The 143659-nt window shown below is 47.5% G+C and overlaps 4 protein-coding genes and 1 pseudogene across 6 annotated transcripts; 2 read left to right on the forward strand and 3 right to left on the reverse strand.

The window, feature by feature from the left end:
- Positions 1–10898: 10898 nt before the first annotated feature.
- B3GALT5 (beta-1,3-galactosyltransferase 5) lies at positions 10899–74694 on the reverse strand. The gene is made up of 3 exons (XM_070407178.1): positions 74637–74694; positions 12960–13116; positions 10899–11888 (listed from the first exon to the last, which is right to left on the reverse strand). Exon 3 carries the CDS (start codon positions 11886–11888, stop codon positions 10953–10955), a length of 936 nt encoding a protein of 311 aa, XP_070263279.1. The 5' UTR covers positions 12960–13116; positions 74637–74694; the 3' UTR covers positions 10899–10952.
- On the forward strand, positions 37353–38392 carry LOC139002717 (tropomodulin-2 pseudogene; annotated as a pseudogene).
- Positions 74695–75088: 394 nt separating the features above from the next.
- On the reverse strand, positions 75089–100334 carry SH3BGR (SH3 domain binding glutamate rich protein). 2 transcript variants are annotated; one of them, XM_070407179.1, is made up of 8 exons: positions 98872–99118; positions 98313–98388; positions 92759–92944; positions 86304–86384; positions 80500–80574; positions 79469–79561; positions 78190–78357; positions 75089–75538 (listed from the first exon to the last, which is right to left on the reverse strand). In XM_070407179.1, exons 2-7 carry the CDS (start codon positions 98334–98336, stop codon positions 78223–78225), a joined length of 594 nt encoding a protein of 197 aa, XP_070263280.1. In that variant the 5' UTR covers positions 98337–98388; positions 98872–99118; the 3' UTR covers positions 75089–75538; positions 78190–78222. The 2 variants fall into 2 exon arrangements, with proteins under 2 accessions (XP_070263280.1, XP_070263281.1); XM_070407180.1 differs by lacking the exons at positions 98313–98388; positions 98872–99118 and adding an exon at positions 100146–100334.
- Positions 100335–103864: 3530 nt separating this feature from the next.
- LOC139002718 (uncharacterized) lies at positions 103865–109887 on the reverse strand. The gene is made up of 5 exons (XM_070403792.1): positions 109718–109887; positions 107714–109004; positions 107519–107581; positions 107143–107227; positions 103865–104447 (listed from the first exon to the last, which is right to left on the reverse strand). Exons 1-2 carry the CDS (start codon positions 109885–109887, stop codon positions 107834–107836), a joined length of 1341 nt encoding a protein of 446 aa, XP_070259893.1. The 3' UTR covers positions 103865–104447; positions 107143–107227; positions 107519–107581; positions 107714–107833.
- A 13622-nt stretch (positions 109888–123509) lies between these two features.
- Positions 123510–141207, forward strand: LCA5L (lebercilin LCA5 like). 2 transcript variants are annotated; one of them, XM_070407177.1, is made up of 8 exons: positions 123510–123828; positions 124296–124442; positions 130433–130947; positions 133961–134098; positions 136058–136142; positions 137376–137482; positions 137783–137900; positions 140489–141207. In XM_070407177.1, exons 1-8 carry the CDS (start codon positions 123510–123512, stop codon positions 141205–141207), a joined length of 2148 nt encoding a protein of 715 aa, XP_070263278.1. The 2 variants fall into 2 exon arrangements, with proteins under 2 accessions (XP_070263278.1, XP_070263277.1); XM_070407176.1 differs by lacking the exon at positions 124296–124442.
- The last annotated feature ends 2452 nt before the right edge of the window (positions 141208–143659 follow it).

Here is a 143659-nt window from a genome sequence, read left to right on the forward strand (position 1 = left end):
CAGTAGTACTTCCGTGGCTCACTGGGACCTCGGCCACTTCCAAACTGGAGGGGCACCATTTCAAAAGGGTCCCCAAAACACACTACCAACCTCAATTGGATGAGGTTCCAATTGAGATTTTTCTAGTAAGTTATTTGCCACCTGGATTCCTTGGCCTATGACTTTTCTCTGCCCTCCAGCACCCCGTCGTCCCTGCTGTGCTGCCCCTTTCAACATGTTTGCTGCTTTCTGGCATAGCAGGATGAGTCTCATTTTGCTCATTTTCTGCTTCAGACCATAAATCAGTCCTTCTTTTCGAGGAACTCTGATACCTTTTGTGGGGAAACTGTAGGAGAAGCCACAATCTGGGTGTCATTGCTTCTTAGCCTTTGTGATGGACAGAGCTCAGAAATATTTTTAAAGATAAAAACACCATAAGACTATTCTGATATTTCCCATTCAAATTTAATGTTATAGGGTTTTTATTTAACTTATTTGATTTTATGTGTGTATCTGTTTTATACTGGAAATCTTGCTTTCTAATACAGTATAATAATTGTGTATTTGCTTTGCATTAATAAGCATATAATAGTCCCATAATAACAATATGAATATCACCAACAACAGTAAAAGTACCAAGTGGAGTTATTTGCTCTTACTTTGATTCTTAGAACATCTTTTCCAAGGGATGTAGAGTCAAAATATTGAGTTTTAAAGTCACCAAGGAAAATTTTTTTCTGTGTGGTTCTGCTACAACTTGATAGGAGTAGAGTCCATTGCTTTCCATTTTTAGGATTTGCTTTTTAATCTTACTTTGATTAAATTTGTTAAACTATGTAAGACATTTGCATGGTTCAAAAATAAATATATTTGTGGAAACCTCTCCACCCCTTTCCCTTTGGATAACATTACTATTACATTTGTATGTCCTTTTAGTCTTTTTGAAAATACAAGCAAATCGATATATTTACACTAGAAGTAGCAAACATGGGTTTGTACCCTGTGTTTTCCCCCTAACAATATATCCTGGACATCAACCCATATCAATAGAGAGAAACCTTCTCTGTCCTTTTTCACTTCTCCAGAGTGGTCCGTTGTGGGGATGGACCATTTTGTTCAAGGGAGCCAAGATCTTGATGGGCATCTGGATTGCTTCCAGTCTTCTGTCATTCACCAGTGATTCTTGTCAGATCCAGGACAAATAAACGTGAATGTCTCTCTCCACCCACCTCCCAGCACCTAGAGTGAGATTGAATGTCAGCACCCTCAACCTTCACCGAGATCCCTTGTCTCTCATTCATAACCAGTCGATCATTGACATCCTCCGCACACACACTTTTACCCAAACTGGATAACAGAAAAGAAATGGCACTGGCTCCCCTTCCTTGCCTTCGGTGCATGCCATTACTCACTTCCTTCAGGATTCCTCTCCCTTTGCTGCCGAAAGGGCTCTTGCCAAGTGCCTCGTGACACCCCTGGGGTTGAGCAGCCTCGGGTCCTCTTTTCCATGAACGTCAGACACGTTTACTCTGCTGGCCACCTCCTCCCTCTTTTTGCTCTCTCTCCGTGGCCTCCGTGACACAGGACTCTGGTCTCCTCCTGTCCCTCTGGGTGCTGGTGGGAAGGCTGTCTTTTGGGAAGTTTTAGTATTAAGTGGAAAAAGAAGAGGACGGTACTGGCAAAGGAGGAACGTCTAGAAAGTTGTCTCTGACTGGAAGGTGAGAGTATGCTGGTGTGCTGTGAGAATGCTCTAGAATGTTCTAGACTAGAGCTGCAGATGGGATGGAGGAAGAGAGTGGTGGGAGGGGAGTCTGAGAGGGGAAGTGGAAAGGACAGGTGGGGCAGGATGGACCTCTGAGGGGACAAGGCCTGGCTGCAGGGTAGGGAGGAGCAGGTCACTCGTCCTGAGAAGACGTTCCCTTCTCTATTCACCTCCAGGCATCCCATGCCCCTCCCCCCCCACACACACACACAGCCCTGCATCCCCTCCCAGCCCCCCAACTTTTGTTTTGTTTGAGACAGTCTGGGGATGCAACCTGCAGGGAGTGTGGGTGAACGGTGATTTCCAGGTTCACAGCATCACAAGCATTGTGGCAAATACAAGCTGAAGTCAAAGAAAACACACCTGTGTCAATCATTTTATTTTCATTTACATGACACTTTGAAAGATCAGGGATCCAATCTATGCCTCAGAGATAAGTCAGCATGAAGATTCTAAAGGTACAATCATATCTGTCCACAAGGCTTGATTCCTTAAACTGAAATAATAGTTTCTCAAAAATATAAATATACCTGAGAGAATGAAAACGCCAAAGGATGCCAGCAGCATAATGCCCTGGGTGTATGATTCCCGCAGGAAATTGTGCCTCTCCCCTCCCACTACCCACTCCTGGCCCTGACCCTTAAAGACCCTCCAAGAGTTGGACTTTACTTTGGAAGTCCAAGTGAAACAAGAAATTTCTGTCTCTTACAAAGGAAGTATGTCAAGGTTGCTCAACATATTTTCCTAAACATATCAAAGTCGAATGTTAAAAATATTTTCCCAATCACACAATAAGTATAGAAAACATCATTTAGGAGAACCAAAAAGGCGGCAAAGGTAAACACCAGTACTGGCCACCTCCCACAACCACATCAAAATCACAACTAAAATACAGAACAACCACCATTCAGAACCACCTGAAACCTGGCTGACTGGAAGTCCTACAACTAGAGAAGTAAAGAAGAAAGTGCATTGAGACTGGTAGGAGGGGTAGAGGCACAAAACGGGCTGATCCAACATGCACATGTGGCGTATCTTGAATTGGGAGGGATATCTCTAAGACCTCCCATGACAAGCAGTGATCCCAGGCCCACACCAGACCCCAAGTCCAGGGTTCCAAAGCTGGGAAGAGAAGTCCCCATAACTTCAGGCTGTAAAAACCAGTGGGGATTATGGCTGAGTGACATGGAAGCTGCTGGAGTCCCAGGTGTTCCTCTTAAAGGGCCAGCACAAGAACTTACACAGTTCAGCTTCCTCTGAGCTCCAGCACCGGGCAATGGTTTTGGGGACATACAGGGAGGAACTGGGCTGTCTGGCATTGGGGCAGAAACTCAGAGTGGCTTTCTCCCAGACAGGGGTGCTTTCAGAGATCATTGTTTCTGTGCTGGGACCTCCCCTGTAGCAGAGCTGACTGGCAGCCATATCTGAGTTTCCACCAGTGTTTTCCACACTGTTTGCTCTACCCTTGTGATTCCCTGAGACCCCATCCCATCCAATTTTCAGCCCCACCCAACCTGTTTGCAGCTGCTTTTCCATACAAATGGCCTGTCCTGGCTAAGGCTTCAGAATTTGCTAAAATCTCTTAAACAAGCAGCAGCTGGAGTCAGGGTGCCCCAAACCTATCAATAAAAGGCCCAACACTCTCAGCACTACACCAGCCTGCCTTGCCTCACAGCTGGACCTCACTTTGGCACTTCTTAACCCAATATAAATAACAGTCATCTCTCTGTATCTTCTGTTGGGTGGCTCCAGGCAGTGGCTGAATTTGCACCTCCTGGAAGGTCCCAGAGCCAGTCACCTGGTGGACAGCTTCAGACCATAGCATATTACAACTCTACACATCCACAAGGGACGCACTCAAGGGGCTGACTCAGTGAGCACCAAAGCTCCACTGAAGCAAGTCCTGCTCCATAGGGGTGTCTCCTGCACAGAAGCTCTTCCATTGTAGATGCAGCTGGTTCTTACAGCCAATTGGCCTGGAGTCCAATTCCTCCCAGTGATGCCATTCAAGGCTCAACTACAACAAGACTGTGCACCCAGCCCACACAGGGTCACACCTAGAGTGTCCAGCTCAGGTGACTGGGGAGGCTGAGCCACTGGGCCCTACAGTGCTCCTATCATACAAGGCCACTCTATAGATTCCAGGAGACATACCAGCTCTATCTAATACATAGAAACAAACACAGGGAAGCAGCCAAAATGTGGAGACAAAGAAACATGTTACAAATGAAAGAAATGGAAGCAAGCAAGCTATTGGACACAAAGTTCAAAACAATGGTGATAAGATTACTCAAGGATCTTAATGAGAGCTTCAAAGGACAATGAGAACTTCATGGGACTTACTGAGACTTTCAAGGATCTTAGTGAGAATGTCAAAGACATAAAAAAGACCAGTCAGAAATTAAGCACACACTAACTGAAATAAAGAATAATTTACAGGGATTCAACAGTAGAGTAGAGAATTCTGAGAATCAAATCAAGGATTTGGAATATGAGGAAGCAAAAATCACCCAATCAGAAGAGCAAAAAGAAAAAAGAATTCAAAAATATGAAGACAGTGTAAGGAGCCTCTGGGACAACTTCAAATGTACCAACATTCACATTATGGGAGTGCCAGAAGGAGAAGAGAGAGAGAGCAAGATATTGAAAACCTATTTGAAGAAATAATGACAGAAAACTTCCCTTATCTGGGAAGTTTTAAAGAAATAGACTTACAAGTCCAGGAAGCACAGAAGTCCCAAATAAGAGGAACCCAAAGAGGCCCACACCAAGATACATAATAATTAAAATGCCAATGGTTAAAGACAAAGAGAGAATCTTAAAAGAAGCAGCAAGAGAAAAGCAGTTAGTTACCTACAAGGAAGTGCCCATATGACTGTCAGCTGATATCTCAACAAAAACTTTGTAGGTCAGAAGGGAGTGGCAAGAAATATCCAAAGTGACTTACAACCATGATTACTCTACCTAGCAAAGCTATCATTTAGAATTGAAGGTCAGCTAAAGAGCTTCACAGACAAGAAAAAGCTAAAGGAGTTCATCACCACCAAACCAGTATTACATGAAATTTGAAGGGTATTCTTGGAGAAGGAGGAGGAGGAGGAGGAGGAGGAGGAGATAAAAAATATGAACAATAAAATGACAATAAATACATATCTATCAACAATTGAATCTAACAATCAAAATAAATGAACAAGAAATCTAATGAACAAGATAAACTGATAAATAATACAGAATCAGAGACATGGAAACATTGAACAGACTGACGAATCTCAGAGGGGAGGGGGTGGCGGAAAGATTAACCAAAGACCTTATATGCACACATGCATTACCTATGGACACAAACAATAGGGTGATGAAGGCCTGGGGTAGGGCAGGAACTAGGTGGAAGGGGGCAATGGGAGGGAAAAAGAAGGATATCTGTAATTCTTTCAACAATAAAGATTTTTTAAAAATAAATAAAAAAGAAAACATCATGTAAAAAATAATAATATTGTCCAGTTTAGTCCATTCATTGCCAAATTTTCAGGAAGAGTGCAAGTTTATCACGTCTAGCTATAACTTAAAACTAACCAATGTAAGAGCATTATGCTGTTTTAGTAATTTAATGTTTATTAAATATGTGTACCATTATTAATAAATCATAAATACTTATGCCTACTCCCAAAATATGACATAAGAGTTTAGTAGATCCTTCTGAAATACAGGGAAACAATATTTTCAAGTATTATTCAATAACATAAAAATTTACTTTTATTTACTGTCTCTTAGGAAATACAAAATCTGACCACAACATCCCCTTGGCTGACATTAAGTGATTTCTAATCATGCTGGATTGTCCTTGCTTTCTTATTTGACCAGGTATAAACTAAGCCAATTCTCCCCAATCTGGTATTTTCCAAAGTACAACTTAACTAAGGGTCTCATCACCTCTTTGGTTTCTCTCTCTGCGTGGGGACTGAAGGACGGGACCCTTGAGACCCTGGCCTTGCACTGACTTCCCCAGAGCATGTGCGTGGCAGGGTCTCTGGGCCGGGCTGTGTAAATGCCACACTGGCCGTCTACACTCTGCACACATCGGGCACTAACTCCTTAACCCAGAAGAAGGAGGTGGTAGAACAAACCGATAATACAAAACAGTGTGACACCAGATACACTTGGCCCCGGAATTGATTTTTCCATTCAGATTTAAGGTTGATTGTGTCTGACAACCTGTCACCTGTGCCCGTAAGTCCTTGAGCAGATGGTCACACACACTGACTCAGGCAGGATCCCATGTGCATGAGTGTCTGACAGAGCATCTGACAGAGCGTCTGACAGAAATGACCCACCCTGATGGCTCGTAGGTAGAAATATTAGAGCTTGATGCCTAGCCAGGTCTGCAGGGGAACTCAAAGCCAGAGACCAGGAAAGACTGGTCTGCGGCCACCGGGCACATCAGTGGCAGAGGCAAGACTGGGACCCGCTGTGATTCTCGGGCACCCCCACTTCTGATAAGCGGTAGGCACAGTGCCTCCGGAATCTTCTTAGAGGCAAACATCTCCATGGAGCAGCCAGGAAGAACCAGCATCAGCCATTCTAGGGCCAGTTCATCTCTGAGCCACTTAACCAGCCCAGGCCACACGCCAGTGTCTGTCTGGGGAGAGAAGACCAGGGACTCTGCATCCAATTAAAAGCCACAGGAGTGTGTGAGGAAGATAGAAATTCTCCCTGGAAGCCAGCCAGGGCACCCCCGTGCTAAGGATCATAACAACACCCATAACGGTGGGGAGAAAAAAGCTCTTCCAAGGCCTCAGGGACCTGGCAAGGTCATAGGAAGAGAAGGGAAACCAAGATGGAAACACGGGCCTTTGCAAAGCTCCTGCCGACAAGCCAATGGCCCGGCTCCTTCCTAGAGAGACATGGCCTCGTGGACAGCCACCGGGGTGTCTGGCCAGCCCTGCACACTTGGCACGTATGACAAGCTCACGGTGATGGTTCACGCTGAAGGTCAGCGAGGCGAGGCTGTGGGACCCAGGTGTTGGGCCCACACCAGCCTGCATGTTGCTGTGAAGGTATTTTAAACATGCGGTAAACAGAAAATCGGCAGCCTTCAGTAAAGAGTGACATTTAAGCGAGTGGACGTTGAGTCGAGCAGATTACCCTTTATAACATGGATGGGCCTCATCTAACCCGCTGAAGGCTTCAGAGCACAGAGTTTTCCCGAAGACGGAATTGTTCTCAGAACGACAACATAGAAACTCAGCCTGAAGTTCCTGCCTTCAGACTCAAGAACGCAACATCAGCCCGGCTGGCTTGGCTCAGTGGTTGAGCATCGACCTATGTGAACCAGGAGGTCACGGTTCAATTCCCAGTCAGGGCACAAGCCTGGGTTGTGGGCTTGATCCCCAGAAGGGGGTGTACAGGAGGCAGCCGATCAATGATTCTCTCTCATCATTGATGTTTCTATCTCTCCCTCTCCCTTCCTCTCTCTGAAGTCAATAAAAAGTATATATTTTTTAAAAGAATGCAACATCAGCCCTTGTTGGAGACAATTCCTTAAAATCAATGGCGCTCGTCTCCACTTCCTATTGGTTCTATCTCTCCGCAGGTCTCTGACTCACTCTCTGCATCTCGTCTCCGCTTCTCTTCTGCCGCAGGAACCCCAACCTCATGTCCAGCCAGGTCAGAGCTCTCAGAGCCGACCTTAAGTCCGCTCTCTTCTTCCTCCCTCCACCATGGTCAGCCGGCCAGCAAGCCTGAGTGTTTTCTCACTGTTGTACTTACTCCAGGAAAAATTTAAATTTTTACCATTCCTTCCAAAAAAAAGAAAAAAGAAAAGAAAACCAACCACCATGTGATACCAAAAAAATTTGGTTGTGAATTCATTTTTCCACTTATATTTAAGGTTGATTAGGTCTGGTAAGTAAAATCATTTCTAAAATTAATTTAAAACTAATTTTTTGTTTGTCCGTATTCAGACTGGCGTGTGCCCAGCAGCCCTTTGTGGCTCTGGGCCCCACACTGGGGGATGGGAGGGTGAGCGGCTCTGCGGTTTCAGGGCCATTCGGAGAGCAGCGGTCCTTTCCTGGTGTCACCCCTGAAAAGCAGGAAAACGGAGAGGAACTCGAGCATCTAAGTTCCCACAGCCACAGATCCTTCCATTTATTGTCACACGGAGGGTGTAAGCAGCGTTCTCTCCCAGGGACAGAACTGAGAGTTTGCTTCAAAAACACCTCAGTCCATGAAAAAGTTTCCTAATGTTCACATACGGACCTGTGGATCGTGTGCAACCAAAAAAGAAATAAAAATAAGCGGCAATGACAATCTCTAAGAGGCTCGGGAGCTGGTGTCTGAGGGGGTTACAGTTCACTTAATCCTCGTCTCCAGCCCAGCCTTCCGCGAACACCCCTTAGTGAGATCACCTTTAACCCAATGGATCCGTTTCTCCTATCTCCTCCCTCCAGGCCCCACACCAGGACCTGGACAGAGAGAGGAGGCCTGACTGATCGTTACCACCTCCAGGAAAAGAGCTAAAATGCCAGCGCTGATGGGGCAAACGCTGAAAATAAATTCTTTAAAAAAATCATGAGAAAACAAGAACTGCCAAGTGGGAGGGAGCTGTGGAGAAAAGGCAGATACCTTCTCATTGTTCCCAAGAGGCACGGCAGCCACGAAAGGAAACCACACGTGTGAAGCGCTCAGTCCATCACAGAGCCGCCGGGTGCTGGCTCAGGAGCCCGCGGGCACCACCTGGCCTCCCCCTCGCGGCCTGCAGACCCACGCAAAGGGGTGCCGATGACTGAGCGGTGCTCGCCCAGCTCTCGCGTGGAAGGGGCACACCCACATTCGAGATGCTGTTGATCTCTTTCACCTTTTCTCACTCTCTCTGGATTTCCTGCCTGGAAGTTGGCGGTCAGGTGAGTCTCTAAATCACGAGACTGACCGCAGACCATTCCCGCAGCCCGTGTTTCCACCACACCCCACGTAGCACGTGGCGCACGCGTGTTGTGTAATACGTGTGCAGCTGATTGTGCAAAGGTGAGAACAAGTGAGCGCTCGAGCTCCACGCTGCCGCCCCAGCGGCTGAGAACGCTGGGGGCATCTGCAGAAGCAACATCGCCTTGCTCTTCTGACTGCCCCACGACACGGAGCGATCTACACACACTGCCTCAACTGCGACAATAGCCCTGTGAGGTGGGAACCACTACTGTCCCGTTATTCAGATGAGAAAACAGATAAAAAGAAGATAAGTAACACCTGACCATCCGCGTGCAGAGGCAGCTGGCCGGACTGGCCTCAGCCACGCTCACCACACCGAGCCCCATGGCCACACGGACACACACACCAGACGAGGTAGGCATCTAAGCACAGATCCAGCCCTACGGCCCAACCCTTTCCGCTCAGACGCCACCATTGCCTTGGGGGTCAGGGGCAGCCCAGCCTGCTGGACGGCGGCGCGTGGCCCTGGCAACAGCTGGGCTTCGGGAAACGTGCTCAATCCCTGGATTCCCAGCTGAGAAGGAGGCTTTTCCGAACATGACCCCGCACGTCAGAGCAGCCGGGATAAGAGAACACGCCTGCAAGAAGCGGCCGGTCCCCACACACAAATGCTGTGCAAAATAGGATGCAGACCTCGCTTTGCAATTTAACACGGCCGTGACCGTCTTGCAGCAAACACCTGCTCTGAGTTCGGGCCAGAGCTGCATCCAACGTGTCTGTTACACAGCCACGTGAATGGCCCTCCTCTAAACAGGGCCAGGTCATGCATGCTGAAGTACAAGCAGAGGGCGCCCAGCACCACCAGCGCCAGGTACAGCCACCTCAGCTTCGCCGAGGCCATCTGAAAGGCACAAAGTCAAACGGTCAGGCTCAGCCGGCGTAGATCAGTGGTAGAGCATCAACCTATGAACCTGGCAAAGTCAAGTCCAAAAAGTCAACAGGAGGAACCATTCATCCTGCGACCAGCAGCAAGACGGCCTTGCACGTCACGTGACGGTGGCTGAATGGGCAGAGACCGCTGCAGAGAAGTGCCTCGCTTTCACGCCACCCTGAAGAGCAGGCCGCACAGTCCTCCGGGGAGAAGGACGCTGCAGGTTGAACTCCACACCACAAAACAGCTGCTTCTTGGCCACACGAGAAATTCGAAGAAGATGAGCTTGGGTCAGGATTGGGGAACAGACACGGGGAGACCGGCCCTCTGGACCAGGGCTCATCCAGCGACCAGTGTCCCGGGGGGGTCCTTGAAAGCAACTTAACCCAAATGCACCTGGATTCCCAGAAAAGCTCCAGAACCCTTCCCTGGCCGAGCCTCGCGCCCACTGGCCTCCCGTTTGAACCTAGAGACCTAACGTGCAGATGGAGTGCGTCTGGAGCAGACAGAACGCCACCGGTGGCTCAGGACACGTGCCATGCTCCTGGGGAGGTCAGCTGTGTGGCCAGGTCTGCACACGGGCCAGGCCCTGCGGTGGTGTCTGAGTAAAACGTGTGCACACTGATGTGTCCGGAGCGGCCATTTCTCAGGGCCTGAGCTGCAGCCACTGCAGGCCAGCGTCTGGGATGAGCTGGGTGCCAGACTGCTAACAGGGACTCACCCAGAAGACAGCTGGGGGGCAGGGGGGTGTTCACCCCAGCGTTAGCACTACAGAGCACAAGGGTCAGGAGTTGAGGAGGAGATACTCCGACATGGACAGAGGGTGCCATCAGCGAGACTGCACTCCGAGCCTCCTCACCACGTCCTCTCCCAAGGGAGGGCTGGGTCGCACAGGAGGGGGGCAGGAGGGACTGGATTCTGATGGCCTTCGAGTTTCCTCCCTGCTCCGGAGTGTGTTGGCCGTGAGCCCGAGGGCAAGTTCCCGGACCTCCCTAAGCCACCGTTTCCTCCTGTGTCAATGGGAATGGCAGCAGCCCCACCTCACCTGGATGCTGGCCCCCAACCTGAGAAGACACAGGTGCGCATGGAACACCTGGTGCAAGGGTGTATGGACGCAGGAGGTAGAATCTGCTATGGCTCGGACACTAACTCCAAATGAATCGGCGGTTTCATTCGAGCTTGCATTCTAGTTCAAATTTGGAAAACTGGTATTACGGTTCCCCTCCCTCCTCCCCTCCCCTCTCCTTCCTCGCCCTCCATGCCTCGCCCCCTCCCGAGCCCCTGACCGTCCTCAGCGAGGCTGTCCAGAGATGGTTCACAAACATCCCCGCGGGTTGTCTGCTGCGGGTCCAGATGCGCCGCTCACTCGGCTGGACACGCCTCTCCCTCGGAGTCCTCCAGGGCCTTCCAGTAGATCAGCATCTTCTGGGGCTGCACGTGGTGGCAGGCCACGATCCTCCGGAAGCGGCAGATGGAGAAGCTCAGGCCGCCCGGGAAGAAGGTCTGCTCGGAGTGCAGCTCCTCCAGGCCGATGCGCAGCTTGGCCAGGCAGAGCCCCACGAACACGTCCTCCAGCTTGAGGAAGGGGATGCTCTCCGAGACGTTGTACACCTGGCTGGCCACGTCGCCCGAGAACACGTAGGCAGTGCCCGAGCAGAAGGGCGGGTACTTGTCCCACGGGTACTCGTACCTGCTGACGAACCACTTGCTGCGCTTCTCGCGGATGGGGAGATCGTGCATCTTCAGGAAGCCGGTGACGAACCGGGTCGTGCGGTTCTTCCGCACCAGCAGCTCCACCAGGTAGGAGACATTCACGAACATGTCGGAGTCCGTCTTCATCACGAAGGCCGCCTGCGGGCAGAAGTGGTGGACCCACTCGATGCCCATCATGGTCTTCAGGGTCAAGTTCAGGTACACGTCCAGGAAGTCCTTCTGGATGATGTCGCGGTGCCGCCGGCCCTCCTGGGCCACCGCACGGGCCGCGGCCTCGCTGGGGGTGGTGCCCAGGAGGAAGACCATCTCAGTCCGTTTCCCATGCACGACCCTCTCCCTGCCCCACGTCTTCCGGATGGCCGTGCGCGCAGACAGCTGCTCGTGGGAGGACGTCACCAGCAGGACCAGGAAGGGGGGGTCCCGCCGGCAGTCCACGGCGGGGAGCTGGAGGAACCTCCCGCTGTCCTTCTTGAAAATGAATGGGCCTCCTCTAAACAGGGCCAGGTCGTGCATGCTGAAGTACAAGCAGAGGGCGCCCAGCACCACCAGCGCCAGGTACAGCCACCTCAGCTTCACCGAGGCCATCTGAAAGGCACAAAGTCAAACGGTCAGGCCCGGCCAGCGTGGCTCAGTGGTAGAGCATCGACCTATGAACCTGGAGGTCACCTTTCGATTCCCGGTCAAGGGCACATGCCCGGGTTGTGGGCTCGATCTCCAGTAGGGGGCTTGCAGGAGGCAGCCAGACGATGATTCTCCCTCATCATTGATGTTTCTATCTCTCTCTCCCTCTCCCCTCCTCTCTAAAATCAATCAAAAAAAATTTTTTTAATTAAATGGTCAGACCTCGGGAGCAGGAGGGCACGTTCACTTTACCCAGGAGTCTGGGACGGGGGACAGGTTGGTGTTTTAGAAGCTCCGGAATCTCGCCGTACACAGGACGGAAGCCGGGGCTCAATAGCGACACAGACGGCTGCGGGGTCATTCGCTCCACAGTAAGTGATGAGGACCAGGGAGTGGACACTGGTCCCCAGGCCGGCCAGCCCTTCACGCGGGAGGCTCAGGGTTCTTAACTAGAAGGATATGTGGCCACATCGCTCACCAGCTCCCTCCAGCTCTGCCCTTCTCTGAGCCACGGGAAGTCCAGCTGCAGAGCCTGTAAGGATGGAGACCACGTGCTCCCAATCTAAATGCCAGGAACACCCTTCTTCTCTGCTGGACTTAGCACCATGTTATCCTCCCAGAAATAAAAAGACCGGTTTTCTGATTTGCACAACTTCCTTGAAACGCCACACCCTACCAGAGGAGGTGGTTATTTTATTGTTCCAGGTTACTTTTTTTAAAATGTATTTTTATTGATTTCAGAGAGGAAAGAAAAGGGAGATAGAAACATCAATGGGGAGAGAGAATCACTGATCGGCTGCGACCTGCACGCCCCCCACTGGGGGTTGAGCCTGCAACCCGGGCATGTACTCTGACTGGGGATCGAACTGTGACCTCCTGGTTCCTAGGTCGATGTTCAAGGGGCTGTTCTAGGGGCTGTACTTTATAAAGGCACCTGTCTGATTCTGTCATCTTTTATCCATCCATCTCTGTGTGTTCTCAACAAATCCAGGATGATCTATGCTAATGTCAACATTAAGAAAGCAAATAACTCACGTTTTCCTGGATAAGATGAACCTGTGGTTTGAAAGCTAAGCCACAGGGTAGATTCCAAGAGGAAATTTGTTACAAACTGTGGTCAGCATAGGCTGTTCTCCACTCTTGGGCTCTGGCTTGTTTCTTTACCCAAAATGGTCCCCTTTCCCAGGAATCACTATAAGGAAAAAAAAAACAAAACAGCGTCATTCAAATCACACGTGCCTCATGGGCAGCTCTTCACCAGCTGCTGTGCTCAGGGTTTGCTCTAGTGTCACCCTACCACCTGCCTCTGTAACCTTGGCAGAATGTTAGAGCCAAGGCTCACTTTTCTCATCTGTAAAATGGGTCCAATGGAGACAAATTCCACCACACGGTTCCCCTGTCAACAACAATAACATCATGCAAGTACCCGCGCATCCTTTAGGACAACACCCGGAGCTCTGTAAGGAGACCTAAGTCAGTTACAGTCCAACTTCTCATGTTCATATCGAACTGCTCTACAGAGTGTGGCTGATGCTTAACACACTTCACAGGGGGAAGAAATCCATCAATTCTCCACTCAGGGTCCGTGTCTTCAAAACGTCCTCCCAGGTGAGAGGGGCCGGGAAGAAAAGAAAATGGCCGAGTGAAATGAAGAAAGGGTTGGTTGTGCTGATAGCAAATGAGGACCTCAAACTTTTATTCAGTTAAAGTTTTGTTCCAAATATATCCAAGTATGTTCGGAAAAGAAGTGGAACCATGAGGGAGCTTTCCAGAAGCAGCTAACTCTCAGGAGGCCGATGTGGTCCAGTTCCTGTCCTTCTCACCTCCCCCCGCCCCCCAGGACTCCCCTCCAGCCAGAGCCCCCACGCTGTCAGAGGAATCGCTGCCCAAGAGGAGGAGGAGTCTGAGCTGGCCTTCGCAGGATGCTGACAATTCTATTCTCTCTTTCTTCCTTTGTGAGCTTATCTATTTGCAGGCCTAGGATGTGTTTTAGAGAGAAACATAAAAACCCAATGCAGCCGAGCTGGCCTGGCTCAGTGGTTGAGCATCATCCTATGAACCAGGTCATGGTTCAATTCTCGGTCAGGGCACATGCCCAGTTTGAGGGCTCTATCCCCAGTGGGTGTGTGTGTGTGTGTGTGTGTGTGTGGCGGGGGTGGGGGGGGGTAGGAGGCAGCCAATCAATGATTCTCTCTCATCATTGATGTCTCTATCTCTCTCTCTCTCCCTTCCTTTCTGAAATCAAATATTTTTAAATGCAAGAGAAAGGTGATATTCCTCTATTCTGCTTCCTGTCTCAGACACATTGCCGTCCAGGGGGCTACTTCAGTAGTAAACCTAAGTTCTTGTGCCCCAGTGCACCCTTTCTCAGGGCCCTTCACCAGGGCCTCAGTTCCCCGGGGTAGATGTGCAGCTCACTGCTGCACTGGTCTCTCGCTGGACACCAAATGGCACCCAGGAGGCAGAGCCGGTGGCAGGGCCCCAATGGGCCAAAGCTCCCTGCGTTGCTGTTTTTTATGTGAATTGGAACCTTCTTCCTACTGACAGTGCAGTGGCTGAGAAACCACTCTGCAGACATCACAGCTCACAAACCATTTGCAAAGCATCAGCATCTTTGAATGAGTCTATGTCGTGGGCCATGAGGATCTGATCCCACCTTCCAGTGGAGGTCGATTCAGGAGCTCTCCCAGAACCAAAGGGGGCATGTAGGGAGCGGCTATAGGATTAAGCCTTGGACTGACCTGTGGCAGGGCCACAAACAAGTCCCAGCCTGGAGGGCAGAGCTCTCCTAGCATTAATGAAGCCTGACCCTGTAGCCTCCCTACCTCCTTCCTAAGTAGCTCATGGGCTGTGGGAGGTGCAGCAAGTGTTGCCAAAACAAGAACCTGTATACATGTTAATCCACCCTTGTTTTCATCAGACTGTATAAAATAAACGCCCTGTATCGGCTCTGGGTCCCTGTCTCTCCATCAGAGGACAGCTGTCCCCGGCCCCAGCTTTTTCCTTCTGTCTCTGTCTATTTCTTCCTTTCATTCCTCAATCCCCAGCAGCCCTTACTCAGGAACTGGACTGTGCTCTAGCAGCGCTGGACACGGAAAAGAGAGAAATATTTATATTTGGCTCCCGGATCCAGGGACCTGAGTACAGGGGGACTCTCAAAAGTCAGAGGAGGGGTCACTCTGAGAAGTGGGCTGCGCAACAAATGAAAGAAGTAAGGTAAGGAGCTGATTGGTGCGTTAGCTGGGCGTAAAACATGGATAATTCAGGGCTTCAGGAAAGAGGTTTCTAAGTTAAATTTCAAGACTTTAACTGAGACATAGCTTTGGGACATTTCAAGGGCCCTGGAATGATTCAAGGATTTATTTTCTCCTCTTAAAAGAAATATTTTTAAACTAAATTAGGCCGATCTAATATACCCAAAATCACGTGGGAAGCTTTATTAAATAAAAATTAATAACTGTGTTCTGTTTAAATACTTATAAGCAATTGGTTCTAACAAAGTCCACAGTAAAATTTGCAAAAAGAATACTGGTTAAAAGTAAATTAAAAAAGGAGAAATTTTAAAATCTCTTCCACTACTATTTACAAAGTAAACCAAACGTTATTCTTTGGGCATTAAATCTCACCATTAATGAGACACCATAAGGAAAAAGAAAGTTACTTTTACTTGAGATGTATGCATTGCAGTATTGGCCAGCATGTTTCTCTCCTACTAGTTTTTCTGAAAAGCAACCAAGTTGATTGTTCTGTTTAAAAGGAAGTAAAAGTTTTTCAAAGAAACTCCCAAAATGTGGCTTAGAGATTTGCTCTAGGAAAAAAATACAGTGGGAAATGCCCTTCAGATACCTAGGAACTGGACTTAAAAACAATGTATTAGGCCTCAGAAGGTATAACTACGAAAGGATTGCCTCAAGACCTTCAGTGACTTGTAAAGGTTGTTAGAGGACATTAATTAGTTAAGACCTTATCTAAAACTCTCTGCAGGAGAAATGACAAATTTATTCGATACTTAAAATCCTAGGGAAGTTTTTATTAAGTGTATGCAAAGACCAAGAGAGTCAATTTTCTAATTTCGTGACTTGCATGTAACAGCAGTTTGCAACCACCTAAAAAATATAAATGCCAAGTGGTTTGGGGCCATCTAGAAAAGCCTGTCTCCCCTAAACCAAGGACACTTAAAAGGAAATAACTCGAATTTTGCCTCCCTAACCAAAGCTTATGTCTATATACTCAAAAAGACTGATAGCAGAAATCCAATTAGTATCATTTACTGTCCACACCCTAGGACAAATAAAGTTAGAAAATAAACCTTATCTCAGACTGATTTAAATTGACAAATTGAAATAGGTGTATGTGGCAGGGGAACTAAGACAGGCAGTGGAAGGTTACCAGAGGTTTAATATTGTCGAAGAGGCTAGTCTCTCACCTGGAGATTACTTATTATGGAAGCATTTTATCTGTGTCTGTGCTGATACTGGACCAGCCTGCATTCAGGGAAAGGTCCAAGAAGCAGGAGAGGAAAGCATTGGGTAAATGAATGCCACTGATGATGATAATTTAATGCCCCCTAGGCAGGGAAACTTCAAGCAGAGCCAGCCCTGGCCCCACCAAACAGTAGGGGTCTTATCCTTAACCCCACTGCAGCCTTTCCAGCTGGCTCAATCCCAAACCAACTTTGGAAACCTTTTACCGTGCCACCCCAGGAAGTGCAGGATCAGACCTCAGTCCCACCTCCCGGTATGTACTAACCCCAGAGATGGGGCCTCTGGCCATTGCTACAGGAGGGTATGGTCCCCTTCCCGGTCATGATGGGATTAATTTTAGGGAGGAGCAATTTGACATTGAAAGGATTTCAAGTCCTCCCTGGGGTGATAGATCAGGACTATACTGGAGAAATTAAAGTAAGGGCACAAACAATACTAACCATTATCCTGCAAATAAAGTCTTACAATTTCTCTCAGTTACTTCCTTTACCTTCAGGCATTAACCATTTTTACAGCCGGATCCAGTTCTGGAAAGACTGGATACTACTGCAGCAGGGGAGGAAAGGTCCTTCAAACCCCTTCTATTTTAGCACAACGGGTAGAAATACAAACTCTTATTTATGCCAGATTTTGCTACGGAGCCCATCAACCTATATAGCGGCGGTTCTCAACCTGTGGGTCACAACCCCTTTGGCAGTCAAACGACCCTTTCACAGGGGTCGCCTAAGACCATCCTGCATATCAGATATTTACATTACGATTCATAACAGTAGCAACATTACAGTTATGAAGTAGCAACGAAAATAATTTTATAGTTGGGTCACAACATGAGGAACTGTATTTAAAGGGCCAGAAGGTTGAGAACCACTGCCATATAGTGATCGTGCTTATGTGTAAGTATGGCCACAATTATTGAAACAGCTACTATAGGACACACTGATTCGGAGGAACTTTCAGCCTTCGAAAGGTCATTAGAGAACGACAATTTCCCTGCTTTATTGGTCATATCCGATCTCATTCAGGTCTCCCTGGTAAATGAAGCTATTGACCACCTCCTTGCTATAATGCAAAAGGCTACCCCATTTTCTCTTGCCCAGTCCTCCCATGCTTTGCATCATCAAAATGCTGCTGCCTTGCGCAAACAGTTCCGTATTTCTCGGGAGCAAGCTCGTCCAATTGTTAAGCAGTGCCCTCAGTGTGTAATCCATTGCCCTGTACAATCGTTGGGGGTTAATCCTAGGGGTCTTAGACCTAATCAAATCTGGCAAATGGATGTCACCCACATCCTGGAGTTTGGTAAGCACAGATGGGTACATGTTAATGCAGATACCTGCTCCCGCTTTATTGTTACGACTCCCCAAACAGGGAAAAGTGCCAAGCACATAATTAATCATTGCTTAGCCGCCTTTACAATACTAGGACCTCCCTTAGAGCTAAAAAACAGACAATGGACCCGCTTATGCTAGTTCTTCTTTTCAGCACTTTTGTCAGCAATATCAAATTTGTCATAAAACTGGTATCTGAAAGGGCGAGGACTACGCCCTCCATCTTACCCCAGGGTAAGGGCTACGCCCTCCATCTTACCTTGGCCATGTGCTTGGCAAGGCTTCTTCCCGGAAGCCCAAGCCTCTGCTAGCCACACCCAGGACTTCTTTAAACTAACCAATGACAATCAAGGGAAGTCGCCATAGATATGACCACATCCTGTGTAACAAGACACCGACTTGCGCCTGGCCAATCGGCAGGGCCCACAGTCCTTTCTCCTCCCCTTACTCCAACCCCCCTATAAAACCTCTCTCCACACAGAGTTCTCTCTCTGCTTCCTGCCGCTGCGTCGGTGAGGTGGGGGAGCCGAGCTAGCTCGAAAAAAGACTCTTATGCTTTTGCATCGGACCTGGCTGGCTCCCTGGTGTGGTTTCTTGGGGATCCTGAAATCTGGGCATAACAGTATCCCTTATAACCCTCAAGGTCAAGCAACAGTAAAAAGAGCCAATTGTACTCTTAAAATGCAATTGCTAAAACAAAAAGGGGGAGACGGATGTTATGTGTCACCTCAAAACAAACTCAGCCATGCTCTTTATACTTTATATTTTTTGAATTGTGATGCAGAGGGTCTTACAGCAGCCGAAAGGCATCGGGCCTCCTGTACAACAGCCGCCGCCGGGTTAGCCCGGTGGAAGGATGCACAAACCAGACAAGAGTTTTACCAGATTCAGTAATGATGTGGGGAAGAGGTTGTGTTTGTGTCTTTCCAGAAGGAGCAACACAGCCAATTTGGGTGCCAGAGTGTTACGTGCGTCACCACAAAGGGCCCAGAGAAGCTCCTTGTCCCTTCGTTCAAAAACCTGAGAGTTGCCCCGATGACAGCGATGCAGAAGAAGAAAATGAATGCTATGCAAGGGACCGAGGTGCCAACATGGGGTGAGCTGAAGAAGTTAACAACTGAAGCCCAGCAGATGATAGAAAACCAAGAAGTGGAAACCACTCCCTCAACCATGTTTCTGGCTATGCTAGCGTTGATCAGCTGCCAGTCTTCTGTAAAGTCTTGCACAGCGAAATCTGAGGACTCAGAAAATATACACCAGCAGCAAAAGAAACTTTCATTTAGTAGCTAAAAATGTTAACATATCTGTAGCTTGATTTCTCTCTTATTGCTGTGTTGCATTGGCATTGTTTTGTTATTATTTTAATAGCTAGAGTTTTGCTCTTGATGTCCAAGTTTTAAAATGTTAACATGTCTGTAGTTTGGTTTTTGCATTGGCATTGTTTTGCTATTGTTTTAATAGTCAGAGCTTTGTTCTTGATGTTTAAGTTTTATTATAGTAGCTTAAAAACAAAAGAAGGGGGAGATGTAGGGAAGCGGCTATAGCAGCGGTTCTCAACCTGTGGGTCACGACCCCTTTGGCGGTCAAACGACCCTTTCACAGGGGTCACCTAAGACCACCCTGCATATCAGATATTTACATGACAATTCATAACAGTAGCAACATGACAGTTATGAAGTAGCAACAAAAGTAATTTTATGGTTGGGTCACAACATGAGGAACTGTATTTAAAGGGCCAGAAGGTTGAGAACCACTGGGCTATAGGATTAAGCCTTGGACTGACCTGTGGCAGGACCACAAACAAGTCCCAGCCTGGAGGGCAGAGCTCTCCTAGCATAATTAAACCTGCCCTTGTAGCCCTCCCTACCTCCTTCCTAAGTAGCTAATGGGTTGTGAGAGGTGCAGCAAGTGTTGCCAAAACAAGAACCTTTGTATACATGTTAATCCACCCTTGTTTTCATCAGACTGTATAAAATAAACGCCCTGTATCGGCTCTGGGTCACTGTCTCTCCATCAGAGGACAGCTGTCCCACCCGGCCCCAGCTTTTTCCTTCTATTTCTGTCTGTCTCTTTCATTTCCTCAATCCCCAGCCACCCCTACTCACGAACCGGAGTGCTCTCTAGCCATGGTGGACACAGAAAAGAGAGAAATATTTATAGGGGCAGAGCCACCAGTGGACAGAGCCACCAGGGGACAGAGCCCTCAGGGGACAGACCCACCAGGGGACAGAGCCTGAGCAGAATGTTTCTAGGGAGATAAGTGTGTATCCCTGGGTTCTGGCCCCCACAGGCCCACTGAAGGCAGGAGCCCTTAGCATAAAGCAGCTCTGCCTTCCCAGGGGCGGAGCCATGAACAGGTACTGTCTCTGCTATGGAAGCCCCATCTTCCAAGCACACCTGGACCTGGCTGTGAGGCCCAGGTTGTGTGGCCCAAGTTGTGTGGCCCAGCCGGCCGGGCAGTAAGGAGCAGCAGTTTACTGAGCAAACGCTGCATGCCAGGCTTTGCTCTTCTAACCTGTGAGCATTACAGACACAGGCACAGCGCCTCCGAACTGGAGTAGATACCCACTGCTCATGAATTATAGATGATGGCAAGTCAGAAGGTGGCAGGTGCTTCCTCCCTTCTCCTCCACTTCCCACCCTCCGTGAGCTCCTCTGCAGGCATCACAGCTGCGGCTTCGGCTCCAGGCTGGGTTCACTGGGCCCTTCTGGGCTGGAGTGCCCCAGGGCCATGGGTGTGCCCCTCCTGGTGCCCCAGAGGCTGTGCACTGGTTAGACATGAGGCACGTCTGAATTGCAGTGAAACAAATAATTGCACAAAGTAAGGGCCCTCACAGTGTTGGAGTTAGAGGAGGCAGGTGAAAGATACGTGCTGGGAGAGGCTGGGAGAGGCAGCTGGGCTTGGAGGAAATAACTGTGGGACATGACGAACTACAAGTAAACAAGGGAGGAGGCAGGCCCTTATGTGAGCTGGAAGGTTCAGGGTCCTCCAGGGTTTGGTCTAGATCCGTGGTCAGCAAACTGCGGCTCGTGAGCCACATGCGGCTCTTTGGCCCCTTGAGTGTGGCTCTTCCTAAGCCTTAGGAGTACCCTTATTAAGGTAATAACAATGTACCTACCTATATAGTTTAAGTTTAAAAATTTGGCTCTCAAAAGAAATTTCAATCGTTGTACTGTTGATATTTGGCTCTGTTGACTAATGAGTTTGCCGACCACTGGTCTAGATGGTGGCCTTGCATCTAGATGAAGGAGCCCTGGAGCCTAAAGATACATTTTTTTGAGACATGAGGGAGGGGTGACTAGCTCCTTGCTGGGGGTCCTTCCCACCTAGGGGTATAAATCCTCTAAACTCCCAAATATCGGGGTACTCAGTTCAGTCTCAGCCAGCTGAGCTGCCCGCTCAGGGCCTCTCTGAGTGCATTGCTTTCCTACAAGCAAATCCTCGCCTGCTTTTGCTGTTACTTGTTGTCTCTTGTTTGAATTCATTCCTAAAGCAAGGTGAGAACTGGGGCGCAGAGCGCTGTCTCTGGCCAGAGATAACCTGGGCTACCGCCGACCAAAGGAACCTAAAGTCAGTGTCCCAACCTCCTCCCGGTCACGTGGAGGGTCCCTCGCCAGGCCCGATGGGTGGGACCTCTGACCTAAGGTTAAAGGCCCTGGAGCGCAGGAAAGGGTTCAGAGCCCACCTGCCCAAGGGCTAAAAAGCCAAAGACGTGGCCAGCACACCACTCCTGGGCACAAACCCAACAGAAGAGATCACTTACATCCACCAAGGCTCACGGCCGAGAATGCTCAGAGCACATTGCTCATAATAATGAAAACCTATGGTATCAGCTTTGGTCCAACTAAGAGAGAGAGAAACCACAGTCATTTGAATAGGGAACGTTTAATATAAAGAATCATTCACTTTAATAAGAGATTCGAGGGACAAGAGATTAGCAGTCAGAAGTAAAGAGAACCCAAAATACAGGAATGGCGGATCTGAGGGGAAGCCACGGCCCCTCGCACTGAGGGTGAATACTCAAGCCCCAGAGAAAGCACCCTTGCCAGGGCCGAGGTCCAGACCTCCTTGTCAAGGGCACAGCATGGCCCACCGACAGAAGAGAAGTCCCTATGGGCCTAGAGCCATTTTCACGGAGTAGTCAAAAAGTGAATTCAGAGCTAAAAGGCAATCGATTGAGAAACTGCACAAATATAAACAAGAAATTTCCATCGACAGCAGAATGGACCAATGAAATGTTCCACAGCCATAAAAACAACAAAACAAAAACTGTTGACCTACCACCACATATCCCTCTGACAGACATGTGTTGAGTGAAGAGAGCCAGATGCGAAAGAGTCCATACTGAACCATTTAAGTGACGTTGAAAACCAGGCAAAGAGTTTCAATGATGACGGGAGTCAGAAGAGCCGGGACCTTTGGTGGGGGATTAACCAGGAAAGAGCGCAAGGACCCTTGTGGAGAGCTGGATATATTCTATTCTTGAGCTGGGTGGTGGTCACATGTTACATGTGGGTGTAGACACATGTTAGCATTTATTGAGCCATATAGCTAAGATCTGTACATTCTGCTGTAAGTTATACCACACTAATATTTTTTAAAAATATTTTAATTAAAAATAAACCTCTAAAAAAGTGATATTTCTGTAGAATTGCCCCAACTTAGGTGAGCACACATTTGATGATTTTTTCCCACAATGCATTTCATGAGCCCATGTATCACAGCACAGACCAGACCTGTTCTGTGCCCAGGTCTTACTTTATAAAGGGACTGAGTGAAAGACACATGCAGCTCAGTGGCAATAGTGGTGCGATTTGGCACCAGGTACACAAACGCTCTGGACCTGTGTCCTCATCTCCTACTGGGTATTCACACCTCCCTCACAGGGGGGCTGGAAGGCATCAGATGCTGGGCAGTAACTACTCGGTCTAGCCCTAGCCGGTTTGGCTCTGTGAATAGAGCATCGACCCACGCACTGAAGGTTCCCAGGTTCAATTGCGGTCAAGGACCTTGGTTGCAGGTTCCCCAGCCCTGGTCGGAGTGTGTGCAGGAGGCAACCAATCAATGTGTCTCTCTCACGTCAATATTTCTCTCTGCCTCTCCCTCTCCCTTCAAATCTCTCTAAAAATCCAGGGGAAAGTATCCTCGGGTGAGGATTAACAACAACAAAATTACTGTCTGACTTCTTACGAGACTGTGCCCTTTTAGTAGGATGGGTGGCACTCAGTGATGTCAACCCGGTTCTCCCCTTCAAGTCCCACCTTGCTAGAGCATTCTGCCCACACGGTCCCAGTCACAGACAAGCAGGGTGCACTGTCCACAGGGTGACCCGAGCCCCAAGGAGAGCAGGAAGCGTGGTCTGCAAGTTGCCCCAAGAGCCTCATCCTGGCTGGTGGCTACACCCAGGCCACACCTGCAGAGAGCCCGAGGGCACCTGGAGAGGGAACACAGCCCAGGGCCACCAGAGAAGAACAGCACGTAACCTCTTGGAGAGGCAGCGAGAGGAACAGAATGGATCCTCCTACAGTTTGCTGGGGAAGTGACTTCTCCCCAAAGGCAGTTAAGGAGCCACCAGCCCTACACAGACATTTTTATATCATGGATCTTATTTTTAAATATATTTTTATTGATTTCAAGGAGGAAGGAAGAGAGAGCAAGAGATAGGAACATCAATGATGAGAGAGAATCAGCTGCTTCCCACACCCACCCTACTGGAGATCAAGCCTGTAACCCGGGCATGTGCCCTGACCAGGAATCGAACTGTGACCTCCTGGAACATGGGTCAATGCTCAACCACTGAGCCATGCTGGCTGGGCTATATCATGGATCTTTTAACACAGTTCATAAAATAAAACACATTGGATTACAAAGAAAATCAACTATGTTGAAATAAAGCTATCAAGTTGTTTTCAAAGTCCGCCAGGGGAATGTTCTGTGATGGAGGGCACTTCTGCACTCACATATCCAACCATGACCTCCAGCTCCACGTCTAGTCTCTACCGCGTTTTGAAGGCAGAAGAGCTGTGTCCGCATTTAGAAACGCCCCCAACTATTGTGATGTGAAATGCTGGTGACTTCTTCCACTACTGTGTGGGCCCGTGCCTGTTATGGGCTGACTGTGTCCCCCGTGAATTCATATGTTGGAGCCCTGAACCCAGGACCTCCGCATGAGACCTTTATATGGAGATCAGAAATTGACCAAGTCACATGGCGGTCAGGAGAGTGGCCCTAATCCAGGTAAGACTGGTGTTGTAATTAAAAAGGGACATTTGGACACGGATGGGGAGAGTGTCATGTGACAATGAAGGCTGAGATAGGGGCGATGCTCCCACAAGCCGAGGAACCCCAAGATGGCCAGCAACCACCGGAAGCTGGGGGAGAGGATGGGACAGAGGCTCCCTCACAGCCTCTGGAGGAACCAGCCCTGCCCACACCTTGGTCTCGGACCTCCATCCTCCAGACTGTGAGGCAACGAAAACCTGGTGTCTAAGCCCCGCAGTGGGTGGCGCTGTGCAGCCCGGGAAACGTGCCCACAGTCGTGATGGCAGAGGTGGGAAACTTCAGAACATGGCATCTCCAATCAAACCAAGCGACTGAGGAGATGGGGCCCAGGGATTCATACCGATGATCACGGGTCTCGGGATCAGTGAGGGAGAGCTTTAGGGAGGCGTTTCCGGGATGGACATTTTAGGCAGCTCAGCGACTATAACAAAATACCACAGACTAGGCGGCTATACAGCAGACTTTATCTTCTCACAGCTCTGGAGGCTGGAACTGGGAGACCAGGCTGCCAGCATGGTGGGGTTCCGGCGGCAGCCCTCTTCCTGGCTTGCCACAGCCTCCCTCCCACTGTCCTCAGATGGGAGGGGTAGAGGGGTGGAGGGAGAGAGAGAGGATGAGAACATGTGCTCCAGGGCCCTCTTCAGTTCTTGGATCTCTTTTTTTGTTTTTTAGTATATATATTTTTTATTTCAGAGAGAGAGAGAGAGAGAGAGATAAAAACATCAGTGATGAGAGAGAATCATTGATCGGCTGCCTCCTGCACCCACACTGGAAATCGAGCCCGAAACCCTGGCGTGTGCCCTGACCGGGATTTGAACTGTGGCCTCCTGGCTCATAGCCCAATCCTCAAACACTTACCCTAATGCCCCACCCTCATGACCTCATCTAAACTGATTTACCTCCCAAACACCCCAACTCCAAATACTGCCACACACAGGTGAATTTGGGGAGGGGACCCATGCCGTCCACAGCAGGGACCCTCTCCCGCACTTACTGAGCACCTACGATGTGATGCTGCTCAGGGTGAGGAGCTCGGGGTCTCCTTGGGTCTCCCTCAGTCACATGACCTCCCTCTGCAGAGGAACTCACTCTTCTCCAGGCTTCAGTGAGGCTTCCCCCCGGGAGGCTCCATTTCCGGACCTTCCAGACCTCATTCTCCCGGACTTGGAGGAGACCACAGCCACAGACAGGCCGTGAGGGGACCTGCATGTGCTAAGGGGTCTGTCCTGCTGAGGTTCTGCCCTTGCTCTGCAATCTACCCCCTGCTGAAGCTTCCTCCACCATTTTATTTTAAGTGCCTTTACTTGCCACTCCCAAACCTTAAAACACCAAGAGCATGACTCAAGGGTTTGCAAGTGGACCCTTTTAGACCTCAGAAGCATCCTTTTCTGAACATTTTATCTGCAACATCAAAAGGAACAAAAATCCAAAACCAGTTTGGCTCAGTGGATAGACCTTCGGCCTGCGGACTGAAAGGTCCGAGGTTCGATTCCGGTCAAGGGCATGTACCTGGGTTGCGGGCACATCCCCAGTAGGAGGTGTGCAGGAGGCAGCTGATCGATGTTTCTCTCTCATCGATGTTTCTAACCCTCTATCTCTCTCCCTTCCTCTCTGTAAAAAATCAATAAAATATATATATTTTTTAAAAAGGAACAAAAAGAGGGCATCCATAGATTCAGAAAGGCCCATCTACAATGACCTTTTTTTAAAAAAAAATATAAGTTTTCAATTACTTTAATAAGCTAAGAACGCGGGCCTTTCCTCTGACCAAAAACTAAACAAATGATTAACATAAAAAAGGACACAGCAGAATATGCCCAAAGGACCTGATACAATCAACCACATGAGGAAAAGCTGAAAACTCTGGGAAAGGTCTTGGTTGCCTGGGTCTGGGGAAGCAAAGGAAGGTCGGCACTCTCTTTATTGTGTGATTTTTTGTTGTTGTTGTTAATCCTCATCGAGGATATTTTTTCCATTGTTTTCTAGAGAGAATGGAAGGGAGGGAAGGAGGGAAAAGAGGAGAGGGAGGGAGGGAAGGATACAGAGAGAGAGAGAGAGAAACATCAATGTGAAAGAGACACCCAATTGGTTGCCCCAAGCCCAGGGATCAAACCTGCAATCGAGGTTCGTGCCCTTGACCTAAGGGAGCCCACGACCCTTCAGTGCGAGGGCCAACGCTCTGACCACTGAGCAGCACCGGCCAGGGCAGGAAGGACCTACTCCTCAGCCCCATATCAAACACCTTGCAAACAAACACAAGCGCTTTCTCTCAAAGCACATTTTCTCCCCGGTGATTCTGGACACTGTGGCGCGAACAGTAGAGCCACAGAACCCAGGCAGCTTGACTGGCCTCCGTGAAGAATGTGAGAGTGATAGGAATTCAAACCCCAGGACCAGAGCAGAGAAGGAAGAGAAATTAACTGAAACAGGGGCGTGTGGTCATTCTGGAAATTCTGATCTGCTCGGATTTCAATTATATGAAGGTCCCTAAACAAGAGGCCATGGGAAGTTCAGGTTGAAGGTGTTGCCTGCTATGCATGTTAGCTCTATGGCCTGAAATGTCATTGCTTGACAAACAAGTCCAGCCGGTCTTTAAATGGCAACTGACCCATCCACCGAACTCCTCACGAATCAGCTCACGCCCTGACTTACCTGTGTCAGCTGACCTGCCCCTGCCTCCACCCTCAGGCCACACTGGTTCCCGCTCAGCTCCCAGAGCAGACCTGGTCTTTCCTTCCTGTGCACCTGTCCCTCACATCTCCTTCTCCTCCCCCCTACCCCCTGCCACCTGCCCCACTTCTGCTCAGCTAGCTCTAGCCTACCCCTCCCTGTCTAGCCATTTATCTACTACTCATTGCACCCATTGTGTGGTGTTTTATCAATTCCATTAATGGGATCAGAGTTTATTCTCTCTTTGTGCAAACCTTACTAGTAGACTACCGTCCACCTTTCCCACTGGTCAATAACCCCGGAGGACAGGGCATTTTTCTGTGTTGTTCACCATTGTAGGGTCCCGACACACAGGAACTTGGCAGCTAGAAGCCCAAAGGAAAGTCCTGAACGGCCCATGAGAGATGCCCGCATCTCCAGAGGCTGAAGCAGGGTCTGTGCAAGGGAATACATTGTCCTACAGGAAAACAAAGGCTTGCTTCACACGCCTTCACCTCGGGATGGAACTGCTGTACAAACTTTTCCGTGCACTTGGTATTTTTGCTTTATGTACATTTCATAAGACTTTAATTATGTCTCAGCAGAAACAGAGCCCAGCTTATTTCAATGGAAGAGGAAGCAATATCAAAACATCAAGAGTTCCGCCCACTGTTCACACTGAGGAGGCTGTTGAGAGAGTTAAAAAATGGAAGCCAGGCTACTCTGATGGGAAGGGGAATACACAGCCGTGTATACACAGCCGTGCAGAGAAGAAGACAGGGAATTATGGGTACATGCAGAGTACTGATCCCAGAGTTTGCCTGTTGGTCCCAGGACGTAGGTATGTTAAGAGGAGGGACCCTAGCCGTTGTGGCTCAGTGCTGGAGTGTCGGCCTGAGGACCAAAGAGTCCCAGGTTCGATTCTTGTCAAGAACACATACCTTGGTTGCAGGCTCCTCCCTGGCCCGGGCCCTGGTCAAGGCACCAATCTATGTGTTTCTCTCACATCAATATTTCTCTCTGTCTCCCTCTCTCTCCCTCTCTCTAAATATCAATGGAAAAATATCCTCGGGTGGGGATTAACCAAAAAAAAAAAAAAAAAAAAGATGGAAGATGATCTTTGTTCAGAAAACAGTGCATATACAAGATCAAAGCACAGTTGTCCAGGCACAGACTTCCAATTCACACGCCTGCCAATAGCAGTTGTGACTCTCAGAAGCGGCTAACCCTCCGCAGACCCTCCTGACTCACACACTCCCCCTGGCTAAGATCGTCACAGGGCATATGAACAGAACCAAGACACAGGTGCTCAGAACATTCCCTCTCCAGCGCTCGGGATCACTGCGCAATTTGCTTCCAGCTCACCCCCATTCACTTCACTCAAATCTGACTAAGAGTACACAGGTTTCACTAAAGACAGCTTTGGCAGGAAAACCACAGATTTTAATGTGAAATGATTCACAGTGAAAATATGACACTTCTTAAAAGCTCGTTAAAATGGTTAAATGCTGGTGGGTTTGTTAGAGAGTCCCACAGTCGCACTTAACAGTTTTTTCGCTGGTATCTGGCTTTGAGTGCAGTTGTTACAGAACAAACTGGGGCCATCCTATATAACAAAAAGATAATATGCTAATTAGACTCAACAGCAGAACAACCATCCAGACAACCTTCCGGACAAATCCAGGGCTGCAAGGGCCGGCTGAGGCAGGTGGGGCTGCAAGGGCTGAGCCCTTTGCACGAATTTCATGCATTGGGCCTCTAGTTTTCCTATAAAAACTAAAGTTGTTGAGCCCTAAGAATTTTATTGAGAATGAATTTTACCAATAAAAAGAACAAAACATATCAATTGGAGAAACAAGAAGTCAAAGTTAGACAAAAATAAGTGACTTCTAAGCACCACTTTCAAACCCTCATCATTTTGTTTTTAAAGCAGCATTTCCATTATGCTAACTGCATTCACTTCTGAATGGTAATGTAGCTGTCCACAGACTTAAGAGAAAAACAATAAGCCATCATCCTGGCCATATAGCAATAAAACTAGGAATTAACACTAATTTTGATTAAGAGCATAAAAAAGTCTCAACCACTTAGAAATAAAGAAACGTATGAGGTCAAAGGAGATACTAAATATGCAATAACAGATTACTTATAAAACAGGTGAAAACACTAGATACAACTTTTCAGGATGTGTTCAAAGCTGCTTTTAGAGGCAAATGCATAGTCTTAAGTATTTTCATTATTAAAGAAAAGAAAGAAAACAATTAAGCCCTCAAAGAATTTTGGAAACAAAAAAAAAATTATAGAAAATAGGAATAATAAAATTAAATGCAGGATTAAGTTTATTTAAACATTAAAACAAAATATTGCTGATAAATATGCACATACCCTCTCTTTAAAATGGGCTAAGCTCTAACATATCCAATAAATACAGAAAGTGGGCAGAAGAAAAATAAAATGAGAACTGACCGTGGGAAATGCTACATAGAGAAGATAATCAAGATGTTAGGAGTCCAGTGTTTGGAATCCAAGAGAACTGGGTCAGATCCTAAGTCTGACACTTGTTAGTTATGTGACTGTAGGCATACTTACCTTCTTAAGACAAGAAGAATGAAAAACTTTTAAAATGAGAAAACAATACTAACTTCCTCCTAAAGTTCTTGTGAAAGTCAAGTAAGTGCTTCATGGTACCAGGAACCAGTAAGCTCTCAGGCAACAGTCGATCATTCCTAAGACTTCTGTGATGTTAGTTTGCTTGGTTCACAAGGTCCTACAATCCCCTCTGACATATGCTCTGGATACCATCACTTGACTTGGTCCCATTGGGTCCACTGTGCAAGGTAACACTTGTGATTTCGTCTTCAAAATCATGCCACTTACAAAAACTGCTGAAAGGTCAAATTCTTCCAAATTTGACGTGGAACTGACATGGCAGGATCTGGTGAGGAGGCAGGTGATGTGGAGTGACTTGACAAGGGTCAAATGTGTCCAAAAACTGTGTCCTTACAACATAGTTGTGTGCTTTAAGAAAAGTCTCCTACTAACATGTACAGAGGTGAGCTCTTTAGAATCTGTCTGCATAAACGGAGACATTGAAATGGCAACAGTGAGACAACATCTAGGAACAGAACAATGACAAGCAAAGAACAGAATTTAGAAAACAAGAGTCAGGAAGGGGAAAAATGGAGGTGAAAAGGGATCAATTGGATACATAAGAGAAAAACCAGGTGAATGTCCCAATAGTGGTTAAGACCTACACTTCCTGTGTCCCAGCTACTGTGCTGAGCCCTTTTCATGTGATTACTCAGTGTCACAGAAAAGTGTCCCAGGAACCAACGGAGGGGGTCATCATCAGTGTCAATCCTACAGGAAACTGTGGAACCAGAAACTCTCTAAATTCCAAAGGCAACTTCATTGGAGTGATTATGGCTCAAGTCAGAGAGCAAATGACAATCCTTTGGGAAGATAAAGAAGGCGATCGAAGGCAGTTGGCTTCAATAAAACTTTCCATACAGCAGCTAAAGAGACAAGGATCCAAAAAGTGGGATGTGGCTGCTGGAGAACTCCTATGCATTCCTCAGAACCCTGCTCAGGCACCACTACTCTATGTACGTTCCGTTCTCATCTTGTCTTCCCCAGAACTGATCATTCCCCTCTTCCCTGGACTCTCTTAGCACACTATAACGTCCATTGCAGTGCTGATTCTGCATTTTGCTTTCTTGTGGCTGACTCCTTGACTAGACTATGAGCTCCTCATGGTCAGAGACTGGTGCTCCTTTATGTATCCTCAGGGTCCCACTGGGAGCAAGTAGGCAGGTACTCAGTGAATATTTGTTGCATTAAAAAAAAAAAAAGGTGTGGGAAGGGGTGGGAAGAAATAGGGCTGTTCAGTCAAGCCCGAGAACAGGACAAACTAGGATATCAACAAGTTATGACTAGTGGAGAACTATGGTGGAAAGGAGAAACCGGAAAAGAAATGGCACTCAACATCTTTCCCAGAACTAACGTTCATGATAGTAAGAGTATCTTATCTGTTAACAGGCTGGGGTTCACCAACAACAAAAAACCAAACAACCTGATTTTTTTAAGTGAGCAAAGGACTTGAACAGACATTTCTCCCCAGGCAACCGGGGGGGGGGGGGGGGGGGAGATGGGGGAGGGGGGTGCAGGCGGGAGAAGAGGCTATCAAGGAACAAGCAGTGTTTCGTGGCCATGAAACCAGGATGCAGTCCTGGCAGAAAATCAAGTAGAAATTTGATCAGAAGCCCAGCCCAATGGACAAACAAGCATCCTGGGGAGGCCAAGGGTTCCCCTGAGACATGGGGGCCTGGCTCTCGGCCCAAGGCCAACGCCATGCCCAGGAAGGAGGTGTGCATCCCTCAAGCCCGGCCAGCATTGGGCTGAGCTGGCCCGAGTCTGCAGTTGGGTAGGAAAGGATGGAGACTGTCACCCGTGTGGCCAGGGATACAGAAGCTCATAAAATCAGAAATGAACGGCGGTCCTTGTTTAGTCAAAGTACCTACCTGGAAACCCTACAAAAGAAAGGGTGCCCAGTGTCTGGAAAAACCTCTGCAAAGAAAACCCTGTCCTTGTCGATTTGCTGAGGCGACGGCTTAGGGAAATATCTGTACACGCCGCGTTGCATTTCCAGGAGCTAAATTATCAACAGACCTCACATGGACGTCCTCACTGCACGTATCTGGGTTTAATTATTTTTTAACGTACCTAACAAAGGACCAGATTAAGATGAACGGACTTGAAAACAGAAGTATACGATTGGGTAACCACTGTGCTATACACCTGAAAGCGATGCAAAATACTGACTGTAAGCTGTATTTGAAAAATATTAAATGCAAACTGTAACTGCTATGCAGTCACTCCTTAAAAGGGAGACACATATTTTTTTACCAGGCTGTACTAGATCCCCAGGAGTGACGTCTCTTACAGCTGGAAGCTTGTACCTTTTGACCCCTTCACCCATTTTGCCCACCTCCAACCCCTGCCTTGGGCAACCACCAATCTATCTCTGTGTCTGTGAGTTCAGTTTTGTCTTGTCTTGCTAGACTCCACATATAAGTAAGATTTCCAGTATTTGTCTTCCTGTCTGACTTATTCACCGAAAGGAAGGTATCGTGTTCTCCCGTTGAAGCAATCTGCCTATTACATGTACCTGTTTCAGAAGAAACGCCATAAAAGGTGGGCAGGTATAAGACTATATAACGTATTGAAGTAGTTTATTACTTGTAAGGATGGGCAGAATCAACATGCATTCCCCCACTAATGTAAGTCTATAAAACAGCAGCCTTCCCCACCCCCAGCACTCACTGGAATATGACCCTCTCCAGATCTCTATCCTCATTAAATTCTCCTCCTCCTTCTCACGAAACAAGGGCAGAAGTAGTACATGAGGGAGACGCCAAGATGGGAGGTGATGTTCATATTTACAAAAGGTGATTTTTTTCAAAAGTCCGTCATGCTAATATAAAGAGTGAAAAATGACTTCACAACATCTGATTAACGGGAGGTTTAAGAAGGGTTTTCTATTACTGGGAAGCTATATTTATCGCCAAAAAGTCAGAAACCTAAACACAAAACAGTGAAACCAAAACAGAATTTAAAAAAAGTTAGCCCGGTCAGCATGGCTCCGTGGTTGAGGGTAGACCTCTGAATGGGGAGGTCACAGTTTGATTCCTGGTCAGGCAGGGCACATGCCCAGGCTGCAGGCTTGATCCCCAGTGTGGGGTGTGCGGGAGGCAGCGAACCCATAATTCTCTCTCATCATTGATGTTTCTATTTCTTTCCCTCTCCTTTCCTCTCTGAAATCAATAAAAATATATTTTAAAAATTAAAAATGCAATATTTACGGGGCATATTTCTCTCTCTCTCTCTCTCTCTCTCACTCACTCATTCACACACACACACACACACACAAAACACTGGTATAGATATTGCCAAAAATGTTGATTACAAAATCTGAAGGCTAAGGGCTAGGAGGAGGGGAGGAAGGGGAGGGGGGAATGGGAGATACCTGTAATACTATCCTATATAATGAAACCCTAATATGCAAATTAACCAAACGGTGGAACGACCAGTTGCTATGATGCACACTGACCACCAGGGGGCAGATGCTCAATGCAGGAGCTGCCCCCTGGTGGTCAGGCTGATGGGTGGCAAGCACAGTAGCCTCTCCCACCTCCGTGGCAGCACTAGGACCCCTCGGGGATGTCCACCTGAGTGGGCCTAACCCAAGGCATCCTGGACTGCGAGAGGGCACAGGCCGGGCTGAGGGACCCTTCCCCCTCCACCCCCACCCAGTGCATGAATGTTGTTCACTGGGCCTATAGTCAACAATAAAAAAGATCTATTTTTTAAAAATCTGCAGGCACCTTACTGCATTTAGTTATAACCCAAAGAGTCTCCCCTCTGGTCTTCTCCACAAAGTCAAACACCTCCTGCCACTCCTTAGTGAAGAGATGTCACTTCACCATCGCCCGCCAGCCCCCACGACCCCCACCCTCTGCAGGGAACTGTCAGTGCAGAGTGCTGGAGAGCTGTTGTTTTCAGGTTGGATTATTCATTGTTGTGAGATGTTAATTCCCTCACCTCCTGTTTGTACTGTGCCCGCTGAGTAGCACAACTTCCTCCTGTCGTTCTGCCATTTGGTTGATTTGCATATTAGGCTTTTATTATATAGGACTAGAGGCCTGGTGCACAAAAATTTGTGCACTCGGGGCCGGGGGGGTGGGTCCCCCAGCCCGGCCTGTGCCCTCTCAAAGTCTGGGACCCCTCGGGAGATAACGACCTGCTGGCTTAGGCCTGCTCCCGGGTGGCAGAGGGCAGGCCCAATCCCTAAGTGCAGCCCCTGGTCAGGCTCAGAGCAGGGCCGATTGGGGAGTTGGGGCGCCGCCCTGTCATGCACAGAGCAGGGCGGATCGGGAGGTTGCAATGCCATCCTCAGTCACGCTCAGGGTAGACTGATTGGGGGGTTGGGGCACCGCCCCCTGTCACACTCAAGGCAGGGTCAATGGGGAGGTTGCGGCGCCACCCCCTGTCACGCACAGAGCAGGGCCCATTAGGGGGTTGGGGTGCTGTCCCCTGTCACGCACAGAGCAGGGCCCATCAGGGGTGTTGGGGCTCCGTACCCTGTCACGCACAGAGCAGGGCTGATCAGGGGGTTGAGGAGCTCCCCGCTGTCACTCACAGAGTAGGGCCGATAGGGGAGTTGGGGCACCGCCCCCTGTCACACACAGAGCAGGGCGGATCAGGGGGTTGGGGCGCTGCACCCTGTCACACTCAGGGCAGGGCAATGGGGAGGTTATGGCTTTACCCTGTCACACACAGAGCAGGGCCCGTGGGGGGCGGGGGCGGGTTGGGGCACCGCACCCTGTCACACACAGAGCAGGGCCCATGGGTGGGGGCGGTTGGTGCACTGCACCCTGTCAAACACAGAGCTGCAGGGCAATCAAGGGATTGGGGAGCTCCCCCCTATCAGGCACAGAGCAGGGCAGATAGGGAGGTTGTGGCCCCGCCCCCTGTCACACACAGAGCCACAGGGCGATCAGGGGTTTTGGGCGCTGCCCCCTGTCACGCTGATCCCGGTGCCGGGAGGCATATTACCCTTTTACTATATAGAATAGAGGCCTGGTGCACGGGTGGGAGCTGGCTGGTTTGCCCTGAAGGGTGTCCTGGATCAGGGTGGGGGTCCCCACTGGGGTGCCTGGCCAGGCTGGCTGAGGGGCTGAGGGCTGTTTTCCGGAAGCAAGTGACTGAAGCTTCCAACCGCTCCTTGTTTTCTTTTTTTTTTTTTATTCTGGGCCAGCTTTAGCTCTGAGGCCTCGCTGCTGAAAACATTGATACAATGTTGCTAAAGCCCGGCTGACTGAAAGCCGGTTTCTGGGCTTTTGTTTATTTTCTTATTTGCAACATAGTAGATAGTTGCTTAGAGTTGCAACTGAGAGGCCGGAAAGTGAGGAGGGGAATGTTGGAGTCCGTAGTCACTGAAGCAAGCAAGCCTCATGTTCGCTTCCAGCTGCCTGGCTGCCGGCCGCCATCTTGGCTGACAGTTAATTTGCATATACTCACTGATTAGCCAATGAAAAGGGTAGTGGTCGTACGCCAATTACCATGTTTCTCTTTTATTAGTGTAGATAGTATTACAGGTATTTCCCATTCCTGTGTGGTGTGATAAGGTAACACTTCATAAATGACTACATCAGTATCAATTTATCAATTTTTAAAAAATACATAAATAATCCAATAAAAATGAGGGAAGGACCTGAGTAGACATTTTCCCATAGAACACACACAAATGCCCAACAGGTATATGAAAAGGTGCTCAACAGCACTAATGACCAGGGAGATGCAAACAAATCCCCAATGAGGTATCTACCAGGATGTCTACTGTCAAAAAGACCAGAGATAACAGGTGGAGAGGATGTGGAGAAAAGGAGCTCTTGTGCGCTGATGACGGGAATGTAAACTGGCCCAGGCACTACAGAAAACAGTACAGAGGCTCCTCAGAAATTGAAAGCAGAACTACCATAGGAGCCGGCAACCCCACTCCTGGGCATATAATTCGAAGAAAACGACACACCTCAGAGATTTCTGTACTCCCATGTTCGTTGCAGCATTACTCCTAACAGCCAAGGTGTAGAAACAACCTAAGTGTCTACGGATGAATGAACAGATCAAGAAAATGTTGCGTAATCTACAAGGAACTATTATTCAGTCTTTAACAGAGACGGAAACCTTGCGGGTTGCCAACACGTGGATGGACAGGAGGGCATCGCGCTAAGTGAAATGAGCCGTACATACAAAGACAAGTACTCCATTACTCCATGGTGCCACTTACATGTGGAATAATAATAATAAATAAAAAAGGTCAAACTCATAGAAACAGAGGAGGGGGCTAAGGCTGGGAAAATACGGAGAGGTTCTGAGGATCCTGGGCCGGACATGGGACCACTTTACAACCCTGTGTTGTATAACCGAAATGTGCTGAGAGTAGAACTAAAATGTTCTCTCTCTCTCTCTCTCTCTCTCTCTCACACACACACACACACACACACACACACACACACGAAAAAATGAATACACTGGTAGATCAGGTTTGAAGAAATCTGGTCTGTCACCATTTTCTTTTCCTTAATATAAACAGAATAAAAGGACCACAAGCCTGCAGTACACGTCCTCGGAAGTGCTCCCAAGTCAAAAACGAACAAGGCCAGCCAACGCCAGCCCCCACCCTCGCCAGAGTCCCAGGGTCAGCACCTCCGGGGGACCCCGGCGTCCCCCTACCCCCACCACCAGCAACTCCGGCCCCTAAATCTCCTGCCTTCCACCCCTGAGGCCCTGCGCCCCCACGCCCCCACCTCCTGCATCCCCCGCCTCCTCAGAGTCCCCGCGCGCCCCCGAGTCCCCCCGCGCGCCCCCGAGTCCCCCCACGCCCCCACCTCCCCGCGCGCGCGCCCCCACCTCCTGCGTCCCCCGCGCCCCCGCGCTCCGCACCCTCAGAGCCGCGGCCCTGCGCCCCCACCTCCTCCGGCCCCCCGTGCCCGCGCGCCCACCCCGGCCCCGCGCCCTGCACCTCGGGCCCTGGCGGTGCGCCCGCACTCCCTCTGCGGTCCGCCGGCTGCAGGAGTAGGAAGCTCAGAGCCCCTCCGGCGCCAGCGGAGCCCGGCCTGGGGGGTCCGGGGAGGAGCTGAGTCCCGGCCTGCGCCCCGGTCCTGCGCCGCTCACACCTCCGCGCAGCACCTGGGGGGAGGCCCAGCGGGCAATGTGCACCCTGAATCTGATAGGTGAGGAGGCTGGCGATGACGGCGAGGGGCGGGGGACGGTGGAGGGCCACACGCTGCGCCCTGCGACTGTGGGGCGGAGGAGGGTGGAGGGACGCCCCAATCCCCTCCACCGCCCACCCCCTGCGCGGGGCTCAGAGAAGCCGCAGGACCCGGCTCCAGCGCCCAGGAGGCGGCAGGAACCGTATGCAAAGTTCCCCTCCGTGGCCTCCGGGGAAGAGCATCCTTCCCTGAGCGCCAGGCGCTCGCGGTGTTGGAATTTGCCCGTGTCCCTTAGGGCTTAGCGGGTTCTTGGAGCGCACCCCCTACCCTCCCGGGGACGGATCCAGAGTTAACTTTCTAACACTCACTGTGCTCGGGAAGCAGCGCGGCCCTGTGCTCCCCGAAGCCCTGATGCCTCCCTCCTTTCAGGAAAGAGGCTTTTTCATAGCAAACGGTTTGTGTGTAGCAATGAGTCAAGGTCAGATGAGCGAAGGGGGAGTTATGGGGGCTGCCTAATCCTTAGAGAACCGAATGAAGTAGGTACTCTTCCAATTCCCGTTTCACAGATGAGAAACTGAGGCACAGAGAAGCTAAGAGGCATGATGAGTAGTGACATCTGTGGACGAAAGGGGCCGCATGCTAACCTGACAAGCTCAGGGGAGGCCTGCATGGCGGTCTTGCAAACTCAGAGACCTAAAGTAACCACAAAGGATGGTCTGAAATTATGTGCCACCTCCAGTGGGAGGTGTGCGGGAGGCGGCCGATCGATGTTTCTCTCTCATCGATGTTTCTGGCTCTCTGTCTCTCTCCCTTCCTCTCTGTAAAAAATCAATAAAATACATTTTAAAAAAAAAAAAGAGCACCTACCTACCTGGGTTGCAGGTTTGATCTCTCATATGGGAGGCAACCAATTGATGTGTCTCTCTCTCCCCCCTTCCTCCCATCCACTCTCTCTAAAAATCAATGGAAAAAATATCTTCCGGTGGGGATTAATAAATTTTTTAAAAAAAGAGTTGGAGAAATACACGGACATTGATGAAGATGGAATTCTTGGCAAACTCTCCGAAGAGGAACTGAAACACTTGGGAAATGTTCCTGATGACCTAGATCCCCACTCCCCACCCCCACCCCGGAGTGCCCTGCCACCAGCTGGATTCCAACAGAAACAGCAGACAGGGAGCAGCCACCAGCCCATCTGACCCTGAGCACCTCCCTCCTCATGTCCCTGGACAAGGAGGCTTTGGACTAGGGAGACAGGGAAGACCCTGCCTTCCCCGGAAAAAAGAAAGGGAGAGAAACTGCTTCACCAGAGGAAGCGGTAAAGGAGAAAGCGTGACCCGGGATCCAGATCTGGGAGAAACTTTAGCCAGAGCCTCCGACACTGAGCTCTACACAATGTGCTCAACAATCTAAAGTTTGGTGAAGAAACATCCCATATCAAGGGCCTGGGAGACATGTGGGCAAAGGTGAAAGATCAAGCCTGTGTTTGAGCAACCACCCAACCCCACAGAGGTGGAAGTAAGGCTGCAGCTGGAAGCCGCCATCCCAGCCTCCAAGAAGCCAATCTCCACAGCGGGACACTCCAGTTCCGACCCTCGAGGAACTGGCAGATGCTCTGGAGACCAACATGCATGTAACTCGCAGCCCGCAGCAATGGCCCTCGGGCAATCACTGTTGCAGAGACTCTGAAAGGAAACGAGACCTAGGAAAGCCCAAACATAGAACCCCATTTTCTAAGAGGAACTCGGATCCCGGCCCTGTAGAGGCACCAAGAGGAAATGACTCCTTGACCCAAACCAAGATGGACAGCCAGGGACAACAGTCGGAACAGCCGTAGAGACGGATATTGCCCAGATGCTCCCGGAGAATTCGGGGATCCTTGGATTTGGATACCAGTTTACCAAGCAAGGGCCACGAGCAAGGTGGCGGCTGCCCTCACAAAGAGTAATGAGCTGGTTTGTGAAAAGTGAGTTGAAAGAGACCAAGGGTCAATTTCCACAAGAGGCGAAGCTTCACCCCAGCGGCCATTTAAAAAGGAACAAAAACTCTTCTTCTGAAACAGGAACAGAGGGTCTGGTGCCGGTGGGATCCTGGTGTGCGGGGATGACACCAGAGGAGGTGTGGGCGCAGGGCCGGGGCTCTGAGGGTGCAGAGACAATAAATAGCGCGGTTGAATCTTGGTGGTTTCATTGTCCGCATGGCCGGCGATCGGAGAGGGCGACAGGCCTAACGCCTTGAAAAAATCGCCCTGACACCTCCTCCCAAGCTAGCTGTGCATACAGCGTTAGAAGGTGGGAGGAAAAAACTAAAAACTACACGTAACAGCTACGTGAGTTCCCAGTCTGCTTTCTGGTCCTCGTAAAAATTAGCACCAAAATGCTGTAAAGATCAGCCCCAAGACGCTACCTCCTTTCACACAGGGCCTGTCCTTGACCTTCCTGAGTGATAGGCCCATTTGGTCTTCAAGGCCACTTGTCTTTATCTGTCTCCTGAGCAATGGATCCATTTGGGCTTCAAGGATGTGTGTGTGTATATATATATATATATATATATATATATATATATATAATTTTTCCCCCACAAGAAGCCATAACTTTACTAATGATAGAAACAGTACAAATGTCAAACCAAGCTGCAGTGACTCTCTTGAAACACCAAAAAAGGTCCTCCTTTTTTTAAAAAAAATATATTTTATTGCTTTTTTACAGAGAGGAAGGGAGAGGGATAGAGAGTTAGAAACATCGATGAGAGAGAAATATCAATCAGCTGCCTCCTGCACACTCCCCACTGGGGATGTGCCCGCAACCATGATACATGCCCTTGACCAGAATCAAACCTGGGACCCTTCAGTCCGCAGGCCGACGCTCTAGCCACTGAGCCAAACTGGCTAGGGCAAAAGGTCCTCCTTTTAAGCCTGGCTGGTGTGGCTCAGTGGTTGAGCATCGACCCATGAACCAAGAAGTCACCACTTGGACTCCCAGTCAGGGCACATGCTTGGGTTGCGGGCTCGATCCCCAGTGTGGGGCATGCAGGAGGCAGCCAATCAATGACTCTCTCTCATCATTGATGTTTCTCTCTCTCTCCCCCCCTCTCCCTTCCTCTCTGAAGTCAATAAAAATATTTTTTTAAAAAAGGTTGTTCATTTCCGTTAACACAACTAATAATTTTGTTTTTCTTTTTTTCTAGCACCACTTATTTATCGGGGATTTTAATACCTACCGTTGTTTCATTTGCTCATGGGCACCTCTGGCAACTTGCACCAGTGGGCATATGCAGACCTTAGTGGGTGACAAAAATCAAAAATGATACTTTAAAAAAACAAGATGCAGACCGGTGGAGAGAGTCAGAGTAAGGAAGAGTCCTCATAATTAGTGGGAGGAGCTGTGGGTTGCAGGGCGGGCGCCAGGGAAGAAGCTGATGAGCAAGAACATAGTGGCCGGGTAGCGCCATCAGCAACCCAGATGTTACGACTCCCCAGCGCCCCCCGCCCTGGCTGACATGCAGCAGGACCCCTAGGTAACCACATGGGCTTGGCACTCGCTCCGGGCTGAACAGTGGTAGCAGCACACCCAGGCAGGATGCAGCCACACAGCCAGTGGATGGAACTGGCGCCAGCGGGAGGGTGGATAAGGTAACACCTGCCCTCCCTCCACTCCCCCACCCTCTCCCTCCCTGCCTGCCTTCCCATCGTCTCCAGGTGCCACACCTCTGTCAGCCACAGACCCCTCAGCTCAGATGGCTCACCAGACGAGCCTTGGGCATCCTAGAGAACTAGGACACAGGGCCAGTGTTTTTAAATCAAAGTGAAGGAAGCAAGGAAGGTGCAGGACCCAGAGAAAGGACCTGGGAAAGACAGAACTGAGGAGTGGAGGGTTAGTGATCCCTCAGGGCCTCGCACAGCCATGGTCCAGCTAAGACTGGAATAATGAAAAGGCCACAAGAAGGTGAGGAGAGAGCCTTCCAGGCAGTGGGGAGGCCCTGAGGCAGGAATTTGACTGCCACAACTCAGTCTTACCATGTGGAAAATGGGCTTGTAGAGCAGATAGATTAGAGCCACAAACCTCACAGCCTGGCACACGCTGTCATGGAAGTGAGAGCCCATTTCCTGGACCAGCGCTCCGCCTGTGGCTCTGACCGGAGAGGCTTGGGACCCGGGGACGCAGGGGTCGGGGCCTTTGCGAAGCTGTAAGAGGAGCCCAGGCAGTGGCCTGCTCTGCCCCCTCCTCCATGGCTGCCTCTCACCTGTGGGCCATGCAAATGCTCCCCTTGACAGCAGCTTCGCCTCTTCCCATATGTCCCCCACGCCCGCCCACAGGTCCTCCAGAGCACGGGACCGAGACCGCCAGTCACAGCGCCCAGGCTTCCCAGGTTGCTGAGACCCCACACAGGGGTCCCAACTTCAGCACAACTGACCCCGGGGGTCAACTAGTTCTTTGTTGAGGACTGAGTTCTGTGTTGTAGGATGTTTAGCAGGATCCCTGGCCTCTACCCAGTAGAGGCCAGAAGTGCGTGCACACACACACACACACACACACACACATATCTCCAGTCATTGCCACATTCCTGAGGGGAGCAAAATTCCCCGATTGAGACTTGCTTTCTTGGCAAGGCATGGGCCCGGCACCCACAGACAGCCACAGACAGAGCACACTTGATCAGGGATCGCTCCCGAAGCGGGCAGTTTCTGATCCTGGAGAGTTTTACTACCTAATGAGGCTCCTGGCCAAAGTCCACCTGCCCCATCAGCCTCCTTGCTCCTCAGATGGGCTGAGCTCATTCCCATCACAGGCTTGGTGCGCCTCCTCTCCCCTCTTCTGGAATGTTCCTCTCCCAGGTATTCACGGGACTCTCCTGCTTCACCCTGGCTCCGACCAGGCCTTCCCTGAACACTGTCTAGGGCACACAACCTCGCCCTCACCACCTCGCCCCTGGCCCGCCTTGCTCCGCTGGGCTGCCTGGCACCCATTGGCTCCCTGGCGTGTGCCCTGTGGCCCCTGGCAGAGCAGGGCTCAGGGCGCACACCACGTCCCCAGCAGCAGCTGGGCCGGGGCAGAAGGTTGCTTAACAGTAGTTGTTGAATAAATAAGTGAGGGAATGAATGAGCAAACCGCAAAGATGTGTGCAGAGGCCCGGGAACGGAGAGAGCAGGGAGCCCTGACATGCCTCTGGTTGGGTCTCAGGGGTCGTGAAGGCAGGGAGAGACCCTCCCTCCTCATCCAGGATGGTGATCCCAGAGGGAGGGGGTTTGTACCCTCCCCCATCTCTGAGGTCGGAAATGCATCTGTCTCCGCGGAAACCCTGTACCTCCAAGGGAAGAACCTGCCTCCGAGCAAGGGTGCACGCAACCTCCGAGCAAGACAGTCCCAGGGACCCTGTGCAAACTTAGAGAGCTGGTCAGAGGTTCTCTGAGGCCTGAAAATGGGTTCCCAGGGTAGCCGCGGCGCTAATTAGCCTGAGTGAGCCAGGAAGCTTTCTCAGGCCCACGGCAGGTTTCTGAACTGTTAAACAAAGCTGGCGTGGCGTGAGGGGGCCGTGGGGGCCGAGACTCTGACTGGAGGCTGGCGTGGCGCGAGGGGGCTGTGGGAGCTGAGTCTACACTCAGAGGACGTGGCTGCAGCCTAGAGTCTGGTGCACACGCAGGCCGTGTGGCTGACCATCCTGAGGCCCCAGCAAAGCACATGGCTGTCCCATTGGGAGACACCCTGCCCACATGGCCCAGAAAAGCCTGCCCCGCCTGGGCTGACACCACCCCCACCAAGAGGCCCACTTTTCCCCGACTGGATGGGGGCTGCAGAACATAATTGAATTCCCGACACCTCGAGGGGCCGAGGAGCTATTGGCCGGAGTCAGGAAAGCCCTCCACGGTTGTGACCAGTCACGCCCTAAGGTTGGGATGAGCATGGCCGGCCTCTCATCCCTCTAAGTAGATGGGACCACACCTTCCCAGACAATGAAGGCATCCTCACTCTGAGTGGGACCAGAAAGGGCACGGCTTAAAGAGGTCAGATGAGCAAGGAGGGCTGAGTTGAGACGACACAGGCCACTTCTGAGAAATAGAGCTGCCAGCCCTCAGGCCATGGCCAATGTGTAGCTAATAGTATGGGAACTTGCATCAGTATGTGCTGTATTTTGTACTTTCATGGAAGCATTTTACTTTAGGGTTACTCCAGAAGACTGCAATTTTATGGCACATGGAAGACCCAAGGACTCTGAGGGGATGACCATGGATACTCAGATGCTGGGCTGGCTGTTCACACTAACTCCTCACGGGGATGCCCATCCCTCACCCAGGTGTTCACACTAACTCCTCATGGTGTCCATCCCTCACCCAGGTGTTCACACTAACTCCTCACGGGGGTGTCCATCCCTCACCCAGGTGTTCACACTAACTCCTCACGGGGGTGTCCATCCCTCACCCAGGTGTTCACACTAACTCCTCATGGGGGTGCCCATCCCTCACCCAGGTGTTCACACTAACTCCTCATGGGGGTGTCCATCCCTCATCCTGGTGTTCACACTAACTCCTCACAGGGATGTCCATCCCTCATCCTGGTGTTCACACTAACTCCTCACGGGGGTGTCCATCCCTCATCCTGGTGTTCACACTAACTCCTTATGGGGGTGTCCATCCCTCACCCAGGTGTTCACACTAACTCCTCATGGCGTCCATCCCTCACCCAGGTGTTCACACTAACTCCTCACAGGGATGTCCATCCCTCACCCAGGTGTTCACACTAACTCCTCACAGGGGTGTCCATCCCTCACCCTGGTGTTCACACTAACTCCTTATGGGGATGTCCATCCCTCATCCTGATGTTCACACTAACTCCTCACGGGGGTGCCCATCCCTCACCCAGGTGTTCACACTAACTCCTCACGGGGGTGCCCATCCCTCACCCAGGTGTTCACACTAACTCCTCACGGGGGTGTCCATCCCTCACCCAGGTGTTCACACTAACTCCTCACGGGGATGTCCATCCCTCACCCAGGTGTTCACACTAACTCCTCACGGGGGTGTCCATCCCTCACCCAGGTGTTCACACTAACTCCTCACGGGGGTGTCCATCCCTCACCCAGGTGTTCACACTAACTCCTCACGGGGGTTCCATCCCTCACCCTGGTGTTCACACTAACTCCTTATGGGGATGTCCATCCCTCATCCTGGTGTTCACACTAACTCCTAACGGGGGTGTCCATCCCTCACCCGGTGTTCACACTAACTCCTTATGGGGATGTCCATCCCTCACCCGGTGTTCACACTAACTCCTTATGGGGATGTCCATCCCTCACTCTGGTGTTCACACTAACTCCTCACGGGGATGTCCATCCCTCATTCTGGTGTTCACACTAACTCCTCACGGGGGTGTCCATCCCTCACCCGGTGTTCACACTAACTCCTTATGGGGATGTCCATCCCTCACTCTGGTGTTCACACTAACTCCTCACGGGGATGTCCATCCCTCATTCTGGTGTTCACACTAACTCCTCACGGGGGTGTCCATCCCTCACCCGGTGTTCACACTAACTCCTTATGGGGATGTCCATCCCTCACCCGGTGTTCACACTAACTCCTTATGGGGATGTCCATCCCTCACTCTGGTGTTCACACTAACTCCTCACGGGGATGTCCATCCCTCACCCGGTGTTCACACTAACTCCTTATGGGGATGTCCATCCCTCACTAGGTATTCACACTAACTCCTCATGGGGGTGCCCATCCCTCACCCAGGTGTTCACACTAACTCCTCACGGGGGTGCCCATCCCTCACCCTGGTGTTCACACTAACTCCTCACGGGGGTGTCCATCCCTCACCCAGGTGTTCACACTAACTCCTCACGGAGGTGCCCATCCCTCACCCTGGTGTTCACACTAACTCCTCACGGGGGTGTCCATCCCTCACCCAGGTGTTCACACTAACTCCTCACGGAGGTGCCCATCCCTCACCCTGGTGTTCACACTAACTCCTCACGGGGGTGTCCATCCCTCACTCTGGTGTTCACACTAACTCCTCATGGGGGTGCCCATCCCTCACCCAGGTGTTCACACTAACTCCTCACGGGGGTGTCCATCCCTCACCCTGGTGTTCACACTAACTCCTCACGGGGGTGTCCATCCCTCACCCTGGTGTTCACACTAACTCCTCACGGGGGTGCCCATCCCTCACCCTGGTGTTCACACTAACTCCTCACGGGGGTGTCCATCCCTCACCCAGGTGTTCACACTAACTCCTCATGGGTATGTCCACCCCTCACCGTGGGGTGTGCCCCACCCTAGCAGAGGATGCAACCGTAGCAGACACTAATGTCTAAAACTAGATGTTCACCTTGAATCTTGAGGCTAGAAGTTCCAAGACAGGGAGGTGATGGAGACGTAGAGACTCAAGAGCCTGGTCAGCTGGTTCTGCAGCCTCTGGCTGTGCGGCGAGTGGGCTGCACGTCGGCATGGTAGCAGGGTGGTCCGAGGGCCGGGTGCGACGGTGCCCCGGAGGCTGGGCCATGCTGCCTTCCCCTTATGACACTTCATGCTGAGGCATGTTCGTTCCAATGCCACGTTTCACTGTAGCGGTGGGAACCTCGCCCTCATCCCGAGCTACCGACAGAAGCATCGGCCGCCCTGACGACAAGCCCATTCCTGGAGGGACGCGTGGTTCTTGTCAGAGCAGCGTCTGCCTCGTCGCTAAGTGGCTTTCCGAGGTGTGGACAGCTTCACAGGCACAGATCTGTCTGTGACTCAGGAGGTTTTCACGTTCCCTGCGCCTACAGACGCACATTGATGAGAAGGCCGAGTCCCGGGGCCCCTGGCATGTCAGTCCTGGAGCCCTGGCGCGATGCACTGCTCAGCCCTTGAGGGGGGCCCGGGGCAGAGAGGCCGGCTGCCAGGCACTGGCCGTGTCAGGAGCTGGACCAGGATGAGGAAGGTAGCAGAAGTTTACCAGAATGTGAGGGTAAAGAGGAAGAGCCGCTGGTCTGACTGGGTTGGACTTAAGCGGCTGTGTCCCATCTCTTCCTGAGCGTCAGAGACCCCTTCTCTCAGATGGAAGGTGTGTGGGCCCCGCCATCCCGAAAGGAGCCAGGCCAGCGCTGTTGAGTTGGAGGCGTGGGAAGGAGCCTCCAGCCTACTCAGCACCCTCTTCCTCCCATCACCCAGAGGTGCCACCATGCCCCCTAGGACCATGCCCAGTGCTGCTTCGACTCTAGACTGAGGATGGGAGCGTTAGAACTGGGAGGGGCTGAGCACGCTGCCTGGCGCACAGGGAGCCTGGGGACATGCCAGCACCGATGGTTTGGAAGATGACCCAGGAGCATATCTCGAGGAAGTGGGGGTGGAGGACCAGAGCCCAGGCTCTGACCGCCGCCCCCGCCCAGCATGTCTCCCCACCCCCTCCCCGTGGATCCTTCCCAAGCTCTGCCCTTCCATGGTCCCTTGTGAGGTTGTTCGAGTGCCCACAGAAGCGCTTCTGATGTCCAAAATAGAGTAAAAAGGGCGAACAATGCTCAGTGAATAAATAAGGTGGTGTTCTGTGCCCATTTTACAGATGGCATCACTGAGCCACAGAGAGGTCAAGTAATTGGCCCAGGAAAAGCAATTTCTTGCCCACTAGAAATAACCTGGTGTTATATGTCCATTACTTTGTTAGCCCACCTAACTCCTCCCCCTGCTTTTTATCATAAATATTGTGAATCTAAAATCTAAAGTGGGGGGTGGGGGATTAAGGGTACAGTGCTTCTCACTTTAGCCTGAAGCCAGTGGGGAGCTGGCAGAAGTTAGATGAGATTTATTTCAAAGGCAGAAACCCATGGAGCCGTACTTAGCCCCTGGGCTGGAAGCTGGATGAGATTTCTGTGAAAAGGAGATACGGAACCAATTACCCTACCTTCGTCTGAGGCAGAACACCCAGGAATAGGGTGGAGAGCAATAAGAAAATTAACTAGAGACGAGGGAAAAGGAAGACCAATGCTCTCGGAGGTCTGGGGACAGCCCTGCGGTCATCCTCCGGCTCTTCGCTTCCCTTCCTCTTCTGTGGACTCACGAACATGCCTTTTAAAGATTCGAGTGGTTTGTGTGTGCTGGGCGGCATTTAACATCCCCTGGGTGTCAGATGGGCATTTACAAAACAAAAAACAGAGTTGAGGACGTACTAACAACCATGGGAGACCCTATCTGTACGGTTTCTCCCAGTTTTACTGAGATATAATTGTCGTGTAACATTGTATAAGTTTAAAGTGTACAACATAATGCTCTGATATATGTATATACTGTAAAATGCTTACAATAAGTTTAGTTAAGCCCTGACCGGTTTGGCTCAGTGGATAGAGGGTTGGGCCGTGGACTGAAAGGTCCCGGGTTCGATTCCAGTCAAGGGCATGTACCTTGGTTGCAGGCTAGATCCCCAGTAGGGGGCATGCGGGAGGCAGCTGATAGAAACCTCGATGCAAGAGAAACATCTAACTCTCCATCCCTCTCCCTTCCTCTCTGTAAAAAATCAATAAAAATATATTTTTAAATAATAAGTTTAGTTAAGATCCATCACCTCACATAGTTACAATGTTTCCTTGTGATGAGAATGTTTAAGATCCATTCTCTTGGCAACTTTCAAATATGCAGCACAGCACTGTTAACTATCATCATCCTATTGTACATGACTATATAGTTTTTTAGTGCAGGACTTCTCAGAACCTTTATCTGACTTGTGAAGGTTCCAGGGGGGCATACAGAAGGCAGCCTTTTCCTCACCTGTCTAATCATGCAACCCATCTTCCAAAGAGCGTGTTGTAGGACTGGTGTTCCCAGATCCCCACTAAGGCAAAATAAATCGAAGGGAACCAAGTCAGGATGGGATGCCCCTGTTACTTCTGCTGTGATCCGACGCCCACTTGGCAACAAGACGTCTCGGTTCATGCACACGGATGAAAAGAGCCTGTGTTGGCATTCTGAGAAGTGAACTTGCATTTCTGAGATTTGCAGAGCCAGACCACACTGTCCCCCAAGTCCACGGGGCACCAACTAACTGCTGTGCTTGGCAGCAAATTTGAATGTTTTAAGAAAAGCCTGGTGTTTATGGAATGTTTTTCAAGTAGGGTCCTTCTCTCCCCAGAGCCAAGAGAGCATGCCTTTCCCCCAGCTGGCATGGCTCAGTGGTTGAGCACTGACTTATGAACCAGGAGGTCACGGTTTGATTCCCGGTCAGGGCATATGCCTGGGTTGCAGATTTGATTCCCAGTCAGGGCACATGCTCGGGGGCATGCAGGGAGTGGCCAATCAATGATTCTTTCTCATTGATGTTTCTCTCTCTCTCTCCCTTCCTCTCTGAAATCAATAAAAAAATTTATTTTAATAAGAACATGCCTTTCTCAGCACTTTCTACCTTGCCACCCCCACCCCACCCACAAGGCGGGAGTTCTCACGGGTCTTGTCCAAAGTGGAAAAGCAGAACACAACAAATCCACTCACTGGGATGAGACCCAGGCCCCAGCCAATGGGCCGACCCATTTACAGAAGGCCCAGGTGTGGAAATGCCCACGCCAGTCCCAGTGCCTGCCCCGCACAGAAACCTGTGGGCAGCGTCGTCCCGGCCACGCCCCCTCCTCCAGGCTGCATCTCTGAGAGCCCGGGCAGCTGGGACCCGCTCTGCCCCTCTGTAAGCTCCTCCACTTGTTCGCTCTCTGACAATTGCCATGGCTCACAAGACTGTCACTTCCAGCCTGACACCCAGGACAGAAGCCCGAGGCCCCTCCTCTCTCAGTCACAGAATCTGATAAGTTCCCCCTAAGCCGGTCTCTCGTCCTGCTCCTTCTCCAAGCCCAGCCCAGGCCTCACCATCTCTGGCTGGCACTTTCAAGCACGCAGGATTGGCCTCCTGAGCGCCACTGCCAGGAGACGTTCTCCTCATTAAATGGGGCCCTTGCTTGAACGCCGTGGTCACTCCTGGTCAGAGGCATGGGCACTGAAGGACCGTTCATTGGCTCCAGCTGCTCACCTGGCCAGGCACTGCCCAGCCCCTCTCACCAACCAGTCTGCCACCTGGCACACACTGCTCTGCCATTATTTATTCCTCTTCTGCCCTCTCTTCCCTTCCCCAGGGCCCTAGAAAACTCCTATGCATCCATCAAAACCCACATCAAATGCCACCTTCCCTCCCCTGCTCAGAGTCAGTGACTTCATCCTCCTGCCCAGTTTGTCCCTGCCCCTGCAGCAGCCCTCACCACACTGCCCCACAGGGGCCGCTGTCTGTGGGATCACACTGGGGACAGAGACCTCATGTCATTTTTTAAAATAGATTTTTATTGATTTCAGAGAGAAAGGGGGAGAGAGACCTAGAAACAGCAATGATGAGAGAGAATCATCTCTCTGCTGCCTCCTGCACGCCCTCTACTGAGAATCAAGCCTGCAACCCAGGCATGTGCCCTGATGGGGAATCGAACTGTGACCTCCTGGTACAAAGGTCAATGTCAACCACTGAGCCACACCAGCCGGGCTCATGTCATTTGTTTTTCTGCTGCCGAACCTCGCATGGCGTTACCATGTAGGGTGAAATGACGCACAGGCAGAGCTGAGGGAGCCCCTACCTGCCTTGCAATGATCCCTAGAATCCCTGCTCTGGGTCTTGTAGGTTGAGGAAGAGGCAGCAGCTCCTTCTATTCTCACCCCATCGCTGGGGACAGCCAGCTGCCAGTCATTCAGACTGAAACGTGGAAGGGCTCCGTTAAAACGAAAGCGCTACTAACAGAAGGGCAGCGCCCGAGGCTGTGGGCTGGGCCACGGACAGGTGCAGGCCACTGGGAGGCGGTGGCCTAGCCGTGCCAGCGCTCCCCGGGACAGCAGCCTCGGCCACGGGCTGGGAGCACCGAGGGAGAGGACGCAGGGGACAGGGTCTCGGGGGGACAGTGTCCTGTCTCTCCACCTTTTTACTCTGGTCATGGTCCGTATTTGGGGGACAGTGTTTTTGTTCATTCTGCCACTTACCGCCAGCCCTGGTCACACGGAAAGGACTTCGGGAATCATCTGAGCTGGTGAATTGGCAGAAACGCCCTATAATCGGTATTTCAGCACGGCTGCTATCGGGAGCCACGTGCCCAGTCCCACCCACAGAACGATGAACACGGGTTTTCATGTGTTCCTCCAGACAGAGTTACCGTCGACCACAAAAGCACCCTTCACGTACGAAAGGGCGGTGTCATGCCGTTACTGAAAAAACTCTGGGATGAATCGAACCAGTGGTATTAAGTTTATACATTTAGAAAACCAGGGAAACTGAATAAATAGTTTTATTTATTTAAATAAAGGGCGGGTAGAGCTTTGCAGTGGATCGGGCTTCCGTCAGGGGCAGAGAGGTTACAGAATCCACCCAGGACTCCAAACAGGGACCATAGCAGGCATTTCCACATCAGGGGCTTTAATCTTGGAAAAGGGGACATAAAAAATGGTTTGTGCTTAATGACTAGTTTCTAAATGAAGCATCATAAATTTCCCTTCTATTTTCTTTTCTTTTTACCCTCATCCAAGGGTATGTTTTTATTGATTCAAGAGAGAGAGGAAGGGAGATGAGAGAGAGAGAGAGACAGAAAGAGAGAGAGAGAGAGAGAGAAACATCGATGTGAGAGAGCAACATCAATCCGTTGCCTCCCATAGGCTCCCCAACCAGGGATCGAACCCAAAACCTTTCGGTGCACAAGACGATGCTCCAACCAACTGAGCTCCCAGCCGGGCTTGCCTTCTGTGTTTTCAATAGTAATAATAGCTGATCTGATGTTGGAAAAGCTCCCTGTTGGTAAAAGAAGTTTCTACTCGGTGAGTTACAAGGCCAGGCCTTCCTGGGAGGTGCTACGAACAAGGACAGGGCCACCCCCCTCACAGCCTTCGCGCCTGCCCGGCCCAACAGCTCTTCAAAACGTTTCTTTTTAACGCATTGGGCATCCTCTGCAATCACTCAGCTCCCACCCCAGGTCACCTGTCCCTGCTGAACCCAAACTGAGTGTTAAAATCCCACCTACAAGTGCCTCCTGGCTTTGCCATCTCAGCCAGTCCTTCCCCCAAACTGCATTTTAAATAAAAATCATAAACCGGAAAGTGGTTCTTTTCTTGGTTTCTTCGCTCAACACCCACCCACAGGGAGGCACTGGGGCCGGGCGCGGCGCTAGACATGAGAAAAATGGGGCTTCTCTTCGGGTTCCTGCTGCCCACATTCACTACAGAGTTTCACAACTAGGACAACCCACAGGCAGAGCTGGAAGAGGAAAGGATGGGAGAAAAAACAAACAGGAAGCGCACCCCTATGGGCTGCGCTGTGACCCCTCCCTGGGACCTGCCGCTATTTGACTTCCCAGGGGCACCAGGTAATTGCTGTTTGTGTTCTGGGCAGAATTTTTAGCCACAGTCTGTGGTCGAGAAAAGCTGACTCCCAGCTGGCCAGCTCCAGAAGTGGGTGTCTCAGGTCCTTTAATTTTTTTAAATATATTTGTATTGATTTCAGAGAGGAAGGGAGAGGGAGAGAGAGATAGAAACATCAATGAGAGAGAATCATTGATCGGCTGCCTCCTGCACACTCCACACTGGGGATCAAGCCTGCAACCCGGGCATGTGCCCTTGACCGGGAATCGAACCGTGACCTCCTGGTTCATAGGTCAACATTCAACCACTGAGCCACGCCGGCCGGGCATCATTTTAGATGAAGCAATATGGATTCTTCCTTCGGAAGGATTAATACTCTTAATTATTGGGATGTTAGCTCCCCCGACCCCCCATGTTTGTTTTACATGCCGTATTTTCACTCTTACTAATGAGGATGTCAACAACTATGTTTTGTTTTGTGGCCAGTCTTTTCTGAGAAGTCATTTTAATATTGTTTTCCCAAATTCAGGCCCCAAATTTAGCACCATGAAGCTGCTAAGACGTCTTTGGCACCTAAAATACCTTTTGGGTTCCCTGGACAGCCAAACACAAATATTGGCTCCTTCCCCTTCTGAAAGGAGATACAACAAAAACAGCTGAGTTTGTTTGTTATATAAAGATCTCCAGATCTTAAGTCAAAACTATCACAAAAGCTCTTTCTTGTCATCGTGAGCGAGTTACATAAACTCTCTGAGCCTCGGTTTCTGTATCTGTAAATTGGGGGCAATCCTCATTCCCTTATAGGTTTACTGTGAAAATAACTCAGACAACAAACATAAGCAAAACTCCCAGCATACAGCAGTCACTCAGTGCAGCTTGGTTAGTGTCCTTCCTCCCAACCGGGGAGTCTCGTTTAGATTCATGTCCAATAACAAAAACCCAAGGCAGGATCAATATGACTCTGAATATTTTATATCGAGATAAATCGAGTTTTCTCTATTCCTTTTGGTCTATCCAGTTGACCCTTGACGAACACTGGTTTAAACTCCATGGGTTCACTTATATGTGGATTTTTTTTTCAATAAATACAGCAAATGTATTTTTTCTTTCTTATGGATTCCTTCAGTTCACAGACTAATGCTCTATCCACTGCCTTATGGATTCCTTAATAACATTTCTTTTTCTTTAGCTTACTTTATTGTAAAAATGCTGTAAAGAATATATATACATACCAAATATGTGTTGACTTCTTATGTTAAGGGTAAGGCTTCTGGTCCACAGGAGGTAGATTATTAGTAAAGTTTGGGGGAGGCCAACGCTAAATGCAGAGTTTTGACTATGTGGGGGGCAGCCCCCTAAACCTGCATTGTTCGAGCATCAACTGTAGTTTGGAAACTATGCTCTCTCTTCCTATTCTTTGGGTGTGAAGCGTACAGTTAGACTAGGCATACCTGACCTAAGACCAAAGTTAACCAGCTCTCTGGTGCCACAGTGCAAGGAGACCTGGCAAGGGGGTCCAGTCCCCACCCGGGCCTCACGGCGACGTCATCCTGCTTCCCACCTTCCCTTTCTTTACAGCCCACACTAGTCATCGTTTCTTTTTTTTTTATTTCATGCTTTATTTTTAGGAGTCCTCTTCAGGGAGGGTGTACCCAATTTCTCTAGTTTATTTGTGTGAAAATGTCTCATTTTGCACTCAGTCTTCAATGACTCCTGGCTGGGTGTAGAATTCTACGCTGAGGCTGCTTGCTCTCAGCCACTGGAAATGCCCCTGTGTGGTGTGGGCACAGGCTCTGTGTTCAGAACCCCTGGGGTGCAGCCCTGGGCCCAGCTCCCTCGTGGGCAGAGACGTGGGGATAATTCCAGTCCTACCTTACAGAGTGCTGTAAAGATTGAGTGAGACGGTGAATGTAAAGCACTTACAACACAATAATGCCATATACATGAGCTATTATTTTATTGTTACCATATTGTCTTCAAATTACTGCTGTGGTTGAACATCTGGTGGCATCCAATTTATACATTACTGACCTTGCTCCCTGGTTACCTTTAGGGTCTGTGTTTTTGGTGTTTTCCAGTTTCATTTCCATGTATCTGGCTGTCATTTCTTTTTACTTGTCCTACTTAGGTTTCTTCAGGCTTCCTGAATCTGAGGATTCGTGTCCTTCCACGAGATTAGAAAATTCTCAGCCATTACTTCTTTGCATATCACCTCTCTTTCCTGCGAGCTCACCCTGGCACTGAGAAGGACCTCTGTTGCGTGTTATCCACTATTTCTAGAGCTGTTTAAACAGTAGGAGGGTTTTCAGTGTATGTGGAACACATCTGGGACAGAAGCGCAAGTCCTGGCCTGAGCATTTTTAAAAGTGTTTTAAATTTAACATTAAATTTAAAAATAATACCAAAGAGCTCTTTAGAGCCCCAAGCTACTTATTTAGATCATAGCGTTTGAATTATTCTTATAACAACGCTAAGCTAATCATTGAAACAAGGGAATGTTTGTTTAAATTTAAATTTCTTCTGACTGACAGGCTAAGGAAGCTCAAAACCCTCACTGAGCCAGCGTCCTTTTCCCACACACATAGCAGCCTGCAGAAACCCCCGACCAAGGCCCGTGAGTAGCAGAGGAAGATACACCATGTGTTTCACTTCCAGGACCACCAACCTGCCCATCTGCCCTCTGCGAGCTAATTAAGCATCATGATTTCATTTCACTAAATGTACACCAACACTAATACACTTGCCAACAGTTTGGGCCTAAATTCACACTCAAACTCAATTTTCCCTATTTCTTTTCTTTCAACTGAACTCTGCTGGGAAAATGGGAATGCATCCATCTCTAACTTTTCTCCATGTAATTTCATATATATATACATATATATATGTGTGTGTGTGTGTGTGTATATATATATATATATATATATATATATTGATTTCAGAGAGGAAGGGAGAGGGAGAGGGAGAGAGAGAAACATCAATGATGAGAGAGAATCATTGATTAGCTGCCTCCTGCATGCCCCACACTGGGGATCGAGCTTGCAACCTAGGCATATGGTTCCCTGTCCGGGAATCGAACCGTGACCCCCTGGTTAATAGGTTGATACTCAACCACTTAACCACTCCGGCCAGGCCTCCGTGTAATTTCCACCTCCAACTTTGGCATTCTCCAAGTGTAGGCTTTGCTGGAATCATTAAATCATAGAATGGAGGTCTGAGAAGGCACGGCCTGCTCTTCTCCAGCCCTGTGTCTTGTACTGTGCGCTCTTGAAACATTTGTTGAATGAATGAAAGAAGCTTCAAGCTTTTCCAAATGAACATCCCTCCAATCTGGAATTGTCCTAATTGCACCTCAGTAATCCAAGCTCCGCCTCCACGCTCCCAGGACAGAGGGCCCTCCAGAGCAGAGGAAGGCTATCCACGCATCACACCTGGGGCCACTGGACCCGGCTGTTCGTTGATTTGGTTTTTCTAGTTGAGTCCCTCTGCTTCCTCCACCTCTTCCACCTGGGCCCCGTGTGAGTCCTCCGCAGAAATGCGCTTAAGGATTATACCTGTTCTAAACGACGACCTGTGAAAACACCTCTCCCTTGTCTTGTAACAGACCCGTAAGCTGGGCGGCCAGGACCTTCGGTTGGGTCCTGGGAGTTCTCGGTTTCCCTCCGTGGGTTTGCATGTGGTTGGTTCACGGTCCGGCACGAATCTGGGGTGCTGTTCTGGCAACAAGCTCACCTCCAGATGTCTCCTCCTCAGTTCAATGTGCCTCATTGTTTAACCAGTTCTGAACAGTGATGGCTTCCAATGGCCCTGTCAGGTCTAACTGGACATTCCTTATGAAAATATGTCACCCAGACAAATACATACAATACTCTAGGCGTGATCTGCCCACTACACAATAAACGGACCCACTTGGACCAGGCCCGTGACCTCACACACAGCCTCTGACTCTAGGACCCCAAACCCAAGCCACCCCATGGAAGACCCAATCAGACTTTCAACTCTTTATCCCGGAGCCTAAGATCCATAGGGTGCTCTGCTGTCAGATTTTCATAGCTGCAGGTCAAGGCTCTGAGGAGACGGGACAAGACCATGATCTGCAGTTCCCTGTCCTTGGCATTCCCTTAGTGTCCCCTTTCCGGTCTGGGCCCCATGTGTTTCCCATCCCATAGCCCATCCTACGGGGTTCCTGAGGTCCAGAAGTTGAAGCCAATGTCTTGAATAAGTTCAAACACAAGCCAAGAATTAGGCCAACTTTCATTGTCCCCTTCTGTCACTGCATTCTATACTTTTATTATTTCATATTTATGCAAATTCCAGAAGCTAAACCCTAACAGTTTCCAGAAACATACACCATGACCTGACAAACTTAGCTATAACTGAGCCGTTCAGCCTGCGCCGGTGTCATGAACAGTGTTGAACCCTACAGTCACAGTACCAAGCACAGCACATGTATTCTCCCAGTCACTGCTCACAGCATTCAGGGGCAGGGGGTGACTTTTACCCCCATTTTAGAACTCAAGAGTCACCTAAAAAGAGGTTCAATAATTCACCCAAAATCTCACACCTGGAAAATAAGAAAACCCACATTTCCCTGACCAGTGTTGATCAGTGGTTAGAGTGTCAGCCCACACAGGGAAGGGTCATGGATTCAATTTCCAGTCAAGGGCATGTACCTGGTTTGTGGTTCCCTCCCCACATGCAGGAGGCCACCAATCAATGTGTTTCTCTCACATCGATGTTTCTCTCCCTACCCACACACACACTCCCTCCCTTCCACTCTCTGAAAAGTCCTTGGTTTTTCCATATCCTCGTGTGAGGATTAACAACAACAACAACAAAAACACACACATACATACAAAAAAAAAAGAAGGAAAACCAAGACCCAACCACAAAGCCTAGGATTTTACCATTATAACTTCCGACACAGCCATTGTCCTACGTCAACGTGAACTAAAATTCAGACACATCTTACTGTCACCAAGATTGCCAAGTGAAGCACTCCGGTCCTTAGGGTGCAAAACACACCTCTGCTCAGGCTCGACGCTCCCCATCCCGAACATTTCATTAACTTGCAATCGATTTTCTCCTCAATTTATAACACACAGATTATCTTTGTTGGCAATAAACTCCCTAAATCTTGTGACTAAAGTGAACAACCTTGGAAATTGCATCATGAAAAAGGTGCTACTTTTTTTAAATTGGTTAGAAAATTTTATATGGGCAGATCTGAGAGGCTTAATGGATGGCAATCGTTTTTTACTGCTGTTTATTGAGGGATAGCAAACAAACAGCAAAGTGCATGAACCCTAAGTGTACAACTCATGTATATTGAAATAAAGTCTTATATATATGTGTGTGCAGATATAGATATAGATCAGTGATTCCCAAAGTGGGCGCTACCGCCCCCTGGTGGGCGCTGCAGCGATCCAGGGGGGCTGTGATGGCCACAGGTGCATTTGTTTTAACTTTTTTTGTATTACCTTTTTATTCTGAGTTCAATAAATAGTTTCATAATTTCAAACTTCAATGTTTCTAATTTACACCTTTCTTTACTACATTTTACGAAAAAGGTAGAAACATTAATACATATATCTTTCTGTTTAATTGCTATTAAAATTTTTAAAAAATTAATTTCCAGGGGGCGCTGAGTAATATTTTTTCTGGAAAGGGGGCGGTAGGCCAAATAAGTTTGGGAACCACTGATATAGATATATCTGTTATAGAGGGTAATATTGACTGAAAAAATTAAAATCAAAAATTTATTCTTCAGAACTCACAAAACTGAGTAAGTGTAAAGGAAATTTAGTTAAACTTTTTTTTAAAATATATTTTATTGATTTTTTACAGAGAGGAAGGGAGAGGAATAGAGAGTTAGAAACATCGATCAGCTGCCTCCTGCAAACCCCCTACTGGGGATGTGCCTGCAACCAAGGTACATGCCCTTGACTGGAATTGAACCTGGGACCCTTTAGTCCGCAGGCTGATGCTCTATCCACTGAGCCAAACCAATTAGGACTAGTTGAACTTTTCTAGGACTACACAGAAAGACAGGACACTCCAGACAGAGGGAAGCTGTGCAAGATAAACCAGCCTTCTCCTTAGCCAAACAAGTCACAGGAAGAAAAATAAATGCATAGAAGTAAAGGAACCTCAGATACATATCATCTGATCTCAACATCCAAAAAGGTGCTACTTTTCACCCCACTTCATTTCTGAGGAGGGAGCTGAGGGCACGACCAGCTAAGGCGGCAGCGAACGGAAGCCCGATGCTCCCACCAGCTCTGCAGAGAGGGTGGCTTGCACGTCCCTTTTAGACATTTGGGGCAGCCCTGGCGATGGTGCACTTAGTACCTAAACTGAGAAAGTTTGAAGAACACATCTGACTATGTGGACGATGGGCGTTAAATGCCTGTGGGAACATGTGGAATCAGGCAAAGACACCTTCTAGGAGAGGAACCCACATTACGTGGAGACATCCATCAGCTTTGATAGCATTTTCCATTCATCTCATAAAATAATCAACGGAGCGAAGATTAAGACTCACATTTTTCCCTCTCAGGTGCTTGGGGCTGAAGGTTCATTGTGGCTGCTGTCACAGCCCATGGCTCCTGGGTCCTAGGATTGAGGGTTTGCGTGGCTGCTCTCCCAGTCCGTGGCTCTCGGGTCCTAGGACTGAGGGTTCACCGTGGCTGTTGTCACAGTCCGTGGCTCTTGTGTCCTAGGACTGAGGGTTTGCGTGGCTGCTGTCACAGCCCGTGGTTTTCCTCGGCCCACGTAACACAGAGGCAGCTTTGTTAGAGGATTAGCCTCCCGCCTGAGTGCCCTGAGCTCTGAGAGCCACTTCGCTGTGGTGGTGCTGTTGCCATGGTTACCAGGCCCTCTCAGGATGCTTTCCAGATTACAGATATTGCTGGAAAACAGGCTCATTTCTTGGTTTTCATTCACACAGTTTCTATTGGTTTTATTCTTGGATTAAAAACCATCGTGGGCCCTAGCCAGTTTGGCTCAGTGGATAGAACGTTGGCCGGCCTACAAAGGGTCCCTGGTTCGATCCCAATCAAGGGCACGTACCTCGGTTGCAAGCTCCTCCCTGGCCAGGCCCTAGTCAGAGGCATGCAGGAGGCAACCAACTGATGTGTTTCTTTCACATCGATGTTTCTCTCTGTCTTTCCCTCTCTCTTCCACTCTCTCTAAAATCAATGCAAAAATATCCTCGGGTAAGGATTAAAAATAAGTAAATAAAAATTTAAAAAATAAAAATAAGGGAGAACCAAGATGGTGGCATAGGTAAACGCCTGTACTTGCTGCCTCCCACAACCACATCAAAATTACAACTAAAATACAGAACTATCATCCAGAACTGCAGGAAAGCTGGCGGAGTGGAAGTACCACAACTAGAGAAGTAAAGAAGAAAGCACACTGAGACTGGTAGGAGGTACGGAGGCGCAGAACAGGCTGGGCCGGCACCCATGTGTGCCCCTTCTTTTAATCCAGAAGGGAGGCCGCCTGGAGGAGCGAGGGATCCCAGCCCCACACCAGACCCCCAGCCCAGGGTCCCAGAGCTGGGGAAAGAAGTCCCTATGGGCCGTAAGAACTACAGGCTGTAAAAACCAGTGTGGATTGGGGTTGAAGACACACAGGCTGCTGGAGACCCAGCTGTTCCTCTTAAAAGGCCAGCACCACATACTGAATTTACAAGCTCCCACGTCCTCTGAGCTCCAGTGCCAAGTGAGGCTCTAGGGGATCCAGACACATACGGGGAGAAACTGGACTGTCTGGCATTGGGGCAGGAGCTTGGGGGTGGCTTTCTTCCAGACGGAGGTGCCCACAAGGGTCATTGTTCCTCTGCTGGGACCTCCCTGGTACAGAGCTGACTGGCCGCCATTTCTGTTTGCTCCGCCCTGGAGATTCCCTAAGACCCCACCCAATTTACAACCCCACCCAAGCTGTGTGCAGTGCTTTTGCATATGAACTGCCTGTCCTTGCTCAGGCTAAAACTCTGTTAAACAAGCTACAGCTGGGTCAGGGATCCTCTAACCCAGCGGTTCTCAACCTGTGGGCCGCGACCCCTTTGGAGGTCGAACGACCCTTTCACAGGAGTCGCCTAAGACCATCCTGCATATCAGATATTTACGTTACGATTCATAACAGTAGCAACATTACAGTTATGAAGTAGCAATGAAAATAATTTTATGGCTGGGTCACAACATGAGGAACTGTATTTAAAGGGCCAGAAGGTTGACAACCACTGCCCTAACCTATCAATAAAAGACCCAAAAACCAGCACCAGCACCAGCCTGCCTTGTTTCACAGCTGGGCCTTGTCTGGGCACTTCCAAACCCAATACAAAGAGGAGGAATCTGCAGATCTCTCTGTAGCTCCTGCTGGGTGGTCTCAGGCAGTGGATGACTTTGCACCTCCTTGGAGATTCAAGAGCCAGTGTACCAAGTGGTTAGTGTGAGACCATCCAGATTACAACTCTTCACATCCATAAGCAACACACTCAAGGGGCAGGCTCAGTAAGCACCAAAGCCCCACTCAGGCAAGTCCTGCTCCATAAGGGTGTCTCCTGCACAACAGTTCTCCCACTGTACTCGCCGCTGATCCCCACAGCCAATTGGTCTGGAGGTCAATTCCTCCCTGTGACACCAACAGCAATCAAGGCTCAACTACAACAAAACTGTGCACACAGCCCACAAAGGGGTGCACCAAGAGTGTCCACCTCAGGTGATTGGGGAGGCTGTGCCACTGGGCCTTACAGGACACCTAGCACACAAGGCCACTCTGTCAACTCAAGACCTAGTAGCTACCCAATACATAGAAACAAACACAGGGAAGCAGCCAAAATGCGGAGACAAAGAAACATGTCACAAATGAAAGAAATGGAAGAAAGCAAACTACTGGATATAGAGTTCAAAACCATGGTTCTAAGGTTACTCAAGAATCTTCCAGAAACCTCCAAGGAACTTAATGAGACCTTCAAGGATCTTAGTGCGAATGCCAAAAAAAGTGGAGGAGGACCAGTCAGAAATTAAGCATATACTGACTGAAGTAAAGAATAATATACAGGAATTCAACAGTAGATTAGAGGATCCTGAGAATCAAATCAATGATTTGAAATATGAGGAAGCAAAAAACACCCAATCAGAAGAACAAAAAGAAAAAAGAATCCAACAATATTAAGATAGTATAAGGCGCCTCTGGGACAACTTCAAGCGTACCAACATCTGAATTATGGGGGTGCCAGAAGAAGAGAGAGAGAAAGATATTGAAACGCTATTTGAAGAAATAATGACAGAAAACTTCCCCTACCTGTTGAAAAAAAATAGACTTACAAGTCTAAGAAGCACAGAGTCCCAAACAAGAGGAACCCAAAGAGGACCACACCAAGACACATCATCGTTAAAATGCCAAGGACAAAAGACAAAGAGAGAATCTTAAAAGCAGAAGAGAAAAACAGTTACCTACAAGGGAATACCCATACGACTGTCAGCTGATTTCTCAACTATGCAGGCCAGAAGGGAGTGGCAAGAAATATACAAAGTGATGAATAGCAAGAACCTACAACCAAGATTACTCTACCCAGCAAAGCTATCATTTAGAATTGAAGGTCAGATAAAGAGCTTCACAAACAAGAAAAAGCTAAAGGAGTTCATCACTGCCAAACCAGTATTATATGAAATGCTGAAGGGCATTCTCTAAGAAGAGGAAGAAGAAGAAAAAGGTAAAGATAAAAAATTATGAACAACAAAATGACAACAAATACATATCTATCAACAAGTGAATCTAAAAATCAAATGAATAAAAAATCTGATGAACAGAATAAACTGGTGAATGTAATAGAATCAGAGGCATAGAAGGGGAGCAGACTGACAATTCTCAGGGGGAAGGGGATGTGGGGGGTACGGGAAGAGATTAGACAAAGATCTGATATGCATGTATGCATTACCTATGGACACAGACAATAGGGTGGCAAGGGCCTGGGGTGAGATGGGAACCGGGTGGAAGGGAGCTATGGGAGGAAAAAAGAGGAACATCTGTAATAATCTCAACAATAAAGATTAAAAATTAAATTTTAAAAAATAAAAATAAAACCCTTTAAAAAATTAATTTTAAAAAAAAAACCATCGTGGTCCTCTAATGTGAGAAAATCACACATCGCAGTGCTGGTAAGTAAGAGCTGGGAGCATGGTGTGGAGGAGCCAAATCATGCCCACGGCTTGGCAAATGGAATTTAGGCCTTACATACATGTCTTTACATCATGTCCATGTCAGGCCTGGGTGGGGCTTCCTACCAGGGAATCCCATGATGAGTTACTTCAATAAGGATAAACACTACTCCTCTTCAAACATGCATTACTGATACATTGAAGTAAAAATAATGGCGACCAACTAAAACCATTTGTTATGTTCTGTCAGCATAAATTCTTTTCCAGGAATAGGAGTTACTCAAGGTGGGGCATGGGTGTACTATATACTGGGTCCTACAGAGAAGCATAGGTCTTGGGTGGGGGGGCGGGGGAGTCGCAAGCCTTGAAGTAGATCCAGGTGGATCTCTCAGAGTCCACAGAAGCTGGCCCCGTGCACCAACCATGGCGAGAGCAGGCGGAAGCAGAGACAGGACCGCTCCATGTGGCACCAGAACCTCGGCTCATTGTGAGGGTGGGGTCAACCCCACCTACATAAACATAAAACCACACGGGGCAGTTACCACCTTGGAGTTTTACAAAACCTACCAGGCCTTTAAGGCCTTGAGGACAACGGAACCCAGGCCAAGAAGGAAAGGGTGTGCCTTTTGCTGCACGACTAAGACTGAGACACATGAACAACAAAGTGATACCAAGGAGCCGTGCCCACGGCAGTTATGAGCACCAGCTCCGAAGCCAGGCAGGTCTGGGGTCAATCCCAGCCCCTGCTACCGTGAGAACTTAGGGAGCCTCGGGAGGTTTCTGAGAGCCCGTCTCCCAGGGAAAAGGGGAAGGATAACACCAGTGGTGTGACCTCATAAGGTACTGCAGGCAAAGTGCTTGACACAGCACCTGGACATGGGGCACATCCAATAAGTGGTGGCTGTCATCACAATGAGAAGGTGGAGGAGGAGGTGGAAATGGAGAAAGAAAAGGAAGAACGACAGGAAGAAGAGATAGAAAGGAGGGGGAGGAGAAAGAAGAGATGAGAGGGAGGAGGAAATACAGAAACAAGAGAAGGGGGGAAAGAATCGGAAGGAAGGAGAAGTAGGGAAGTATTTGCAATATTTACAATGTCACGTCCCTGCCAACAGGGATAGGGAAGATGACTCGTGGCCCCGAGATCTGCAGTGGCCCAGGTTCAAATCCTGACTCTCATGTATATATATCCATGACTCCTAAACGCTCTCTAGTAGTTCCAGAATTTACCATGTGGCCTTTCCTTCTGACCACATAGGTCAGGGGTGGGCAAACTTTTTGACTCGAGGGCCACAATGGGTTCTTAAACTGGACCGGAGGGCCGGAACAAAAGCATGTATGGAGTGTTTGTGTGAACTAATATAAATTCAAAGTAAACATCATTACATAAAAGGGTACGGTCTTTTTTTTTTTAGTTTTATTCATTTCAAACGGGCCGGATCTGGCCCACAGGCCATAGTTTTCCCACGGCTGACAGGTTCACTTTTTCTTAAAGATGCTTATACTCATTATAGAATTGATATTATATTTAGCCTTTCTTTTTTATTTTAGTTTTTTATTATAGTTTGCCTAAATTTATGAAGAACTCAGACAATTCAACACACACACACACACACACACACACAAAACAAACAACCTAATTAAAAACCGGACAGAGGACCTGAACAGACAGTTCTCCAAAGAGGACATACAGATGGCCAACGGACATGAAAAGCTGCTCAAGGCCACTAACCATCGAAGAGATGCAAATTAAAACCACGTGAGAGATTGCCTCACACCTGTGTCACTTTTTCGTCTATTTTGACTAAAGGAAAGAACGCCCCTACCCCCACCCCCACCCCCGAACCACCACCTGTGTGAACAGGAGGGTTCGGCAAGAGACAAGCAGGCTCCTGCTGAAGGAGGCCTTGGGCACTCAGCGTCCCTGGCCCACTTCCTCTTCTTGTCTCTGCAGAACAGTCTTTCTGTTCCGGGCTCTTCTCTGGAGCGTGGCCAAGCAGGAGGCCTCGGAGGCTGGGTGGCTACTCAGGATTACCTGGAACCACTTAACCCCCATCCCCATAAAGCTGGCTCCTGCCAGGGCCACCACACAACCAGGGGCAGTAAAGATGGATATTGGCTGGACTTCAAGGCCCAGGAGACACATGAGGTCATCGGTTGCCTTTGGCAACGTGCATTGGTCTCAGAGCTGGACCTGGAGGCACAGAATAAAAATTCTCATAAAAATAAGAATCAGGCTTAGGAAACAGTGTGGCCCTGACTTTTATCTTCTGCAGGGACAGGTCACCAAGATGACATTTTCCCTTGGAAAATTTCCAGTGGGGAACAGGTTTCCTTCCATGAAGGAAGCAGGAGTTTGAGCCAAATTTAAGTAAATCTTAAAGGGGAGCTAAGCTTCACTGACATTGAGATTACACTGGTAAAAGAAAAGGGGACTCCGAGGCCTCGATTATATTACTATTTTTCATTAAAAAAATAAAAGCATATCTGCAATTGCATCTTTGAAGAAAAGATTCCATCATCATCACACACAAAAAATCTTTCCACTTCTTAGGTATATTTCTAGTTGCTTCCTTTGGCTTCCCCAAGGTAAGTCAAATGACCTTTGAACCAAGAATAGATGTCCAGAGGAAGCACTCCTACATGGAAATGACCACGGTCTTTTGGAACCACATCCACCACCTATGACCATCTGCCCTGGGTCTGTGTGACTGACAGGAGAACGGGAGCTCAGGGCTCTGCCATCACGAGAAGTGGGCACCCGAGCTCCCTGCTCAATGTTTCCATCTCTCTAGTATTATTTCCTTCAGACACAAACACACATGCACACACAGGCACACTCACTCACCCGCGCGCACACACACACACACACACACGCACACCTTTCCATCTTCACTTCCTGGCATTTTTTCAAATATATTTTTATAGATTACAGAGAGGAAGGGAGAGGGAGAGAGAGATAGAAACATCAATGATGAGAGAGAATCATTGTTCAGCTGCTGCCTGCCCGCCCCCATACTAAGGATCGAGCCTGCAACCCAGGCATGTGCCCTGATGGGGAAATCGAAGAACCGTGACCTCCTGGCTCATAGGTCAGCACTCAACCACTGAGCCACGCCGGCTGGGCCCTGACATTTTTTAACTGAAGGCTGCTGTGGCTTTGCCTTAGGCTGGCTTTTTTATTTTGATTAAAAAATACAGTCTGGGGACTCTTTCCCCTCCCCACGCGGGAGTCTGTCCTTGTTCTTCAATAAATTTCCACCTTTGCTAAAAAGTACAGTCTGATCAAGGAAAAGCATGGCTGTGCAGAATATGAATCTATTTGTCACTATGATTTAAAACCAAAGATGCAAACCCCAAGAAATGTGCAGGGCTTCCGCACGGAGAAGCCATCCCTCTCGGCACGCGGATGGTTTCAGACACGGGGCACCTGGGCTGTCAGCTTCCCCCCAGCAAGCGGCACAGGCAGGAGGAGGAGAGACCACAAATGCAAACCCTGGCATCCTTTGCTTTTCATTTTTAAATCCCTTCTTTTTCCTTTACTTCCTACTCTTTTAAATCAAAGAATCCTAAGAGAAAGAATGCCTGACTTTAACGAAATAACCTTTAACTGGATTGTTTGTACTGAAAGTCTGTGTTCACATTGGGAAGGGAGAAAACAATGGTTTGCTGGGTTTTTAACATAGAAAAGTGGGGCAGGAATATGATTGACCTGACACCTGTCTATTTCTGTTTGGAAAATAACTTTTGCCAGGAGTTACATTCGAACGATTTGACAACTTGTGTGGTGGGGACCAGCAGCTGCAGGAGCCGTGGCTGAGACATTGAGACAGGGCCCTGCAGCCCCTGCAGAGATGGGGTCAACCGTGGGAGCAGCGATTGTTAACTTCCTCCTCCCAGGCACATAAACTAATTACTAACATTCCGCGGCACACCAAGAAATATATTTTTTGCTGATCCGACAAAACACATAGGCATAATTTTGATCCATTCACACCCGAGGGCTATTGTTGTGTTGGCTGTTGTCACTTTTTTACTTGACAATCTAAGAGAAAAGAGGTCAGTGCCCCTGACCACATGGTCAGGTGCTGCATGTTGTAAACATTCTTGCACACGCTGGTTGAAAATCGCCGCGTTAGAGGCTGGATGGCGGGGAGGGGTGGGGTGGGGCGGGTGGCCCAGGAGCAGCCAGGGCAGCTGGCCATTTCCCTCGTGCCGCAGGAGTGTTACTTCAACACTGTCCATCCTTAGGCCGAGCCAGTGGGTCCCAGCACAGGCAGACCGGCCCAGCCCGCTCAGGCCCGATCCTGGGGGAGGTGCCACACTGGACGCCGGGAGCCAGCACGCACCTGCCTCTCACATCCACGTGGAAGAGATGAATGGACGTAAAACTCACAGAACACCGAACCTCCGCAAAGTTCTCCTTTTCTCCAACAGGTTCCTGCGGCTCAACGAGCAGGCCCAGGACAGCCTGCGGACTGTGTGGAAGTGCGGTTTACCGAGTCGGCACATCAAGGCCAGATAATCAGTCCAAAGCCCCACAAGATCACAATCAATAATTAGCTTCATCGCAAAAAAATGGATCACATGGGAAATGCAGGTAAATGTTTAAGTCCAGCTGATGAGCCCGGCCAGCGTGGCTCAGTGGTTGAGCATCGACCTATGAACCAGGAGGTCACGGTTTAATTCCCAGTCAGGGCACATACCCAGGGTGTGGGCTCCATCCCCAGTGTGGGGCATGCAGGAGGCAGCCGATCAATGCTTCTCTCTCATCATTTATGTTTCTAGCTCTCTCTCTCTCTCTCTCTCTCTCTCTCTCTCTCCTCTCTGAAATCAATAAAAATATACTTTAAAAAAATAAAAATAAATCAATCCAGCTGATGAGTCTCTTATTTGTAACAGTCAATGATGGGAAAGATGGTCATGGCCCTGGTGTTCAGGAGTCTCTCCGGGTCACTGCAGCAGGTGTGACCTGCCCAGGGGCCGAGGCTCCCAGCCCGCAGAGGGCAGGGGCTGTCTGGGGAATCTAAGGATCCTCCCGCAAGTGAATGGCTTTGGCTGTTTGGATAGGCAGCCAAAATAGCAGTAACCAACTGGGCCTCTGGGGTCCAACAGAGGACTGCACCCTACCCACAACTCACCAGCCACGTGCTCCTGGGCATGGAGGGGCCTCCAACTCCACTGAGCCTCTGTTTCCCCGACTAGAAACACATTTTTCTGTAAAAATAACGTGTAGGTCTTACGGTCGTTGGAAGGATTACGTAAGACATCACATGGAAAATCTTCTAAGCAGTATCTGGCACCCAGTAAGCAGTCAGTAAGCTTGGTTCCTTTTCTAACCAAGAAATTCATTTGACACCTGGGCTCACGGCACTGTGCTCTGGGTCACAAAGATGAATGACACATGCATTCTGTCCTCTAACCCTCCCATCTAAATTCCACTGCTCGGCCCGGCTGGTGTTACTCAGTGGATAGAGCATTGGCCTGCAGACCAAAGGGTCCCGGGTTCAATTCCGGTCAAGGGCATGTACCTTGGTTACAGTCTCCTCCCCAGCCTGGGCCCTGGTCCAAGCACGTGAAGGAAGCGACCAATTGATGTGTTTCTCTCACATCAATGTTTCTCTCTTCCACTCTCTCTAAAAAATCAGTGGAAAAACAACCTCGGGCCCAGCCGGTGTGGCTCAGTGGTTGAGCGTCAGCCTATGAACCAGGAGGTCACGGTTCAATTCCCGGTCAGGGCACATGCCCAGGTTGCGGGCTCACTCCCCAATGTGAGCTGTGCAGGAGGCAGCCGATCAATGATTCTCTCTCATCACTGATTTTTCTATCTCTCTCTCCCTCTCCCTTCCTCTCTGAAATCAATAAAAATATTTTTTTTAAAGAAAACCTCGGGTGAGGATTAAAAAATAAATAAATAAATTCCACTGCTTGGTATTTACTCAACAAAAATAAACGTTTTGTCTACAAAACACTTGCCCACAAGTGTTCATGGCCTTTATTCAAAATAGCCCCAAACTGGAAATGACTCAGGTGTCCTCAGCAGAGGTATGAATAGACAAACTCTGACATCCGCTACTCAGCTATGAAGGAAACAATGAAGGTGCCAAGCCGGTGAATCTCCAGGACATTCTGGGGAGGGAGAGGAGCCAGACAGAAGAGAGTCAATAGAAGTTCTAGAAAGGGAACACTACAGTGTCAGAGGGCAGAGGAGAGGCTGCCTGGGGACGGGGGAGAGGGGAGAGACCAGCTGCAGAGGAGCACGAGGGAACTTTGTGGGGTGATAGAATGTTCTGGAGCTTGTTGGGGTGTTGGTTACATGAACATACACATTGTCGGAGCTCATCAGACGTACACGTAGCAGGGGTGCCATGGCATAATAAGAAATCTGTCTGGTCTTGGTCCCAGATCCTGGCACAGAGCTCTTAACGACCTTGGCGTGTCCTTGACAGGACCATCTTTTGTCATTTACGATGAGCCCCTTTGGATCATGAGACCACGCGTGAGGAGGGGGGATCTAGAGAGCTTCGGATGCGAGCCGGTTGCCAGGGAAGCCAACCGCGTGATTAGGTTAGAACTTTCAGCCTCACTTCCCCCCCACCCCCATCTCTGGAGGAGCGGGAGGAGCGGGAGGAGCGGAAGGAGCGGGAGATTGAGCTCAGGCACCCATGGCCAGTGACTTCATCAATCCTGCCGACGCAGTGAAGCCTTGATGAGAACCTCGGAAAGATGAGTTTGGGGGAGTTTTCTGGTTGCCGAACACACAATGTGCCCTGAGGGCGGCGCACCCTACTCCACAGGGACAAAGGCCCCCACCTGAGGACCCTCTGGACCTGCTCTGTTCATTTGTTTCTTACATAACAGACTGTAACCGTAGCCATTATGCTTCCCTGAGTCCTGTGAGTCATTTCAGTAAATTGTCCCTAGAAGGGGGGTTCAGTTTCCTCTATAACCGGTGGTGGCCACAGCGAGCGGCCTGAGAACTTGAGAAGGAAGGAAACGGGACTGCCTCTCCCCCCACCCCCGTTCCACCAGTCCCCGGTTCAACTAAGAAACCGGCCCCGCCGAGAAGTCCAAGTCCCCTTACTCCAGGGTCTGAACATCTTGACCGAGGTTTCAAGTCTAAAGACAGAATAGGTGGACCAGAGGAGGCCCTGGAGGGCAGGGTGCACACTGACCCCTGCCCGGCCTGGCACTGTCCAGGGGACGAGGCCATGGTCAAGGACAGAGAGGAAAGGTTTGCTGGGAAGGCCGGTCCAGGCTTCAGAGTGGATCTGAGTTCCAGCTTGGCCAATTCCAGGCTGTGTGACCTGACCCACGTACTGAATGCACCCCTGCCTCAGTTTCCCTATCTATAAAATGAGGCTGGGGTCCACCTCGTTGGATTGCCATAGATTGGATTACGTGAAGCCCTCCATACAGAGTCTGACGCATAGCAGGCTCCCGATAAATGTTAGCAAATAAAAATACTCTGAGACACAACCACCGAGGTCTATTTTCTATCCTAAAACTGAGTTTGACTCATGTGAGCCGGTGAGAGAAGTCATCACGTATCTACACGGACAAGATGCATCTGCTGGACTTGAGCAAGTCCCTCCCGGGGTTTTCCCGACCCCCACAGCCCCTCCATGCTGCTCACACCCCCTGGCTGAGCCCTTTACAATTCGAATCTCCCACCCCTGAGAGCATTGCTACGTCTTTGAACGCTCTTCTCCGGATTTCTGATCTGGAGAACAAGCCCCTCTACTGATATGTTTTCAAGGCTTCGCAACTCAATTTCCCACTTACGAGAAAGTCCTTCCAAAAGAAGTAAAAATAAGTAAATAAATAAATAAATAGCCAAGTATCTTAGACAACCATAAAATAAAACGCTTTGTGAGGATCCTGAATCTATTTGCAAATACTTGGAAATATGTGATATGAGGACTAAAAGGCTTGAAACAGAATGACAATCAGCCACTTGGCGAACCTGGTTCTGTTTACACATCTCTGAGGACCTAGAGCCAGTGGTTGGCAAACCGCGGCTCACGAGCCACATGCGGCTCTTTGGCCCCGTGGCATGGGCCTCAAAGTTTCAATCGCACTGAATGTGCGCGCCCGCACGTGGTATTTTGTGGAAGAGCCTCACTCAAGGGGCCAGTTTGCCAACCACTGACCTAGACCAAGCGTGTCAAACTCACAGCCCACAGCCCGCGTGTGGCCCACAATGAATATTTTTGCGGCCCAGCCAATATAACGGTATGTAAGAAACGTTTTAGTACAAATTTCATGACTTAATTTTTACAATATCCTGTTATACATAATTATTAATAACAAACTATAACGTTCGCTAATGACTGATTACTATCATCGTGTTGCATTCATTTCCCTTACTCGCCTTACACGCAGGCGCACCATTTCTCTCCACTAATATTAGCAGCAAATATTTTAGCAGCCGATGGCCACGGCATTAATCTTGGACTGACTTGTTTGGTGTACACAATAGGAAATATTTTGCTTTCAGAGAACAAGAAAAATAGGTTTATTTGCTTTACGCTTATTAATTTGTGCAATTATTCAGTGTCTGGTAAGTTAATGTTCAAGAAAAAATATTAATTTTTATTTAAATGTTCTATTATTTTATGCTAATGATTACTCATTTATATCAGCCCTTTGTATTCAGCATGTCTCTGTCAAAATAAACCTACGTTTCTATGAAAATTTAAGCTTTTGTTTTTTTTCAGCCCACATCAACTTAAACCTTGTTTATTTGGCCCGTGTGAGCCTTTGAGTTTGACATGCTTGAGCTAGACCAGGGACGGGCAAACTTTTTGACTCGAGGGCCACAATGGGTTCTTAAACTGGAACGGAGGGCCGGAACAAAAGCATGGATGGAGATGTTAATATATCTACTTCATTCAAGATTTAATGCTATTTAACAGCCCTGGCCAGTATGGCCTAGTTGGTTGGAGCTTCAGTCCCACACACCAAAAGATCATGGATTCTATCCCCAGCCTGGGCACATGTGGAGGCAAATGATCAGTGTTTCACTCTCATACCAGTGTTTTTCTATCTCCCTGTCCCTTCCTTTCTGAAAATCAATAAAAATATACTTAAAAAAAAAAAAAAAAAAAAAAAGCATGGATGGAGTGTTTGTGTGAACTAATATAAATTCAAAGTAAACATCATTACATAAAAGGGTACGGTCTTTTTTTTTTTAGTTTTATTCATTTCAAAAGGGCCGGATCCGGCCCGCGGGCCGTAGTTTGCCCACGGCTGAGCTAGACCCATTTATAGGCTACAGGAGGTCCTACATCGTCATCACATTGTCGGTAGGCGATCATTTGCCAACTGCATTAGACTTCTGTGTGTAACGCAAAGCTGTGAAGTCCAAACAATCATTGGTTTTAATGGCTTTGAAGAAGGCATAGCATTCTATCCAAAATAAGATAAAAACCTTATAAAAATACACTAATTAGCTGACAACTGGTTTGTAGAGGGGTTGTGTGTTAGTTTTTCCTCTGATTTTTTTTTTTTGTGGTTTAATAGTTTATTAAATAATTATTGAGCACCTATATATGATAGGTATTAATAGTTTAGTGATTAAGGGCATGGACTTTAGGTCATGTAGTAAAGGGCCCACTATCAGCTATGCCATTTTTTTAAAATTTTGTTTTATTGCTTAAAGTATTACAAAGAGTATTACATATGTCTCCTTTTTTTCCCCCCTTTGAACTTCCCCCAGCCTCCCCTATCCCCCCAGTGTCTTGTATCCATTGGTTATGCTTATATGCATGCATACAAGTCCTTCAGTTGATCTCTTACCGCCCCCCGCAACCCTCCCCGGCCTTCCCGCTGTAGTTTGACAGTCTGTTCGATGCTGCTCTGCCTCTGTATCTACTTTTGTTCATCAGTTTACAATGGTCTTTGTTATCCATAAATGAGTGAGATCATGTGGTATTTTTCTTTCATTGACTGGCTTATTTCAGTTAGCATAATGCTCTCCAGTACCATCCATGCTGTTGCAAATGGTAAGAATTCCTTCTTTTTCACAGCAGCATAGTATTCCATCATGTAGATGTACCACAGTTTTCTAATCCACTCATCTGCTGATGGGCACTTAGGCTGTTTCCAAATCTTAGCTATGGTAAATTGTGCTGCTATGAACATAGGGATTCATATATCCTTTCTGATTGGTGTTTCTGTTTTCTTGGGATATATTCCTAGAAGTGGGATCACTGGGTCAAATGGGAATTCCATTTTTAACTTTTTGAGGAAGCTCCATACTGTCTAGAATAAAAAAAGACCCCAAATAGCCACAGCGATCCTGAGAAAGAAGAACAAAGTAGGTGGGATCTCAATACCAGATATCAAGCTGTACTACAAAGCCACTGTTCTCAAAACTGCCTGGTACTGGCACAAGAACAGACATATAGATCAATGGAATAGAGAACCCAGAAATCGACCCGAACCAATATGCTCCATTAATATTTGACAAAGGTGGCAAGAACATACGATGGAGTCAAGACAGTCTCTTCAATAAATGGTGTTGGGAAAATTGGACAGATACATGCAAAAAAAATGAAACTAGACCACCAACTTACACCATACACAAAAATAAACTCAAAATGGATAAAGGACTTAAATGTAAGACGGGAAACCATAAAAATTCTAGAGGAATCCAAAGGCAACAAAATCTCAGACATATGCCGAAGCAATTTCTTCACCGATACAGCTCCTAGGGCAGTGGTCGGCAAACTGCGGCTCAGCAAACTGCAGCTCACGAACCACATGCAGCTCTTTGGCCCCTTGACTGTGGCTCTTCCACAAAATACCGACTTCTGCACATGGGCCACAAAGTTTCAATCGCACTGTACGTGCGCGCCCGCACGTGGTATTTTGTGGAAGAGCCACACTAAAGGGGCCAAAGAGCCGCATGTTGCTCGCGAGCCGCAGTTTGCCGACCATGGTCCTTGGGCATTGGAAACTAAAGAGAAAATAAACAAATGCGACTACATCAAAATAAAAGGCTTCTGCACAGCAAACCATCAGCAAAACAACAAGAAAGCCCACTGCATGGGAGAACGTGTTTGCCAATGTTATCGCCAATAAGGGTTTAATCTCCAACATTTATAGGGAACTCATACAACTTAACAAAAGGAAGATAAACAATCCAATCAAAAAATGGGCAAAGGACCTAAGTGGACACTTTTCAAAAGAGGACATTCAGAAAGCCCAGAGACATATGAAAACATGCTCAAAGTCGCTAATCATCCGAGAGATGCAAATCAAAACAACAATGAGGTACCATCTCACACCTGTCACAATGGCTATCATCAACACATCAACAAACGACAAGTGCTGGAGAGGACGCGGAGAAAAAGGAACCCTCCTGCACTGCTGGTGGGAATGCAGACTGGTGCAGCCACTGTGGGAGAAAGTTTTTCCTCTGATTTAAACAGCACCCTCACTTGCACTTGTGGCCGGGAGCTCTGGGGCAGCGACACTCTATCAAGCAGCTTGTGTGTTGTCTCCACCTAATGGTCGTTCTCTATCATTACACTTCACTGGGGTCACTCTACTTACAATGCGTGCACAGGTGTAACGGTTGCACTGCTTTTGAAAGAAAACAGTTTTAAATATTCCTCAAGGACCTTTGCTGGCAGTAAAGTTCATCCTCCTTCTGTACCCCTCACACTTAATTAGAAAACTAAGAACCCGATGACAACCACAAAGCATCCACAGAGCATATCCTGAGTCCTGGTACCAAACGAGCTCAGCCCAAAAAAATGCAAGGAAACGAGGGGAAAGGCCGAGTGGAGAGGGATAACTTGTTGTTTAGTGGCTAGAAAAAAACGCCTTCAAATTTCTGTGCACTTGCTTTCCTAGTTAAAAAATACAAAAGTTGCTTTGAATGTGTAGGCCTCCTGAAGACTAATAAACCAAAATCATCCTTTTTCTGCAGGATGATTTTGCTTCGCTTGGGTTTTTCTCTATTCTTCTTTATGTATTCATAATTCAGTTTCCAGCAACTTCCTAGATTGATAAAGCACGTGGGTGTTTTTTTTTGTTTGTTTGTTTTTAAATATATTTTATTGATTTCTTACAGAGAGGAAGGGAGAGAGATAGAGAGTTAGAAACATCGATGAGAGAGAAACATCGATCAGCTGCCTCCTGCACATCTCCTACTGGGGATATGCCCACAACCAAGGTACATGCCCTTGACCGGAATCGAACCTGGGACCCTTCAGTCTGCAGGCCGACGCTCTATCCACTGAGCCAAACCGGTTTCGGCAAGCACGTGGGTTTTTTACATTATATTTTGATGCTGCACAGTCCATATTTGGGGACTTCCTCACAGTGCCACTGGGCCCACTAGCCACTGAAGGCTAAACCAAATCTGTAAGGCCACTTATTCTATAGTCCAGTGACGGCAAACCTAATGACACGCGTGTCAGAGGTGACACGCGAACTCATTTTTTTGGTTGATTTTTCTTTGTTAAATGGCATTTAAATATATAAAATAAATATCAAAAATATAAGTCTTTGTTTTACTATGGTTGCAAATATCTATATGTGGCATGGCACCAGAGTTAAGTTAGGGTTTTTCAAAATGCTGACACGCCGAGCTCAAAAGGTTCGCCATCACTGCTATAGGTTGACACTCAACCCCTGAGCCACGCCAGCCAGGCTATGGCTTTCACTTTTAATGTAGAAAACTGATGACAACCACAAAGCATCCACAGCGTGTACCTTGGATCCTTGTACCAAATTATCTCAACCCAAAACAAGTGGGAAAGGCTGAGTGGGACAGGGAACACCTATTGTTTCGTAGATTTCAATCATCTTCAAAGAAAATGAAATGTGAATAAATAAAAATACGCTCCTAGGATGTTCCTTTTACAATGACAGAAAGACAGTATAAGAAAAAAGTAATCCAACTTAAATAAGTGGTCTGAAAAAAATAATAATAAATAAGGAAATCAGTGGCCTGGTTATTGTTGCTTGTTATTAGCACAAATACTTTCTTCACTTACAAATGTGAGAAACAGGAGGAAAACCAGTGCGTAGATAAACAAACCTATCTCCATCCCACCCTATCACAAAAGACTAAACGCCGGCCCAAAGAACAGCAGGAGCGTAAGGCCTATTTGTGCGTGCAGTTGCTATAAAATGACACCTGCTTTTAGCGGGCCATAATTTAGTGCAGTGAAGGACAAATGGAAATTAATTTTTAATTATAGGAATTTCTGTCTCTCTGACGTCTCTCATCTTATTTTTAGCAAGGGGAGAAAGGCTTTCAAAGCTGTCTCCGTCAACTATCTGGAACAAAATGATCTTAATTTACTTCAAAATGCCTCCTTTAGTTACTAGGGTAACCAGAAAAGAGCTGTTTTCCAGAGTTCCTGGGATCCACACAGCTTCTGCCCCCGTAGAAATCAGCCTCGAATGATACAAGCAGGCTTAGCTGCAAAACCAGCGGCAAGCTCAGGAGAAGTTTATGGCCACTTCGAGTTGAACTGCCACGATCGTCCTTAAATCAGAAAATCGCCCTCAAGCGAGGAGGCGAGCTATTGCCACACGACAGGAGCAACGTTTGCGGCAAGAAAAATACAAGGACTAGCACATTCACCAAGAAGAGAGGGATGTCAACAAAACCGTCCAAAAAAGAAAAGCATCCATGACAAACCGAGGTGGGCAGGTGAGCAGAGAAACACTGTCACACCTACCTGGCGAACAAGCCATCGGCCGGCCCAGCTCCGGGAACAGACACTCTGGCATCAGGAGACAAAATTACAGGACCGGCTCGGCACGAGCAGCCATGGCTGCAAATCAATCAGCGGCAGGAGAAAAAACAGCAGCCGCGCCCTTCAGCGCAGAAACGTGTGAAGGGCCCTGGGCTGCACATTTATTTGTCCTCACGGTTATCCCCACACGTGTGGGTGATGGCGTTACAGCCGAATAAGGCTTCCGAGATGACGCACACAGCAGTGTGTGATACAGAACGTGACGTAACAAGACCATCAGTGTCATCTGAAAACACAGAGCAAATAATCAGTGAGACAGGAAACACCCACCCGATGCAGACAGAGAAGTTCTGCTGAGGATTCGGATGTGGCGACAGATACATGAGTTCAGGCAGCTAGGAGAGACCAAAAGCTAAGAAACCGCTGCTCCTCGGTCAAGGTCTTTGCTATTCATCTTTATTTGTATGCTTGTTCTCTGGAAGGCGCTACGTTTCGAAATCTAATTCTGAGACAAGTAGCAGAAGGCCCATACAAAGAATTACTCTTGGCATAGCACAAAGAGGAATTCTATATTTTGAAATCATTTTTTTTTTCAGGGTATTAGTAAGAAGGTCTACTCATGCAGAGCAAAAAAAAAAGAAGAGAGAAAATTAAGCAAAGGCCCAAAATGTCAGGCCCATGAAGGTATGCACGTGTTGTCTTGACAATGAACTTCATGTTGATACGGTAGGAAGAGGGATCCGCGTACGCCGAACTGTGTCAGATAGTCCAATTCCTCGGTGAGCCCTGGGTGTTCTGAGAGGTGGGCTAGCTTCGGGCCAAAGCGTTTGTTGAGTCTGGTTTGTGGCGAGACAGTTGAAGTGTTGCTTCATGACTTGGGTTTTCTAAAAGAAAGGGGGAAATGAAGGAGACAACTGTTAAAGGGAGAGAGAGAATGTTTGGCACAATCTTCATTATCTATCATGTAAGGAAATATTTGCCTTTTATTCCATAACCCACTACTCATCCTTTGTTCCCAAGTACAGATAGGAAATTATATGTTTCTCTTGGGAAATCAACCAGGTTTATATCTTCCTCTGTATGAGCACATATCAAACACCTTAAAGAAGGCGACAGCTTCAATGATGGTGTCCCGCTGTGTTTTCATGGAGAATTAACGGAGCGCCCATGGTAGGACAACCCACTTTGGGCCCCCTCCCTGACTGCTGCAGGAAGTCCATCTAGCTCTCAATAAACGGTGTTTCCACTTACAACCAATCAATCAGTCAATCAACCAATAATAAACGGCCCGAGGTAGATTCAAGCAGAGGTAAGTAGCGGCCTTCTCCAGGGGCACCAACTGAGCATTTATTTCAAACACAAAATGAGGCCTCCCTCATAGTTCCCTGCACTGCCATGCTCTCCCTGAAAACCACCTTTTCCAGGAAAAGGCCTGGACTATCCATGAGCTGTGAGATGGGCTTGTCTTTGGCAGCTGGATTGCGTTGCCAGGTTGCATTTTAAAGGAGGATGTTGAGTCTCTGCAGGGGTCAGGGGTAGGGGGCAGGGAGCTGCCTGACTCCCTCCTTCACCGTCAGGCACTTTGACCTCAGGACAGACCACTGAGGACTGGATTCCAACTAGAAGCCACCAGAAAAACTGGCCAAATGTGCTGCCACAGCTGCAGTTGCTCTCTTTTCAATCAGCCTATGAAGCCATCCGCCTCCATGAAGGACTCTCAGCTGTGCCCGTTCACACTCGGTGTTTGTTTTATAGCTGCCACATGAACACTGCGTCATTCTTAAAGCACCTTACATCAGTGAGTCTTTTGTTACTACGGGTTTGTTTGGTTTTTAAGTCTGGGGTTATTTGTGGTTTTGTGGGGGGTTTTGTATAAGGGAAAATATGAGTATATTTTCCTTTCCAACCATTTTTCAGATGAACTTCTGAAAAGTAACCTTGCTGATATTCTTTTTCACAGAAATGGGATTAGGACACTAAGAAGACTAACAACAGATTTCTCAATAATAACCACTGATGGAAAAATAAATAAATAAAATAAAATAAAATAAAATAAAATAAAATAAAAGGGCCCGTGCCCAAAACGACAACATTAGGCCTTAAAGTAGAAATCCATGCGCCCAGAACACGAAAGAGCCCGCCTGGGAAAACATCCGATGATGGCTACATTCGCTGTGCAATTTAAATAAATGAGTGCTGAAACGTTCCTGGTCCAACAGTAAACTGATGGCTCCTCTCACCAGCTCTAAGATTCCCTCAAAATGCATTAAGTGCCAAGATTTTACAGCAGCTTTTCATGTCTAAGCGTAAGTATACTATGAGGGGAAACCTGTGCTATTCCAGTTGGTCTTTGGCACACAGAGTGAAGTTATTTGTTAGCGGATATTTACAAAGCACGGGAGATTTCTTGTTTCTTCTCCAACTGAACCCTTCGTCCACACTTCCCTAGACAGGCTCTGATCTTTATCAGAGAGCCTTCTGAAGACCTACTGTGTGGCTGAGGGCTTCCTCCCTCACTCTCTCCTTCCCCGGCGCCCCTGACATCAACAGGCCCAAAATCTGTGTTACGTGTGTCAGTAGAGGCATAATATGGACACTAAGGAGACTTAAAAATATTCTTAATTTTAATGTAAAATTTAAAAAGAACTCTGAGAACACCAAAGCAAACTGCCACCTCAAATTGGTTGCAGGGTCAAATAATAATTACACATTTACATAGTGATTTGCTAAATGACTTGTTAAACCAGATATTTTTATAGCACTTATGATCTTTAGGTGTGTTCACACATTCCTTCTTATCTGTATGGTCCACGATATTTGAGCATCTCCCCCATGTTCTGATATCCACTGTCGCTAGATACTACAATTGTCTTGTGAATATATTTCTGTGGCACTTACCAACTGTGAAGCGTTACAGAATTCTTTTCCGTGGTCAGTAGAAGCTTAAAACTACAAGGCAGCAAGCGCCCTTGTCAAAGATCCCCTGAAGCAACGCCACTGTGTTCCACGGTGTTTCTACATGAGTGTTCTGGTTAATATTTATAAGTGAATATGTGATATCCAGCTCTCATCACTAGATAGCTGCCAGCCATATTTGTTTTCATGAACAGCAGCCGGCTTTGTGGTTTTTTAAAGTTACAATGTATTGCCATCATTACGGATCTCCATTGCCATTCCCCTATAAATATGTAAGTATTTTGGTCAGTATAGTCAGAGAAGGCCCGTAACAGGGCACTGCCTGTACCTTCACGTAAATAAAGGTCACGCAGAGAAAGAGGAGGAAATAAGTACCAAACAAACTCTTTCTCAAAGGAACACTTTTTCCTGGAAGTCATCTCGACCGTAGGCTTCCCTGCCCGGTGCCCCAGGGCCCGAGCAGGGGGTCGGAGAGTTCACCAGCCCTGTGGCTCCGGAAGGGCAGCCCGGGCCTGGGGGCGAGAGGCATCGATCTGCACTAGAACCCGCTTCCATTACCACTAAGCGGAGCACAGAGAGCTACTCATGAACAAGTGTCACCCCGGCACGGCGCGGCTACCTGGGAACGTTGAAGAAATAAAGCACAAAAGGTCTAAGAATCTTCTCCTCCTTCTTCTGCTTCTTCTCCTGCTTCTTCTCCTGCTTCTTCTCCTGCTTCTTCTTCTACTTTTTCAGCTTCCTCTCCCTCCGCATCCCCTTCTGCTCCCTCCTCCGTTACCTCTCCTGCCTGTTTTTAACAAAAATCACCTGATTACTGAGAGGAGTAGAGAGGGGCCAATAGACAGTGTTGCTCTCCTAAGGCAGCTGGTCGGGAGCCTCCGGGTGGGAAGCCTGCACTGGTGGGGAGGGGCCAGGAGGCAGGCCGCTGGGTGGCGCCGTGGCCAGGGTGAGGACAGTGTGGTGTGGGGGACGCCGAGGGCTGCCAGGGGAGGCCTGGGAGGCAGCTGGCCTTGGTGGCTGGGGATCAGGGCAGACCTGCTTCTCCGGGTCCTCGGGCTCCACAGGGACCAGACTCGGAGCCCCTCGAGGACCTCGACCAACCTGCCCCCCGAGGATGCACCCTTTCTCCGACTGGTGGTGGGGAAGCTGAGTGGGATGAGTATAGACCACAACCGGCCAAGGTCTGGAGAGATTGTGGAGAGGCTGGGTTGGCAGAGAACGCAACCTAAAACCATGGACCTTGATGAGAACCACAGAAGCATGAAGCTGCCAGGGCTTCCCGAAGCTCTCGGGATGCCCAGGTCTGCAGGCCCTGCTCGAGAGAGTGCCCGGAAGCTGGGGGCCTTCTGCTTTCCTTCTTCACTCCTCGGGCACCATCCACACGCCCCGTTAGCCCTCCACCCCATCCCCGCCCCCCCCCGCCCCGGTTGTCAGGGGCCCGGAAGTCCCCTCTGTGGGTCTGAAGCTGCAGCCCAGACCGTCTTCGGCGGGAGTTCATGGTCTTCTCAGCCCTCCCTGACCTGCTCCCAAACGCTGCCCGCCCATCAGCAAGCAGCTGGCACCCATCTTGGCATCGTGACCAAGGAATAAGGCCCCTTGTTTTATAGGGAACCCACCTGAGCCTAACAACGCCACAAACCACTGAAGTCCTGTGGAGACTGCCCTCCAGGCCTGGGTTCAGGTCCTTCCTCCGACTTCCTCTGAGCCCTGTACCCACCCCCACCACAGCAGTTAACACGTCCGGTCAAAACTACCTGCTTCCTCCCCGGCGAGACTCCCGGCGCCGCACCTCCACCCTCACCCTGTGCCCAGAAAGGCTCCTGCCCCTGGTAGGAGCTCACACGTGCTCATGAACAGAGCTGCGGCCAGTGAGATGCGGCACAAAGGCGAACACTCACCTTCTCCTCTTGGGCTTCGGTGAGGTCGCCCTCATCTTCCTTGTCCTCTTTTGGTGCCTCATTTTCTCCACTTTCTCCGGCCTTCTCTGTTCCCTGGTCGTAAAGGAAACCCGCTGTGTCACTAACCCGAGACAAGCTCCCAGGAAACCCGGGCCATACGTGCTGTGGGCTTTATCTGGATGCACAGCACACACACAAAGCAAATGCAGGCCTCCTGCTGATGAGGCCACGTGGCTCCCAGCCAGCCATTTCCCACCTTTTTCATCTCCTGGCCCACATAACTCACTACTAAAATTCTGCAGCACACCAAAAAATGTTACATTTTTTGCCAATCTGACTTTTTTAATAGTATGATTTCAATTCATTCACACCAGACAGCTACTGTGTTGGCTGTTGTCATTTTTTTGACTTGACAGTCCAAGGGGAAGAGGTCAGTGCCCTGACTAATAGCCAGGTACTGCCTGTTTTACACGTTCCTGCAGCACAGCAGTTCGAATCGCTGTCCTAGGGCCGTGGTCGGCAAACCGCGGCTCTTTGGCCCCTTGAGTGTGGCCAGGAAGTTTCAAACGCACTGTACGTGCCCGCCCGCACGTGGTATTTTGTGGAAGAGCCACACTCAAGGGGCTGCAGTTTGCCGACCACTGTCCTAGGGTATAGGATTGCCCCCCATGGAAACTGCTGATTGGAGCTGTGGGTGAGATTCGACAGGTCTGACTGGCGAGCGTGAGGGAGTAATCACCTCCCACGTGAGGAGTCTCCATTCACCCACCCGGTTTACGGAGACGCCAAAGGGCTCCACATCGAGGCAATGTTTGTTTTCTGTTGTTCGTGTGGAAAGGAGGCTTTATCATATTAGAGATTCACAAAGATCAGATAGGTAGACAGACAGACACAGATAATGGAGGAATGGAAGGAAGGACAGAGGACAGACAGATGATAGCGAGCGAACAGACAGACACAGAAAGATCAGGACCACGTTGGCATTCGAGGAGACTGGTCTGCGGGAAGATGGTCCGAGATTCCACTCTTACCTCTGCGGGGCTCTGCGCCTCACCCACGACCTCGCCATTGGGCAGGGACGGTTCTTCCTCGGGCGGCTTTGTCGCCTGCATCAGACGGATTGAAAGAGTGTGAGAATTTCTCTGAGGATATAATTGCATTTCAACATCACTTAACTATCCCAGTTGTTTTGTCTCCATCCCTCATTTTATCTTTGCAACAGCGCTGTGAGCTCAGTCAGTAGGACGGTCACTACCACTCACACCTTAGAGACAAGAAAATAAAGGCACATAAACAAAGCAAATAAATGTTTTGCCCCCTTTTTTTTTTCATGAGACAAGTGTTATTTCCAAACCCCTAGGAAGGCATTACAATAATGAAGGCAGAAACCCAAACCAAATCCTGAAGCAGAGGGAGACGGACCCGCAGGACAGCCAGAAGGACCCCGCCAGTCAGGGGGGACCCAGGGGAGATGCATTCTAGGCAGGGACCTCCGCCTGGAGCCCGAGTCTGTATATTAGTGGGATGTTCTGGGGGAAGGGGGTTGGGGATCAGGCATCCTCACCCCAACAGTCCCACTGTTGCCTGGGTGATTGGGAGGCAGAGAAGACCGCAGCGAGTGAGCAAGGATGTCACTGAGTGTGACCTTGACATTTCCTTCCTGCTCGGATCCCCAACAGTCCATGAAAAAGTTACCCTGCATATCTCAGGGGTTGACCTGGGAAAGCAAGCAAAATAGCCATGGCCTCTGAAAGAAGAGGCAGGGCAGCCTGGCACCAGGCACCAGGCACTGGGCACCCAGCGCTACAGGAGGACAAAATCAGACTCTTGCTTGGGCCGCCGCTCTCCCGCCGGGTGTCCAAGTGGGGCTCCTCTCCCCGTGCTGGCACAGGCTGGACCCCTTGTTGCTGTTGGTACCTCCTGCTGCAGTTGCTGGGCCAGCTCCAAGTCGCTAAGACCCGACGTGCCCTGTGGCTGCTGCTGCAGCAGGGACAAGGCGGTCAGGTAGTCCTGGTCTACCTGCCGCTGCTTTTCTGGGGAGCCACTCCCACCTTCTGCTCCAGCCCCTTGCCCAGGGAATGACCCAGGTGAAACAGTCCACCCCGACAGCATTCTGTAAATGCAATGCTCTAACATTGCCATGACCGCACTTGTCTCTACCAGTTAGGGGGAAATCTCTTTATAGACTTACCTGGACAGCTTCCACTGGCATCTTAACAATATTCCCCTGACTAAAATAAGGCATAAAAGACACTGATCCGCCCTAGCTGGTTTGGCTCAATGGATAGAGCGTCGGCCTGCGGACTGAAGGGTCCCAGGTTCAATTCCAGCCAAGGGCACATGCCTGGGTTGCGGGCTTGATCCCCAGTAGGGGACGTGCAAGCGGAAGCCAATCAATGATTCTCTCTCATCATTGATGTTTCTCTCTCTCTCCCTCTCCTTTCCTCTCTAAAATCAATAAAATATATATATTTTTTAAAAGACAAAAACCTAAATAATTTAAAAAAAAAAAAAAGACACTGATCCTAGTGCTTCTTCGCCTGACATTTGACAATGATGGTACAGGTTATCAATCAAAACTTCAGTTATTTGCTTTAAGTGTTAACTTGGTCATAACTTTACTTCTTTCATTTCGATCTAGCCAAAACTGACATGTAACCAAAAGTTTCAATACTTGTTTTCTGGTAGAATTAGTGCTTCTGTTGAAAGCAATTTTGAGTGATGGCAAAACTATTTCAACGTGCAGCATGTTCTAGGACAGTAGTTTTCAACTGGGGATTCCTGTCATCTATATATAGCTTTATTAATATACAGGTAACTCGGACCAGGCCTGCTAGATCTCGTTATTGATTGTCTTTATATATCCCTACCACAAACAGTAAGAATATGCTTAGCATTCATGGTATATTGCATGGTACACATGCTTTGGCTATTTGCAGTATAGTATGTCTCTAGAAAATTAACATTTTCCTATATTCATCCATTTTTTCAAATAAAATATAATTGTCGCTATCTTTTTTTAAATAGCCTTTGTGACTATGTATGTAGATATTTTTCTAAAACTTTCTTAGATTAACTTTTTATTTTTTTTGCATGACACATGGAGGAAAAAACAAATTTCTTGTCAGGTGTATTAATCTTGTTATAATTCTCATCAAGCCTTTCATATCTGAAAATTACCAGTAATAAATTAACCACTATCATTTTAGGTCTTTTGTCATCCATGGATATATTCCTTAGCTTGTTGAATTTGATGCTTCCCTAAAAGCTTTTGCAATCAGCTACAGGCCAGTATGGTTCCTCTTCCATGTAGAATGGCTGCTCAGAGCCCCACAGAAAAAGATTACTTGCCATGTGCTTAAGGGCACAGACTTCTGATGGCATCACTCAAAGAACATTAAGGCCATACCAGTGGACTGAGTCAGGATTTCCACAACTGCAGTCAAGGAGTAGATGGGTTCATAGACTACTATCCCCAGATCCAGTGGAACAAGAATCAATTACACAGGACTGAATGAATTGACGAGGGAAGATGGTTGTTTTTGTTTGGAATACTGTTGATGTCACCTTCATGTTCTATATTCTGCATATATAAGGAAGCCCTCTGTCTTTCCTCTTAAGCTTCTTATAAACCATAACAATGCAATACACTCTGCTTTTATAAGTTGAAAGGAAATGTTTGTACATGATATTCTCTCTGCCTGACCCCTCCAGAATTTAACAATTCTTATTGAGTCTTTTCACTATTTATGGCAATACAGTTATTTGCCTGGCTCAGTAAGAATCTGTGTTCCTTATTACCAGGGCATAATTGGCAACTGGTTATGCAACCAAGGCCTTGACTGGAGTGTGGGGTGAAGAATGACGCTCATTTAATCAGATGTGACCAGATGCTTGTGAAGAACGAAGGTGGACTTTATGGCCACAAAGCATACTGACAAAGCCTCTTGGGAAACTGGCCTGCTACTTGGTCTAGTATAACCGCCCAAGACAAGAAAAGTTGTCTAAAGCAGTAACGCTGCTGACAGCGCTTATTCTCATTTCATAAGCATACATTTCTACATAATTGTCCAGTGTCTATTTTTAGCCTTAGCACAAGATTAATTTCCTTGCTGACTTCTCCACAATGTTGTTTACTACAAAAGGACACGCTGACAATTGATGATTTACGGAGATGCTGTAATATCACCTCCATAAATCATCAGGTCTGTCTTCCCAAAGGAAACCTGAAGGACTTCCCCGTGTGCACACATAAACACCTGTGAACACTGACAGCACCAGAGGCTCAGGCCGGGCTGTGCTGCTAGTTGTTGGACGAGCCTTGTGCCAATCACCTCAGCTCCTTGGGCCTCAAGCTCCTCCTCTGGGAAGAGAAGAATCGGGACTGGCTGGCCTCCGGGGTCTCTCTAGGCCGGTTTTCTCATCCATGGCCTTCCCTCTCTTCCACTTAGTGAAAGAGAATGTCATGCAATGTGACGGTACCTAATCACAAACCAGGGTGGGATCTAAAACCCGAGATTCAATATTTTTAAATGGGATCAGATGAAAGGGAGCAGAAGCTGAAATAGATGTACATATTTTAGTACGGATACATCTCAAAACAATGTTGTTGTTTTTAAAAAGCAAGTTGCAGAACATTCCAAAAAATATGATACCAATTTGGCATTCAAAATATAGAAGAACATATGTATTGCTGGTGGAGATAAACATATAGTTTTATAAATAGATGTGTTTGTGTGTTTTTAATTCATGGTATTTAATTCATGGTATTTTTTAATTCATGGGATGGAAACAGGGATGGGAAACAGAGTGGCCTCATCATTTCTCTGTAATGACTGCCTCCCCCTCCAAATGGGCAGGTCTACTCTCTTCAGAAGAGGGCAGGCAAGGGCCCAGCACAAATATGAAGAAAAGGCCTATTCCAAGCACCTCGTTAGACAACTTCAAAATGAAAAAGAGGATCCTGAAACCTCCCAGAAACGAGAACAAACGCAGGCGCAGATAAATGGTCAAGAGACAGATTGGTGTCAGGCCTCTGAGCAGCAACTCTGGGACTAGAGAACACGGAGCGGCCAGCGCCTTCTCAATTCCGAGGCCAAATGACGTCCACCCAGAATTCTGCACCTGAGCAGCCGCTGGAGAAAACGTTAAACCCGCAGGGTTGGGGCAGGGCCTGCCGGCTTTTGCAATAACCCTTGTAGCACTATTTGACCTTCCCAATATTATACACGCATTAGCTTGCTAAGAAAACTAATTTTTAATATTCAAAACAGTCTTTTCATAGGGAAATAAAAATACACATTGTGCTACAAAGGTGATGGAAATTCACACCACATTCTCTCTCCATAGCACAATAAAATCAGAAACAGCCCTGACTGGTTTGGCTCAGTGGATAGAGCGTCAGCCTGTGGACTCAAGGGTCCCAGGTTCGATTCTGGTCAAGGGCATGTACCTTGGTTTCGGGCACATCCCCAGTAGGGAGTATGCAGGAGGCAGCTGATCGATGTTTCTCTCTCATCGATGTTTCTGGCTCTCTATCCCTCTTCCTTCCTCTCTGTAAAAGATCAATAAAATATTTTTTAAAAAATCAGAAACAATTTTTAAAAATACGATCTAATGGCCCTAAAATCAAGGCGATTAAGCACGCTCACGGTTGGCTCAGTGGAGCGGGTGCAGCGTGGTGCGGCGGGATTCACGTTCTGCCCTAGCAGGGGGCAATCTGGAGTCACATTTGAAGCCCATAAGATGCCCTGGCACTTCGGCCTGCCTCACTGAAAGCACCACTGGGAATGTGCTCCAAAGAAACACTCCGGAAGAAAGAGCGCTATTTTGTGGCGACAGTCACTGCAGGGTTCTGTATAATAAAAAATTCTGAGCAAGCAAATTTTCAAAAACAGCTGTGGAATCTGCATGTTACCACCTGGAGAAGGCGCTAGTGCCAGGCCTGCATGTGTCTGCCTAGCGCTAAGACACCTCAGTGCTGCTAAGACACCTGAGACTGCTGACATGTGAAAGCAAGCCCATCTCTACAAGGTCGGATTTTGAATGGTTTCTCCTATAGTGAGAATAGACTTGGGCTCAGTCATCACAAATCTCTTTAGAAATGAAGGTGGGTACAAACAAACAAATGAATTAAGAAAGAAACGTCTTGTATCTACGGAAAGTCCTTTATGAGATCTTGGTAGAGACAAGGAATGCAGTGGCCACTGCATGGGGTGAAGCCAGTGAACATCATAGAGGAATTCATGATATTAACTTTATTAGCATAATCCTTTATTTAATAGACATGATTATACCTAATCAAAGATGAAACAGCACCAGGGGGGAGAAAATTAATAAAATTTATCTTGATCTTGAATCCAGATCTTACTTTTTCCCTCTTTATCAGACTAAAAAAGCAGAGTTTAATTTATTTTAAATAAAAAAGAATTAAAATAGTGGATGTATCATTTTAGAATTAACTAATATAAGCTATCTAAGAAGTCAATTCATAACAAAATTTCATAAACACAACCTGGGAACTCATATTTTTACATATTTAATTAGCACACTTAAGACTATTGAGTGCAATGATATTTCTTTTTTAAAGTATTGTAAAACTTTTATTTATTATTTATTTTTATTTTATGATAAAATATAATGAAGCAAAAATATGAAAAGCACAGTTTTGGAACATGTGTTAGTAAAAAACTTGCATTATCTTTATGCATAAGACTTCATCAGAATAAGGAGTGTATTAAAATCATGTTGATTTAAATATTCTCATTTATTAAACAGATTTCCAGCTTCATTTATTAGGACCTGTATTGGGACCCCATAGGGTATCCAAGCTTACCTTTGAGCCTGGAGGGGGAGCCAAACCAAGGAATGAATAAATAATATTCTCTTCTTTTGCAGAGAAGAAAGAATCAAAATCCTTGAAGCAAAGAAAAAGAATGTTTAAGCCCACTGCACACCTGTGAGCCAGGATTTTTACCTAAATTTATCTCTTTTTTTATTTGCCATTAATTTAGGAGCCAACACAAAACGTTATGCCAGTTTGCTTGGCCAAAGATGACTAATCCCAAAGTTAAGAAATCTAACTGTGAACTTGACATTTGTTTTTACACACTTTGTGCCTATTACAGTGTAGTGAGAATTCACACACACACACACACACACACACACACCCCCACACACACACACTGTTCATGCTCAGGAACTGCTAAGACTCAGCTATACACAGTAAAAGGCTTCTCCAGGAGTTGCACATCGTTAGCTGATTGCCTCACAACCTGGCCCATGGATTAGACCTGACCAGCAGAGACTAAAACAGCACAGGATTTCTCTGCTGTTATTATAATAGCTTCTGAGGACCCAGATTTCTCTCACGCTTTCTGAGACCAGGAGCCACAGGATTATGGAGGGCTTAGCACAGAGGTTGTTTTGGCAAAATGGGGACAACTGTGACCTAAATCCAGGTAGTCGCCGAGCCGGTGTGGCTCAGTAGTTGAGCGTCGACCTATGAACCTGGAGGTCACAGTTCGATTCCCGGTCAGAGTACATGCCCAGGTTGTGGGCTCAATCCCCAGTGGCGGGTGTGCAAGAGGCAGCCAATCGATGATTCTCTCTCATCACTGATGTTTCTATCTCTCTCTCTCCCTCTCCCTTCCTCTCTAAATCAATATAAACAAATAAATAATAAAAGAACACTTTGTATTATTCATTAAAGCTAAACATGCTGCTAGCTGTGACCTCGCTTTTCCACCCCTCGTTACAGGACGAGGGAAACTCGCCCGTCACCAGGGAGCCGTGGAGAGCACCCTTTTGGCAGCACTGTGACAGCCCACACCGGAAACCACACTGCTTTGGTCTGAATGTCTGAACCCCCAAAGATGACAGCATTAGGTGGGGCCTTTGGGAGTGAACACAGAAGCAGGTCCTCACCAGAACTCAATCGTGCCGGGACCTCGACCTTGGACTTCCCAGCCTCCAGGACTGTGAGAAATACCTGTGTTGCTGATAAGCTACCCAGCCTGTGGTATTTTGTTACAGTCCAGATGGACTAAGACACACTCTGAAGCAGTGAAAATAAATGAACTATGAACAACACCAATCAACATGGGTGTGTCTTTTAAATATGTTGGTGAGAGAAGCAAGTCAAGCCTTGGCCAGTATGGCTCAGTGGACAGAGTGTCAGCCTGGGGACTGAAGGGTCCTGGGTTCAATTCCGGTCAAGGGCGTGAACCTCAGTTGTAGGCTTGATCCCTGGCCCTGGTCAGGGTGTGCGCAGCAACCAATCAATGTGTCTCTCTCACATCAATGTTTTTCTCTGTCCCTCTCCCCCACTCCCACTCCCTCCAAAAATCGATGGGAAAATATCCTCGGGTGAGGATTAACAAAAAGAAAAAAAGAAGCAAGTCAAAGAAGAACACATGTAATGAGTCCATTTATATAAAGCTCAAAAATCGGCAAAACAGCCCTGGCTGGTTTGGCTCAGTGGGTAGAGCGTCAGCCTGTGGAGGGTCCTGGGTTCGATTCCAGTGAAGGGCACACGCCTTGGTTGCAGGCTCCTTCCCAGCCAGGGCCCTAGTCCGGGTTCGTGCAGGAGGCAGCCAATCTATGTGTTTCTCTCACATCGATGTTTCTCTCTGTCTTTCCCTCTCTCTTCCACCCTCCTTAAAAACCAATGGAAAAATATCCTCAGGTGAGGATTAACAAAAACAAAATAAAATAAAAAATAGGCAAAACAAAACAGTGTATTGTTCAGGTACATATACACTGCAGATAGAGAAAAGAAAGGGAATGATAAACGCGCAAGTCACTACACGCTGCCGCCTCTGGTGCAGAGGGATGTGCGCGGGACGGGGAGAAGCACACGGGGACGTCTACGTGTCTGTGCACATCGGACCTCTTACACTGGGAGGTGTGCACATGGTTGCTCATCTATTACTTGTCTTTACACATATGTCGTTATCATATGACATATTTCATCACAATTTTTTTAAATATTTTTTTTATTGATTTTAGAGAAGGGAGAGATAGACAGAAACATCAATGATGACAGAGAATCACTGATTGGCTGCATCCTGCATGCCCCACACTGGGGTTCGAGCCCACAACCTGGGCATGTGCCCTGACCCGGAATCGAACCATGACCTCGGGTTCATAGGTCAACGCTCAATCACTAAGCCACGCCAGCCGGGCTCATCATAAATTTTTAATGACATAAAATTTAATGGCATCCATATGTTGAAAAGTCCTCCCCGCACCTAACTGGGCTTCGTCCTGCCCTCCCTTGCAGCCCTGAGGACACTGCCTCTCTGCTGAAGGGCCAAGGTCCCCTCTGGTTGTGCTTGGATCCAGACAGGCACCCCTGCCCTCACCTGGGCTAAGATCACAGGCTCCAATTTGGCAGCGACAGACGCGTCTGCTGCTTCCTCTGGCCTCCGCTGAGCCTGGCTCCCCAGCAGGTGTCTCCTTTCCCAGCTGACAGCTGTCTGCCAGGCCCGGGGATAACATCTCCATCTGTGCTGCCCGGAGCAGCAGTTCGGACCGGCGGGCACTTCGGGCCCCAGCACTACCCTGCCATGCAGCCCTCTCCCGGCCCGGGCACAGAGAAACCCGCTGCTTGCCCTGAGCTTCCTCCACCTGCACCACACCAGGTCTGGCCCGTGAGTGGCCACTGGAGACCCCTGAGACCAGTGCTTCTCGTTAAATAACAGCGTTATTCTTACAGCGCACATTTCAACCGGGTGGAAAGATACCGTGACTGACCGTCCAGGTTTATGCCTTTTTTTAAAATATATTTTATTGATTTTTTACAGAGAGGAAGGGAGAGGCATAGAGAGTTAGAAACATCGATGAGTGAGAAACATTGATCAGCTGCCTCCTGCACACCTCCTACTGGGGATGCACCTGTAACCAAGGTACATGCCCTTGACTGGAACCGAACCCGGGACCCTTCAGTCCATAGGCCGACTCTCCATCCACTGAGTCAAACCGGTCAGGGCAAGTTTATGCCATTTTAAAATGGACATGTCCTTCCGGTCCTTTGAGTTTTCTTTTAAAAATCGAAACCTACAATAAACACTATCTTTTCTACCTGCTCTGGAAACAAAGCCCTCCGCCTCAGTAACGCACTTGTGTTAGACGGTCCACAGGCTGCAGGAAAGCAAAGTTAGCAAAAGTGCTAGCAAGATAAGCTGCTAATATCTCTGTGAAGGCAGAACGTGCTGAAAAGTTATTTTTAAACATAAAAGAATGTGAATGTTCATCTCATTAGACCCATACTTGTAATAGGAAATATATTTTTTAAATATAAGGGTTTTTTTTCTTATTTGGAACACCCTTTCTTTCTCCTCCACAACTAAAAAAAAAATTATAAGTGCTAGATCACAGCAAAACAGGATACGAAAGGCCTTTAAGGTTTTATTTTTATAGCAGAAAATCCTCACAGAACTTTTATTCTCTGAGTTATCATAGGTTGGAAATACACTGCTCAATATTGTCTTGACTGTCACTAGTCTTAATTTAAAAGCATGGTTAAAATAAGAAGAGATTTAAAGTCCTTCTTTCACTGGAAAAGCGCTAAAAGAAAACATGAGATGATGCTTTTAATAATTCTAGTGTACAGAAGGCCTTTTTAAACACGACTGCAAGAACCATAAAGAACAAAGATGAATAAATTTGTCTACACAAAAAAAAATTAAGTTCTGCATTCCAAAAAACATCACTTTAAAAACTCAAAAGACAAATTAGAAAGGTGAAAAACTATGTAACATCTACTAGTATGATCACAAAAGAGCTACTTCCCTCATCCAACAAGAGCCACAAGTCTTAGGAATGTGGGTCTGGGGGAAGGATGTGGGGAGGTGGGAGGGCGGGGAGAGGACAGGAGTGGGAGGAAGGGGAGGGTCTTCCTCTCAGAGGAAGTCCTCTCTATGCTCTGGGATGCCCCACTTCAAATCCACACAGAGTTGGACTGGACCATGTAGGTTCCACAAAATAAGCGCTTGCCACATTAAGACTGAAAATACACCCTAGCCCAGTGGTTCTCAACCTTCCTAATGCCGCAACCCTTTAATACAGTTCCTCATGTTGTGGTGACCCCCAACCATAAAATTATTTTCGTTGCTACTTCATAACTGTAATTTTGCTCCTGTTATGAATCGTCATGTAAATATCTGATACGCAGGATGTATTTTCATTGTTCGTGACCCACAGGTTGAGAACCGCTGCCGGCTAGCCGTTTTGGCTCAGTGGATAGAGCGTCAGCCTGCTGACTGAAGGGTTCTGGGTTCAATTCTGGTCAAGGGCGTGCAGGAGGCAGCCAATCAATGATTCTCTCTCATCATTGATGTTTCTATCTCTCCCTCTTCCTTCCTCTCTGAAATCAATAAAAATATATTTAAAAAAAAAAAAAGACTGAAAATACCCCCACGTCCACAAAACTTTGAGCAAAGCCACTGAAGAAAGCTCACACAGCCAAGTAAATACAGCCCTGCAGGGAGTTGAAAAGTGGCCCCACACATTCATGTGCACCCAGAACTTCAGAAAGGGATGTAGTTGGAAATACGATAGTTACAGATGTAATTAGTTACGATGCAGCCATCCCGGCTTAGGGTGTTGTCTTTATAACACAGCCACGTGAAGACACAGAGAGACACTCAGGAGAATGCTCTGTGAAGACAAAGGCAGGGACGGAAGTGATGCCCCACAAGCCCAGGCAGGCCAGGATGTGGGGCCACCAGGAGCTGGGAGACGCTGGGGCTGATTCTCCCTCAGAGCCTGGATCTGGAACCTCTGGCCTCCGGAGCTGTAACACAATCCATTTCTGCGGTTTTAAGCCACCAAATTTGTGGTACTTTGTTACCACAGGCCTAGGAATCTAATGTCAACCGCCAAACTAAACAATTCACGCTTGAAAGCAGAGTTCCGCATGCGTCTCTGTAAATGGGCAGACAGTGAATAGTTTGGGATTTGTGGGTCCTGTGGTCTCTGGTGCAATTACTCAACTCTGCCTCGGTGAGCAATCCGCCATGGGCAACAGGTGAATGGATCCGTGTGGACGTGTTCCAGTAAAACTTGACTGAAACAGGTAGCTGCAGGACCTGGCCCTCCAGCTATAGTGAAAAGGTGAGCTAAGATTCCTACACCCCGTTCCAGCCTTGAGAAGCAGCACAACACTGATCAGTTCCTCTGATTTCCACAGCCCTGGTCACTGCATCTGAAAGGTGATCAGCAGGCCTCACCGGCGTGGCTCAGTTGGTTGAGTGTTGTCCTGTACACTGAAAGGTTGTAGGTCTGATTCTTGGTCAGGGCACATTCGTAGGTTGTATCACTTGATATCTCTCTCTCCGCCTCCCCCCCTCTCATTTCCCCTCTCTCTAAAATCAATAAAGCATGTCCTCGGGTGAGGATTTTTTTAAAAAGAACAGTGACCTTAGATGACCCCTAAAATAACTTCCAGTCCTCAGGTTCTAAAGTCCTTTGAGTTTTTCAATGTGTCTTTTCAACAATTTGATGTTCTAAATAGAATCTGTAAACTCTAAAGAAAAAGTGATTTTATGGTGAAATGAACCAATAAATTTAGAAAAGAAAGTTGCTGTTGTAATCAGAATGTCCAGTACAGTTTTTAAACTACTTAGATCAGTGATGGCGAACCTATGACACCTCTGACACGCGAACTCATTTTTTTGGTTGATTTTTCTTTGTTAAATGGCATTTAAATATATAAAATAAATATCAAAAATATGTCTTTGTTTTACTATGGTTGCAAATATCAAAAAAATTTCTCTATGTGACACGGCACCAGAGTTAAGTTAGGGTTTTTCAAAATGCTGACACGCCGAGCTCAAAAGGTTCGCCATCACTGACTTAGATACATTTACACCAATTTATTTTGTACCCACAGTAAGACTTAACTTCTGCAAATCACTCGTTATGAAAGTGAAAACTTACCCTGTGTTTTTGTGGGTGCATATATGTGTCCACTGCCAGGTGGACTAGAATTCCTTGCCAACTAAAGGCTCATTTTGTTTGAACAACTGACCTCAATTCTTCAAAACAAAATAAGGAAACTAAAATAATCCCAAGGACTTCTGAATCATCCTTTTGTTGTCTCCACCATTTTGTACATCGTAAATGCTGCTTACTCACAATGGCTCTACCATCCGGCTATTGGATGGTAGAAACAGGTCATGACCTGAAAGTTGTGAACAACTCCAAATGCTGCCTCAAATTAATCTGCTTTAAACAATTCTGAGAAACACACACACAGAAGAATTTTCCAAGAAACCAAACACTCACCCCACAATACTGCTCTTCGTTGAAGATCTGGGGAGGCAAAGGAATCCCGTTTTGAGGTTTTTTCTCTCCAGGGACGTTCTCTCTCATCCACTTCCTGTTGTCTTCATCTCCGGCTATATCAAATTCCTTAAAGTCGATTTTATTAGCTTCCAGAAAGCCCACTACTTCTTGCTGTTTTTTCCTAATCTGGTCAAAGGAGAGACAGGTAACTGTTAGAGTCGTTTTTCTTAATGCTTTGCTTGTATTTACATAAATTAAATCCTTTCTCCAACTGTACTATACAACACAAATAATTTCACAAAGTATTTAAACAACAAAAAACAATAGAACCACACCTCTTCATTATAAAGGGTAAACAGAGTGATTACATAAATTCTGAAATTTTAATGGCACCAATGTTTAAACTATGGTATAGCCAACCCAGTAAGAACAGACCTGCTTTCATCATGGTTTCTGTGTGGGATCTTCCTTGCTAAGCTTTAATGCCAAAAAATAAATGAGAATTGGTTGTGAAGAAAAATGATGATTGAGAGAAGAAAAGAGAAAAAAGTTCATTTACTATGAAACTCAAATACCAGGTACCAGGTATACCCCCACTAAAACGCACTTAGTCACAGTTATGAAAAGTAGCTTTACTAGCACAGGACACTGGGAAGCCCACGGGGAGATGACGGGGTGGGAAGGACAGAGGAAACGTTGGTGGGAAAAGCTGGAGGAGGTTTTTTGCTGGCGTACAAGCGGAACACAGTGAGACATCCTGTTCTCCCACAGATTGCTCCTTTCTGGCTCACACCACCTCTGAAAGCCACACCTGAGAGAGCAGGCCACCGCACCTTTCTCAGCCCCTGGTTCACGCCAATGACTTCCGATGGAGGTGGCCATCCTTAAAGCTTAGAATCCTTTCCAGAAACAATTATAGTTTTCTCTCTTCAGCTAAGGCACATCACAGAAATGTGTGATGCCCTCTCGAATAAACCCTGGTAAACGAGTTACAGCAGACTCTGGCCCGCAGACTGTAACAACCTCAATCACACAGACTCATTGACTCTCTACTCTGCCCGAGACTGTGCCAAGCTCTTCATCTGAACAGACTCATAAGCCGGCCCCGGCGGCGTAGCTCAGTTATTGAGCTTCGACCTATAAACCAGGAGGTCATGGTTCAATTCCTGGTCATGGCACACGCCCGTCGGCTCGATCCCCTGTGGGGGACATGCAGGAGGTAGCCGATCAATGATTCTCTCTCATCATTGATTTTTCTCTCTCCCTCTCTCCCTTCCTCTCTGAAATCAATAAAAATATTTTTAAGTAGATTCATAAGCTGTTTATTTAAGGTGAAAAAAATGTAAAGAACTCATTTGCACAAGCTAGATATAAAACAAGCTAAAGAAAATAGAGGCAAAATATGCTCAATTTTTAAAACTAAGATTAAAATTTTAAATAAGTATTTCTACATGAAAATATCCAAGAACTTAATTTTTAAGTCCTCTGAATATTGCCTAATGATGAAATCCAGTCATTAAAATGGTCTATAGGGCATGAGGCCCCTTGTTGTTTACATAGAACTTGTTTACCAGCAGAGTAGACTTGGAGAATTCCAAGTAAGTGCGTGAAGGCACGTGCCCTTCCCAAACCGATGTCTGGAGTCAAACCCTCTTTTGGCTAAACCCAATTCCTTTCACAGAGATTAGGAAGCCAAACAAATTATTTTATTCATTTTTGCAAAAGTGAATGATTCTATCAATGACTTGAGTATAGAGTGCTATTTCTTTTTTAACACTCACCCAAGATGTTTTTATTTATTGTGTGTGTGTGTGTGTGTGTGTGTGTGTGTGTGAGAGAGAGAGAGAGAGAGAGAGAGAGAGAAACATTGATGTGAGAGAGAAACATGGATCAGTTGCCTCCCACACGCACCCTGACCTGGGATCGAACCCAAAACCTAGGTATATGCCTTGATGGGAAATCAAACTCACTCCAACCAACAGAGCCACCCAGCCAGAGCTAGCGTATTTCTTATTTAAAGGAAAAGCAAGGCACGTATGAATGTTTAAGCCCTGGAATCAAATCATCACCAAAAAACAAACTCTGTATAATTTGGTTTTGGTGGTGATTTGATTGTACATGTTACATTAATTATAAATATAAAAATTAATATTAAATAAATTAAATTTTAACATAAAAGAAATTATATATAAATTACATATACACACATGTAATTAATATAAATTACATATACACATATATATAAATGGTAATCACACATCTGCTTTTTAATTAACATTTGTACCATCAACCTAACAAAGATATTGCAAATAAAAGCACTAGATCAATAAATTAAAGGCAGCTATTAACCACCATACAACACTTAAAGTAAGATTTGTGCCACAATATCTATTTCAGGTTGGGGCAAGCGTGGACAAAAGATAAAAATAAAAGTCACACAGGAAGCTGTGGAGGGATGGAATTTTCCGTGAGCTTCTGGCCTCAGCGCTCCGGCACATTCCTGAGGAGGACCTGCGTTGCCTCCACCCTGTGCCCTCCCCCAGGCTGTGCTGGGGTAGCCCTGACCTCCTCCTCCTCCAAGAAATCCCTAGCCCACAGCCGCACGGCTGGATTCTGAATATTACAAAATCCCTTCGGACCTGATGACAGGTTGTTGGACTAAATTATTACCTTAATGAATTGTGTTTTCTCTACATACTTTCCAACCTGGCCATGATTACTCCTGCCGCTGTATAAATGCTTATTCCTTGCCCTAACCGGTTTGGCTCAGTGGATAGAGCACCAGCCTGCGGACTCAAGGGTCCCAGGTTCAATTCCGGTCAAGGGCATGTACCTTGGTTGCAGGCACATCCCCAGTAGGGGGTGTGCAGGAGGCAGCTGATTGATGTTTCTCTCTTATCGATGTTTCTAACTCTATCCCTCTCCCTTCCTCTCGGTAAAAAAATCAATAAAAAATATATTAAAACAAAAACAAACAAACAAAAAAAACCTAGTCTGTGTTTCTGGACACAATACTTTAAAAATAATAATAATAAAAATAAATAAATAAATGCTTATTCCTTTAGGTATTGTCAGAGATAACTCTGCTGTTTGAAGAGTAGAGGTGTCTTCATTTTAGGCAGCTTTGCCTTTATTAATATTCAGAAGACAACCTCCTTTATTCTGTCCAAACCCATCTTGCTTCCTTCTCAATACCTCCCAGGAGTCGAATCAGCCTGGCCAAGGCCCCCACATTATTGGCATCTCTGTTAGTCACCCCTCAGGGCTGCGGTGGGATGAAAAGGGACCTCACTTGATTCCGTGATTAATAGATGAGAAACATTTCCCGAAGACCTAACATGTTTCTTCCGTGAGGAAGTCAGAGATGGGGAAAGGGAAGGGGAGATCTGTTTGCTGTTATTTCTCACAAGACAAGCAATTGCATCTCTGGGGAGTTAAGTGACTGTTGGGTGCATGACACTGTGTTAAATGCTATTTCTCAGCCCTCCGCCCAAAGAAAGAGAAGAGAAATTAAATGTGCCCCTCTGCACTTCCCAAACACCAAGAACTTCAACTGGGCCAAAAGCATAGCATCTGGCTGGAGCCCTTGACCTTGAGTTCTGCCAGGGCTGGAGACGTGTCTTAGGAAGAGGCCAGAAGAGGGGAGAGGGCAGTAGGGAGTGCATGAGCTCGCTCACCTGGCTGGCAGGGTGGCCTTCGCCCACACCCTGATGCCCACCCTGAGCGGTGGGGACTCTCCCCTGCAGCCCTCCCCTTGAGGGTCTCTGTTCAAGAAGCCCCCCTGGGCCCTCCGTCAAAGTGAAGCTCCTCTCCATGTGCCTCCTGAGCTGACCTCCAGGGACAAGGCATCAGTCCCACAGGCGCCTTCCTTCATGGCTTCAGGGGGAGGGGCACGCACAGCACCCAGCAGTCCTCACCAGACACACTCCCCTTCCACCTCTCCTCCTTGCCCCCAGGGTGCCAGGCCAATGGTGGGCCCCCTCCTGAGGATCAGGGGTCCTTGGGGCCTGTGCCCTTTGGAGCCTTTGAGACCTCAGCGTTGGCTCCGAGAGCTCTGTCCTCCCTCCTGTTACATACACTCAGACAGAAGTGTTGCTCTCTGTCCTGAGGTCACCTGGCCACTGCCGGTCACACGAACGTGTCGGAGGGCTCTCTGGGCCACCCGCCTGTTTATTGTCTTGTACAGTTAGGAGCCTTTCCAACCGAGGTCACTGTACTGTAGCAGCAAGCACAGTGCCCTTGAGTGAGAGGTGCCTGCGTCGCCATCCTGGCTCAGAGGGTGCTGTCTGAGCAGGGGTGCAGCTGGTCGACCGCCTCACCCGCAAAAGGGATAGAGCGCACCCTCCTCACGGTTCTGGTGAGAATCCAGGAGGATCGTGGGAAAGCATCTGTGCCACACACTGAGCAGCTGCTCCGCCACACACCCAGGAGCACACTTACCCGGTTACCTGACTTGATCACCATGCCAGGTAAGCACTCTGATCACCATTTTATTTTATTTTTTTAATGCATTTTTATTGATTTCAGAGAAGGAGGGAGAGGGAGAGAAAGATAGAAACATCAATGATGAGAGAGAATCATTGATCGGCTGCCTCCTGCATACCCCACATTGGGGATTGAGCCCGCAACCCAGGCATGTGCCCTGACCAGGAATCGAACCATGACCTCCCGGTTCATAGGTCGACGTTCAACCACTGAGCCACATCAGCCGGGCTGATCACCATTTTAAAATGACAACGCTGAGGCGTCAGTGAATTAAAAAAGTTTCCAAGGCTTCCACCCAGATCCATAATTCAAGAGCCATGTTTTCCCACTGTTCTTACACTCGCTCAGGGCTGGAGGGAGGACTGAGGAACCCAGGAGCCACCATGAGGGTCTGTCCCAAAGACTGGTTGCAGGGCTGTGCGTTCTGGAATCGGTGAGGACCAGCCGCTCTCCCTGTGTCCCCCAGCCCTCGGGGCAGTGGCCTTCAGGGAGGAGGAGGGTCCCGTAAGAGGCACAGGCTTCCCCCTCCGAGGCTCTCCGGCCCCAAGCCTCACTGTAAAAACCTGCAACCTCACTTTAATGTCAACTATTAACTACAGCCCTGGCCGGTTTGGCTCAGGTTCGAGCCAGTCAAGGGCACGCACGGGAGGCAGCCAATGTTTCTCTCTCACAATGATGTTTCTCTCTCTCCCCCTCCACTTTCTCAAAAAATCAATGGAAAAAATAACCTCAGGTGAGGATTAACAAAACAACAAAAAAGCCAAGAGCTATATGTGTCATCCCTCATAAAGAAGTTATCGTTTGTTTTGTCATTTTTCATTTGTCATTCATGTAACAGAAGCCTTGCTGCCCTGTTGACGAGGTCCCAGGCAAGAATTCGTTTCTGAAACACACAGGCGAAAGCAGAAAGGAGTAAAGGTGTGACAGGCCAGCACCACACAGGGCCCAAGCCCTGACACCGTCCCTGCGGTTCTCCCAAAGGAAGCTTCTAGTGAAACACCCTCCCCCCCCCCACGCCCCCCCCCCACGCCCCCCCCCCCCCCCGCCAGGAAAAATCATTAGCACTGACCCCACAGAAGTAATCAGGTCTCATGCCTCAGGATAAGACAGAAATTCTTCCATTTATGTGGCTTAGGACAATTCTTCTGAAAAATAATCATCATAGACTCAGACCTACTAGCGTTAACTAGTAATTATAACAAGTACTATAATATTGATTAATATTAACAATTACAATAACTACAAGTTATAACTGTCCTAGCACTAACTAACCGGAGCTAATAATTATGACAGTAACTAACAATTATAATACTTAGTAAGCACTGATGACGCACCCGACACCACGCCAGGCACCAGGCAAGTTACTTCCTAAGTCCTCGCAGCCTGTCGGGTGAGTGCTACTCGGGTCCTCGTTTTACAGGTAAGGAAATCGAGGCTTTGCAAGGTGAAATGACCTTCCCAAGGTCACGCAGTTCCAAGTGGCACCAAAACATTTGCTCAGGGAACAAGAATTAACCTGACTTTTCCAAGATCCTGGCATGAACGATACCCCTCCAGGCCCTCCGAGGCTAACTACATCAAGCTCAACCTTCAGGAACCTAGGATATCAAATAACCCTAAAAACCCACCAGTGTATTCACTGTCTCCAGAAGGATGACCTGGTCTACATGAGATGAGAAGCTGGCAGGTCAGTGATAAAGTGTCCAGCAGTGAATATTAACAGCATGTTTAAAGCCCACCAAGTCCATTTTCCTCCAAAATTCGTTTCACCTAAATAATCCAAAAATGTGTGCTCGTTGCAGGTCAACCAAGAGTTTCTGAGGTCAGCCACAGCCACGGAAGGTTTTGCAGTTTTTACATCTGGAACTTCTCCTCCTTTTTTCTGTTAAAAGATGTTCTAGAAACCACTAGACACTTGCCGCTCAGTTGGGCTCAGAACAGACACCCGGCTCCCTTCCCTGGTTTTCGGCTCGCCCTCTCTGGAAACGGTGAGCTCGGAGTGGTGGCCTTCGCCAGCTGCCAGGGGAACTGTTCCCGCCAGCGGCTCACCTGGGGCATGGTCCCCGGCTGCGTGAGCCTGAAACCCTAGCTGCCCCGAGATGTCAGGGAGCTGGATATAAAAGGAAACACCCCCTCGCTGGTCTCCAACTCTCAGGATTAATCAAACCCTTTTCTCTCCACAGCCTCCCAAACTTCTGCTAAAATGCTGGCGGAAATGTCCGTACCAAAGCCTGAATCACCGTCCACCGCCCCTGTGTCTGAAGGCAGGTCTGTCTCTCTTGCCCAGAATGAAGGCTGGGATTAGACCGACGGAGGGGCGATTCCCAGCCGGGTCCGGAGGAAAAAGCAATGCAAGGAGGTTGGCTTTGAGGGCCCATGTTGGGTCTGCTCGGATGCCTAGAGCAATGTTTGCCCTGCCGCTGTGACATCATCTTCCTCAAATAATAGCATTACACACGCTAATGGTACACTTTCGGTATGGTTCCTGCACACACAAGTAATTTCACCCAGGAGTCATGTTAGGAATCTGGCTCTCCTAGCTCCAGATATGTTACACAATGTGTCATATCTTTTTGCAACTTTTATCGATCTTGCAGGATGAATGGCAAAAACACTCCACACCAAAACAAAAAAATCTTTGATTCTAGAATATATGCGACCCAACAGGACACGCACACTTGATAAACATCCTAGAATCAAGCACGCCCCCTCCCTCGTGCCTCTTCTCGCACCGGCTTACACACTTCACACACTTCTCCAACACCAGCGCAGGACGCAGGGCTGCCCGGAGCCCGGCTGGCTCACCCCTCACCCAGAAACTTAGAGCCCGAGCGGGGCGCCCCGCGCCTTTCCCAGGAAAACAGGTTAGGAAACACGCCCACACATTCCATCCGACACCTACCGCTATGGACCCAGAAGATGTGGCAACAAACACTTTGATAACCATTTCGACAGCCGGAAAGAGGACTCCCCCCAACACACCCCCGTGACGGAGCGGGGCGCTAGACAAATCCTGAGCGCGCGCCGGGCGGGGCTGGCCGGCCCTGCGCTCCCTGCGCTCCTCTGCGCCCCTGCCCCGCCTGCAGCAGCGGAAGCTCGGCCTCTCCCCGGAGCAGCCCAGGCATCCTGGCCTGTCCCTGCCATTGGCCCGGGAATATTTGGGGACCTGTCAGGAAAATATTTGATTGGTTGATAAAAGCAGTCCCTGGACCCTTTCCCTTATCACTGTAAACGCCCGAGGACAGTCCCTAAAAGGCGAGGCTGCACTGCGCACCAATCAGAGCCCTGGGCACAGATGCCTCGGGATGGAGGGGGGTGGGGCGCGGGGCGGAGGCGGCAGGGAGAGGGGAGGCGCTGTTGGGGGCTGGAAAGGCCCAGAACACAGCGGCTTGGGGTTCGGAAAGGGCTGTGTGTACGGGGCTGCTGGCAAACACACGGGGAGGTCAGAATAGCCACAAAGGCTTCAAAGAAAGAAAGCACAGCTTCCTTCCCTTAGGAGTCTGGCAGATGAGAAAGAAAGCCGGTGAGCTGTCATACAATAGATTTCTTCCTGAGTGGCCCCTTTCCACTTTGTCCCTTTACCACCTGTTTCTCTTAAAGAACAGAAACTGGCAGGTCGTGGACGGGTAAGGTTTCACTGACATCCCAGACAAGGCCGGGAGAGGCGGCTGGCCGGTCGGTACAAGCACTTCAACAAGCAAACAAATTGTCCTCACTATGCGGGGCAGGAGGGGGGCGGGGGGTGCGTGTGTAAGAGATCCGTTTGTAACAGGCCCTATCCATCTTATGTATATAGATCACTTACTTATGTTCAAAGTGGGAGGAATTTAAACTCCAGCAAAGCCCAGATGCTAGGCGCCAACTCTTCTGATGGGTTTCAACGGCCAGATCAGGGGCACTGGAGGCAAAGGCCCCCTGGGGGATATCCATTCCTCTTGGATAAAAGTCCCCTGCTCCTCCTGGAGGAGGGGGCACTGGCTTCTAGAATAGGGAGGGATGTCAGGCTTACGCACGCACGGCCAGGCCCCTTCACCAAAGCCCCAGAGGCCTGGGGGCCTGCTCTCCTCCCGCCCAGGCAGGCGCCTTGGATGTGAAAGGTTCCCTGTCCCTGGCATACAGCTCAGATTCATTTACATCAGGACGCATGCGTGAGACGACTCCACCGCGATGTAACCAGAGCCTCGACATGCCAGGTTAACTACTCCCCAAAGCAGGCCCGGGTGAAGATGATTAGTGGTGCCCCAAGTTTAAGACATTAGCTGTGTAAATGTTATTTTAAAATCTACCATAGATCATAGGTCATTGTTGCTTTTCTTTTATTTTCAAAATTTCTACAATGAGTATGTACGATTTTTGTCATATGAAATACTTTTTTTTTTTGCCCAGCCTGTGTGGCTCAGTGGTAGAGTATCAACCCAGGAATCAAGAGATGGTGGTTCGGGTCAGGGCACATGCCCGGGTTGTGGGCTCAAATGCAGGAGGCAGCCAATTGGTGATGTTTCTATCTCTATTCTAAAATCTAGAATCCCTTCCTCTCTCTCTCTAAAAATCATTAAGAACATAAAAAAAATGTATTTTAACACCTTGGTCTTAAAATTTGTCACTTAAGCATGTTCTTTTTCTCCAGATATTATTTAAGAAAGTAATAAGCTATGCATACTTAACTTTGTAAGTTAGTAACATGACTATAGCTGGATCCTCATGTGTAGAGAATACACATCCCCTGATCACATAAGGCAAAACTGCCTTCAGTAGTAACACCCCTCCCATCTGCATGCCCTCAGAAATAAATTTATTTGAAATGATAGCTAACAATATGTAGGTGTTTGCCCGTGCCAGACCTGCTCTAAGTGCTTTGCATAAACCACGGACTTCATCCGCACAAACACCCTAAAACTGGGCTCTATGATTGTCTCTCCTCCAGATGAGGACTTAGAGCTGGAGCTGATGAGCACAGTGAATGGTTTATCCAATACTTGAACTAAACACATTCATCTCCACACCACACCAGAAAAATTCCTGACAAGCTACCCTCAAATTCCCAGAGCTCCCTTTTTTCACTATGAATTACTTTTAGAAGTTTATCCTTTTAATAATGCCATGAAAATGTACAAATTAGAAATTTGAAAACTCTAGCTGAAAGGTCTTTTAACTTATTACAGGGACACCAATGAGCTTCAAGATAACAGGAATACCAAACATTCCAAAGGAGTCCTAAAATAAAGCTCAATGTCTCTCAGACAGCATATGCACTTCAGAAGTAAGCTGCCTGATCCACTGGGGATGCAGGAGGCTAACCCTTTCACGTCCCTAGTCCTTGATGTTCAAGTCAGAGAACAATACTTTCAGGTTTGACCCAATTTTTTAAAAATATATTTTATTGATTTTTTACAGAGAGGAAGGGAGAGGGATAGAGTTAGAAACATCAATGAGAGAGAAACAGCGATCAGCTGCCTCCTGCACACTCCCCACTGGGGATGTGCCCGCAACCAAGGTACATGCCCTTGACTGGAATCAAACCCGGGACCCTTGAGTCCGCAGGCCGATGCTCTATCCACTAAGCCAAACCAGTCAGGGCTTGACCCAATTTTTTAACAGAATTTTCTCTTTTTTCCAGCCTTATTGAGGTATTAGAGGTCTGGTGCACAGATTCATGCACCAGTGGGGTCCCTCGGAGTGGCCTGCAGGGTCGCCCAAAACCAGCAGTCCAACATCACCCAAGGGATGTAGTAGCGCGTGAAGCGGCAGGTGGCAGGGGAGGAGCCTGAGCCCGGGTGGGTACCACGCCACTCCTGCTCATCACGGCCCCGCTGCGCCTGCCGCCACCACTCAGTAGGCTCACTGCTGCAGCTGCACTCGCCAGCTGTGAGCCCGGCCTCTGGTGCCCATCGGTCAGCTGAGCAGTGCTCCCGCTGTAGGAGTGCACTGACCACCAGGGGACAGCTCCTGCATTGAGCGTCTGCCCCCTGGTGGTCAGTGCACATCATAGAGACTAGTTGACTGGTCACTTAGGCTTTTATATCTATCTATATAAAAGCCTAAGCAACCATCGCAACCGAACGAATGACCAAACAGACTGCATGGAGGGTCTAGGCCGGCAGGGGGGTCAGTGAGGGACGACCAAACAACCAAGCAACAGGCTGCATGGGGCAACCAGGCCAGCAGGGGGTCAGTGAGGGACGACCAAACGACCGAGCAACAGGCTGCATGGGGCAACCAGGCGGGTGGGGGGGGGGGGGCAGTTGGGGCAACCAGGCTGGCAATTGGGGGTGACTAGGCTAGCAGGGGGGGCAGTAAGGGGCAGCCAGGCCAGAGGGTTGGGCAGTTAGGGGCAACCAGGCCAGTGGGGGGGGGGGGCAGTTAGGGGCAATCAGGCAGGCAGGCAGGTGAGCAGTTAGGAGCCAGTGGTCCCGGATTGTGAGAAGGATGTCCGACTGCCCCCCCCCAAAGTGTCCTGGATTGGAGAGGGTGCAGGCTGGGCTGAGGGGACCCCCCGCCCCGTGCACGAATTTTGTGCACCAGGCTCTAGTATATAGATAATTGACAAAACGTTAAGATATTTAAACTGTACATCAGCTTGATCTGATATATGTGTACATTATGAAAGGAGGATTTGGCCTCTTTTGAACGTTAAAGCATGAGGTACTGGCTCCAAGCTTCACAGAGCTCCTCAGATGATCTCATGAATAATGAAACCAGATGCTATGTTTTGATTTACCTAACTTCATGAGTAATATAAAACCAGAAATAAAGGCATATTTTCATTATGTAGAACAACAGTAGTGACCACCACAGTAACTGCAGTGAGTTTAATAGTGTCCCCACAAAAAAAATTCATGTTTACCCAAAACCTCAAAATGTGACCTCATTTGCAAACAGGGTCTTTGCAGATGAAACGAGTTGAGGATCTTGAGGTGAAATCATCCTGGATCTCAGGTAAGCTCTAAATCCAGGAACTGGTGTCATTGTAAGAAGAGAAGACACATGGAGACAGAGGAAAACACCATGTGAACACAGAGGCAGCGATTGGAGCCCCAGGAGCCAACAGGAGCTGGAAGAGGCAGGAAGGATTCTCTCCACGAGCCTTCAGAGGGAGCATGGCCCTGGATTTCAGACCTCTGGCCTCCAGAACTGTGAGAGAAGACGTCTCTGTTGTTTTAAGCCACACAGATCTGTGGCAATTTGTTACAGCCGCCTTAGGAAACTAATACAGAGAAAGAAACGCATATGTTGGGTATGTAGCAGGGTGGAGGTGACCACCATACCTAAAAGGCAGTTCTTCAACTTTGTACCCCCAAGGCCTCTCTTCCTTCCATCTGAGATGGAAGCACCCCTTTCAAAGGCAGAAGAGAAGGCTGGAAAAGCTGGTAAAAAAGACAGCGAGAGACCATTCATACGGGAAAGGGAGTTCTGAGACACCATCTTTTAGGTTCCTCCAGTCCTGAGAACCAGTGTTGGGATGGTCCCTTCACAGTAAACTGCTGGTTTTGTTACTGTCCTGGGCAGACCACCAGCCATGAACTCGCCGTCTCTCCATGAATGTCAAGGCTAGGGTGACACCTGTCTAATGCATGTCTACCTGGAGATGCTCCCCAACAACAAATATATACCACCAGCCATCCGATAAGGAGAACTCACCAACTAAGGTTGTAGGAACACAGGACCGATGAAACTGAGACTGGGCAATCTAACAGCAGATGGAGGGAGGGGTGGAAGGGGTGGTGACGTGAAGGGAAAGCCTTGCCCTACCCACCCCTACAACGCTGGAATGAAACGGTCTGCTTGGAAATGGGCACTGCCCCTATTACGGAAAAACCAATGTTTTCTTATGGTTTCCTCCCAGGCACAAACCATAAAGGGAAAAAACAATAAATGTGACTACACAAATATAAAAATACACTGTAAGCAAAATTAAAAGGTAATTGGCTGGAGGAAATATTTGCAACATATATCACCGACCTGAGTTTCATGGAACATCAAAAATTCTTAAGAGCCCTAACCGGTTTGGCTCAGTGGATAGAGTGTCGGCCTGCAGAGTGAAGGGTCCCAGGTTCGATTCTGGTTAAGGGCATGTACCTTAAAAGACCTCTACTCAGAAAACTACAGGACGTTGAAAAAAGAGATAGAGGAAGACATAAAGAGATGGAAGAACATACCATGTTCTTGGATTGGTAGAATCAACATCATTAAAATGTCCATACTACCCAAAGCAATCTATAAATTCAACGCACTTCCCATTAAAATACCAATGGCCTTCTTCAAAGATCTAGAACGAACTCTCCAAAAATTCATCTGGAATAAAAAAAGACCCCGAATAGCTGCAGCGATCCTGAGAAAGAACAAAGTAGGTGGGATCTCAATGCCAGATATCAAGCTGTATTACAAAGCCACTGTTCTCAAAACTGCCTGGTACTGGCACAAGAACAGACATATAGATCAGTGGAATAAAATAGAGAGTCCAGAAATTAGCCCGAACCAATATGCTCAATTAATTTTTGACAAAGGAGGCATGAACATACAATGGAGTCAAGATAGTCTCTTCAATAAATGGTGTTGGGAAAATTGGACAGATACATGCAAGAAAATGAAACTAGACCACCAACTTACACCATACACAAGAATAAACTCAAAATGGATAAAGGACTTAAATGTACGACAGGAAACCATAAAAATTCTAGAAGAATACAAAGGCAACAAAATCTCAGACATATGCCAAAGCTATTTCTTCACTGATACAGCTCCTAGGGCAGTTGAAACTAAAGAGAAAATGAACAAATGGGACTACATCAAAATAAAAAGCTTCTGCACAGCAAAAGAAATCATCAACAAAACAACAAGAAAACCCACTTCATGGGAAAACATATTTGCCAACGTCATATCTGATAAGGGCCTAATCTCCAAAATTTATAGGGAACTCATACAACTTAACAAAAAGAAGATAAACAATCCAATCAAAAAATGGGCAAAGGAGCTAAATAGACACCTCTCAAAAGAGGACATTCAGAAAGCCAAGAGACATATGAAAACATGCTCAAAGTCACTAATCATCCGAGAGATGCAAATCAAAACAACAATGAGGTACCATCTCACACCTGTCAGAATGGCCATCATCAACAAATCAACAAACGACAAGTGCTGGAGAGGATGTGGAGAAAAGGGAACCCTCCTGCACTGCTGGTGGGAATGCAGACTGGTGCAGCCACTATGGAAGACAGTATGGAGTTTCCTCAAAAAACTGGAAATGGAACTCCCATTTGACCCTGTGATCCCACTTCTAGGAATATATCCCAAGGAACCAGAAACACCAATTAGAAAAGATATATGCACCCCTATGTTCATAGCAGCACAATTCACCATAGCTAAGATCTGGAAACAGCCTAAGTGCCCATCAGTAGATGAATGGATTAGAAAACTGTGGTACATCTACACGATGGAATACTATGCTGCTGTAAAAAAGAAGGAACTCATACCATTTGCAACAGCATGGATGGAACTGGAGAGCATTATGCTAAGTGAAATAAGCCAGTCAATGAAGGAAAAACACCACATGATCTCACTCATTCATGGATAATAAAGACCATTACAAACTTTTGAACAATAATAGATACAGAGGCAGAGCTGCCTCAAACTGATTGTCAAACTGCAGTGGGAAGGCCAGGGAGAGTTGGGGGACAGGAGGGAGGGGAGTAAGAGATCAACCGAAGGACTTGTATGCATCTATATAAGCATAACTAATGGACATAAGACACTGGGGGGTAAGGGAGGGCAGGGGTTTGTCAAGGGTGGGGGGGATAAAAAGGGCACTTATGTAATACCCTTTGTAATACTTTTAGCAAAAATAAAAAAAAATTTAAAAAAATTAAAAAATAAATTAAAAAAAAAAAAAAAAGGGCATGTACCTTGGTTGCGGGCACATCCCCAGTAGGGGGTGTGCAGGAGGCGGTTGATCGATGTTTCTAACTCTCTATGCCTTTCTCTTCCTCTCTGTAAAAAAAAAATCAATAAAATATATTTTTAAGAAATTCTTAAGAAATCATTTTTTATAAAGATGAACAAACACCAAGTGAAAAAATGGGCAAAAGGCCAGAAAAGGCAAGTCACAAAATAAGTACTAATGGTCACTAGCAATATGGAAAAATGCCTATCCTTCCTAGTGCAGCAAATCAAAGATGTCCATTTCTGACAATAAAACAGGAATTTTAAAAACAAATAAGGTTACCCCCAAGGTGGGTTGAGGATTGGAAACATTTGCCCGGAAGGCAAACTTTCATCTACCTTCAGAAAGCCCCAAACTGGGCATATCTTTTGATCCTTCAACTTCTCATGTGGCAACTTATCCTAAGGAAACAGAGGTGACCTCAGGATTCGCCTACAAGGGTACAAGGCAGTGGATACAATGGGCGGGGGGGGGGGGGGGGGGGGGGGGGGGGAAGAGGTAGAAGAGAAGAAAAATATATGTTTGCTAATTACACATTCCATCATCTAGGTGATTTTTACTTTTTCTCGACACTTTCCTGTTCATTCTAAATTCTCTACACCGAGCATGAACTGCTTTGTCATCAGATGTTCTTTGTCCAAAGAAATCCAACTTTATAGGGAGAGGTTAATAGGCAGAGACGAGGCATCCACACCTGCCCGCCGGGGCCCACTCCCTTTGGGGGAACCAGGCGTCCACACCTGCCCGCCTGAGTCCAGCCTCTTCCCTGGGTACCAGGCGTCCACACTGCGCGCCTGAGTCCACCCTCTTCCCTGGGCACCAGGCGTCCACACTGCGCGCCTGAGCCCACCCTCTTCCCTGGCACCAGGCGTCCACACCTGCCCGCCTGGGTCCACCCCTTCCCGGGGAATCAGGTGTCCACACTGCGCGCCTGAGCCCACCCTCTTCCCTGGGCACCAGGCGTCCACACTGCGCGCCTGAGCCCACCCTCTTCCCTGGCACCAGGCGTCCACTCCTGCCCGCCTGAGTCCACCCTCTTCCCTGGCACCAGGCGTCCACACCTGCGCGCCTAAGTCCACCCCTTCCCTGGGCACCAGGCGTCCACTCCTGCCCGCCTGAGTCCACCCCTTCCCTGGGCACCAGGCGTCCACTCCTGCCCGCCTGAGTCCACCCTCTTCCCTGGCACCAGGCGTCCACTCCTGCCCGCCTGAGTCCACCCTCTTCCCTGGGCACCAGGCGTCCACACTGCGCGCCTGAGCCCACCCTCTTCCCTGGCACCAGGCGTCCACTCCTGCCCGCCTGAGTCCACCCTCTTCCCTGGCACCAGGCGTCCACACCTGCGCGCCTAAGTCCACCCCTTCCCTGGGCACCAGGCGTCCACTCCTGCCCGCCTGAGTCCACCCCTTCCCTGGGCACCAGGCGTCCACTCCTGCTCGCCTGAGTCCACCCTCTTCCCTGGGCACCAGGCGTCCACACCTGCCCGCCTGAGTCCACCCTCTTCCCTGGGCACCAGGCGTCCACACCTGCTCGCCTGAGTCCACCGCTTCCCTGGGTACCAGGCGTCCACACTGCGCGCCTGAGTCCACCCTCTTCCCTGGCACCAGGCGTCCACTCCTGCCCGCCTGAGTCCACCGCTTCCCTGGGCACCAGGCATCCACCCCCTTCCCGGGGAACCTGGCGTCCACACCTGCCCGCCTGAGTCCACCCCTTCCCTGGGCACCAGGCGTCCACTCCTGCCCGCCTGAGTCCACCCCTTCCCTGGGCACCTGGCGTCTACACCTGCTCGCCTGAGTCCACCGCTTCCCTGGGAACCTGGCGTCCACACTGCGCGCCCAGCAGCCTGCAGGGGGCGCTCTGCCCTCGGTCCCGCCCCTCCCGGGCCCTAGACTCCCTCCGGGACTCGGATTCAAACCACCCGAAGCGCGGGCGACAACAACCCGGCGTGGACGGGAGCGCCTGGGCCCGGCTCGGTGGCCCCCTCCGCGCCCGGGCGAGGGAGAGGGGCAGCGGGCGGCACCGTCAGGACGTCCACACAAGTCCCCTCACTGCGCCCTCGCGGAGATGCAGGGCCTGACTCAGGGTACCGCCCTGGGCCCTGGACACCGGCCACCGGCCACCGGCCACCGGCCACCACCGCCAGCGGCCGCCCAGACGCGGCCCGGAGTGCGCAGGCGCGCGAACCGCGCGGCCCCGCCCCGCCCCCGGTTTGGCCCCGCCCCCTGGCTCTCCCTTCCCAGCAGGCCCCGCGGGCGGGTTTCCAGGCGACGCGTCTGAGGCCGCGGGAGCCCAGCGGAGCAGGTAACGGCCGCGCAGCCGCCGTCACCGCCACCGACGCCCCCTGCAGCCCCAGGCCCGGCCCAGCCCCCACCGGAACCTCCTGCCAGACTTTCCGGGCCTTCCCGTGTCGCAGGTCACTCAGCCTGGCTCCTGCCCGGCTGGGCCTCGGTGCTGCGCTCGCACTCCAGCCGGGACCGTAGCCAGGCGGCCCGGCCCACGCCTCCTGCAGGGCGCCCCTCCCCTGCCCGGAGGGACGGCACCCACGCAGCACGCTCACCCGCAGGACCACGCTGCTCCGGCTGGGGACCCGCCGGCACGAGGACTGGCCGCTGGGGGCATTCGGGCAGGGGCTGCCCCGAGCTGGCCAGGTACGGCCTGGGGAAGGGTCCTGGCCCCTGGGCAGCCTCCGGTCACCGGTCACCCCGGTCATAGGGCAGAGTTCACCACCTCCACCCCTTACCCTGACTTACAGGCTTTCCCCGATGTTTTTCTATTATATTTGAATCTATCTTCAGTTTTGCACCTACGTACTTTTGCTTTTTTTTAAATATATTTTTATGAATTAGGAGAGGAAGAGAGAGGGAGAGAAACATCAATCAGTCATTGATACGCCGCCTCCTGCACGCCCCCTACTGGGGATTGACCCCCGCAACCCGGGCATGTGCCCTGACGGGAATCCAACCATGACCTCCTGGTTCAGAGGTCAACACCCAACCTTATTGAGCCACACCCACCAGGCATGGTTTTGTTTTGTTTGTTTTTGTTTTTTCTTTCTAACCTTAGCACTTACATTTCCCCAGCCCCAGCCCGTGGAACTCTGAACCCTTTGAAATGCCTACGACGTGTTTGCCCCTCACCGGCTCAGCCTTGGAGCTCTTTGCCCACACTTTCCCCTTAGTGCTTTCACATTTCACTACCACACTGTGCCAACAGGTAACGTGTCAGACCAGTTTCTCACTGTTGAGCATGACCTTGGACATTTTTCCTACCTACACTCGGTCAATTCATCCAGTCTCATAGACTCAAAACCCATTTAAATGCGAGGGAGCCTCACATGTGCAAGTAATATCTCCAGCCGTGACCCTTCCCTGAACCTCAGACCCTGTACTTAGATGTCTGCCCACACTTTTCCTTAGAAGTCTAAGGGGTCCCCAGCACAGCTCCTTGACATTCCCCCAGACCTGCTCCCGCCGCACCTTTCCCCACCCCAGTTACTGGAAACCATTCTCCCTGTTGTCCAGGCCTTGTCGTCCTTGACCATTGTTTTTCTTCCTCCCCGCATTCAGTGTGTCAACACATCCTTCAACATGCACCCAGAATAGATGCACAGTCCTACCATTTTTACACACACACCCCCGCCCCCACCATCACCACCCTGATTGTCTCAGGAGCCTTCTAGTTGGTCTCCCTGCTAGTGCCATCCCCCAGTCTTGGGTAGTGACAGTCTTATGCTATTTCCCTTTCTCTGTCACTTCAAGTAAATATGTTTAGAAAAAAAATGGAAAAGAGTTCCATGGGTAAAAAGACAATTTTTTAAGCCTGTAGTTTGAGAATCGCAATTTTTAAACCAACCATGACCTCCTGGTTCAGAGGTCAACACCTTTCCCCACCCCTACATAAGCACCTAACTATTAAGCTAAAAGTTGAAAGATGTCCCTCAGCTTTCTTAGGCGTGTGACAGTGTCCCTGGATAGGCAAGAGCCTTAAAACTGGCTTTCCAGAAGGATAAAATAATCCATGGGCCTCTTCCCAGTGAGGAGGAGAAGTCATGTAGGAAATTGGGCTGTTTGTTCCCTACTCTTGGGGGGTTTGGGGGGTTGTTGTTTTTTTAGAGAAGCACCCAATGAGGCAAATTGAAATGGAGACAAATGCTCATCCCTGTGCTGATCATTTATAGTCAGTACCTGGGCTCTGATATTCTGATCCTCAGTCACAGTGACGCAGTGATGGATATGACAGGTCCCTGCCCTTGGGGAACTAATGGCCCCCCACACACCTGTAGCCTTGCCAGTATCAAACCCCATTTTCTCTCTTTTTCCATCGAGTGAAACCCTGATTGACCAAAGTAACATGGTAGGATTGCTGCAACCTGCAAAGGGTCTGTGGGATATAGCAGGTTGCCAACCTCCACTTCACTCAAACTTATTTTTTTTTTAGCAAACGTTTCTTTTTAATATACATATATATTATTTTATTGATTTCAGAGAGGAAGGGAGAGGAAAGGAGAGATAGAAACATCATTGATGAGAGAGAATCATTGATTGGCTGCCTCCTGCACACCCCACACTGAGGATCGAGCCCACAACCAGGGCATGTGCCCTGACCAGGAATCGAACCGTGACCTCCTGGTTCGTAGGTTGACGCTCAACCATTGAGCCCTACCGGCTGGGCTACTTCACTCAAACTTGATCTCCCACCTGTCTCATGCTATCACTTCATAGAGGAACCTAACACTACCTGGTGGGAATCTTCCTATTCTCCAGCTACCAGAACTGAAAGCCTTACCTACCTTGTACCCATCTTATCTTCCTCCTGTCCTAGGCTACCCAGGTGACTTGGATATCATCTCCTCCCACTGGTCAAAAACCCTACCCTGTCACTGTCAGCTTTTCGTTCTCTCACCTGTGCAGTCACCTGTTCTTCTCAACTGGCTCTTTCCCATGCTCAAGTCTCCCAGCACAAAAGAAAGGGGGGGTGAATCTCCCTTGACCCACGTTCCCCTTCATTTTCTAGTTATTGCCCAACTGCTCATCCCCTTTGAAGGGCCAACTTTTTTAAAGAGCTGCCCTGTTCAGTTCATCCATTCCATCCATTCCTGTCTCTTTCCTCAACCCACTCGAGCCTGCCTTCTGCCCTTGTCTCTCTACTAAAACAAAAACCACTCAGACATTCCGGGCCTCATCTTGCGCGCTGGTTCTCGGCAGCTGAAATGTGATGCTGCTGCTCCCATCTCACTTTTGAAACGGTCTTCCCTTGGCTGCTGCACCCTCACCGACCCCCAGCCTTCTGCTCCTCCTGCCCCTGCTCTGGCTCACTCTCCTCTCCTGAGCTCATTGATAGTGCAGTTCCCACCTTCTCATTGTGTTGCCCTCCCCCCATGTGCCCTATATTCTGACATTGGGCACAAATGCATGCCCACCATCTTGACTCCCAAGTTTGTCCTTCCAGCTTGGCCTTCCCTTCCCCTATGTCCAGCTAGCTGAATGGCATTGCCTCTTAAGACCTCTCAGACACCCCCAACTCAACACCCACAAGTCCGAACAATCTCCCACCAGCCCACCCTCTGGGACCTCTATCATGGGAAACTGGGATTCCCCCTCTACCTTCCCCAGCATCCAGTGGATCGCCATGCCCTGGTGACCTCGTCTCCTGTGCATCTTTCGCATCTCTGCATCGTCACTGGCGCCTTAGTCCAAGCTAGCGCCTCCCTTCATCCAGGCTTCTGCGATCTCTGCTCTGGATTTCTCCATGTTACACTCTATACACAGCCCCAGTCGCCTCTTCAGGAGGCATTGCTGACTATGTCATCTCTTCCCCAGTCTCCCTCTTTTGCTTACTGCTGGCTTCCCATTGCTCTTAGATTAATGATTCAAATCATACACGTGGCCTCCCTTGACCTTGCAGCTGCTCGCCCCTACCTACCTCTGTACACCCTGGGACCACTGGTCCTTCTCACTGGCCCCCAGCCACAGAGGCCTCCTGCTCCCAACAGGCCGTGGCTCTGTCTTCTCTGTGTGTCTGCAGTGTTCTTCCCTCCCTCCCCTACTTAGTTCCCACCGATCCTTCATTTCTCAGCTCAGGTGGTGCTTCTGTCAGAGGACTTCCCAGGCCACTGTCTAGGTCAGATGTCTCTGTCCTCACAGAGCTGTATCTCTTTCCTTGAAAACACTGCAAACAGTCACTGCTGTGATTATTACTGACATATAAGCTCCACAAAAACAAAAACACTTCTGTCTGTGCTCATTATATCCCCTACACCTCACACAGACCCTGGCGCATGGTAAGCACCCAAATATGTGTTGAAAAGGAATGAAATGAACATCTAATGTGTAAGATGTATCAAATGTGTGGTATTTTAGTACAGTTTTATTAAAATAGAATGAAAATAATTAGGTCAACACTGAAAATGAACGAGAAATGTGACGGTGGCCAGGAGGGGGAACTAAGATGCACCCGTCTATAAATGTAGTCCTGGAGCTCACACTTATTTTCCTTCAGTGCCTGCGCTGTCCATTGCATTTGCCACCACTTGGTGGCAGTAGAGGCACAGTTTCTCATTCTGAAGGCACTGCTTTGGGATGCTCACTCTGGCAAAGAATTCAAGCTTTTTGTCAAATATAAATAAAACTAGAGGCCTGGTGCACGGATTCATGCACCAGTGGGGTCCCTCGGCCTGGCCTGTACCCTCTCACAATCCGGGATCCCTCGGGGGATGTCGGAGAGCCGGTTTCGGCCAGGCCAAGGGACCCCACTGTTGCATGAATCTGTGCACCGGGCCTCTAGTATGCATATAAGATCTTTGATTAATCTCTTCCTGCCCTCTCCCCTCCCCCCTTCCCTCTGAGATTCACCAGTCTGTTCCATGTTTCCATGCCTGTGGCTTCCACTCCTGTGTTGAGTGTCTGCCCCCTGGTGGTCAGTGTGTGTCATAGCTACCAGTCGGCCGGTCCCTTAGGCTTTTAGATTGGTAAATTTTCTAAACCTACATAACTTGTCTATAACCATCCAAACTTTGAACATAGTACATTTCCATGTAATCAGATAAAGCTTAAGATTTCTGATCTATATAGATAGGTTTCATTTACAGATTTTCATGCTGGATGGGACTCTAGAAGTCCATTCAGCTAATACCATACACTAAACAACTGAGGACAAACACTAGTTGTCCTGGCAGAGCTGATACTATATATAACTCAGATGTCTTTTCACACAAGCATTTTTCCTTGCATAGCGTACTCCCTCTCTTCTCAATGTGTTCATTCTTAAACTTGTCTTCAATATGAGAGTGACCAAGTTTATGAAGCAAAAAATTGGGAGATATAATCTCAAAAGTGGATGCATGTTTGAAATAGTGTTCCTGAACCCTTGGGGTATGTGATCATCTTGTCTATGTAATACTGTTTTTATAAGCTAAGGGGAAAGTGTTTCTGTTCATTTAACATCCTGCTTAACTTTAAGTTCAGGCCTTTCATTCTGCGGGAAGACCCTCAGCCTGGGTCCGGCTGGAGTTTCCTGCCGTGACGCAGGCTGAGCTCCTGGCAGGAAGACCACAGAAATGACCCAGAGCCCTTTTTCTTCACAGGGAGGCCCATGAGGCCCACCTGTCCCACCACTGGTGATGAAACTTGATGACCTGATCAAGGTGGTGGTGTCTTCCAGGTTTCTTTCTCTACAAAGTCACCTTCTTCCCCTTTGGTTAGTATTGTGCCAAATCCTGTTCCTTATCAAATTTACATTCACTGGTCTTTAGCATCTATTGACAACTCTTGCCTGTTTCAACTACCGCCAGGATAGTTGCCAAATAGCCATTGTCTATTTCTACCATTCTTTGTGTATTTATTAGTTGTTATTCTACCGTAAGGAAGGGCTTCCTCTTCCGTTCTCCCTCATTTATATCAGTATGAACTCATGGATTCTTGTTTGATTTAGTAGATTGTCCTCTCACACACCCCTCATTTATTCTGATACTCGAATGTTCTAGATTTGAAGGACACACACAGCCTTATCTTGTTCTTCACCTGCCCCAGCCCTGAATCATCCATTGCTGCAAGGAACACTGAGTCCTTTTAGTGGGGCGTGGTGCTCATTGTTACTGGGGTGTCATTGCTTCTAGGCCTTCTCAGAGAGCAGAGGTGGGAAAAATACACACACAGTGATACCTGCATACACATACACACACACACACACACACACACACAACTATACTTCTATATCTATATATGTATCTATATAGATACATAGATATCTATATTAACCCAATATTTCCTATTCTGATCCAACACCTCAGGTTCTTTCAGCCTTCCCTGTTTCTATGTAAATAAAACCCTTTCAGGCACCAAGAAACTTGGCCTCCATGAGTCTAAGTATATTATTTCCTGACTTATGTGCTCTGTGTAATTAATATCCTGACCTCGTCAGCTCCCTGTCACCTTTTGTCACCACCTTTTCCTCCCCAAGTCTCCCCCTCCCCACATGGCTTCCTCGGCCTCCTGGCGTGCCTCTACCATGCCTCTGCTCGAAGGCCAGCCTTCTGGCTTTGTTCTGTCTCTCCATCCAGATGCTGCCAGGAGAGTCTGCTGTTCAGTCCTGCTGGTTTCTCCAAAGCTAACAGTCCCACCAGCTCCCAGGGTTGGCATTGTGTTCCCAGATGTAGTCCAGGTGACGGGTTCTGGAAGCATGAAGGTCTTCCCCCAAAGCCTTTGAACTCAACCTCTTCTTTGACTTCTTGACATCCTTTATAATAAAAGCCTTTATAATAAAATGCAAATCGACCAAACGGTGGAACAACTGGCCAGCGGGGGGCAGGGCCCGCAAGTGGGCAGCGCCAGGCCAGCCAAGGTGGTAGCCAATGGGCAAAGGGAGGGGACGGCAATTGGGGCCAGCGGTGACCAGCAGCTGCAGAGGGGTGATCGGGGGGTGGGGCCAGCCGCTTGCCGGCCTCATCCCCTGATTGGCCTGCCAGGCACCACTTACAGAGGGAGGCCAGACTGCAGCTTAGGCCCGCTTCCCATAGGGAGCGGGCCTAAGCCATCAGTCGGACATCCCCTGGGGGCTCCTGGACTGCAGGAGGGCACAGGCCGGGTTGAGGGACCATCCCCCGACCAGTGCATGAATTTTTGTGCACTGGGCCTCTAGTTTATAATAATGCATTTCACTTACATTTCAATAGCCTGCTTTTGGTCTCATTTTGATTGTTGATGTTTTTCAAGGTAACCTGTATTAGTTTCCTATTGCTGCTGTAAAAAGAAATTACCACCAACTCTGGCTTAAAACAACCCAAATTTATTCTCTTACTGTCAGACGTCTGGAATGAGTCTCACTCTGGCTCCTTCTGAAGGCTCCATGGGAAATCCATTTCCGTGCCTTCTCCAATTTACAGAACAGCCTGCATTTGGCCTGTGACCCCTTCCTCCATCGCTATAGTCAGCATTCTTTCTCTGACCTGCGTCCCTCATCACAGTGCCATCTTCTGACTCCTGTGTCCCTCTTATAAAGAAAAGCATCCGTTATTACATCAGGCCCCAGGTGGATAATCCAGGATAATCTCACCTTGAAATCCATCCATCCATCACTCTGCAAAGTCCCTTTTGCTAAATAACATGACAGGTTCTGTTCCCAGGGTCTGGGGATTCACAAATCCTGGGAACTAGGATGTGGACGTCCTGGGGGTGGTAATCAGCCTACCACACTACCAAATGCAAGTCTTAAATCTTTTTTTTCCTTTTTTTTACTTTATGTTTCAATTACAGTTTGCATTTAATATTATTTTGTATTAATTTCAGGTATATGGCATAGTAGTTAGATAATCATTTGCTTTACAGAGTGTTCCCTCTGATATTTTCACTACTCACCTGACACCATACTAGTTATTGCATTATTGAATACTGGACGCCCAGTGCACGAAAATTCACAAACCACAGTCGGACATCCTTAGCGCTGCCGAGGAGGTGGGAGAGGCTCCTGCCACCGCCGCTGCACTTGCAGCCGTCAGCCAGGCTTGTGACTCAGCGGAACTCCCGCTGTGGGAGCGCACTGACCACCAGTGGGCAGCTCCTGCATTGAGCGTCTGCCCCTTGGTGGTCAGTGCACATCATAGCAACCAGTCGTCCTGCCATTAGGGTCAATTTGCATATTACCCTTTTATTATAAAGGATATTTCCTATACTGTACTTTACATCCCTATGACTATTTTGTAATTACCAATTTGTACTTCTCAACCCTTTCGCCTTTTTCACCCAGTTTCCCAAACTCCCTCCCCTCTTGCAACCCTCAGTCTGTTTTCTGTATCTATGAGCCCATTTCTGTCCTGTTTGTTCATTTATTTTACTCTTTAGATTTCACACACGAGTGAAATTATATGGTATTTGTCTTTCTCTGTCCAACTTATTTCACTTAGCATATTCATCCATGCCGTCACAAATAGTAAGACTTTGTTCTTTTATATGGCCAAGCAAGTCTCAAATCTTAAAAGTGGGATTTTAAATCCTTTTATTATAATGCATAATGAACTACATGTAAACACTGATTAGCAAATGAACGTGTCTTGGAGATCTCTGCATTTACACATCAACAGAGATATACTTCATTCTTTGAGTTCTTAAACGATTATGCAGAATCAGTATTACTGTTCATCATAGTTACAATGACGGTGTTTCATCCAATTCTTTAATTTTTGTCATTCTGATAGATGAAACTGGAATCTAATTGTCTTAATTTGCATTTAATTAATTTAGAGTAAGTCTGAACATCTTACATATTGGTTGTCTATGTTTCTGTAATGTGCTTTTTATGTAATATGTTCATACCCTTTGCCCATTTTACTAATGGATTATTATGGGTCCTTTGTAAATTAAGGAAATTAGCTCTTTTTTATATATTGAAAATAGTTTACCCAGTTTCTGATGTGCCTTTTAACTTGATTTTTTGTTGTTGTTGTTACACAGAAATTTAAATTTTTTATGCAGCCATTTTTACTAATTGTTTCCTATGTGGCCTGTGGGCTTTATTTCTTACCACACTCCTTGTTTTCTTTTAAGATTTGTTTTTAACATTTACATCTTTAATTCTCTTATATTTATTTCACTGTGAGGAATGAAATAAGGATTCACTTTTGTTCTGAGTTCCAGACCAGGTCCTAGCCCGTCTCTCCCCACTTTCTTCACCTTTATCTGGCACCAAGTTTCCATATTAATTTGTGAGATCTTAACATTTTCTTTCTGTAATATCATTCTAGGTTTTTTGAAATATATTCTTTGTTTAAAAAGAGGCCAAAACATGTCCAAAAATACTACCTTGGAAACCCCATAAATAAATATTGCAGTGTGAGGAACCCTCCGCTCCAACACACAGCCGATCTTCCTACATCTTAGGCAAGGTGGATAAAGAGTGGCAGGTATGCGTTCATTCGTCTTAAACTTTCTAGCATGTGTTCATTCTTTTGTCTGCTTTGTTGCAAAAGCAGGACTGAAGACAACTGAATGTAGTATTCAGAATGACCCAGATGTATTTCTTGACCTTGAACATTCTTATTTCTAATTCTGTAATTAAATGAACATGCTATACAAATTTATTATTGTCACATGTAGTTACTCCTTCACCATGGGGTGTTCCAGAAAAGCATGATCAACTGGATCACATTTTTTTAGTTTAGAACAGTGTTTTCATTGTTGTTTTGTTTTGTTTTAGAAATTTTTTTAATTTTTTAAAATATAGTTTTATTGCCCTAACCAGTTTGGCTCAGTGGATAGAGCGTCGGCCTGCGGACTGAAGGGTCCCAGGTTCGATTCTGGTCAAGGGCATGTACCTTGGCTGCAGGCACATCCCTAGTAGGGGGTGTGCAGGAGGCAGCTGATCGATGTTTCTCTCTCATCGATGTTTCTGACTCTCTATCCCTCTCCCTTCCTCTCTGTAAAAAAATATATATATTTTAATTGATTTCAGAGAGGAAGGGATAGAAACATCAATCATGAATGAGAATCATTGATTGGCTGCCTCCTGCACGCCCCATACTGGGGATCAAGCCTACAACCCAGGCATGTGCCCTTGACCAGAATCAAATCTAGGACCTTTCAGTCCACAGGCCAATGCTCTGTCCACTGAGCCAAACCGGCTAGGGCATCGTTGTTGTTGTTTTTATTAAATTTATTGGGGTGACACTGGTTATAGGATCCTATAGGTTCCAAGTGTGCATTTCTGTGATACATGATCTGCATATTGCATTGTGTGCCAACACCCACAGCCCCAGCATCTTCCATCCCCGTATATTTGGCCCCCTTTTCCCTTTGCTACCCTCCCCACCTGCTTTTTAATTGTGGGTTGTATTTCTGAGTCATAACAGTAAAGAAACTACTATGAACCCTATAATGATAGAGACATAGTGAAATTATGCCTCAAGTGCAGTACAACAGGCAGTGTTATACTGGAAACACTGATGGTTCAAAGTACAAATGCTGTCAAACCTGAACTCTATGCTACCATAAGTTTCATATATCAAAATCTAGTGTGCTAACTATAACAAGCATTACACGATTACCAACTTTGCTTGTTTTCAAATCCTTGACGGCAGAAGTTTGTGCCCAGCAGACACTAAATAAATGTTCTTTGACTAAACTTTTAATTAATTATTCAGTTCATTAAGAAGAACATGAGGTAGTTGGCCTAGGACCTGGATTTTTCAATAATGCACCACATAATCAGAAATCCATATATGTTTTTACTGATAGCAGTGGTGAAGTATAGCCTATTTATATTAATACAAAGACAGTCTAAAACAATGTAATCAACTTAAAAGTGTAGGTACAGGTCTGGTACTAGTAATTGATCAAATTTTATCAGATCAATGAGAAAACTGATATTTAACAGACAGAACCTTCCAGAGAGCTGCTTCCCCCCCCCTCCCCATGTTTGATCAATGCTTATTGAACTAAGGCAGCAGGATGCCATTCTGTACTGTATCACACACAGGGCAACCCAATCTCGAGTTAGCCCTTTGTGAGCGTGTGACTCAGAGGGAATCTAAAACAATGGAGGTGGTACAGCCACATCCTCAAATCTCATTGTTCTGCTTTAGGCAGGGAGGAGATCACCCCTCCACCTAACCTGCTTATCGTCTGGCTGTTCCTATCACATCAGATTCAGAGTGAGTTTTACTGATTAATCTAAAAGGTTAAGGGATAAGAGGTTATTTTCTATATAGTCTAAGATTTTGAACTCTAGACTAGAGGTAAAATAATGGGAGCTGAATAGCATGCAGTTCCCACAGGCCTCCTGCAGGTTTTCACAGACTCTGACATTTTGAGGTTGTAGTAATAAATGAGTTGAGCCCGATGATGACCATTTTGGGTCAAGCAGTGTGGCACAGTGAAAAGAACTTTAAAGGCAGACAGACCTGGATTCAAAGCTCAGTGCTTCCACTCACCAGCTTAGTGACCTTGGACAAGTTACTTAACCGTTCGGAGCTTTCATTTGCTCATCTGTAAAACAGGGTTAATGATGCCACTTTCTCGGCAATATCATCATACTTAAGTAAGCTAACATATGTAAGTGCCTACCTCCGTACTTGGCACACAGTAGGTGGTGGTATGATCACCATTCAGGCATTTACAGTAGTGGTTGGGTGGCAGCACCGTGCTAGGCTTGAAGCTACAACCGGAATAAGACAGTCTGTCACCCTAGCTGGTTTGGCTTAGTCACAGTGGATAGAGTGTCGGCCTGCAGACTGGGTGAAAAAGGCGAAAGGGTTGAGAAGTACAAATTGGTAATTACAAAATAGTCATAGGGATGTAAAGTACAGTATAGGAAATATCCTTTATAATAAAAGGTTAATATGCAAATTGACCCTAATGGCAGACTGAAGGGTCCCAAGTTCGATTTTGGTCAAGGGCACATGCCTGGGTTGTGGACTTGATCCTCAGTAGGGGGCAGGCAGGAGGCAGCCAATCCATGATTTTCTCTCATCATTGATGTTTCTATCTCCCTCTCCCTTCCTCTCTGAAATCAATAAAAATATATTAAAAAAAAAAAAAAAAAAAGACAGAGTCTGTCTTCAGGGCATTTCAGTCTAATGAGATTACCCAAGGAGTTGTTCCAGGTAAAATAAGTGATGGGAAACCGACCAACTCACATCCATCCCGTGCAGACTCCAGTGGCGTCCCTGACAGTCCTGGTCTTGTCCCAGAATTACCCTTCCAGGAAGGGAGCCTACTGTGTGTTGATTGCTGACTGTGTGACAAGTACTGGGATAGGTATTTTAGACTCATTTCCCCCTGTAACATGGGTGTTCTTACATTTACAAATAGCCAAGATCACTTAGCTAAGTGACTGACCCAGATTCAAACCCAAGTTGGTCAGCCTGCAAATTGTCTGTCACCTACTCTGTCACACACCCAGGTTGGTGGCAGCCAGACAACCTGTGACTGTAACATGAAAAGCACCCTTGAAAGAAGCCTTTGTCCCACAGTGCCCAGGAGGCGATTTTTCAAAGGCGTGTTCTGAGTTGGGGGTGAAGAGGAGAGGTCAAAGTTTAGCTTGTGGCAGGAACAACTGGTAAAAGCCAAATTATTGTTGTGAGTTAGCAACCATGTTCAGGCAATCTGGATTTGTCAAGATGCATGGGGAGGAAATTAGGAGCCAAGGTCATGAGTAAGAAGAGGTGGGGAGGAAGAAGGACAGGCAAAACTCTAAGGCAGGGGTGAGAAACGACCAGCCCATGGGCCGTATAAGGCCCGCAAATTCATTTGGTCTGGCCCTGCCAAGGCAACCATAGGTGGGACTCAAAATTCAATAAATCTAGGAGCTTTTTTATAGCAACATAAATTTCTATTAAGTGGAGAGAGAGGAAAGGAAAGGGAAAGAGAACAAGAGAGAGAAAAAAGCATTGATTGGTTGCCTGCCGTATGTGCCCCAACTGAGGATCAAACCTGAAACCTGGGTATGTGCCCTTACCGGGAATTAAACCCACAACCCCTTGGTGCACAGGACAATGCTCCAACCAACTGAGCCACACCAACCAGGACTCATTATTTTTTTTATCTTTTAAATATATTTATTTGAAGTCTACTGTACCATTCTTTAGTTCCCAAATAATATTTTTATTTTTTACATTGAAGAGTTAACTGTATAATAACTAGACAAACTTAGTTTGATTTTTTCCCCAAATCCATTCTATATATATATATATATATATATATATATATATGGATTGATTTTTTACAGAGAGGAAGGGAGAGGGAGAGTGAGAAACATCAATGAGAGAGAAACATCGATCAGCTGCCTCCTGCACACCCCCTACTAGGGATGTGCCCGCAACCAAGTCACATGCCCTTGACCAGAATCGAGCCTGGGACCCTTCAGTCTGCAGGCCGACACTCTATCCACTGAGCCAAACCGGTTAGGGCCCAAATCCATTCTTTATAAAAGTTTGGGTTTTGTACAGCTGAAAATATGGTTAGTTATTTGCTAAACAAATGTAAATTTCCCACTCAGTGCATTTTCTTCAAAAGGATTCCGATCCCTGGATGATCTTCTTATGCAAATCAACATTTTTTTATTGCTTCTTCTGTCATCATGTAGAATATAATCAGGGAAATGATGTTCATGTTATAGTAGTCTAAGTAACACATAAAAAGGAATGCAAATTTCCTGAATTAGAATATAATTATGGATCAAGTAGATTAATTCTGATCTGTATCTTTAATCTTAAAAGTATGTGATTCATCGTTAGTAAAGAAAAGTGTATACATTTGGGCAAATATGTCTGGGTTTTGTAAGTGTTGCATTTTATATGAGCCTTCCAGACCGAGCAAATGCAATCACTTTCTTCAGTTCTGAGCAAGGCAAAAAAAAAACAAAAACCCAACAAGCAGACAGGCTTGGAGAGCAAGAGTACAATTCACTAATTGGTAAATTGTTGACATTGCTTCTATCTGGTAGGAACTTTATCTTATATTACCTGTGAATATACTTTCACCAAAGTCTGGTCCAAACTGAAATGGTTCCAGAAAATACTTCAGAATTCTTACTTATCCATTACTAGAGGCCCGGTGCACAAATTCGTGCATGGGTGGGGTCCGGCCGGCCCACCATAATGGGGGCCCATTAGGCTGGGCTGGCAGCGGGGAGGGGCCGTGGGTGGTTGGCAGCCGGCCCTGCCCCTAATTGAGGTGTTGGGGGCCAATTGGGGCCTGGATCAGACTGGATCAGTCGTTCTGGTCATTCTGCCATTCCGGTTGCTGGGCTTTTATATTGAGAGATAGTTCAATGTAATAACACACAGGTCCATTTTAATGTCAATGGCTATGGATCTAAAAGCCCCTTTCTTCCGTCAGGTGTGCTATGTCTTTGGCTGGCGCAGCAGGCAACCATGGCGATGAGCACTTCCCCGCCGTGGCCCTGGAAAGCAGCCAGCTACCCAAGGAGCCCAGGGGCAGCCCCAGCCCAGCCGAACTTCCCGGGGATGGCAACACCTCCGATAAGAGCGTGGACTACAGCAGATCTCAGTGCTCCTGCAGCCTAATTTCTTACTATGATTACTCAGAAGACTTTCTCTCTGAACGTTCAGAAACAGCCGCTAATGGACACTATTTAGAGAAGCCTGTGATAAAGGAAAAAAAGGAGAAGAAAAACTACGTTTCTGAACTCTTCCAACCTAAAGGTAAGCAAAATGTCCCAACCGAGACCCAGGGCCTGCTCACACTGACACCATTATGTAAGGCACTAATATTTGAAGTGGCCACATTCACTTTTATTACCTTTTCACATTGTCCACGTGTATTATAAGTGAAGTTTTACGGAAGGAATTTGGAAGTAGAGAAATTAAGAATAATTACGAAGGGCTGTGCTTTGCTGGTTACTTTTCCCGCAAGCTGGATGGTCTATACTTGGTGCAGAACTTGCAGACTTGGAATTAGTCTGCTTTCACAGATGACTTCTTTTTAAATTCCCTTTTTGTATTCAGAAGAAGAAACCAGCCAAAAATGGTCATACCCTCAATAGATGTTTGATGACAAAAGAAAAAAAAAGAATAATTACAGAATAACCGAGAGTTAGATTGAAAATGTCATGCCAGCCCTCTGCACGTTTACCTGCTGGAGCCCGCAGTGAGGCTGGTTCCCTTTCTAGTTAACAGGTGGCCTTGTCACAGAGCACCACGGTGCTTGGATCTCAGTGGCTTCTTGCCTTACATCTCAGCTGGAAAATTCTGGTGTGAATCACCAATGAAATACCAATTCCTGTCTCAACAGCCCGAAAAGATGTTCTCCAACTCTGGTGAGGCATATGACAAAGATAATCTTTTGAAACAGATGGCAAAAGGCTGTTGACTATGTCATTTCCTTGTGGGCTTTAGAAGTGCCAACACCTTCAACTCCTAACTGTCTAAATTGGCATTAGCCTGGTGATGGCCTGACTTCCTCACTCCCTGCCTCCCTGCCCAGACTGCAATCACTCCCTCCCATTGCAGGCAATCCTGGGCTTATAAAGATTGTTTATGTGAGAAATAGCCGGGACTTTTCCACTGTGACCATGAGAACTGCCAGGAGTCAACAGGTGGAAAGTAATAGCCTGTAAGTGTGGGGCACATCTGTCACATTTACCCAATAGCTGTCACCACAGCCTGACTAGGACTCTGTGCCATGTCTGTGTCGTCTAGAATCTCCAGCTCCCCCTCTTCCTAGCTAGAGAGCAGGGGCTCCTAACCTAAGACCCTTGCCTGTGAACCCCATGAACTTCTATGCAGAGTTCCGTTTGTGAACTCTTCTAGGGAGAAGGGACCACAGCTTTCAGCAGATTCTCAGGAGGTTAGAAGCCCCTTTTCTAGAAGGTGGGAGTCCCAGACCCACTGGGAAGGCCTGGGGCAGAAGACGGAAAGCCCAGCACCCCCCTCACAGTGGGACTCCGGCATTCGGAAGCGGTTAGCACACCAGAACATGCATCGCAGTCAGCTTCCACGGTTACACGCTCCCTTAGCTGCATTGGAGACTTAGGAAGCTCTGATAACCAAACATTTTCCATATGTTTGGCACCAAAACTACTTTAGCAACAAAAACCTGATTTGGGCAGGGCCAGGTAGCTCAGTTGGTTAGAGCATCATCCTGATACGCCAAGGTTGCAGGTTTGATCCTCAGTCATGGCACATACAAGAACCAAACAGTGAATATATAAATAAGTGGAACAACAAAATCAATCTCTCTCTCTCTCTCTCTCTCTCTCTCTCAAAATCAATCAATAAAATTTTTTTAGGTTTGTAGTGGATTCTCACATATATTGTACACATGAAGTATATGTGAAATTTACGTGTTTTATAATATATTTTTAATTGATTTCAAAGAGGAAGGGAGGGAGAGGGAAAGAGAGATAGAAACATCACTGATGAGGAAGAACCATTGATCAGCTGCCTTCTGCACACCCCACACTAGGGATCGAGCCCACAACCCAGGCATGTGCCCTGATCAGGAATCAAACCATGACTTCCTGGTTCATGGGTGGACATTCAACCACTGAGCCAGGCCGGCTGGGCATGAAATTTATGTTAAAAAAACAAACCTGATTTGAACTGACATGAGACTGATCTTTATTTCACTTAGTGTGGATAGTTAAATCTATTTCACCTAAAAATATTATTTGATTAAAGTATGATGTCCCCAACCCTACTAGGATGGAAGCACTGTGGAAAATACCATACATGAACCTTAAAAAACAAGACCCCCAAGTTCAGAAACAGCATAGCCCCAAGGGTTATGACAAGGGACCATGGATCTATCTACTGCATTGTATATTGAGTCTACCCAGTGGTTCTCAATCTTCCTAATGCCACGACCCTTTAATACAGTTCCTCATGTTGTGGTAACCCCCAACCATAAAATTATTTTTGTTGCTACTTCATAACTGTAATTTTGCTACTGTTATGAATCGTAATGTAAATATCTGATATGCAGGATGTATTTTCAGGGGTCGCGACCCACAGGTTGAGAACCACTGGACTCTACGCTTTTGTGGGACTGTGGGAAGGCTGTTAGCATTTGCAAAACTTTCTATGAGAAATGGACTTCATTTTGAGTTCTAAGCACCTTATGATTTAACTATTTAAAACTGATTCTTCATTTATTTGTTCCACAGATATTTATTATGTGTTTTGTGCAAGATACTTGTCCATAAACTGGGAGTAAGCTAAATTAATTCAGTCACCTGACAGTGCACTCAAATTCTGAAGGGCACTTTTGTGTATGAATACTCTGAAATTGTTTTAAATATTGGGTGCATCTTCAACTCAAATTACATGCCCCTGAGGACCCTTGTACCAGTGCATCAGGAACTTGAAACACTTGTTGTCACATCAAACTTTGTCATAGAATGATAACGTGTTTCCTAGGTTTATCCTTGTATTCTTTTGTTCCCTTACAGCTCATGTTTTGCAAGTATCTGCCAAAGAAATTTCAGCAGCAAGTAATTGATATAGTTCTAACCCAAAACTAAGAGGCTTAATGTCTTCACCAGTGCAGCCCCTTCTCCATGGATGGTCAGCATCTGCTCATCATTCTCATACATTGAGAGTCGATGGCTGACCTTCAGGGGCTGGGAACACTGGATTAGGAACCACCAAAGGAGACCTGGGATTCACTAAAGAATAATAACATCAGAGATCATGTTCAAGTCCCAGTTTAGAAAAGCAAAGCTTATGGCAGAAAGATATTTCCTAGAGAAAAATTATAAGGATGAAATGAGAACTTCAGTTTGATAGGATTTTTGCTTTGGTCAAGTATTAAGAGATTTACCTAAACCAATGTAAATAATAGCAAGCAATATACTGTATATCTAAAATTTAATTTTTAAAAACTGTATCTTTTGTAGAAAATGTACTTTCAGCACTCTTTCAATTATACAGGGGAGGGCCAAAGTAGGTTTATAGTTGTTCATATGGAAAATAATACAATAATTAATAAATAGTAATACGAGAATAACTGTGTTTCACGCACTCATGACTATAAACCTACTTTTGCCCCACCCGTATATTCTTCTTTGATGCGTTTGCTAATACAGTGCCAAAATATGTGATAGTCATTCAAAACATGGGTATACCGAAAAAGAAGTTACTTCACTGCATGCGATCGCCAGCACGCCTTTGGCCCTGTGGTCTGGTCAGGTGCAGGTGGTAGATGAAGGCAGTGTTGGAGACCGTCACCTACAGACTAACAGCGGGAACTGTGGAGAACAGAAAGGGAAAGCCCTTCCTTCGACCCTCTTCTTACCCTGGTCCTTGGCGGAGGTGGGCATCTCTATCGAGGTGAAATATAGCGTTACCTGGAAGAGAAGAGAACCTGGTGGAGGGCAGGCCCACAGGAGTGATGGGAACATAGCTCAGGATAAGGAGCAGAACCAGACTGAGGGCGTGGAAGGCCTTGATGGTAGAATGAGACACTGAAACAAGGAGGAAGAGACCAGAAGAGGCCGAGGGGAAACGGGGGTGGGGGTGGAGGACAATGGCTCCTAGACAGGAGGGTAGGGTGACCAGGGAAGGAGGAGGCGGCCACGGGGAAGCGTGAGTGGGGCACATTCTTAGAATGTTCAGAAGAGCACGTTGCCTTGTAAGTAATGTGATAAGCGCCTTTTTGGTTAACTGTGGACTTAAATGTACATGTTTTTTGTTTTTTTTTGATGAATTAACAATTTGAATGTCTTAGCTCAGTGGTTTAAAATTAAATATCCCAAGAGTAGTTTGATCATTAAGCTAAATCTGCCTTAATTGTGTGAAGTGGGATAGAAATTGTAAGTTTTACCCTTATTTTGTGTAGGTTAGGATAATGAGGTATAAAAGCATTAAGGATTAAACCCTATTTTCATTTTCTACAGTTTTATAGTTATATAAGTATGCCTGATGTGTAGAATATGAAATTGTTCTCTACCATTCCAACGGCAAGTGATATATTTACCTTTCTGGAGCAAACTGGCTTATTCTCTCGGGCCCGCCCAGTAGGGTAGGCAAGAAATGTAATCTCAGGTGTGTTTGGGGAGTGGAGGGCATATGGAAGACCTTTCACAGACAAGAAGATTTTCAGAAGAGCCTCTTGTCCTTTATTTTTATCACTTACGTGTTCTTGTCCAAGCCCATGTGATTTTTTTTTCTTGATTTCAGAAAGGAAGGGAGAGGGCGAGAAGAAACAGCAATGATGAGAGAGAATAACTGATTGGCTGCCTCCTGCATACCCACTTCTGGGAATCAAGCCCACAACCCCAGGAATGTGCCTTGACCAAGAACCAAACTAAGACCTCCTGGTTCATAGGTCGATGCTCAACCACTGAGTCACACCAGTGGGGCCCATGTGATCTTTCAAAGGCTGACACCTCCTCTTTTCAAAGCACCCAGGCCCTCTGTATACATCCCCACCTATGGCCTTGGCCAGGGCTGTGGGGTTAGTCCCCAGGTGCCCACTCATTCTGACTGCCCACCCTCCAGTCACTTGAATGCATGTGAGACAGGGATACAAGCCTCACAGCCCACTTGACCCACCACCCCTCACCCTTCTAGTCTCGGAGAACTCCCTCTCCTGTTCAGGGTCATGTCACCCAAGAGCTGGAAGACAGTACAAGTTGGAGATCAAGTTCAGTCATGGCGGGCATAGCATAGAACGTGGCACCGCCACCCACCCCTGTTTTAATCCAGCCTGATCCACATGGCCTGGGTTTAGGGTTCCCCTAGCCACTGCCCAGGCTATTCAAGTGGCCTCGACACAACCACAAGCACCTGCTCGCTGCCCTTCTCGTTGGTGTCACAGACTCTGGTCTGCTGTGCTTTCCAGTTTTCAATGTGCTCAAAAGCTGATTCCAAAATACTCAATATTCAACCACAGCCCTACTCCGCTGTCGCCAGTGGGAAAATAAATGCCATTGGCGGCACAGTTGTAAAGACAGTTCATCTATAACTGATGTATACAGACACTAACGGTGGTCAAATCCATGTGGTCTTTCACAGCCAGGATTCAAATGTTGTATCCCCAGAAAGCACCGGCTGTTTCTTTTGGCTCATTGTTTCTATCCCAGGCCGAACCGCCTTTCCCAAACCAAACATACTAAGCCATGTCTCAGAGGATGTGTCCACACTTGGCCAGGAGCCTAAGGTTAGGACACCAGTGACCGTGGCCATGACATTCCCTCTCTCTCCAGGATGAGGATCAGATATTTTAGATTCTAGAATCCAGACTCAGTCTCTCTCAATACAAATATACTAATATGTACACATGCACACACATTTGTTTACATACACAGATGCACACATACATATACTCTATACATGTAAACATATACATCATACAAAAGAATATAGGTATGAGGCAGTGGTGTAGGCACACAGACCTGGGTTCTGTCTCCCCACTTACCTGTGCCCATTGACAAGTGACATCGCTAAGCATCAGTTTGTTCATCTTTAAAATAGGATGACAGTAAGTGATGTTGCACATACATTTGACATACTCAAATTCAATTATGTAAGCTCGGTGCTTATAAGTTTGCTATAACATTGTTTAGAAACATTTTGTTTTCAATAAACTCCTGAACACAAGCCCCCTGACTACTTTATTTGGTGCCCAGCCAAAGTAATGGAAGAAAAAGGGTCTTTGTTGGATGTATTGAAAAATTGAATATCTGTATATATTATCTAAGCAGTGTGATGGTTTTTAAATGGGTTTTTGAACATATGAGATATTCACATATTACATTGGGCTTTAATGTTACACTCTAATTGCCCGATAAGATATTGTTAGAAGGATTACATCTGATCTGTATAAAACATTAGTTCAATGTCTGATATATGATAGCACTTAATAAATGTTACCTATTTTCATGAGCTTTAGTTTAGCTTTATAAAAGATATAAGTACAGGTTTCAGAGTCAAAGAAGACCTGGCTTTCAATTCACTCTGTCACTTCGTGGTTACGTAACCTTGGACAAACAACTAAAAAAGTCTAGCTATAAAATAGACTATTACTGACCTTAAAGAACTGCATTAAATGAGATAGCTATATATAAAGGGCCTAGCCTAAGCATGGATATTCATTCAATGTTAGTTCTTTCCCTTTCTAGCTCTCATGAATATGTACATCTGTGCAGGAGAGGGGGGTGTACATATTTGCATACCTGCAGATATATACATAGATATAGATATAGATATAGATATAGATATAGATATAGATATAGATATAGATATCTATCTATATATATATATATATGTTTGTATCTAGTAACTAACTGAATTATCTGCTTAACAGGTCAGAAGGAAATCTCAGTTGAAAAAAAGCAGAAGTGGAATGCATCACTTTTAAGTTCTAAAATCAATATGATCACCCAGAGAAGAGATGCCATAACTCAGCGCGTGCTCTCAGCAAGGCTCCATAAGATTAAAGAATTGAAAAACGAATTAACTGATATACATCGTAAGATGGAAGCCACGGCCTTAGAAAACCAGTTATTGAAACAGCTTGAGATTAGGCACTTGAAAGCTATAGGAAGATATGAGACTTCACAAAATAATGTACCTCAGATTATGGCTAAACATCAGAATGAAGTTAAAAATTTAAGGCAGCTACTTAAGAAATCCAAAGAAAAGGAAAGAATTGTATCTCGGAAACTGAAAGAAACGGACAGCAAATTGCTGAAGACCAAAGACACCTTGCAGGCCCTGCAGACACTTTGTGAAGACAGGAGTCTTGCAGAGAGGGAGGAGCTTACCGAAAGACTGGCTGCCCTGACCACCAAGATGGAGGCCAATGACAAGCAGATACAGGTCTGTATTTCACGGCCTAGGCGTGTTAAGGGTCCAGAATTAACACAGAAGGGTGCGCGTGCGTCCTCGCCCAAGTGCCTCCCTCTGCAGGCCTTCACACTGATGCTGTGTCCACAGGGGGCAGGGGCCAGGGGAGGCGGTGCTCAAAGGAAAGAGAAACAGCCCAGATCTGGAAATCGTGCCTCTGTCACAGTGAGCGAGCACAGGCTCTTGATCTGAAAAGGACGGTTCTCTTGTTAGGGGAGACTGTGTACGTGCTGAAAAGATGGTGTGGGGTGGGGTGGTGTGTTGTGGGGTGTGGTGTGGTGTGGGGTGTGTGGTGTGGGGTGGGGTGGCTGGTGTGGCTGGTGTGGCTGGGGTGGGGTGGGGTGGGGTGGGATAGGGTAGGGTGAGGTGGTGTGTGGTGTGGTGTGTGTGGTGTGGTGTGGTGTGGTGTGGTGTGGTGTGGTGTGGCTGGGGTGGGATGGAGTGGGGTGGGGTGGAGTTGGATAGGGTAGGGTGAGGTGGTGTGTGGTGTGGTGTGGTGTGGCTGGGGTCGGGTGGGGTGGGCTGGGGTAGGGTAGGGTGTGGTGTGTGTGGTGTGGTGTGGTGTGGCTGGGGTGGGGTGGGGTGGAGTGGGGTGGGGTGGGCTGTGATGTGTGTGGTGTGCAACTGTCTTAGAAAGCAAACCTCTACTTCAAACTCTTTATTAAAAGGCTACTTCCCTAAAGACCTCACAGCGCGTGTCTTCAGTCCCTTCCCCTGCCTGCTCCCTCATCCGTTTGTCCAGTCACTACACATAGACATTTTGGTATTTTAGAAATGGACATTTTCCCCGATACTACTCCTGCGAGCACAGAGGGAAACGGAACTAAAGCAATTGGAGAAATTAATGGGTTGGTTTCCCTGATGATGTGTGGCTTCCAGAGCTGGGGATCCCATTGAAGGGATGAGTGGGGAGAGCACCTGGATGACATTGAGCATAAACATAACTGGAATTGATTTACTGTTTAATTCCTTAGTATGTGATGATGAGAGACAAGTATATTTTACAATCTTGAAATAGAAAATATCAATTCTTTTCAATCCGCTTTTTTAATCTCAGTTATTTCTTCTTTGGTAAAATCCTCCTCTATTTTCAAAGAGAATTTTCTCACCTACAGTGGATATGTGAGCTACAGAAAATGATGAGCCACCTCGTTACACTCGTGCAAGTAGGAGACCGAAGTTCTCTTGTGTGGCTGTTAGGCAACATTAGGTCCATCTCAGCACGTGTCTGTCGTGTAAAAGTAACTGTATTTTTATCTCATCTACATCTCTTTACATCTGCATCAAGAATTCAAGAAGTAATTGAGTATTTTCCCATCAGAAGCACTTGGTTACATGGGAAATTCCGTTAGGTTGTAGGGCATTTTGTGGGGGGAGAGGTTTTGGGCCAAAATACGTAGGTATTTTTTAGTGTTAATATTTTAGGGAGTGAGGGTTTTAGTGGTTATATCACCCTTTTACATACCATACTTCCCACTTTCCTTTAATGAGAAGGTCTTAATGTTTTCATGGGGGAAACCATACTTTATGGGGGGGAAAAAAAGAAAGAAAGGAGGGAGGGAGGGAGGGAGGGAGGGAGGGAGGAGGGAGGGAGGAGGGAGGGAAGGAAGGAAGGAAGGAAGGAAGGAAGGAAGGAAGGAAGGAAGGAAGGAAGGAAGGGAGGAAAGAAAGAAAAAGGAAAGAAAGAAAAGAAAGGAAGAAAGAAAGAAAGAAAGAAAGAAAGAAAGAAAGAAAGAAAGAAAGAAAGAAAGAAAGAGAGAAAGAGAGAAAGAGAGAAAGAAAAAGAAAGAAAGGAAGAAAAGGAAAGAAAGAGGTTTGGCCAAGCCTCTGTCAGAGTCCAGACCAAACATCTCCAGTGACAGAGTTCCCGTCCCGGGAGGTGAGCTGCAGCAGCGAGTCCTGAGCTGGCCGTGGCCATGACCATGCTCAGCGGCCGCTTCCTGTCTGCATGGGGCCTGTGAGACCAGGAGCCCTGCTGTCCCAGGCAGCTGGACCACAGGCCACAAGGGGCTCCATGAGGCTGGGCGACTTTAGGAAGAGAGGCTGAGGGGTTTTTGAAGAAGACAGCAGGTCCTCGAATGACCTTGTTTCGTTCAGCGTCATGTCATCATAGCATCGGTGAGGAAAAACACGGATTCCTGGCCAGGGCCTGTCCCTGAGGAGTTGGCATTGGTTCCCCATGTCTGCGTGGGTTTGCCCTGGGACTCTGGTTTCCTCCCACGGTCCAGAGGTGTGCACGTGCAGGGCAGCAGTGTGTCTGCCTTGTCCCTGCCTGAGGGGCTGTGGGTGGGAGTATGCCTGTGCTGTAGGGTGTCCGGTCCAGGCGGATCCCGCCTGGCGCCCTGAGCTGCCAGGAGAGGCTCCGGCCACCCACAGCCCTGAGCTGGAATCTGCAGGTTGGAAAGAATTAGCTTGCTTTTATTCATCTGTCTTAAATGTATGTAGAGCTCGCCTTTATTTCCATGTTTAATATCAGAATGTTGCAGGTCTTTATTTAGAGGTTTGGTGATTTTTATGACAGAAATATGCCATAGGAACTTAACCTAATTTATATCCATCAGCCCACGGTAGCATTGGTTTTGTTATACATCGTTCACTTAAAGTCAGTTTCCAAGAACCTGTTGCCCATATTAGGTGAGAACTTATTAGCAGGGCATTAGCAGAATACTTCACATAACAGACCTACTTGGGCTTAAAGTGTGACAGTGATTATATCTATTGATTTTCAGAACCTGTTCAAAAAAATGTTTATCAAATTCCAGAATGTAAAAAACATTCAGCTCAAAACATATTTATTCTCTAGAGTCGTGCTCAGGATTTTGTCTCTTTGTGGTTCTACTTAGTTCTAGAAAATGTCCCCTGTACAAGCCATCACTAATATTGTATTAAAAATGTGCACCTCTCATAAGTGTAATGAGTCCATTAAAGTCAGAGGTTTGGATAGAACCGCACTGGTTATGAGCATTGAAACATGCGCTGTTTCCAGAACTTGGAGAAGCAGCTGCGGTTGAACAACAAAGCCTTCAGCCGGCAGCTGGCCATCGAGAGCCAGAAGACGCTGGCCGCCCAGACCGCCAAGGAGACCCTGCAGACGGAAGTCAAACTCCTCCTGCAAAAACTGAAGGTACTTCTTTAAAGCCAAACGCAACAACATTGGTGACATTCTGCTTCCCAATTGTCAGGGCTCCTCTTCCCTACGAACAGTCAACAAGCATTCCGAGAGCGTTCCGAGATACGGATTTTCTTTCTTATTGTTTCTCCTGATTAACCAATGGAACACACCCACACAAGTATCCGGATTGTGTTCTGACCCTGTGGTCTTCCACTCTGGGCCCGCTCTGTGCTGGGTACCGACTTAAACCTTGGTTCCAAGCATGAAGGAGGAAGGTCCTTCATGTTCCTTCCTTTTGACCCGGCCATCCTGCACCTGTCAGTCAGCAGCTCTTGACCTGCCTCTTCCTTTTCTCTGCTGCTGACATACATGCTGACCCTCAAATAAAAAGATATAACTGCGTTTTCCAGATAATCAAAACTTGCCCCTCTAAACATCAAGATCTTTTTTGTCTCTTTTCACTCCCCATCCCTGGGCCCTTTCTTCCTGGGCTTTCCTCCCTAATCAGACGTGGGAGACTTCCTTAGTCCACAGGCCCACCTCAGTGGTCCTGATTCTAACAGGTGTGCCTCTGGCCGTATGTGTAAGAAGCACTGTTCAGCAGTGCATTGAGTCTTTTTTTTTTTCCTCAACAAGCCAGGATTTCAAAACTTTTATTTTGCTGAGACTTTTAAAAAAATATTGGGATTCAAAGCTACCAAGCACTCCAAATATAGATAGTGTGACTGAGGACTAAATTTTTTAGTTTAGTTTAGTTTAGTTTAGTTTAATTGGTTTATTTTTATTTTTCAATTACAGTTTACTTTCAATATTATTTTGTATTGGATGCAGGTGTACAACATAGTGGTTAGACACCCATATACTTTACAAAGTGTCCCCCCAATATTTCCAATACCCACTTGGCACCATGCAATGTTATTGACTATATTTTCTGTTGTACCTTATGCCCCTATAACTGTTTTGTAAGTACAAATCTATACTTCTCAGTCCTTTCACCCAGTCCTCCCATCCCCCTCCCCTCTGTGTCTATATGAGTCTGTTTCTATTTTATTTTTTTTCAATTTTACATATAAGTGAAATCTATGGTATTTGTCACTTAACATAATACCCTTTAGGTCCATCCATGTGACACAAAGGGTAAGATTTCATTCTTTTTTATGTGTTTTAATTAGTTTAAATCAGTTTAATTAGTTTAAATGGCTAATGGCCACTGTAATGCGCCATGCAAAAGAATAAGAAACATAGGGAATGGAAACAAGTGAAAGAAGCTAGCTCAGAAATTTTTCAAAAACATTGTCCCATCCTAATAATATGTCACTCTGTTAAAAACTGGGTTTTTTTTATGTCAGGAATGATATGTAATGCTATAGCCCCGTGGTTGGCAAACTGCAGCCTGCGAGCCACATGCGGCTCTTTGGCCCCTTGAGTGTGGCTCTTCATAAGCCTTAGGAGGACCCTAATTAAGTTAATAACAATGTACCTACCTATATAGTTTAAGTTTTAAAAATTTGGCTCTCAAAAGAAATTTCAATCGTACTGTTGATATTTGGCTCTGTTGACTAATGAGTTTGCTGACCACTGCTATAGCCTATTTCTATTTCTGCTAGAAATACAGATTTTATTCAAAGAATTCTGAACTTGCCCTGGCCAGTGTGGCTCAGTTGGTTGGAGCATTGTCCTGTGCACCAGAAGGTCGCCAGTTCAATTCCCAGTCAGGGCACATACCTAGGCTGAGGTTTGATCCCCGTTGGGGCACATATGGAGGCTACAGATTGATGTATCTCTCTCACATTGATGTTTCTCTCTCTCTCTCTTCCTTCCTCTCTAAAATCAATAAATATATAATAAAAAGTAAAAAAGATATGCTCTAAAAAAAAAAGAAAATACTGAACTCAAATTGTTTTTTAGAAGAAATCAAGGTTGATAAAAAACAAATACTTATAGAAAAATTGGTTTTGTGGTTCTTTTTAGGAGAAAGATCGAGAGCTTGACATTAAAAACATCTATACTAATCGGATAGCGAAAAATTTACATGACAAAGAAGATTATCCAATAGGTATGTTTTGACTATTTTTCCTCAAAATCTATTCTTTTTTTTTTTAATATATATTTTATTGATTTTTTTACAGAGAGGAAGGGAGAGGGATAGAGAGTCAGAAACATCGATGAGAGAGAAACATCGACCAGCCGCCTCCTGCACACCCTCCACTGGGACTGTGCCCGCAACCAAGGTACATGCCCTTGACTGGAATCGAACCTGGGACCCTTGAGTCCGCAGGCCGACGCTCTATCCACTGAGCCAAACCGGTCAGGGCAAAAATCTATTCTTAAGTATCTAGTCAGATTTTCCTTATATCACCAAAATAATAGATGTTTAAAAAATCATTTTATTAGGCATTGAAACACATCATGTGACTCTAGGAAAATAATAAAACTGTGCTATGGTTGCAACAACTAGAAAAGAATAGCAATTTGTTCCTGTCTTCCCACCCTCTGCTCAGTCCTGCATGTTACTTCAGGGGGAGTGAAAGGAGGATTTTGCAGCTTGAAGCAAAGTGGCTGCCAAATGTTGAACTTGCTAAGAATATTAGCCAGAGTGTGGATTTAAAACTCAACTTTAGCCTGGCCAATATGCTCAATGGATGAGCGTTGGCCTATGAACCACAGTTCAATTCCTGGTCAGGGCACATGCCAGGGTTGCAGGCTCAATCCCCAGTGTGGAGTGTGCAGGAGGCAGCCAATCAATGATTCTCTCTCATTATTGATGTTTCTATCTCTCCCCACCTCTTCCTTCCTCTCTGAAATCAATAAAAATATATTTTAAAAATAAATAATCCTATGTAATAAAGGGGCAATATGCAAATTGACCGTCACACCCTTGCACAAGCTGGCCACCCCCATGTCATCACAAGATGGCCACCACAAGATGGCTGGCAGGGGAGGGCAGTTGGGGGCAATTGGGCCTGCAGGGGAGGGAGGGCAGTTGGAGGTGACCAGGCTGGCAGGGGAGGGCAGTTGGGAGGGATCAGACCTGCAGGGGAGGGCAGTTAGGGGCAACCAGTTTGGCAGGGGAGGGCAGTTGGGGGGGGACCAGACCTGCAGGGGAGGCAGTTGGGGGGGACCAGGCCAGCAGGGGAGGGCAGTTGTGGGGGGACCCGACCTGCAGGAGAGGGCAGTTGGGGGCAACTGGGCCAGCAGGGGAGCAAAGTGTCAGTTATTTTATACTTACAATCAATATTGCTTCCAAATGTCAGACATGTTTCTTATATGTAATGTACTTGTTCTGCAGTTTCTTCAACAAAATCAGTGCAGACAGACAGGAAAAATGTTCCATTTACAAGTACAAGACAACAGGGGACCCAAAAATCGGAAGACGTGCCATCTTTGATGACTAAGGTACAGCAAATTTGAAATCTTGCAACGTCTAATTAAACATATCTAATATAATAATAGAGGAATATGCAAATTAGACAGGATGCCGTAACATGATGACAGATCTACAAGCGGCCGAGAGCTACAGGAGGGCGGGGCAGCGAGCTACGAGCACACGGATTTGTGGGTAGAGCTACTAGTCTTCACAAAATAGGCTACAGTAGTTTGATCTATACAAAAAAGTATTTGTATTCATTGAATTAAATACAATTTAAAATTATCTATACCCAAAAGATGAGCTTTTGCTGCTTTTCTGAATTCCAGAGTAAAAAGATAACAGGAAACACTGGTCATAAAGAAAAATCCACTGGAATAGTCCATGTAATTCCTCACTGTTGCAGTAAACTACCAAGCCAAGAGGAGTCCAAGAGAAAATATGAAGGTGATTTAGCAACTTTTAAGTCATATTTATTCTTTTTTTTTCTTTTTGTAAGTTGTGAATTCTGTATGTCCGTGTATAAAAGTATACATAAGACATATATACTGTTGAAAGAATGATTATAGAATTTAACACTGTGTAGCCACCAGCCCTAATAAATAGAACGTTAGTCCCCAGAACACACTGTGGGCCCTTCCTAACCACATCCCCTCCCTGCCCGCCAGAAACAACCAGTCTTCAACCTGATGCCGCATTCATTCCCTTGCGTTGCCTCTCACTTCCCTGTCCTTGCATGTACCCTTAAACATGACGTTCACTCTGACAAACTGAGTGGCAGACAAGCCCAGCTGAGTAAAGGGTAACACGGCCACTAATGAGACCAACCGAAGGCTTCCAGGGAGGGGTCGGCCGGCAGACTCTGGCTTCTGGGCCCGAATGTACAAGGGCCCGTCAGGACGAGGTCCTGCACCGCCCTGGGCACAGAGAACCCACCGCGCACGGCCGCCGGCAGGGCTGCTCTGCGGGCCTGGGAGGGGTTCCGGTGGAACAGGCTGCTCAGAACCTCCTGTTCTAAGAGCCCAGGGCTCACCTCCAGCGCTGGGAGGAGGTCGGAGCAGAACACGCTGGGGGTGAAATGGGAGCCCTCAGCCGACCGGGCTACAGCACAGGGACAGGGCGCCCTCTCCCGTGGGCGGTGGGCCAGACGGCCAGGACCGGCTCACCTGGCAACACTGCAGAGTGGTACAGGGGAGCAGGGGTCCGGGTGACACCAGCCCTTAATGCTCAAACCTCTTTACTACCAGACTGGTGGCCCTTGCCCTAGCCGGGTAGGCTTAGAGCAGTGGTTCTCAAACTTCTGGCCCTTTAAATACAGTTCCTCATGCTGTGACCCAACCATAAAATTATTTTTGTTGCTACTTCATAACTGTAATGTTGTTACTGTTATGAATCGTCATGTAAATATCTGACATGCAGGATGGTCTTAGGCGACCCCTGTGAAAGTGTCGTTCGACCCCCAAAGGGGTCACGACCCACAAGTTGAGAACCGCTGGCTTAGTGGCTAGAATGTCAGCCGGCGGACTGAAGGGTCCCGGGTTCAATACCGGTCAAGGGCACATGCCCAGGTTGCAGGCTGGATTTTCAGTGTGGGGCGTGCAGGAGGCAGCAGATCAATGATTCTCTCATTGCTGCTTCTATCTCTCCCTCTCCCTTCCTATCTGAAATCAATAAAAATATATATATTTTTTAAAAAACACAACAAACTGGTGGCCCTCTGCCTCTGGGGTGCAGCCATCATCCGGCTTCACCTTCACCAGTGGGACCAGAGGTGTCTCTTCTGACTGCGGAGAAGGAAGGGCGGGCAGGGAGGCCAGGCCGCAGCCGGTGCCGTGACCCAGGCAAGAGGCTGGTGGTCTGGACTGGGACTGGGAGCGGTGGAGGTGGGAAATAGCAATGTCGCCTGTTAGCAACGTTTAACATTTGCATTAAGTATCAGCAGGGCATAATGTCACTTAGCATCAACTGTACATCTTGCTGCTGCTTTGCTCACCACTAATCCTTGAAACATATTTTGTCTCTTGCTAGAATTCCTTTTTTATTATTTTGGAGTATAGTGAATAGTTTCATTTCAGAATGTGTGGGATATGTGAGGAATGTCCCAGCTCTCTGCACGTCCAGCGCTGTCCCACTCTCCCTCACAATGACTGCCATTCTGCCTGCTAAATGGCGGCCTCCTCTGACCAGCTCGTTGGTCATGGCTGCAGGTCTGCGCAAGTCTGTGCCTGCAACAGACCTTCCCACGCCCCCGGGGAGGGAGGGCTGACGGCAGGCTCCCTGCTGCCTGGCGAGGACGGGAAAGGGCAGCCCTTCTCCCCGTGGCTGCTTCACTAACAACTGAAATCTCTCCTGTCAGGGCACGTCCATCCCCGTCGTCTCTATCACAAATGCCCAGAGTCCCACAGGCTGCACATGCCATCGTGTATTTAACCACGACCCTCTGACAGGCATTTAGGACGTGCCGCTGTGACCTACCCATGCTCAGGAACATCCTTACCCGACGTGCCAGTGTGTGTGTTTGTAGGGCTTGGTCCTAGAAGGGAAGTTGTTGAGGCTATGAATATGTTCACTCAAAACTGTAATCAGTACTGCCAGACTGCCACCCAGATAAAGCTACGCCAAGTTACACACCCACGCGTTGGGAACAAGAGTTCCAATTTCCCGACAGTCTCACCAACTCAAAATGACTTGCCAATTGGGTAAAAATATCCTTATTGTTTCAACTGGCACTACCTCCAGCTAGTGGTGTTTGAACCTTCAGTAATAACCTATTGGCTACTTCTAGTTCTCTTGGGAATATCATTTTTCTTTTGGTTTCATATCTTTCTCATTTGGTATGATTAGGAGAGTGCCACATCCCTGCCGCTAATAGCACCTTTCCGTATTCTGGTGCTGTGTGCTCTCACTGCCTCACCTTTATGTCATTTTAATGTGCTTGTCGGGAGGTGGAAATGAGTGTGGCAAACATGCATGCCATCTTGAAATAAAAGTCCATTATTTTAAAGATCGCCAAATTGACTATTTTTCTAATACAGATTTATCAAAGGAAGAGGAGCACCTGAAAGTACCAGCAGCTCTGGAGAATCCTGGAAGACAGAGAGAGAGAAAAGCTGATCAAGAGAAGAAAAGCACTTTAGAAAAAGAACAAGAACTGCCATCAAAAAGAATCTCAGTCATTCCCCCTGAATGGGGAAGCCAACAGGAAAATGATGCAGCAAAAGAAGAGCTTAAGAACAGTGTCCCAAAAAGCGACGTGGATGAGGTACCAAATAAAAATGCCCACAACACCAAAATCCACCTCCGACAGAGAAAGCATTATTTATTCACAGAAGCCACGGAAAACCTGCATCATGGGCTTCCTGCTTCCGGTGGGCCAGCCAAACCGGGTGCCTGGAGATGCAGCCACAGCACAGGCAAACAGCGCGGGGGCGCCAAAGAACTGAAGCCCAGGCACTCCGGGGGCGGGTACGAGCCCTCTTTTGCTAAGTCTTCCAGAACAAAAGCAACAGACGCAACTTTCAGAGCAAAGAAGAGCAATCTCATGGAGGAACTCTTTGGATCAGGCTGTGTCTTTAAAAATGACCAAGCAAGTCCTGCTCCTGAAGGGTCTGAGGAGACCCGGAAAAGTAAGATGCAGCAGCCACCCGCTAGTCAGGCCTCTGCCAGCAATGCTTTTGGAGATTCTAAAGTAACTGTGGTGAATTCTGTGCAGTCCTCGTCACCTACAGAAGGAAAAATGAAAATAATTATTTAAATAAAATCGATATTCTAATACAGTCTGGTCTGCTATTCTGGTTCTTTTGTGCCTTTAATTTTGTACTGTGTGTGTGTGTGTGTGTGTGTGTGTGTGTGTGTGTTCAGTACATAAATTGACTTTGGATAATTAAGGTTTTGTTTTATTGCTAACCTAATGTTAAAATTCCATTTTGTATTAGACAATGACAACATTTCTAATGACACCTTATTTTTCCTATAACTGAGACATCCATTATCTTTTGGATGACTCATTTATTATGGTTTTCATATTCTATGGGACTCCATTGCTCAAGTCCACCCAAGATATACATATCTCATTCATATAACAATTTTATCAAAAATCAAATTGCATTGAAACTTTAAAAGCATGAAGCAGCTTTTAAAGATAAAATATGATCAGAGGGTTCTATGTTTTTTAAAAACCACAAACACAGCAGTGATCACCAAGCTTGGTTTTATGAAAATTATTTTTGTGCCCTGGCTGGTGTGGCTGTTGGTTGGAGTGTCATCCCATACACTGAAGGGTAAATGGTTCAATTCCTGGTGAGGGCACATGCCCAGGTTGCGGGTTCCATCCCAGGTAGGGGTGCATTGGGAGGCAGCCAATCAATGTTTCTCTCTCACATTTATGTTTTTCAGTCTCTCCCTTCCTCTCTCTAAAAATCAATAATACTTTTTTAAAATTATTTTTTGAGTGTTGTCTTATTCAGCTAAACTGGGCATCTAATATCCTGCCTTTGTGGGCAACACTTTCCCATGTACACCTAGGATTCAGCATTTTTAAATATATTCGTTGCATACCTGCACCTTGACCTTTTTTTCTGTTAATCTTGTTCTTTCAAAATAGTATATGGGGCCCTAGCTGGTTTGGCTCAGTGGATAGAGCGTCAGCCTGTGGAGTGAAGGGTCCTGGGTTCAATTCTGGTCAAGGGCACATGCCCAGGTTGCGGGCTCCATCCCCAGTACGGGGCATGCAGGAAACAGCTGATCAATGATTCTCATTGATGTTTCTATCTCTCTCTCTCTCTCATTGATTTCTTTCTGAAATCAATAAAAATATATTTTTTAAAAAAGCATATGGATATAGTATCCACAAGTTAGCTGCTCAGTCCTGATTAATGTGTTCTTTACACCTAGAATATTTTATTTTAGGACTATACAAAAAGGGCTGTACTCTCAATGTTCATCAGTTAACTTGCCTTCATTCATTTTTTTTAGATTATATATTTTAAGAGAGAGAGAGAAACATCAATTTATTGTTTCACTTATTTATGCATTCATTGGTTACTTCCTGCATGTGCCCTGAATGGGAACTGAACCCACAACCTTGGCTCATTGGACACTATAACCAACTGAGCTATCTGGCCAGGGCTGCATTCATTTAGTTATAAGAGCAACTTATTTATAACTAGAGGCCCAGTGCACAGACCCCTGAGGGGTCCCAGATTGTGAGAGGGCACAGGCCAGGCTGAGGGAAACCACCAATGCATGATCGGGGCAAGGGAGGGACTGCGGGAGGGCTTCAGGGTGTGTCCAGCCCCACTCACCCAGTCCCGATTGGCCGGACCCCAACAACAAGGTAACCTACCAGTCAGAGTGTCTGCCCCCTGGTGGTCAGTGCACGTCATAGCTATGGGTCAAACAGTCAAATGGTCACTTAGGCTTTTATATATATAGGTTTAGACCACAGTATTTCCAAGGATGTTTATGGGTTGGTGTGTAATATTAACACTTTTAAAAATTGAAAATAAAAAATAAACTTTTAAAAGGGAGTGTAAAAAAGGGGGGGGAGTATAAGTTATGATGGGAAAAGAATTGTATTTAAAACCAAAGATAAAGACTACAAATGGCATAAGCTTTGACCTTTATGAAAACTACAGTGGGGAAAACAGAAGGAAGGAGAGATGGGGGAGGGCAGAGAGAGAACACTTAGAATTCTCATAGCTTACACAGGGGACTATGCAAATGCACATGAAATGACATAACTGACTAGCCCTAAATTCTGGGGAAATTTACTAAAATGATTCTTAGAAATGGTGTAATAGTACAATACTACAATGTCTACTCCAGCTTTACAGCAGATGGAAAATTTTTCAGGGGATCTTTCCTTATGCCTACCCACAACAAAAGCACAATCATAACATTAAATCAGAACTACCTAAAAGTGCTTCTGTAGGGCACTATTTAATAAAAATATAAGCTAAGCTTGTTACTTTCTAGTCATCTAATTAAGATTATTTTAAAGATATATGCATAAGACTAGAGGCCCGATGCGCGAAATTCATACAAGGGGCTCGGCCCTTGCAGCCACAGCAGCTTGCCTCAGCCCTCAAAGCCCCGGCTTCATCTGGAAGGACATCTTGAAGGTCGTTTGGCTGTCTGGTCTAATTAGCATATTACACTTTTATTATTATCCTATATAATAAAGAGGTAATATGTAAATTAACCCT

This window comes from Myotis yumanensis, unplaced genomic scaffold, assembly GCF_028538775.1.
Source record: "Myotis yumanensis isolate MYYU_CA2020_CCGP unplaced genomic scaffold, mMyoYum1.0.hap1 SCAF_2, whole genome shotgun sequence".
Lineage (NCBI taxonomy): Eukaryota > Metazoa > Chordata > Mammalia > Chiroptera > Vespertilionidae > Myotis > Myotis yumanensis.

Coding starts and splice junctions, on each gene's coding strand:
- B3GALT5 (XM_070407178.1), bottom strand. CDS start 11,888: ATGGCCTCGGTGAAGCTGAGGTGGCTGTACCTGGCGCTGGTGGTGCTG.
- SH3BGR (XM_070407180.1), bottom strand. CDS start 100,190: ATGGTTATCAAAGTGTTTGTTGCCACATCTTCTGGGTCCATAGCG. Junction 79,562..80,499: donor AGGCGCAGAGCCCCGCAGAG/GTAAGAGTGGAA, acceptor CTTTACGACCAG/GGAACAGAGAAGGCCGGAGA. Junction 78,358..79,468: donor CCGAAGCCCAAGAGGAGAAG/GTGAGTGTTCGC, acceptor TGTTAAAAACAG/GCAGGAGAGGTAACGGAGGA.
- LCA5L (XM_070407177.1), top strand. CDS start 123,510: ATGTCTTTGGCTGGCGCAGCAGGCAACCATGGCGATGAGCACTTCCCC. Junction 136,143..137,375: donor CAAAGAAGATTATCCAATAG/GTATGTTTTGAC, acceptor CTTGTTCTGCAG/TTTCTTCAACAAAATCAGTG. Junction 137,901..140,488: donor GTCCAAGAGAAAATATGAAG/GTGATTTAGCAA, acceptor TTTCTAATACAG/ATTTATCAAAGGAAGAGGAG.
- LOC139002718 (XM_070403792.1), bottom strand. CDS start 109,887: ATGACCGGGGTGACCGGTGACCGGAGGCTGCCCAGGGGCCAGGACCCT. Junction 109,005..109,717: donor CGGGTGAGCGTGCTGCGTGG/GTGCCGTCCCTC, acceptor CTGGGCGCGCAG/TGTGGACGCCAGGTTCCCAG.